Source organism: Pteronotus mesoamericanus, unplaced genomic scaffold (genome assembly GCF_021234165.1).
Source record: "Pteronotus mesoamericanus isolate MK-2021 breed Mesoamerican mustached bat unplaced genomic scaffold, CSHL_Meso_final contig_82, whole genome shotgun sequence".
Classification (NCBI taxonomy): Eukaryota; Metazoa; Chordata; class Mammalia; order Chiroptera; family Mormoopidae; genus Pteronotus; species Pteronotus mesoamericanus.
Genome location: NW_026555265.1, coordinates 1,723,508 through 1,842,940, shown reverse-complemented (window position 1 = coordinate 1,842,940; position 119,433 = coordinate 1,723,508). Strand labels below are relative to the sequence as shown.

At 39.7% G+C, this 119,433-nt stretch overlaps 4 protein-coding genes and 1 long non-coding RNA gene across 7 annotated transcripts; 1 reads left to right on the top strand and 4 right to left on the bottom strand.

Moving 5' to 3' along the window:
• Nucleotides 1-12,735: 12,735 nt before the first annotated feature.
• LOC129079863 (kininogen-1-like) lies at nucleotides 12,736-39,177 on the bottom strand. Of its 2 annotated transcripts, XM_054585088.1 has the most exons (11): nucleotides 38,790-39,177; nucleotides 34,057-34,170; nucleotides 32,985-33,069; nucleotides 29,732-29,904; nucleotides 28,003-28,110; nucleotides 22,912-22,996; nucleotides 21,849-22,021; nucleotides 16,883-16,990; nucleotides 16,679-16,765; nucleotides 14,966-15,043; nucleotides 12,736-12,977 (listed from the first exon to the last, which is right to left on the bottom strand). In XM_054585088.1, the coding sequence occupies exons 1-11, from the start codon at nucleotides 38,982-38,984 to the stop codon at nucleotides 12,897-12,899; spliced, it is 1,287 nt and encodes a 428-aa protein (XP_054441063.1). In that variant the 5' UTR covers nucleotides 38,985-39,177; the 3' UTR covers nucleotides 12,736-12,896. The 2 variants fall into 2 exon arrangements, with proteins under 2 accessions (XP_054441063.1, XP_054441064.1); XM_054585089.1 differs by lacking the exon at nucleotides 14,966-15,043 and having other exon boundaries at nucleotides 38,790-39,176.
• Nucleotides 39,178-50,600: 11,423 nt separating this feature from the next.
• Nucleotides 50,601-81,600, bottom strand: LOC129079861 (kininogen-2-like). Of its 2 annotated transcripts, XM_054585087.1 has the most exons (11): nucleotides 81,238-81,593; nucleotides 76,518-76,631; nucleotides 75,447-75,528; nucleotides 72,602-72,774; nucleotides 71,105-71,212; nucleotides 60,260-60,344; nucleotides 59,209-59,369; nucleotides 54,625-54,732; nucleotides 54,422-54,508; nucleotides 52,657-52,734; nucleotides 50,601-50,842 (listed from the first exon to the last, which is right to left on the bottom strand). In XM_054585087.1, the coding sequence occupies exons 1-11, from the start codon at nucleotides 81,430-81,432 to the stop codon at nucleotides 50,762-50,764; spliced, it is 1,272 nt and encodes a 423-aa protein (XP_054441062.1). In that variant the 5' UTR covers nucleotides 81,433-81,593; the 3' UTR covers nucleotides 50,601-50,761. The 2 variants fall into 2 exon arrangements, with proteins under 2 accessions (XP_054441062.1, XP_054441061.1); XM_054585086.1 differs by lacking the exon at nucleotides 50,601-50,842 and having other exon boundaries at nucleotides 50,895-52,734; nucleotides 81,238-81,600.
• Nucleotides 81,601-85,578: 3,978 nt separating this feature from the next.
• Nucleotides 85,579-95,409, bottom strand: HRG (histidine rich glycoprotein). The gene is made up of 7 exons (XM_054585259.1): nucleotides 95,118-95,409; nucleotides 93,385-93,501; nucleotides 92,441-92,531; nucleotides 91,121-91,287; nucleotides 89,722-89,802; nucleotides 87,621-87,722; nucleotides 85,579-86,525 (listed from the first exon to the last, which is right to left on the bottom strand). Exons 1-7 carry the CDS (start codon nucleotides 95,364-95,366, stop codon nucleotides 85,641-85,643), a joined length of 1,692 nt encoding a protein of 563 aa, XP_054441234.1. The 5' UTR covers nucleotides 95,367-95,409; the 3' UTR covers nucleotides 85,579-85,640.
• A 233-nt stretch (nucleotides 95,410-95,642) lies between these two features.
• Nucleotides 95,643-104,614, top strand: LOC129079860 (uncharacterized). The gene is made up of 3 exons (XR_008530110.1): nucleotides 95,643-96,122; nucleotides 102,920-103,024; nucleotides 103,412-104,614. It is a non-coding gene; the product is annotated as an uncharacterized LOC129079860 (long non-coding RNA).
• A 73-nt stretch (nucleotides 104,615-104,687) lies between these two features.
• On the bottom strand, nucleotides 104,688-117,392 carry FETUB (fetuin B). The gene is made up of 7 exons (XM_054585085.1): nucleotides 117,053-117,392; nucleotides 116,596-116,706; nucleotides 115,276-115,363; nucleotides 113,201-113,364; nucleotides 112,381-112,482; nucleotides 106,119-106,202; nucleotides 104,688-105,193 (listed from the first exon to the last, which is right to left on the bottom strand). The coding sequence occupies exons 1-7, from the start codon at nucleotides 117,275-117,277 to the stop codon at nucleotides 104,816-104,818; spliced, it is 1,152 nt and encodes a 383-aa protein (XP_054441060.1). The 5' UTR covers nucleotides 117,278-117,392; the 3' UTR covers nucleotides 104,688-104,815.
• Nucleotides 117,393-119,433: the final 2,041 nt, after the last annotated feature.

Below are 119,433 nucleotides of genomic sequence, written 5' to 3'. Positions count from 1 at the left end.
GGCCCCAGCTCCCAGGAGAGTATAATTTGAGCACTTATTTTTTGCTTACAAGATTTTATCCTTTAGGATTTAATGTGAAGGTTATTGCAGGCATCACTTCCCCTGGGACCTCTTCACCTTTTGTGTCACAACCACTTTCCTCATTTATGCTGGGAAGTTCACCTTCACAAAATTCCTCTGGCTGCACACCTAGAGTCTCCAGAACTGCAGCTTTATCAACATTCCATCACATCCAATTTCACTTCTAGCAATATCACTTTACCTTTCTTTGCTGCACTTTCACCTTTATTGGACAATTCCCTCTTTCAGTCATCCATTTTTGTAAAATGTCATGTGAGCTTAGCACTGGGAGACAAAGAAGCCACTACATACTTTGCTAGACTGCAGAAACTGAATAACAGATGCACAAAATCTGAAAGAATTCATGTGATTGGCCACTCATCATGATGCACATCTGTTATTTTTCTAGTGCTTTGAAGACAGTGGAGATTGTACAATGTAATTACTCATAGGAAATATACTGTGGTAACTAAAATTTGCATCATGTTGTTGAGGGACTGATCTTAATTTAACTAGACTGAAATTTAGACATATCAGAACTGTGCAAAGCCAGACAGGATTGCTTATACTTATTTCCTGATTGGTTTCTAGCACAGAGGTTATCAATACAGAAATTCTACATTAATTATTTTGTATCCTTTGGATCCAATTCACTCAGGTCAAAGGTGGCCAAGGCCAAATTTTGATATATGCAAAAGTAAGGCTGTATTTAGGAGAAACAAAGTACAATGTAATTTCTAAGAAACAAGTAGTCTGAAACAAGATCTTTCTCTTAACAAACAGGCAATTTGAATGTCCCATTTCTTGTTTTCTATTAGCCCCTCACTCCTCAGCCCCTCTCACTTATTTCACCAAAACAATTATTTTAATCAGAGATCCTTACAGTTTAGCCTACAGAGTTAACCAGGGCTTTAAAACACTGCTGGAACTTTGCATTTCTAACAATTGCCCAGATAAAGTTGATGCTGCTTTACTGAGGACTAGCTTTTGAAAGCCACTGTTTGGATGGTAAACTCAGGAAAGGAATTGAAATCCTTTCAATTAAGAGGGTGATTAGGAAATTTTTTGATTATCAAAACTTTGTGAGGAAGTGATGAAACAGATAATACCACCCTCAGGTCCTTAAGTAGTCCCTTAAGCCAATTCCACAATTCTACAACATGCCATTTTTTGTAATATAAAATTGATCTGTTTTACTGTACACAAATATGAAAAATTTTTAGATACTCAGAAGACTATCACTATTTTGAAAATTTACAAAATATTTGTGACAGAAAGCTGAAATCCAAGGGAAAAAATAAAAAAGTTTTCCTGTACAGCAGAAAGAAAGAATGTGTTTATGTTCCTATTGATGACTTGCTTTTTGAAACAGGTAGGTTAAAAAAAAGATTTTATTTATTTTTAGAGAGAGGGGAATGAGAGAGAAAGAGCGGGGAAGAAACATCAACGTGTGAGATGGGGCGGAGGCCGGTCCCTAGCCCTAACCCAGGTTTGTGCCCTGACCTGGAATTAACCGGCACCTTTCAATCCACAGGAAGACAGCCAAAGCACTGAGCCACACTCATCAAGGCTGAAACAAGCAGGTTTGAAACATAATTTAAAAGCCCCGGAAGTCAGAATAAAGTATGTGCGTAGTTAATAGTATTGTGTCAATGTTAATTTCCCAGTTTTGATAATTGTACTGTGATTGTATGTGATGTTAACAGTGGGGGAAGCTGGGTGAAAGGTGGTATACAAGAACAATCTGCATCATTTTTGCAACTCTTCTGTAAGTCTAAAATTATGTTACAACTTAAAAAGTTAAAAAACACATAGGAAGAAGAGTGCTCTGATATATGTATACTTGTGCATTAAAAAAAGTTTTCATCTATGAAAAACTACCTGGGTTTCCTTGTTTCTCTCTAGAGAATCGTTCACAGTCTCAGGATATTTTCAGAGATAGCTTAAATGGATTTTATTGGGATATCAACTGAACTTTGGCTGAAGTGCACAAAATGCATATAGATGAAGTTTTTTGAAACTGGTAACATTTCACTATTATCTTCCTCTTCTGAAAAATTTTATGTTTTGAATAGGTAATATATCTATAAGATTTAAAGTTTAGAGGATATAAAAGTATTTACAGTGAAGAGTCATCCTCTTACTCTTGTTCAACTGCCACTTAATTAATTATTTGCTCCAGATTCAACCAATGATGTTAATTTTATTTGTATTCTTTAGATGTATTTGTTAAGGCATAAGCAAGGAAATGATGTCTATTTTACAGAAAACAATAATATACTTTTCTACATTACTCTCTCTTTTTTTACTTAATATATTTAGGAAGTATCAGTTCCATATCAGCTCAGGAAATACTTCCTGATCCTCTCTTAGGTCTGCATTGCATTCCATTGATGGATGTACATGGTTCATTTCACTAGTCCCCTTCAATGGATATTTAGATACTTCCCATCTTTTGCTATTACACAGAATGCTATCACGAACAGCTTTTCAATTTGGAAGAGGGTTATTTTATTATATTCACTTAAAAATTATGTGTTTAGTTTTAGAGAGAGGGGAAGGAGGGGAGAAAGAGAGGGAGAGAAACATCGATGTGCAAGAGAAACATCTATCCATTGCCTCTGGCACATCCCCAGCCGGGAACCTGGCCTGCAACTCAGGCATGTGCTCTGACCAGGAATCGAACTGGGAGCTTTCAGTTTGTAGAACAACACCCAACCCACTGAGCCACGCCACTCAGGGCAATATATTCGCTTTATACACATTGTACAAAATGCAACAGAACAAAAGGGTCGATGGTGAGAAAGAAGTCTTCCTCATACCCCCCTCCCACCAGCTCCTCTCCCCAGAGGGAACCACTGCTTCTTTGCTATGAGCACTACTTCTGGCCAGTTTAATCCAATTTTTTAAAAAATCTTGGTAGTGTGTTGGTCCTTTCTTCCTCTTTACCTCCCTCGTCCTCTGCCTTCTTCTTCATCTTCTTTCCTCTTTCTCCTCCTCCTTTTTCTTTTTCTTCTTTAAGATTTCTACTTCGGATAAAAATTATATTAACCTTAATGTAGCTTTGATATGTACATACTTCATTATTCCTGGCTGATTTAAGATGAAAGACTCAGGGAAGGCATTGATATATATGTAGGACCTTTAAATTCTTTTTACAAACTATCTGGTAAAGCAAATGCCAACTGTTGTTAACAGACAAGGGTATACCAAACCTGAGAATAAATTGTCATTTACAAGTATCCTATGGATAGTCATTGTGTCCACCTGTCTATATAGGCCTGTTCCTACCCATTCTAAACAGGTGCTCACAGTCATGAGAGTGTGCTCATATGAACTCGGTTCCCAAGGAGGGAAGGGGTGCTGCCTCTTAGTCTTAACATGGTTTTCCCCATTGAGGGGCTCACAAGAAAGGGCAGTTTTTACAATGGAGAAATCCTGGAAAAAACAACATCATACCAATCATGTCTGTTCGTGGCTGGACTCCCCTCCTTGTAGGCAAGTGCTGACTTAGACAAGGTGAGGGAGCCGGTCTTTGCCAGTCTGAGGGGCAGCGAAGGCAGTGGGAGTGAAAATAACATCCCGTAAATGCCCGAAGCTTCTGAATTCATGGGCAAATTGTAGAAATGAATAACATATGAACAAGTAGACCTAAGAGACTGGGCAGTTGATAAAAATAGTATCAAAGGTGGCAGAAAATGAAAAACAGATATTTCATAACAGCCACACAGAGATAGCAGTGGAAATTGTCATTCTTTCAGCAGTTGGAAACTGCGTTGTTTTCCTACTTGGGTTCAGTCATGAAGAACTCAAAAGCATCACAAGGATCAGTGTAAATATGGCACACCTGTGAAAAGTGAGAGTACACACCTGGAAATGTGACAACAATATTTGCTACCATGTCAGAATATAATTTAGGTAAAGAACTTCTACCTGCTTCATGTTGGCAACAGATGACATACCCAGAGACCAATTTTCTGTTCTCAAACTATACATCATCTCTCCTTTTATAATATATAATTATAAAAATTACATTAACCTTAATATAGCTTTGATATGTACATACTTACTCGTATAGTAATAAAAGTTTGAATAACAGCCCTGGCTGGTGTGGCTCCATGAAGTGAGTGCTGGCCAGTGAACAAAAGGATAGCTGGTTCAATTCCCAGTCAGGGTACATGCCTGGGTTGCAGGTCCGGTCTCCACTAGAGGGCGTGTGAGAGGCAAGCACACATTGATGTTTCCCTCTCTTCCTCCCTCCTCCTCTCTCTAAAAATAAATAAATAAAACCATTTAAAAAATAAAATAAGAAAAAAATAGTTTTTTAAAAAGTTTGAATAACAATACTTAAAGCTTTAAAATACTAAGTTTAAAACAACTTTATCAAGTACAGGGTGGGATAAAAGTTGGTTTACAGTTGAAAGTATGTGAAACAGAGTTTATTCTTGTATTATTGTTTATTAATTATTGTGTTATTTTCCATACAACTGTAAACCTACTTTTTGCTCTACTCTGTACATCATAATTTGATGTTTATATTTATTTTATCTTAATTTTTTAATTTATTGGTTTATTTTTTAAGAGAGAGAGGTAGGGAAGAAAGGGGGAGGGAGAAAGAGAGAGAGGGACATCAATTTGTTGTTCTACTTGTTTATGCATTCCTTGGTTGATTCTTGCATGTGCCTTCGCTGGGGATCCAACCACAACCTTGGCATTTCAGGATGACACTCTAACCAACAGAGCTACCCATCCAGGGCCTATTTTATCTTAATTTGAGTATTCTGAAGGAAAAAATGTTCATGCATAAATAAGGATACATACATAAAAACATGCATAGATGTTGTGTAGGTGTTATGTATTTTATTTTTTATTTCTCTCTGTATTTGGAGGCGATTCTTCATGAGTTTCTGCATGATTCTGCACATCTTAAGAGTAGAGGCAATGACTAACTTTGTTCTGGACTATCTTTCAATGTTGTTTGTACAAACAACAGCCCTGTGAGAGAGAGATTGTGGCTCCTTCCAGAGCAAAGGGTGGTTTTGCTTACTGTCCATTATAATAATGTCTCTTCCCAGCGCAAGAGTCAGGTGGTCTTACTGTTTATTGTAAAATATTTATGTTCTTTAAACTCAGGGTTCCTCTCCTGTAATGTAATCCACTGGGTGTGCAATGCAGAAATCACCTGACTTTCTTTGTGTCACCTTGTGGGCATTGGGACTTGGCGACTGCAAAATGCTGGGATCACTGTAAGTGACATTGTCTCTGACCCAGGAGTCTTGTGTCTTCTGCCAGTGTCCATGAAACTGTGGAAGACTAACTTGTTGCTTGAAATCAGAGTAAAATATTAGACTCTTCACGATTCTTGGAACAATTTTAAGATTTTTTAAAGTTCCCAGGTAAATATTGATTATTAACTAAGTATCCCAATAATCAATTAGTCCAAAATTCCAAAGACAATTTAGGATTTTAGAAAAGTATAGTAAATTGGCATTAAAGGTCAATATAATATTGTTGTAAAACTTTTATCGACCACCTCTTATCAGTTTGCATATTAAGAGTAAGTGGGGACACTCCGCAGTTTCTCGTAAGTTATAATACTGTCTGAGGTTTTTAAGAACAGTTTCAAATGAAGCAGTCATTCAAATAAAAACTCAACCCAGTTGTATGCCCATGTGCATGCTAATAAACTTTAAAATTTTAGTGCAAGCAATATTAATTTGTAAGGCAAGAGATTCAAATTTTGGAACTTTAATTTAGCATGGAGTAAAATGTTATGGTTGCATTTTTATTTCTCATGTGGCAAAACCAGAAGATAGTAGCTATATTTCACATTCAGAATATATAAAATAATTTGTCAAGTATTTGAATAGTACTGAAAAACTTTGCTCATATTTTACTATTTATTCATGTTTTTTAAAAGTAATATGAAAACCCTATAAGTGTTGATTAAAAAGATTTTTAAAAGCCTTTTCAATGGAAGTTGTGTCTTTATAATGAATCATTTTACAAATAAAAGGGGTCTTCTTCATTTGTTTGTCTTTTCTTTCCCTTTTCATAACTAATTGTTGACTTGATGCCAATTTGCCTATCTCTATTTTTAATTTTATAATTAATAAGAGGGATACCAGGTCATTCAATAGAAGTTAAATTTTCCTTTTTCTTATATAAAAATGATTTTGAGAGTGTTTATTTTAAAAAGCAAACATATTGTTTAAATTTTTGTTAATAATTTCACTATCTTTATATCATAAAATATATGTTTTAAATTTTATTTTGGTCAGACATTGTTTTAACTCATTTAAACTTGAACTTTTCCACTTGGAAGTCACCTTTTCCTAGGTAAAAATCCTCTTAAGTTTCTGTCTTTTGAAGATGAACGTTAACCTACTTGATGCATTTCTACAAAGTAAGACAACACAGTGTAATTTTGCCACTGGGCACTTACAGAGTGAAAGCAGAGTATTCCCCTTTCCTCACAGCCTGGAGAATTTTTCTTCAGGCTTAATGTCACATTTTTCTTGAGAATCTTCATGATTCTTTCTCTTAGATTAATATCGTCTTAGTAGTCTTTTGAAACCAATTATAGGAGCCCTAACTGAATTTGAGATACTTTATTTGACTTTATTTTGTAATTTCCTCCAAGGGTGAGCTAATCTATATAATTCAAAGGTCTCTCCAAGGGAGAATTCTATACTCTGTCATTTGTGGCATATATATGAACCAGTTCCCTAGGAACAAAGTTTTCACTGCCAAAGGCTTCAAAAAGGCTAGAGTCCCTTTTGGGTCCTACATCCTCTTGAATATATAGTCTTTCACATAGGAAAAAAAATCACAGCTAGTTAACAGAGGGAATTAGTAAACTCTTAGGCAAACTGAAGTTATATGTTAGCTGACACAGGGAAAAGAAGACGGAAATGTATACATTTAGACGGGAAATCACTCTACTGTGGCCTTGTTACCTATGACAATCTTCACCTCTGGGGGGCAGCAACTCCCTGTAAAGGAGGAGAAACCGTTCAGGAAGAAGGAACTGTTGGCTGTCCTCTGAGTCAGCTGCTCAAAGATGGGTCCCCGCCGATTTTATAGATCCACCTTTTGTAACGTCAGCCACAGTAACAGCAACAAAAATACTGTACTCACCGAATTTTGTTACCCACTGTGGTTTGTCAGCAACATATCATTATTAAAAGGTATCCATGTACTTATACTTAGGAAAGGATTTATGGGAGTCTAATCTAAGGACATTAAAAATGGTCACGATATATGTTGCATAAAAAATAGAGATTATTTACTATATTCACAGAATGATTCCTTTTTTGGAATTCACATGCCTACAGACATCTGAAGAAAACATTCTTTGAGAGTTATACCAACATTTCAATAGTAGTTTCCTTTGGCTGGTGAGATTTCAATAGTTTTTATTTTCTGCTTTACTTTATTCTGTATTTTCTAAATTTTGTGCACTACACATTTAAGTATGTACTATAAAATCATATATAAAAAGAAGGAATAAAGAACAATGAATAGTAAATTTCAACATTTAAGTAAATATTTCAATGTGAATAGCTTCAATCTTTGGTTCTGCATTTGTCAGTCCTACATTCTGGCTTTTTAAAAAAAGTATTAATATTTATCTAGCACATATAACTAGCACAAAGTTGTTTTGGAGTGGATAAGATTTCAGAACCAAGTATTAGTAAATGTTCAAATCACAGAGACTAAATGCAGGAGAGAGGTATCTGCTCATTAATCATCAGGACAACTCTGAACAAGTCACTGCCTGTATCTTTCTCCTTCTCTGGGTCCATCTCCTTCTCCTCCTGGTCTGGATCACCTCCTTATAGGATTCTAGACCCTTAGAGAAAGGTGGGCGACAGCTGCCACCTTGTCCTGCTCTCCCACCCAGCTCAGTAATCCGTCCCAGAATACCTCTGACTTCTAGCCTCTACTTAGGCACCTCCAGAGACGTGGAGCTCAGTTTTGGCAAACCTCCGAGATATTGCAGGTTCGGTTCCAGGCTACAGCCATAAAGCAATACAGCGAGTGTCACAGTAAAGCGAGGGTCGCAATCTTTTTGCTGGTGAAGGGTCTTGCCTTCAATTTGTATAAAACACAATGTCTGTGAAGTGCAATAGAGCCCAGCACAATGAAACAAAGTATCCCTGTACTTGTGCCTGAAGACCTTTTCCTCCTTTGTCTGCCTAGGGAACTTCTACTCATTTTTCAACATTTAAATCAGGTGTGCTGTTTCTGTGAGGCCCATGAGGCACAGGCATCTGTGGTTGTAAGTGTGGACTCTGGTCTGAGAGACCTGGGTCCCATCCTTCCTCCTCTACTCACCACACTTGCTATGTGATCTTGGCCAGCTGATCTCACTTCCCTGAGCCTCAGTTTTCTTACCTGTGAAATGGGGGTCACCGATGTGGTCATGTGTATGGGACCTTCAGATGGAGTCTGGCACACAGCAAGTAAGCAAAAAAGGGTACCTGCTACTATTTGTCACTTCAGTGGCTTAGACCCTGACCTGCGCATTAAACTTGCCCACAGCACTCTTGAGACACGACTTAATAGGTCTGGGGTGTTGCTCTGAGCAAGAGATTTTTTAAAAGTTGCCCAAGTGGTTCTAAGGCATAGCCAGGTTGAGAACTCTTCACCAGCAGTTCTAAAACATGGCCCTTGGACCAACAAGGAGCGCTTACATCTCCTGGGAACTTGTTAGAAACTCATATTCCAGGGCCCTTCTATAGACTCACTGAATGAAAACGGTGGTATTTCTACATAGAATGGTACCATCTCCAAATACCACATAGAGAAGATAGGAGACAGAAAGGCTGTCCTAACAAAGATCTTTTGCTAGATTCTAGCTCATCAGTAGCAATATAAGTTAAGAATACTTTCAGGAAATAATTTTTTTCCTTTCTGTTCTTCTTGATACTAGATGGAGTCCTGTAGTTATAGTTTTCCACAAGCTTAGTCCATAAGTATCTAATGATACTGCCTGCTAATATGGCAGGTGCCACAGATATCGAAGTAAATGAAATGAATGAGATCGGTCATAGTAGCATTTTGCACTCATCTGCATAATAATTTCATATGTTCGTTTATTCAGCTGTTGAAATATCTTAAAGTTTGTGCATTTTAGGTCAGTCTTTTTTTTTTTTTTTTTTTTAATGAATTAGAAGAAAGCTCAGACCAGCTCCCAGTTTTCTTGTTTGTGTTAATGGCATTAACATTCCTTTAGGCACCTAGACTAAAATATTTTTTTGTCATCTTTGACTTATTCTTGTCCTTCATTTCTCATATGCAGAAAGCAATTTGTTTGTCTTTTAAAAATTTATTTATTTATTTATTTTTAGAGAGAAAGGAAGGGAAGAAGGAAGAAAGGGAGAGAAGTATCGATGTGGGAGAGAAACATCCATCAGTTGGTTACTTCCTGTATGCCTCCAGCTAAGGACCTAGCCTGCAACCCAGGCTTGTGCCCTGACTGGGAATCAAACTGGCAATCTTTTAGTTTACATTACAATGCCCAACCCACTGAGCCACACCAATCAGGGCTATTTATAAATCTTTGAAAGGCCATTTATACCCATCTTGTACTTCTCATTCTTATAGTAACAATCCCAGTGCGTATATGACAGAGGACCGCCCACCAAAACTGAATTATCTTCTGGAGGGCAGGGTCCTTGTAGTGCAGGGTTCTCCTGCTAAGTGAGTGTTCTATATGCTGTGTTTGGCATCAGTGAATTTTTTTTGAAGACTCAACGCATTTGCCCATTTCATGATGGGTGATTTACGGGTGCACCTGCCCACACTGTGCTGAGCGTTCAGCAGTTTTTGACCAAAAATGGCAATACACCCATGCCCCACCCTTCCTAATCACCCTATTATGCACTGAATGATTTTGTTTTTGTTTCCCTGTGTGAAAAAATCCTCAAAGGAAAATGTTTTGCTAATATGGAAGAGGTGAAACCAAAAACAGCAGAAGCCCTAAGAGGCATCAAAATCGACAAGTTCAAAAACTGTTTGAGCAGCGGGAAAAAAGTCTCAATATGTGTACTGCAACAGTAGAAAGTAATTTGAAGGTGAATGAAGTTTAAATGTATAAGAAGAAATACACAATTTTTAATAAATGAAATCTGTTTATTTGGGTTTCTCCTCATAATACATAGTTATCTGTCTGCTGTCCATCTGTCCATACATCTATTTATCCACTCATCCCTTATGAGTTTCACAGCCCTCTTATTTTCAAAAAGATTTAAAAAGGATAAGTGGAACACAGCAAAACTGAATAAATAAGATTAAAAAGAAAAAGAATAGACCTAAATTCATTGTTCTTACCTTCAGATGCATTAGAATCCGTGGAAACTTTTGAAAAATATGATACTCAGAACAACTCTCAGAGATTTGGACTAACATGGGCTGGAGCTTCCTAGGTGATTTTAATGTGGAGCCAAGATTGAGAACCATAGAATTGAAAATGAAATAGATTTTACCAGCCACTTGATATGAACTGATTGCAACCTTTGAAACCTATGTATGGCAGCAAAGGCATAAAGAGATGTATGGTGGTGTTAAACACATCTCGTTGTCTGACAAAAATTTTTCTCCCCACAGTTAAATTCTAAAAGCAATATTTTTATGTCCTAGTAATGCAACAATAGCTACCTTTTGCTGAATGCTTGCCATGTGCTAAGCATTATGCCAGTTAAATGAATTACCTAAGTCTCACAACATACCTATGATGTGAGCATATTATTAATCTAATATTTCAGGAAACTGGGATCTTGATAAACAAAATAAATTTCTAGCTTTTCAATTTGGGCTATCTAACTGCAGAACCCTGGTTTTTAACAACATTAGTGCACTGCCTCCAATGTGAATACTGGTCAACACCTCCAGTTAAATTGTTGCTAAACCCACAACATGGTAGACAACTGGAGATGCTGGTAAAATAAAGGCTGAAGGTAAATAATTTAACAAGAGCATTTTTCTAATGAGTTTAGACAATATTTTGCTTTCTAATCATCTAACTTATTATATATGGAAACACTGAACTTTGGGTAGAGTGAGTTGTTATCATATCTACTGGGTTTCCTCAAGTCTTCCCCTAGGAGACTCGGGGAGGCCTGGCCTCTCCCCCAGAGCACCAGCAGGGGCTTGGGGGAAAGTGGGATGAAGCATGATGGTAGACTGGGATGAGGCCTAGAAGCAAAAATTGGAAGGAGGGCTAAAAAGCCAGGAAGGGTTCCCTGTCTGAGGTGCTAGGCCTAGACAATGTGAGGAATGTGGGTTGCACTAACAAGAGGACCTTCTGCACTGAAGAGAAGCACAAACAGATGAAGCTGTGTGGTTTCAGAGCCAAGGTCAGAAACATGGGTGTGCCTTTGGTTTGGGAGTGGAAGGAAGGTGTAGATATTTAAAGAGTGAAAGGTAGGTGCTAGGTCACAGGGAACACATGATTATTTTATGTAGCAAAGGCCTAAAGTGGAAATACTTCATGTTGTTGAGTAAAGTGAGAACTGTAGGCTTTCTATACCATCTCCAAGCGGTCATTCTTCTGTTAAAGGACCTGGACTGCCGCCTTGAGACCAGTCTCATCTCACTCTAATCAGTGTTCCCCAAAAGCTTCAGAATGATGGGTTTTATATACTCTGTTAGCGCGTCTTAGCTCAACAGTTGTAACAGGCACTCTACCGCCTACTTCAAATCCATACTCCCAATTGGACTTCATTTTTTCTTCCCAAGATTGTCCCTCCACGTCTTCTACATATTCCTATCACATTGCTCAGGTTTGCTTACTGCTCCACAGATGATGATGGTGTGGGTTAAATCTGTTGCACATGCACTAGTCCTGACTTCTCAATGCGATTGTGAGTCCTTTGAGGGAAAGGGCTTATGTCTTTAACACTTATTTCTTTTCAGTACCTAGTGCTAAGCATATAGTAAATGGTCAATGCTGCACTTAGCTCAGTTATAGTTTACCCTTATCAGTGCTTGCAACAGCACCAGCCACAATGAGATATTTATTAAGGGTTGTTGTATTGAGATATTGATCATCTCAGATTCAGAAGTGTGTTCTTTGTAAACACAGCATTGAAAATAATCTCTCATGATACCAAGGCGTAATGAAGTTTCAAAGGTCTGAGTTGGAATGCCAGCCCTCTCACGTACTAACTGCGTGATGCTGAGCAGGGCACTGTGAGCTGCGGTTTCCTCACTGTAGAGGAAAGGTGATCGCGGGGACCTAAAGTGGTTGGGAGGACTACGTCACACACCGAACGGAAATTGTCTGTCATGGGAAAGAGCTATCGCAGGCACTCAGTAAGTGAATTCTATTACAGAAAATTGAAAACCCCTATCACTTTTTATTGTATTTTATTTCTATTTCTCCTTTATTCAGACCAGAAAGATAATTTTAAATTTTCTTTACACTTTCTTGAGGTTAGCTATATATGCTAATGAAAAGTTAGTAGACATCATATTAACAAATAATTTCTGATTTATTTGGTAATTATCTAGATCATAAAAAATAGTAAAACAAGACAAATTACTTTCAACTTTGGGCTGGCAATCAGGAGAAGGAGGAAGGGCAGGCGAGAGATTCCTTAGATTGCTGGTGGACTTTGCTTCAGGACAGGTGTGGCTGAAAGCAGACTACTGTGAATTAACCAGGAGTCAGAACATCAAGATCAAACTTTATTTCACCCAGAAACAGAGTGATAAAATGGCATTCTTCTCAGTTGCATTCTCTCCCACATTCTTGTCCTTCCACACAGGGCTGCTGACAGGTTGGCTGTTGGGGCTATTGTGCCAGGCATGGAGATTCTGCCCACTGGTTAAGAGACTTCACTCTGAGACGTTGGCTCTGCCCCTGCCTCCAGAGGTCGGCCCTTGTATTCGCAATAACTTAGTTCCTTCTGTAAGTATAGTAAAGTCCCATTAATCTGATGTTATCATTCATTACGAGAAGAGTGAAACACCAGTTGACAAAATGAGACTTTTTCCTAACATCGATGGTTCTTTATTGGAAAGTTCAGCTAATATTTGAAATGAAACAAACACTCAGAGACTCACATCATCCCATAAATGGAAGAAACAGTGAAACATGCATCCAGAGGCAACTGTGTTGACTAAAGCCCTACGTTGTTTCCCCAGGCAAAACGCAGCAAGGATTATAAAGTATGTGCCTCCCTCACATTAAAGCAATGAAAGACAATCATGTGCTTTTTTGCAAAAACCAGCACTTTCCAATGTTGTAGAAAAAGATGATGTGGTGGAAAAGTGTGGGTAGAGAGGCAATTCCTCCTGAAATTTCTGAACAAATGTTGTACCACATCTCATGGTATTCCCTTGTCAATTATATAAAAAAAAAGATTTCCTTCGCGAGCCTGCCTCTACACTACTTCCTCTGCTTTCCATTCTTACGGTTCATCTCACAGCTGCTGAAAACTAAGGATTACTCCTTCTGGCCTCAGCAACAAGTAAACAAACAGAAAATTCCTCTTTGAAAGCCTTGTCGCAAAGAGTAGTTAATGAGGACACAGAAATTATTGATTTAGGAGAAACACTCTCACTCAGAAAGAGAATTATGAGAATAACTGTCAAGTGGGAGTGACTATTTGCTATAACTAGCCCCTTTGGGAAACAGGAAGTCAATTAGTTTACTTCCCCGTGTCCTCCCTGTGACCAATGTTTTCTTGTTTGTTCCTCCTTGACTTCTAGTGGTTTTTATTACTATTTTCCCCTACTCAGAAGTTCAGCATTCTGCCTCTTGACTTTCCTTTACTTCACTGGTGTTCGGGGATCAGCTGCCACAGTGTTTTCAAAATGGCAAGATTCTTTGTATGAAGATCGGTATCATTCTATGGTACACGTTATTAGAAAGGCAAATTGCGGTAGGACACAAGGCACATTCGTTTGCCCATTGTCTGTGCTAGTTAAGAAAACTTGTGAGGAGGACTCAGAAAGGGTCTAGAATCCCGCACGCGGTTTTATGCTGTCCATCGGAACTGATGGTGTCCCCACTGGGAGTCTCACCACTTCTCTCTAGGCTGTTCTGAAGCTCCATGGTTTTTGGTGCGTTATAATGGGATATTTGGACAACGGGGAGAGGGGGCGATACAGTGTTAAAGAAACCCCCATGGCTGCGTACATTAATAAAAAGCATCAGAGAGATCGAAATCATGAAAGTCTTTCCTTTCCACAGTTGGATTCATTCCATTAAGTGGCTTCCAGGGGCGTCCAGGACATTTGGGGGAGTTTGTTTCTGGAAAATCAGGTATCAGTTTAAACGAAAGGATATTTGGCTCTATCTGGACTTCAGGGATCCAGGCATCATCATTCTGTGTGGGAGTTGGTGGTATACTAGTCATCAGAGCTGCAATGAGATCTAAGTCCTGAAAGTCAGAAAAGGTAACTGCTACACCTGGCTGGGCTAGGGAAGGGAGGCGCGTTGGCCTTCCTGTCTTTTCGTGTATCTGTGCAGATGTAGTACTATCTTCAGAAGAACTTGCCCAATGCATTGTTCTCCGATCATTGTGCCTCCCATGCTTTTTTTCTTTATGTTTACGTTTTCCATGGCCGCGACCATGCTCATATTAATGTCCATGGGCTTGGCCATTTTCCCATTGATGTCCATGACCAAGTCCATATCTCTCTTGATGTTCAAGATCATAGTCAAGTTCCCTTAGTAACCATGGCCACGTTGCTGTTGATGTCCATGGCCAAGACCATGTCTCCTTTGGTGACCATGGCCTTGGTCATGCTCATGTTTACGGCCAAGGCCAAGGCCATGTTTTGTTTGCTTTCCATGGCCCCAGCCATGTTCCCGAGTAGGTCCTTGTTCTTTTTCTGAATCCTGCTCTTCATCTTGTATAGGTGCCATGGAAGTGTGGGGTGGACTTACTGTTGCTACAGCCTTTGTTTCCGCCACTTGTACTGCTCGGAAAGGTGAAAAACCTGGAGGTCTTTTCATCATTGTGGTCTAAATAGGAAATATTAAGATGAATGCATTATTTTGAAATCACACTATCAATGAAGTTTGAAGGGACTCAAGCCTGGCATTGCTATCTTGGTTAACAATGGAGCAAGTCCTTGCCAGGTTTTAAACACTACATTAATGTTGCAGAAAGGATGAGAATGTGTATCTTTTCTTTTGATTGTTTTTATAATTTGTGGATATTGATTATTGTTCTTAATAATATTTTGCTAAGCTGGAGTATTTTCTTCATCTGAAATATTTGGAAGGTTGAACTACATAATCTCTAGGGTTCCTTCTAAGCCTATGATTATGTAAAGCCATGGCACATTATTTATTAATTGATATTATATCTATTGGCACAATTACTGTTTTTATTTAAATTTTTCTTAAATTTTATTTATTTTTAGAGAGAGGGATATGGATGGAGAATGAGAGGGACAGAAACACTAAGGTGTGGTTGCCTCTTACACACCCCCTAGTGGGGATGTGGCCTGCAACCCAGACTTGTGCCCTGACTGGGAATTGAACTGGAAACCCTTTGGTTTGCAGGCCAGCGCTAGTCCACTGAGTCACACCTGCCATGGCACTGCTTTTATTTTAAAAGGCTCTAAATGGCTTTAAGAACTGCATATACATGAAGTAGATATCCACAGTCACTTTGTCGGGCTGAAACACATTAGAACATGTTCACAAACTTGAAACGCAGCCTTTGTATAATGTTTGCGTTAGACTACATACATGCCTACACTTAGCAAAAACCTAAATCAGAAAAAAGGGAGAAGAGGCAACTTCCACGGAAGATACGGGTTATTTCTTCCTGCACTTTCACTGGTAGCAAGAACATGGTGGCTGGAGGCAGTGTTCCGTGGTGCAAAGAGCATGGTCTTTAGAGTCAAACAAGCCAGACCCTAGTTATCAGCATCATGTGAACGTGAAGGGCTCTGATTTGATCTAGACTTGCATCTCAGTGCCACTAGCTTCACTTTTCCCATCCCTAAAAAAGGAATACCAACAATCTCATAGAGCTGGGAGGAGAAAAATAAGTGTGAAATCCTCAGCACAGTGCCTGGGACACAGGAAGCACTTGTTGATGATATCAGTCTCTCTAGGATCTCAGCATCTTTGTAATTTTTGGCGTCTCGCTCTTGACAATAGGAAAAGTATTACTTACCTGCAAGGGTCTCTTAAGAGTTAGAAACTAATGCTTCTCAGACTTGAACGTGGGTATGCATCCCCTGGGGATCATGTTAAAATGCAGGTGCGGATCCAGCAATGTGGAGTGGAGTCTGGGATCTGCACTTCTCCCAAGCTCCTTGCATGTAAGCAGATGCCAAAGGAGCATCTCAGGCACACCTTGAAGCTGCATAGCTAGTGTCAGCTGTCCTCAGCAGGGGCTGCGCTTCACTAAGAGAGAGCCTGCTGAAGCATCGAACACTGACAATGTGTGGTAAGTGACTAAGGGGACTGCTCTTTTCCCTTCTAGTCATCAAAAAGAGAGGCCAGCAAGGAAATGTGAGAGTTCTCCCCGTTTTAAAATTGTCCTCCAATATATTTAAATAATGGTTCATTTTTAACCCCAAAATAGAGCTTTTCAGAATGATCAAAATTTAACCAAGGTGACTGCAATTAGAATCATACCTTTCCTAATGTTTGACAGTTGACTGTAGGGTAAATTTTTTTCTCCCAAGGTACCACAATAACATCAGCAGTGCAGTCTAGAATTTCCTATCCATGAAAACAAAAGCCAAAAGAGAAAACAGTGTTATCCATGAAACACTTAAACAAATTTAAAACATCAAGTAGATTTCCAGAGAATAAGTAGAGAGTTGCATTACTACGCACTCCAAGTAAATTGATCTCGCAGTCTTCAGTCAACTCTTTATCACTCTCCTTGGAACATTTAGTTTCCCTGGCCATGAACTCAATAGAATATCTTTTTCCAGCCACCACCTGGAAAATAAATTAGCACAAAATAGCCACTTAATTAATATTGCATAATAAATAGTATGTTTTTACCCTAAGGAAACTGAGGGGAGAATATTAAAATTTTAATTACACGCTGACCAGTTGAGAGTTATACAGAAAAAGCACAGATGTTTGACAACTAAACTTTTAATTTGTATGCCTGTGCGAAATATTTGGCTATTGGTTTGTCTTGTCTCCTTTCCTACATAGGAAAAGAAAGAGCAGGCTATAATTTTTGTTTTTATACTTTTCTGAGTTTTATTGTTCAATAGCTGAAAAATTTATTTGTCATTCAAGTGTTCTAATCAAAATGAAGATGAGTAGGAAGAAAAATTTAAACATTTTCTTTAAGTCTGCCTTAGTGTCCTGCCAAATATTGAAACAGAGAAATATTGAGTTAATGTCACTATAGAAGTTATGTGGGTTAAATTATGTGATTAGGACAATTATTGGGTTGGCCTGGAGTTCATTTTTTTCCTGTAAGTTGGCTCTAATATTGCTAAGTTGTCTTTACCATCATTCATAATTTTGTCAGATTGCATTATGACAGCTGTCACATCAGCATTCCTTAAAAAAACTTATCAAAATTGGTGAATTTTTGTGTAGTCATTTTCATATTAAAGATGGAAGAAAATAAGAAATATTTCTGCATATTATGCTTTATTGGTTCAAGAAAGGTAAAAATGCAACTGAAATGGAAAAATGATTTCTGCAGTGTATGGAGAAGGTGCTGTGACTAATCGAACATGTCAAAAATTGTTTGCAAAGTTTCATGCTGGAGAGTTCTCACAGGACGATGCTCCATGGTTGGTAAAACAGTTGAAGTTGATAGTGATCAAATCAAGACATTTAATTAAGAAAAATCAACTTATACCATGGGGGAGATAGCTGACATACTCAAAATATCTAAATTAATAAAGTTATTGTTAAAAATGAAAAATGTGTATTTTTATTTTACAGGGAAAACCACACGAACTTCTTAGCCAACTCCATATTTTGATTTTCTAGCTGATTCTCCTAAGTTTCTGTATATTTAGAAACCATTTCTAGCTCTAGCAATAGTTTTAGTCATTACAGTGCTGTCTCCATAATTAACATTTTATGGTCCAATTTATTTATTTATTTTTATCTGGAAGAGGCACAATTTATTATTAAAAATATTAAACTCATGCTTTTTAAAGTCCTTTGACTACAACAAAATCCCTAGTTTTTATAAAGTCATTTTAAAATGCCACATTTTATATCTCTTACAATTGAAAAATATACTTAGTAAAAATTATTTTAAATTATATGTTAAAAAGTTAGTTGATATGGCCCAATTTCTAGTCCAAGTTATACAATACTTAATTCTAGGATTTAAAAATGTGTGTGTTTGTGTATGTTTGTGTAGTATTATATACTTGTCAAACCAGAATGTATCAATATATCTATTGACCTGGGGAGATGACCGTTATTTTAGAAAAATAAAATCGCAGGGTCAGGATATAACCTCATTTGAAATGACAACCACAGCAGTCTTCCCTGTCTCTTTGTGTTTTTTAAAAGCATGGAGAAAGTGTGGTGGGAGGAGGAACAGAGGAGCAAGGGAACAGAGTCACAGGAAGACCCACGCTCCTCTCTGGAGTTGTTTTGCTGTGAATCATGGTTAACGTTTTAATAGTTAACTTTTAAAACTCCAAGTGTGTGTGTGTAAATGGGGGGAAAGGCTCTAGGAGAGTTGCAGAGTCTATATTTTTGTGATTGTAAGTTTTCTGGCTCATTTCAGAATACATCTTAATCCAATTTTTACAACAATAATGTTGATCTAGGTAATGTTGCCTAAGAAACTTAACAACATGTGACACAACATGTGACACAAACTGCAACTGATGGCTCAACTCTATTCAAGGTCCAGAAGAGGGAATCAAGTCAATGTAAATCTTCTGTTTTAGGGCCTTAAGATCACATCCATAATGCCATTATTATCAAGTGTAATTTTTTATCAGAAGTCTTCCTGCTTAAATCATCCTGCTCAAGTGTTGTTTTTCAAGTAGAGAATACCATACAGAAAAATAAATTTTAAATGCATTAAAAATTTAAATAAATAAATATTCTCAAACTATATATTCATTGGATTTGAGGATGAGGAAGGCTGTTCTTAGGTGATAAAGAGTAGAAGGAAATCTAGAGGAAAATATGTCTAAATTTGTCCAGACAAAAATGAAAACTGATTCTAAAAATCATAGCAAACAAAGTAAAAAGACAACAGGAAAAATTTGTTAGAGGATTAATATTCTTATGCATATAAAGCTGAACAGTAAAAAATAAACAAAAGGCATGAACAGGTATTTTGAAAACTAAGTAAAAGTGGTCATTAAGCCTGAAAAAAAAGTTTACCTTTGTTGATAACCAAAGATATGTACATTAAAAAAGCAATGAAACAGCATTTTTAATCTGTCATATATTGGCAAAGGTGAAAATCAGCAATGATACTTGGTATTGGGTGCGCATGCGGCGCATTCAGCCTTAATCACTGTTGGTAGGAATAGAACTCCAATCAAGGTGACCAATGTCTTATACCCAGGTGGTATGAATGTAAATTGGCATAATTGCAAATAGTTTGGTGATATGCATCACAAGTCTTGACATAGAGATAAGCCATCATATTTCCAGTACTTCCTTTTTTAAAAAAATATGAATATGTACATACTCTTGAACTATAATCATCTGAGCAAAGACAGGGAGCAATATGAGCAACAGCAAGGACAGGGGCAGTAGAGCTAGGGCAAAATAAATGGTCTGTGACAGACATTGCAATTATTCACATGTGCGAACAGAGGATTTAAGAAATATTTGGTATATGAAATATGAAACCAACTTGAAATAGACATGCATCCAAATAGGACTCAATATGCAAAGCCAACACAAAACTAAATCTGTAACATAAATCCTTAGCAATTTGGAGATTGGCTTTTGGCAAATTCATCATATGGTAAATGGATTTCCAGTTGCTTGGCTACTTCCATCAGGGCTTCCTCGAATGACCATGTCAGACAGCCAAATTGCTCTCTTTAAATGCAAGAATCAGTGCAGATTCATCTCATGAGAAAGTTTGAGATTCTCACGTAGTCCAGATTTGGTAAGTGAAGGAATGTCAGTTCCCTTCAATTCACAGCATTACCTGTCGTGTCGTTGCTCCCCTGGCATCACACACGCACACACGCATACACATCCATGTGCTAGAAGGTGGATTAGTTCATTTACAGAGAGCTCTAAGTACTAAGAGGATAGACAGCCATGTTTGAGAGTGAGTCGTTCTCTCCTGACAGCAAACCTCTGACATGCAATGTACAGCGGAGTACTAGACTATTCCTGCATCATGAAGAATAAGAGAATTTCACAAGAAAGCAGAAGAAAAGCCAACAAACCCAAGAGTAGCCTGCATGGGTGTACCCTGTGAGAAGCCTGACGTGGATCAAGTGCCAGGGAAATGAGGGAGAAAAGGTTGTGGTGTTTGGGACAGGAATCAGAGCCTGAGTAGGAGAGAGGGCAGAGTGTCATTTTTGAGTATTTTAATGCCATTTGCTTTTCTTTTTCCCCAGTAGCACGACTACTACAGGAAATTAGAAGATGAAACTCAACAGCCCATTGTGCCATCACCTAAAGCCACCACTGTGCATAGCTGGAGGCATTTGTGTCTTTTCAGCAGGAGTTTCTGTAGTGTTTTATAACACAATTGACAACAGAATGTACATTCAGTTGATGGCCGTTTTTATTTTGTTCACTGTATGTTTAACACAAGGCGTTTACCACATCAAGAAAGCCTCACAAAGATGCTTTATGATTGCAGCTTGATATTCTAGTCTACATTATTAATCAATTTGATAGTTCATCATTTCTTCTTTTATAGTTAGTGCTGCAATGAATATCATTGTCTATAAAGACTCTGTTTTAGATTTCTAGAAATTCAATTACTGAGCCAAAAATGTGAGCATTTTTGGGAGAAGGTGTCTTTTTCCCCTTTCAGATTACAAAGCATGTTGGTTTGCTCTAAGATTTTCATTCTATTTTGATTACTTTTCTTTAGCTCATAATTAGGGGGGCCAGGTTTGAAGTTTATAATAGGAATGTGTCCTTGAATAGAGGAGTCCTACAACGTTGGAGTTGGAAGCCGTTTGGACTTGTCTCACCCAGCCACTCAGTGTCCACACGGGAGCACAGAGACTGAGAGAGTGCGAATGACTGCGCAGGGCTGCCCCTCAGGACACGAGGGGCAGATACTGCGCTAGAACTGGGCCTCCGGACCCCCAGGCAGGGCTCTTCTTGTCCTCTGCTAGCAGGGCATGCAAGGGAAGACGAATCCTCAGAGGGAACATGTGTGGGCTGGAAGGACACCCAGGCAGGGGGGAAATGACATGGAGGGGAGAGAGTGAAGAGTCTGGGTGATGACAGACTGACCGATGTGGCTGAGCCCAAGGCCCTAAGTGATGCTATGTAAGAAACGAGACAGGAAAGGCAGCGCGTAAGTCCTGCTCTTCGTAGAAAAAGCCCTACCTTTTATTAATTATGTAATAGTTGCTAGAGTTTATATAACACTTTCGAGTTTGAAAAGATAGTGTACTGACATATATTATCTTATTTGATCCTCACACCTGTCCTTTACAGACAGAAAATGAATAGAATGTCCTCAATGATTTGTCCAAGATCACACAGCAAGCATGCACTGAGGCTGGGACTTGAAATTCAACTTCCTTTCATGAGGTATAATACTGTTTCCCAACCCAGAGCCAAGATTCCTGGCATATTAGTAAACAATTTGCACACAGACTACAATATCACTGTTTTTATAGCATAATTTACACACCTGTACTGTTGCTTTCTTCACAGTATCAATCTTGAAATAGAAAGTTCCGTTATTCTCTGCATTAAGCTTTGCGATGGAATGATTCAGGTGCTCCGCCAGCTCTGGGCTGTCCACAGGTATCTTTTTGGGGCAGCCACGGCAAATTATGGTAGGTAGTGGTATAAAATCCTCCCCTGAAAGAATCAGGTTTTCAGTCAGCATGCGGCAGAAGGAGCAGTCTAGCTCAGGACCTCTTCTGCACATGGTCCAGCATCCAGCACGCATTTACAGAGGGCCATGTGGCAGCCCCAAAGCCCAGTAGCGAGTGGGTGGAGGTTGTCTTTCTCACCCTCCTCTTACTGCCTGGCCTCCTCTCCTCTCCTCAGAGTCAAGTGTATTTAGGGAAACCTTCAATTGGTAGGTGTTAGTTTGTGACTCAATCAATATGCTGCATTTTTTCTAAGTTTTTGCATTTTTGATAGAAAATGTAAAAAAACAATTTTTAATGTAAAAGGAATGACTGTCTAGTGGGAAAATTGTAAGTCCTATGATTCTGGTGATCGGGCAGCTTCAGTGATGTTTCTCATTGTGGAAGTTAAGCAAATATCTTCCAAGTATGAGAAAAACCAATACTTGGTATAAGTAATACTGGCTTCACCGTAAACTAACATTATCTCTCTTATCCCCTGTTATAACATGCAGGAAAAATAGTCTTAAATTGAAAGGATTTTATCCTACATGATTAAAAATGATATACTGTTTCCCCAATTCACAGCACATGAGAGGAACATCTTATTCATAAGGAAGACCAGATGACATTGTATCTGGAGGCCAGCTTTGCCCAAGGAGCATAAATCTTTCCCTCTGTCACCTATTTCCTTCTGGCACTTGTAAAGCAGTCTCAATTGCATGTGCTACAGCACAGCTGTGCAGAAGTGGGGAACAATGTTCTCAGAAAGGTCTGATGATCATATAGACTTGGTGACATATCATGTGACCCAAAGCACAGTTCTTAGGAAAAGACCTAGCCAGTTGTCTGGGATCCACATATGCTATTAGAGCACAAACACATGTTATCCCATACCTGGAAAAACATCACATTTCTGTGAGAAGGAAGTAATTCTTCGCTGAGCATCCATGTATACACGATCTGTACATTCACCAATATCCTAGTTTTTAAAAAGAATTTAAATGCATAACTTAAAAACATTTTTAAGAAACTTTAATGTAGACAACTAGTAAAATTAAATATATGATGTCAATTAAGCATAGAAAACCAAACAAAATGTAGTCCTATTACAAAGGAGAGAATAAGAAACACTTAGGTATTAGCATCAATAACAATAAGTGCATATACACAAGCACATGGAAACATGAAATAAGATGACATGAATACCTAATATAGAAATAATCATATAATTGAGTGGATAAAAAATTTTTTTTAAAGGTATAGACTTCAGGTTATATTAAAGACAAAATTGATGTACTACATATTCAAGAATAATATCTTGTAATATAAAAGATAAAGGAAGATTAAACATAACAGGTGAGCAAAGCTTTACAAGGCAAATACAAAGAAAAAATCTAGAGTATTATTAATATTGGACAAAGTAAAATTCAAGGTAACAAAATAATTATGATGGTAGTAAAAAAGACAGTTCTATTTTTATAAAAGTTGTAGTCTAAAACCATGAAGTCAAAGTACAGAAAGAAGATATATGAATATGATGCATGATATAGATATATGAATAGAAATAGATTAAAGTAATGGTGGTGGGAAAATTTAATATGTAACTATAAACCTAAGGCAGACTAAGTAATAAAAAATAAATAAAATCATAGAAGACTGGAGCAACATAATAATTTATTTAAATGGTATTTTCATATGCTACATATGATTTAAATGATATTTTTATAAGTATGATACAGATATTTTCAATTGCTCTCCCATCAGGTCACAATAAAGGCTCAATCGATTTTTAAATCAAAGACAATACAGGACAAGTACTTAGACCTCAGAGCCAAAAGAAAGAAAATATCCTTTGGAAATATAAATACACTTGCCTAATAGTGTCTTCCTTAAATGAGGAAAAATATTTAAAAAAAAACAAAACAAGAAAATACGAATTTTTAAAAACGTCAGAGCAGCATTTAGAGTTTAATCATCACTTTATATGCTTTTGTAATTTAAAAAGGGACAGGCAAAAATAAAATATAAAATATAAAGAGAGAGGCAAGAAACAAATAAAAGAACCTCAAATCTAGGTGTTTATCTCTAGAAGTTAGAAAAGGAAAAGAAGATAAAAAGTCTTAAGCAAAACAAATAGGAGAAAACAATAAAGCAAAACTCAAGAACTTGAAAACAGAAAGCACTAGCATTAATAAATAATCCACATGATTATTCTTGGGGTAAGGAAAAAAATATCAAATGCAGAAAAGGCAACATAGCAAAGCTTTCAGAGAAGTATAACAATATAAGAGAATAATTATGAACAGTCTATGCTAATTTAAATCCCCCCCAAGTGATACTTTTCTGGAAAATTATAAATAACCAACACTGATTTAAAAACAGGAACAAAACTCAACACCAAAAGCACCAACAATCCAATTAAAAATGGGCAAAGGACATAAGTAGACACTTCTCCAAAGAGGACATAGAGATGGCCAATAGACATATGAAAAGATGCTCGGTGTCACTAGTCATCAGACCATCTCACACTGGTCAGAGTGGCTATCATCAATTAATCAACAATAATCAAGGTTTGTGAGAATGTGGAGAAAAGGGAGCCCTTGTGCACTATCAGCAGGAATGCAAATTGGTGCAGCCACTATGAAAAGCAGTATGGAGTTACCTCAAAAAATTAAAAATGAAACTGTTTCATGACCCAGCGATTTCACTTCTGGGAATTCATCTAAAGAAACCCAAAACACTAATTAAAAAAAAATATATGTACTCCTATGTTCATTGCAGTGTTAATTACAATAGCCAAGATTTGGAAGCAGCCCAAGTATCCATAGTAGGTGTGTAGATAAAACAGCTATGGTACATTTATACAATGGAATGCTACTTGGCCTTAAAAAGAAGAGAATTTTACCCTTTGCAACAGCATGAATGGACCCGGTCAGCATTATGCTAAGTGAAATAAGCCGGTCAGACATATACATATGATTCATTGGATTCCATATGATTCACATAATTCATTGGATTCCATATATAATTTCTCTCGTAAGTGGAATCCAATGAACAAACTGAACTAACAAGCTCTGGGAAGGGGGTTGAGGGGATAGAGAGATTGAGCAAAAAAAAAAAAAGAGACAGAGAAAGAACTCATGGACAAAGGCAACAGTGTGGTGACTACAGAGGTCGAGTGGATGGAGGTGGAAGAGGTTATAGGAGAATAAATGGTCATGGAAAAAAATAAAATTATATAAAATAAAAAAGTTAAATGGCCCAATTACTAAAGAACTAGAAAATGCTATCATTATTTTCAACTCCCTTTCCTCTTCTCACCTCCAAACAACATAGATGTTTTATAGATGAATAATCTTTAACATTAAAGAAACATATAGTTCCATGCCTCATAAACTGTCTGAATACAGAAAATAGTGGCAAACTGCTGAACTCAAAAACAGAACGCAGCAGGAAAAGACCAAGACCAACTATGACATTCACTGACTCCATGAACGAAGTCATAGAAATAGCTACAGGCCCTCAGCAGAGCTGCTGAGGTCAGGACAGTGTGGCCACCACTCATTCGTAGGGTCACCAGGGATCAGAGTGGACTCAGCTGTGACTCACACCCAACTCATTCTATAAAACTATAATCTGAATAGCAGAACTTGAAAAAACAGAATGCATGCACACACACCCAGAAAACTGTCAAACCATTTTTACTTATAAACATAGATGTGGAATTCATAAATAGACTAGAAATAAAATCCAAATGCATATTTAAGAAATAATTAACTCTCCTGTACCTCCCAGTCTCCTGACACTGGGAGTTTCTCCCACCACTGTAACCCCCATAGATTTTAATAGCCAGAGGCTTTTCCCACACTGGAACCCTGGGTTTCATGGTCTGCCTCATTCCCCTGTTTTTCCTCCTGAGTTATCCACACACAGATGTGGGACCACTAGCCTCCATCTTGCCTGCCTGGTCCTCCAGCCACCACCTTGCTGCACGACGTCTCCGCCGTGGCTGCCTGTCTTCGCCCCTCCTACCAATCTGAATGAATGTTTCCTCTTTAACTCCTTGGTGTTGGATTTCCATACAGTTTGATTTTTCTGGCAGTTCTGTTTTTTTGTTTATTTGTTTTTTTTTAATTTGTTGTTGTCCTTCTCTTGGTTGTGCGAGGAGGCTAAGTGTATCTACCTATGTCTCCATCTTGGTCAGAAGTATAACAGGAGGTGTTGATAGAAGACTTGATTGACTCAAAATAACAAAGTTAAATAGTAGCTAAAGCATATATATATTTTTTTAGCATTTTTCTCTTTCTCTCCTTTTTTACTACTTTTTTATTATGGAAAATATATGTAACATAAACATTGCACTCCCCTGATAGCATTCTTTCATGTGCTTATTGGCCATTTATCTTCTTTTAAAAATTAAAAAAAAAATTTAATGCTCACCCAGGGATATGTTTATTGATTTAGAGAGAGAAGAAGGCACAGAGAGAGAGAGAGAGAGAAGCTGAGAGAGAGAGAGAGAGAAGCACTGATGTGAGAGAGAAACACTGATTGTTTTCCTCCCATAGATGCCCCAACCAAGGGTCAAACCTGTAACCGAGGTATGTGCCCTAAGTGGGGATCAAATTGGCAGCATTTTGGTTTATGGGACTGTGCTCCAACCAGCTGAGTCACCCAGCCAGGGCTGTATACATCTTTAAGAGAAAAGTTTATTTTTAAGTCCTTTGCCCATGTGAAAATTAGGCTGTCTTTTTGTTATTGCATTGTAGGGGTTCTTTTTATACTTAGCATATTAAATCCTTATCAGATATTCCATAACCCGATTTCTCCATTTTGTAGGTTGTCTTTTCATTCTCTTAATAGTCTTTTTTTTAAGTTTTTTTTCCAGTTATGAAGTAAATGCATGCATGATTAGAAACACTGGCAAGTATTAAAGAGTTCCAAAAAATACAAAGAATAAAAAAAAAGGCACCCATGGTTCCAACTGAAAACTAACTATGCTTCATATTTTGGCATATTTTTTCCATCACTTAAAAATTTTTTGTAAGAGTTTATTTGAGCCAAAATAACAACAATTGATGGAGAGCAAGATGTCAGATGCTCCCCTGCATCTCTTTTCATTTTACATTTACTTTATATATTTGAATGAATCTGTATGTATAGTTTTGAATTCTATTTTTTGTGTTTTACTTAATATATTATAACCATTTTACTAAGTCACTAAGAATCTGTAAACATAATTTTAATGATTTCACATATTCTACTGTATAGATACACAGTAATTTATTTAAACAGTCCCTAATGTTGAAAAAAGTTATTTCCAAAGTTGTTCTATTAGTAATGCTGAAATTAACATCTTACTGTCCAGATATCTCATTTTCTTCCCATATAATCGAGTTTTAGAAGTAGAATAATGGACTACAGTGCTCGCAGCAATCTCTTGCTTAAAGCACAGCCTTCTATAAAGTGCAAATATTCCTGGAAAGGTCATCATGCTTTAGTCATCGGAACAGGCACTAACTACTCTTTTAACGTAATTTTGGAACTGATAACAAGATATAATCCTAAAAAGTGATAGAGGCTCAGGATGTCTTTATTAAAGGTAAAGGAAGGCGGGGGGAAAGTAAACAAACAGAGATAAGGCCAACGTTAGGGATTGTCCTGCGTAGAGCTCAGGAGCACAGGGAGGACGCTGAGCACAGGGGGATGAAAGGGAGACAGGAGAGTGTGAACACAGGAACAGACAAACTTGGCATGGCATCATTTCATCTCAGGCCCTGGGTGCATCTGTAAATGCTTATTGCAGGATATACAAGACTTTTTGACCAGGTGGGTAAGGCAACTGGACCAGTAACACAGTGAATGTGACTGAATTCATGAATGTCATCTAAAATTTTAGTGACCAAGTCCTCCTATATGGCTGAGTATTCCCACTCCATTTGAACACCAAAGGCTAATAGCTTTATGATTAGATTTTGGCCTACTTACACCATTGAGAAGGAACTTGCAGTCTGGAGTTAAGAACAGAAAATTCTCTCTGGAACAATTAGTTTGTTCAATTGTGTAAGTAACTTTATAGTTCCATCCAATTACCATCTGAAACAATTTTGAATTGAATAGTTAGAACACAGTTTAAACATTATTCAGTGTTATGAGGAGCTTAGAATACTGCCAGGCATATCACATGTACATAAAAATATAAATTATTATTTTATATTAAAATTATTTATTTATAGAGAGGGGGAGGAAGGGAAAAAGTAAGGGAGAGAAACACTGATGCTTGAGAGAAACATCAATTGGTTGCCTCTCACATGCCCCCCAACTGGGGACCTGGTCGGCAACCAAGGCATGTGCCCTGACCAGGAATCAAACTGTTGACCTTTCCATTTCTGGGATGACACTCAACCCACTGAGTCACACCAGTTAGGGCTATAAACTATTATTACTAGGCAAAAGTCTGACTGAATAAATATTAAGCACTTTATGACTCTCATACCTTTCAACACACACACACACACACACACACACACATACACACACACACACACTCCTACACACCTGAAAATGAAAAGAAATATATAGGTGAAATTACTGTATTTCCTTAATTAATTCCCAACAATATTTCCTCTGCCAGACAGCAGAAAAATAATGTCCTATGGAATTTTGTGAAATATTAATAATGCTCTTCTAGATGGTTAAAGAAAACTTCAGAGCTTTAATGGTCCTTACTGGTAGATTCTCAGGTTCCCAGATTGTCAGGCAATAAGTTTTCTGCTTTTTCGTGGTCTAGCCCTACATGGATAGCTGAATATAAACATAATGGAGCAGAACATGTGTCTTGCATGAAGGCAAGTTGGAAGGTCTATTAAAAGCAGAGAATGTTACTGACCAAAGTGATTCCCTCATAATTAGACGCTGAAATACAAGAGATACAGAAACACTTAATGAACAGAGTCAATGAAAAAACCAGATTTACAAGTATTGACATTTTTTTTCTGAAGATATGAAAACTATACTTCAGAGGGTACTCATAAATCTGTGCCAACCTTTTGGGGTACTGTTTAATATTTTGGAGCCATGTTTGACTCATATAGCTAGGTGATGATGTAGTTTTCTTAAAACCTTAAGGCCAGGCTTGGCTGGTGTGCTTCAGTTGTTTGGAGCGTCATCCATATACAGAAAAATTGGGTGTTCCACTCCCAATCAGGGCACATACCTAGGCTGTAGGTTCAGTCCCCAGTCGGGGTTCATGGAAGAAGCAACCAAGTGACGTTTTTCACTCACATCATTGTTTCTGTCCCTATCCGTTTCCTTCTCTCCCCACCCCCCTCTAAAATCCATAAGAATATCCTTGGAGGATGAAATAAACCAACCAACCAACAAACAAATAAATACTTTTAAAAATCCCTTAGGGCCTGAAAGATCTTTTCATTTCACCATCTCCAAGAAGTATATGTAATGCTAACTACCCATATATTAAAAGCAATCCCAGAGCAAGGGGTCTCATCAGCCCTGCATTCCTCCTTTACCTATTGCAGTATCTGAATCACTTTGATTATAGAGAAAGCTCTTTCTTTGCCCCCTCTGTTCTCTCACCACCAGCCATGGAATCATAAGTTTTCTTTTGACCAATGGTGTATTTCAAGTAATTAAACCTTAAACATAAAGATCTAACAAATTTTAACAATTCTGTGCAAAATAAAAACAAAGAACAAACCTGTTTCTCGGCCCTTTTTACTTCTTTAAGAGCAAAGAGGTGAGAACGATCAGTGTGGTTGTTGAAATGTTGAATGGCATGTCTCAGGACGGGTTCCAAGTCAGGGCTGGTAGTTGCTATGGGGTGCACACAGCCAAAGCATTCATACTGAGATGTCACCATGGGGCCAGCGCCTTGACAAGGGAAGAGTAGGCAAAAGGGCAACATTAACGAACAAAACCCCCGTTCAGATACATTGCTCTAAATAAGTAACATAACTTCAATGGCCCTAGTAAACAAAATTTCTAATAAATTCTAGTATGCATTAGAAAAAGAGAACATAAGCCTACTTTTTAATCCGTCAGAGGAGAAACCCTATCATTGACTTAGAGACATCCTGCATGCATAATATGGTGCATAATTATTTTATGCACAAAAATAATTATTGTGAATAAACATAATTATATAATTATGATATTATTAATTATAATTATTATAGTTATATAATTATATATTTAATCATATTATATAGTATATTTAAAATATACTATATAATATACTTAAATGCATATATTTATCTATTATATAATATAACATGTTTATATTATATATAGATACTTATTATATATAAATATATTATACAGTTATTATATAATAGCATAATTATTAATTATTATAAAAATTACCTTATATTATAATTATATAATTATTATATTATATTATTATTTATTATAATTATGATATTATACTATTATTGTGCATAAAATAATAAAATTATTTTAAATGTATTTAAAGGTCATAGTAAATTATAGAAATAATACATGAATTTTATAAAATTATAAAAAAGTATATTGAATAGTTGTGTTCAACTATTTGTAAACTTATAAAAAAGTAAAACTTTACACATATATGATTATATTTCAGTGTTAATTTAATCTCCTTGATGCCTTGTTCAGGGTTTAATATGTTTTGTGTCAACTCAGTTGAACAAACGTGTCCATATCTTGCACACGCTGTAATATGCCAGGTGCTGAGCCAGGCTACACGGACACGTTACTTCGTTAGTAATGGTCACTGTGGTGATGGGGTTGGGCAAAGCCCAGTGGGAGAGGTAGAACTGTAGATGGGCATTTCCAATATAATTCGGCAAGAGCTTGGAAAGACCGGGGCCCAGAGTGAATTCGGGACAGACTTTCCTGAGGAGGAAAGGCCTGCGCCAAGAAGGGTGAAAAGCCGACAAGGCCAGCTGGGCAGCAGGAGGCGCGGCGCCTGAGACGAAGGTACACAGGGCTCCCAGGTCAGCAGGGGCGGCAGTGTGGGACGTGCTGTGCACGCGCTTTACCAGAGCTTAAGGCGGGAAGCAGGGAGTGGTGACTGAGGTGGGGACAGTTAGCAGAGAGAGTCCTGTGCTGCTGAGCCTGGGCCTCACTCTGGAGGCAGGGGTGACACCCTGTTCCAAGGGTCACGGGCTCCTTGGGGAACCTGATGTAAGCTATGGCGCCCCCTCCAGGGAAATGCGGGCACGCGCAACGCTCTCCGCATGGTTTCAGGGGATGCATAGCCCCGCTGACCTGAATTAAGAATGGTCAGCGGTACCCGCGGGGTGCCTCTGAAGGGTTTTTTAATGAAATGGTAAATATTAAGACAGGAGTGAGTTTGCATTACGTTTCCAAGTCCTGTTTACAACTCCCCCTGCAACTGTCCCTTGGCCTTCACTGCCATAAGTCTGTGTGCCAGCTCTCCTCGCCGCTCCCCTGGCAGAAGCTATGCTGCATCGAGTTGGTGGGCAAAGTTAAAACACCGGAGGGCAATTGCATGGGAAGGGTGAAAGAATTTGTGACGGCAGAACAAAGGATCGATGATCACGGCAGGTGAAAAGCAAGACAGAGAAGAGAAGAGAAGAGAAGAGAGGCCGGTTTGCTGACCTCAAGGGCAGCTCTGACTGGGGTCAGAGAAGTGATGGAGCAGCCTTTTGAGAGTGAGAGGAGAAGGGACTGATGCAAATTCAGTTTTTCTGGGGGCTGATGATTTTCTACCCTGCCCAAACATTTCTACGGAAATTTTAAAAAATAAAAGGAAGATTAAGTTTTTAAATCAGAGATACGTTCAGCCAAAAAGGCTTCAGATAAGGGATTGTGGATCTAATAGTACTGTGGACTTAGAAGTTTCACGAAGCGCTTTTCCCTCATAGTATACAAGTGCTCTGCTCTGGATCATATGAAAACTTGCTTATGAGCTAGAGTTCTTAAACTGCATAATGAAAAGCTGCTGCAAAAATTAGTTTCTTTGTTTGTCATTTCTGGTTTTTTTTTCTTTCAATGCCACTTCTTGCAAGAACTGAAGCTCAGGGGATGATTGGTTTTTTGTAGGTTGCAAGCGGATGACTAAGAGAGGCTAGAGAAATTGCTCCTCCACTGATGTTCAAGAGTGACATTGGAGACACTGTCCTGGAGCCCCATACGCTGAAACCCTATCTTGCGGGAGGCTAGTTCTGAGCTTGCTTTTATGATCGACATTACCTAGATGTGCCCATTGTTCTGCACCCAGGCGCTCTGCCACCATACTTACAGGGTCTATATACCAACTCTGCTAAGGGCTAGCTGTGGGATCTTGGGCAAGGTACTTTACTGTCATGGGCCTCAGTTTCCACATCTGTAAAATGAGAATATTCACACTCGCCTCATAGTTCTGTGGTGAGGATTGAAGACGTCAGCATACGTGAGGTGATTAGAACTGTGGCTGGCAGTAAGTGCTCAATAAATGCCAGCTATATACTCTTATTCTGATTATCCTTAATGCATTATTGTGACTGTACCTGCAGGCCTATCCTCTGGCTCAGTCTACAACAGTCCTCTGTGGGGATCCCCCTTTATAGGTAAGGAAAAGGGAAACTGGAAGGGTTAAGAGCTTTTGAAAGATTTCAGGCCAGATCGGACTTCCAAGCCCGGCTCTTCCCTCTGGAGCATGCTGCCCACAATCGGTGGCAAGTGATATGTTTTCTAGTCCTTTCCCAGGGCTCTAGCATATGCTAATACAACGCCGCTCTCCAGGAAGTGGGTCAGGTTAGTGCTGAGGAGATAGATGACAGGCAGGAGCCTGGCCCCAGCCTCTGGCCTCTGCCACCCCCAGCCTCTAAACACCCACCAAGGCTGCAAATGGCATTGCTACAGCCACCCTGCTCCCTTGGGAAGGAGCTTTGTCTAGGTTATGCTCCTGGCCTCACAGGGAAATGGTTCATTTCCTTCAGGGCGGCTCCGCTGGATATGTCAGCTACCTGGAGTAATCTGGCAGGTCTGGCTGGCCACGGAGAATTTTGTATTTCCTCTTTTCCCCACGATCGTACTGCATTCTCCTGTGGCCTAAAAGCAAGGAAAATCAAAGAAGGAAGACCATTTATCTTAATCTTTCAATGGAGAAGTGCACCTAGTGCTGTTGCTCAGTGTGGCTTTCCTTTTACCTAGCACTTGTCAAGATTTTTTCCTAACAGAGTTTTGAGACATAAGGATGAATGTTTTGGTAGCCTAATCATTATTATTTACTAGACATTAATATTCATGGGGCATTGGGAGGAAAGGCAGTATACATGTCGGGGCTCTAATGTAATTTTATGTGTGGAGCTGTGGAGACACCTCTTTTTCACCAGGATGAACACAGTGTCCTAGAACCAGCCGGCTCCACTCTCCTCTTGACGTACATTTCAACCTCGGCATTCACGTGCACGCAGAGGGCAGGTGTTCTGACATTAACGGGGTGAGTCCGTGCACTGTGGAGAGCGCGGCTTGCTTCCTGGCAAAAACCATCTGCAGCCTCACTCACTTGCAGCGACACACATTTGTTAGGCTCTTGGTTAAGATAGCCATTGTTATCAGAATCAGGCCCTGTCATAATGGATCCCCTTTTGTCTTCCAACAACCGGATGAGGTCAGTTTTGCCTCCTTTTTACAAGGGAGCCCGTGGGTTCAGAGTGGTCAGCCAGTTGGAGGCCGAGCAGGACGGAAACTCAGGTCTGTGCAAATTAAGCACCCATGGTATCCCTCGCCAGCCTTCGATCTTAGCCCAGGATCCATCTGCCCACTGTCTGGGACCTGGCCCGTGTGCCCCAGTTGGTCAGTAGAGCCCCCTCCTCATGGGAAGTCTTTCTCTACACTTAATGTCTGGCCTCTCCATGCCCTTTCTGTCTGTGCAAGAACACAGACATCAAACATTTTGACTTTTCTTAGCACTTGAGGGTTTATGTGCACCCCGGCCCCCCTAAACACGCTCAGCACTACGCATCATCCCCAGCACTAGTGGAACAATCTGGCAGGCCCGCGGAGAGAACGGGAGGTTCCGGAGCCTGCACTTACAGCCTGCTCAGCTTCTTTGTAGTCACAGTCCTGCCAGGTTTTGCCGCTTTGAACAGGGCAGTTGCCCTCCTTGACTTGGTACTTGATGGAATAGAATAGCTTCTCTTCCATCTCCTGAAAAAAAGCCACCAAAGATACATAGGGTTTATCCAAATGACCAACAGCAAACCTTTTGAGTGGGATTGGTGCAATTATAATAGTTGGTATTGATTTAATTCAATCAGAACTAAACATTTATTAAAAATACTGAAAGTTCAAAATACTTGGAAGAATGTTCATAATATATTTATAAATATATATTTTTAACTCATGAAGTAGTTCTTAGTAATAGCCCATTTTTGTAGACACCAATTTATATATACATATGTGATTTTATTTAATAAATTTGAAAAGATTTTATTTATTTATTTTTAGAGAGTTGGGAGGGCTGGAAGAAAGAGAGAAGTGCAACATCGATTGGTTGCCTCTATAATCACCCCAACCAGGAACTAGCCCAGCACCCAGCCATGTGCCCTGACCTGAATTTGAATTGGTGACCTTCCCCATTGCAGGATGATGCCCAACAATTCCAGTCAGGACATTGTATATATATGATTTCAAAAGTCTGGAAAGTTATGAAGCAAAGCTGTTAAATGTTTGTCTCTCACTCTCTTCTTTAAACTAACATTTTTGTATTTGAATTATTTTTGAAAACGTATTTCCTTTACAATTAGAAAACAACCACACAAAAATGAGTACTTTTTCATTTTTGAAAAAAATGTCAAATTATCACTGATGGTGCAATTAGTTATGAGTGATTTTAATATTTTTATTTGCTTTGTTTTGTTTTCTACTTTTTTCTTGCATATCACAAAAGAATAAATTGAACTATTAAAGTTCAAAGGTTCTGAGTTGGATGAACATTCACATGCATGGTCCAGGCATGTTGCAGCAGCAAAGGACCTGAAAGGTGATGTTGTCCAGTCCCTCATGTCGCAGGCGAGAGAAAAGAGGCCCAGTTGATAGGATATAATAGCCTAGGCAGCCTCCCACCTAGGAAAGGCCAAGCCAGCCCAGATCCCGGGGCTCCTGAGTCCCAGGTAGTGTTCTCCCTGAGCCTGCGCTCCTCAGAGTATTTGCATCTGGCAGATGAGGGAGTCAAGCAGGATCATCTCTGAGGATCCTTCCCGGTCTCAGATTTCGATGAAGCACTAGGTGGCAGTGGTATGCATAGCAAAGTAAAGGCGACTTTGTGGACCCTTTAGAACAAAAGAACACATTTGCCATGGATGTCAGCCAATGAGGATGACACCATTAAATGTGGCTGAGGGCACCAGGGCTCACATGATGACACCAGTTTGTAAAACAGACTGGCTCAATTTCACTTTCAGGAAAAAGAAATGCCCACTGGGCTTTTTTCTTTCATCTCATCATGTCCAATGGCTGAATTTTTTCTTCCACCGAAATGATCTATCATAGAGACACAGTGGAATTCATTTAAACAAACTGCTAAAAGTTTGTATTTCGTTTTGTTAAACTTTGGTTTTGTTTTTTGCTTTTTCTTCAAAAGTAATTTGCTTTCTTTTGCAGCCACAAGGCAGATTTCTGGTTTCAAAATAGGATACATCAAGAACAAACATATCCCCCTCCCATACCATCCATCTTCATAGTCACCAATACAAGAAATCCTTCTGGAACAAAGCAAGTGACTAAACAGGTATCGAACCACTGAATCTACAAGTTAATACATAACCTGCGATGGCAGAAGACACAAGAATTTCCCCCAAAGAAAGATTTTAATTTTCCAAATATAACAGCGTCTAAGAGGATTCTATATGAATAAAGAAAAGTCGTTTATTCCTGGGTTGATGGCAAAGAGGGATAATTCACTGGCCTCTGAGGGAAGCTGAAACTCTTAACTAGTAAACAGATCCAAATTGAGAATTTCTACATTTCTTTAGAAAACAGAATCAGAATTCCTTTTTAGAAAACGAGGATCCTTGTGGAATGTCTTTACTTCCTATTTACCTAATGTTGTAACAGTGAAACAGACACTGGATGTGGGTGACAGCCCCACCACGCTGGACGCGGGACGTTCACACATAGGCTTTTGTTTAAAAGCTCAGTAGGTTGATTGACAAAGCCAGAGCAGCTTGTCATATGATCCTATTTGGTGCTTTTCCTCCCACGGTCCGAGATCATTATATGGATACAGCCGAGGACCGGGCCCCGACTTTCCGGAAAAGGAGCACAAAGAAAACTCAGGGCGGTGGTGGGGTCACCACGTCATCCGTGCTCTGGAACTGGAAACAGAAGGTGGCCCATGCAGACAGCCACGAGAGAAGGAGCTGGAGAAAGCTGATGGAGAGTGGCCCAATGTGTGAGCGAGAACACTGGGCTTGGGATGGCAAGGGCGCTGCACAGAGAGCATCCACGGGACCAAGTACTCATGTCCTTGCGGTGTCACTCCCTCAACGAGCTATTCTAAGGTGTCTAAGACACCCTAGTCCGTATGTGATAATAAATAGATGAGGTATGTAATAACTCAGTGTGCTGAGTATGCATCCGTTGTGTGGAATGAACCACCACAGAGAAAGATACGCACTACCAGGCACATTCTTTAAGTCTTCTTGTTTTGGATTTGATTTCTTTGTTTTCAAGGCTATCCAGCCTAACTCTTCTGAGGGATTTCCTTGAAGAGAAGAGTGGTCCACTGAGACTGTTTTGCTTAATCTTTCCTTTATCAAGGGATGATGATTGACTTTAAAGAAAAATAAAGTTAAAGGTTGCTTAATTTTCATTTTCCATATTAGTTGCACCATTGTGAATGTTTTCATATAAACAAACCCCCCCGAAACAACAACAAAAAATCCCTTCAATAGTTTTTGATGCATCCACTTGTTGTATCCTCGAGATGTTCCAGATGTTTCCAGGCAACTCAGTAGTTTATGGGCTGTTGATTTGCCCAAGGAGCAAAGGTCAAAATCAAGTTTTTTGTTTGGGATATGAAAGTGTCCAGTTTTCCCTATGGGATTCACGATCTGCACAATGTTTCTTTCTCTCCACATCATTAACCTTCTGTGAAGCTCTACCAGGCCACCTAGGTATGCCTGGTCACGTTCACCATTCTTTACTTGCTTATCTGATTTGCTTTGCCTACTGGACATTGCACTTCAAGAATCTGGTTGTTGTTGGTTTTCAATGAGGGTGGCAGGGGTTCATGACGGAGAGGGAAGAAGCAGAACTGCTTTCACTGTTGCTGCCATCGCTTCAGCTAACGCCTGGGCTTAGGCAGTCTCTTCTATTTGCAGGTCTCTCCATTCTGGAGTCATTGGCGTTATCCTCCCCCTCCCCGATTCCTCCCCATTTTCAGCATAACGCAGATCTTCCATGATAGACCTTAGAGGACCTTGCTGTCTCATCTGGGACTGTGTGGAGCTGCTGCTGGAGCTGGAGCTGGAGCTAGAACTGAAGCTGGAGTGGAACTAGCAGGACTGGGCTGTCCAGAGCTGGGCTCCAGCAGAGGGAAGGTGGCCCAGGCCAGACCAGAGCCACACAGGGATAGTCCGGGCCCGCGTCCCAGGGAGCGGGCTGTAGGGACAGCTGCCAAGCTCCTCCAGACCCCCATACCCAGCTGAGTCTTTCCACACACTGCCCATAGATCCTACCCCTCTGGGTCTGGAAGTGTGTATTCCTTGGAATCACACATCCTGCCAGGATTTATCTTCAACCTGAGTGTATGAACCAGTGATTGAAACAGTATTCAAACCCAACAGGCCATTGCTATTACCCTTGATATGTTCTGCAATTAGGACTTTTGCGCAGATATGTTGTCAAATTCAGGAAAACTATGTTAATCTCATGTGACTCCTCTGAGATGTACTTTGCTGCCCCTCATTTACCCCAGCTTTACTGTGGTATAATGGACAAATAAAAATTGTACGTGTTTAAGATGTATAAAAAGGTGATTCGATAGATGAACACATTGTGAAATGATTACCACAAATCAGCTAATGAACACATCATCACCTCACAAAATTGCCTGTTTTGTGCGTGTGGTGAGAACGCTCAAGGTCTAGCCTTTTGGCAAATTTCAGGTAAACAATACAGTATTAACAGCTCTAATAACCACGCCGTCCGTTAGATCCCCAGGACGGATTCACCTTGTACATGCAAGTCTGTTCCCTTGACCAACGTCTCCCCACTTCACCCACCCCAGAGCCCCTGGCAACCACCATTCTCTGTTTTGCTTCTGTAATTTTGACTTTTTTAAATTTTACATATAAGGAAATTACATAGTATTTGTTAGATGTACCCCCTTATTCACCCCCGCCTCGTTAGAGGTCTGAAGGTCTTTATGTTTTAGTCGGAGGCTGGTCACCCAGCAAATCCTGCTGCTAGGCCTGAGTCCGTGGATTCTCCAACTCTGCATAGCCCCTTGCAGATGACTCCGCTACCTTTCTGTCGGTTCACCCCAGGACACTTCTCATCTCATCACCCAGGAAGCCAGTCTCGGTAGCCTGAAGACTAGTCATGCCCTGCGTCCACCCCGAGCCCAGAGAGTGGGATTGGTGTTTTGTAAATGCTGTAAGCTTCTACTTTTGCTTACCAGTTCTTGGGTGATGTGTGTGTGTGTGTTTGTGTGCGCGTGCGCACACACACGCGCGCACGCATATACATCTGTGTGTGTTTCTCAGTTTTCAAATGACAGCACAAATCCCAAATGACCTCAAGGCTGAACACAGCTCACTCACCGTCTTGTTGACTTCAGTTATGCGATACAACACAAACTGGTTGCCACTTTCGCTTCTTCTGTTATATATCTTCAGAGCAGAGTCCACAGCCTTAAATACATCCTCATCATTGCAGTCCATTTCCTCCGAGTGGTACTCCTGGGTTAAACTTAGTAGCAGCTTGGAGCAAAGGAGAAGGATAGCAATTAACTTCATGATTGAACAGTCTCCTTCTAGTAGTTTCACCAATAATTGGGAGCTACTCTAGATGCTGATGTTAACTCTCTTCAGTCTCTTATTTACTCTGTCTGCCCTTTCTCTGCCTTAGCACCTCACAGGCCTCTTGGATTCCTGCTGCCACCCACTATTTGACTTAGTAGCAGAGGACAAATGGCTCTGCTGGCTTATCCAAGCAGATCTCTGGCTGGCACATTACAACACTGGGGTCAGTGACAACAGATGCTTGTTTGCATTTGGGAATCACGTGGGAGCACAGAACAAATTTCTGGGCAATTGCACAACTTTGTATAGCAAATCAGAACAGAAACTAATAAAGGAGGGGAAAACAACACCAACCCCATATTATTTTCTTTTCCAAATGAGTTTCCCAAAGCCATTTATGAGAGTCACTACATGTGACAACAATGCCACCATGTGCAGACACCTTTCCAAAAAAATGCCTTTGCACACCCAGGGAGCCCACGCACAGGGACATAGTGAGTGCAGGGAGTCCCACCCCAGGACATTGGCACAGCTAAGCGTAAAAAATGGGTATCCTGTCTGGTCTCTAGCCAAGCCAGCCTCTCCCCACTCAATTGGATTAGTTGTAGAAGGGAAAGTGCTCCCCAGAGTAGAGGAGATGGGGGAGGAGCATAAGGAGAGATGGGTTGAGGGAAGCCCGCTCACCCTGCCCTTCCTTCTCGTTCCTGGTTTGGTGGACATTAGGGGGGTCTTTTATTCACCAGCCTAAGTGACCTTTCTGATAAAGTTAGACTATTCAGGAAGAGGAGTCCAAGGTTAAAGATGAGGGCTAGCCCTTAGTAGATGTTTGTCCTCAAGTCTTACCCTCTTCCCCGTGCACAACGTGTTTGATTTCTTTGTTGTTGCTGATGGGGTCTCTAGCTTTGCTTCCTGAGAGCCCCTGGAAAAGTGGGGCTCAGTGGGGGCTGAATGATGGCCTTGTAGCAGAGTGGCAGATACATGAACTTGGCAGTAGGTCCAACCTGGACTCTAGTACAGCTCTGCTACTTAATTGCTATGTGATCCTGAGTCCGTCAGGGTCACATAGCTTTTCTGAGCCTCAGTTTCCGCATTTTGGAAATATGAAAAATTGTAATATCTTAAGGAAGGGTTTTCTTGAGGAGTAAAGGAGATAATGTATGTGCAGGGCCTGGCCATTACTTCTTAAAAATTTTGTCTAATATTAGTGTGGGATGGTTAAAGATTTCTGAGTTACTGAAGCAGACTCAGGTATGTGGCGATGGCAGAAGGGAGATTTTAGTGTGTGTTCAGGGGCAACGGGGGATGTAGGAAATAAAAGTAAGGGTGAAAGAGACTTGGGTATGCTCTTAGCCCGGGAAGAAAGAGACCCGCAGGGATGAAGACGCTGAGAGTGAGAGAGTGAGGAGATGACTGATGTGCTCGGTCCAGGAGGAGCCGGGAAGGAGCACAAGGCTGGTCACGCTGGGTGTTTCAAGTGGCAGTATATGCAGGCAGCAAAAAAAAAAAAAAAAAGAAAGAAAGAAAGAAAAAGGACAGCATGTGACTTTGGAGGCTGATCCGGTTCTAATTCCAGTCCCACAATTTACCGACCATAACAAACATTAAACATTCATACCCGTTTTAGCTATCGTGTTGGAAAAATTCTACACAAAGCAGCAATCAGTGGTAACTTGTCTAATCCTCTAGCACAGTGCCAGCTCCCTAGGGTCGTGCTTGTGTCTTACCCCGTTATTCACCCACAGCAACGGTGTCTGCATATTACAAATGCATTTAATTGAAGCGAATTGAGAATGTTCAATCTCATGTTTTCCAGGTAATATTTTCAGAAACTCAAGCGATATTTGTGAAAGTACTTTGTAAGTTATAAAACACTACTCACATGCTTCTGTGAGTTATTAAGCTATGTGTTTTTTTCCACGGGGGTTCCTGGATTTCACGTGTCCTTACCCTCTACCCAAGCAGCCCGCCCTGTGTTCACGCCTGGGGAAGGAATGTCGATTCTGCAGAGCCCACGTGCAGCTGCTGCACCCAGGTTGTTTACGGCTGGCGACTCTTCTGGCTGGTTGTTGTAGCTGCTCTGTGGGTCGGTGCTGGTGTCATATTGGTTAGTAAATGTTTTGGTGTCATCATGTGGCTCCAGGAAGGGAAGTCTAGGGAGGAAAGGGAAAAAGGCTGCCACCATCGCCGTGCTTTGGAGAAGGAAGGGGAGGCCCAAATAGGTTTAATAAATCTCTTAGGATCATGCAGTCAATGAATTGTAACAGTGGGCTTTAAACCCAGGTGGGCCTTCTCTGCAGTCACATTCTTTCCTACTTATTACACTACCTGAATACACAGCCAAGTTCTGTTTTCTTTCCAGTTTTACGAAGACATGATGGACATACATCACTGTATATGTATAAGTAAACAGCATGATGCTTTGATTTATATATATTACCTTTTATATTATTAGACATGGTAACAGCAACAAAAAAAACACCATATTTACTGAATTTTCTTACCTATTTTTGTTTACAGCATCATTTTATTAAAAGATATTCCTATATTATAATTATGGGAGTCAAATCAAAGGACATTAATATGGTTATGATATATGTTGCTTTAAAAATAAATTTTATATATTATATTTATAGCATGATTCCTTTTTTGGAATGCACATATAGACATTGTAAGAAAACATTTCTGGAAAGTTGTAACCAAAATTTCAACAGTATTTTCCTCTGGCTGGTAAGATTTCAAGTTTTTATTTTCTGCTTTATGTAATTCTGTATTTCTAAATTTTCTGCACTATACATTTAAATATGTACTATAAAATCATATATAAAAAGAAAGGATAAAGAACAATGAACAGTAAATTTCAACATTTAAATAAATATTTCAATGTGAATAGCCTCAATATTAGCCCTGTATTTGCCAGTCCTGTGTTCTGACTTTCATTTATTAATACTCAACTAGAATATGTAACTACCATAGAGTTGCCTTGGAGTGGATAAGATTTCAGAACCAAGTATTAGTAGATGTTCAAAACAGACTAAATGCAGGAGAGAGGTATCTGCTCATTAATCATCAGGACAACTCTGAACAAGTCACTGCCTGTATCTTTCTCCTTCTCTGGGTCCATCTCCTCCTCCTGGTCTGGATCACCTCCTTGTAGGATTCTAGACCCTTAGAGAAAGGTGGGCGACAGCTGCCACCTTGTCCTGCCCTCCCACCCAGCTCAGTAATCCGTCCCAGTATACCTCTGATTTCTAGCCTCTACTTAGGCACCTCCAGAGACGTGGAGCTCAGTTTTGGCAAACCTCCGAAATATTGCAGGTTCGGTTCCAGGCTACAGCCATAAAGCGATACAGCGAGTGTCACAGTAAAGTGAGGGTCGCAATCTTTTTGCTGGTGAAGGGTCTTGCCTTCAATTTGTATAAAACACAATGTCTGTGAAGTGCAATAGAGCCCAGCACAATGAAACAAAGTATCCCTGTACTTGTGCCTGAAGACCTTTTCCTCCTTTGTCTGCATAGGGAACTTCTACTCATTTTTCAACATTTAAATCAGGTGTGCTGTTTCTGTGAGGCCCATGAGGCACAGGCATCTGTGGTTGTAAGTGTGGACTCTGGTCTGAGAGACCTGGGTCCCATCCTTCCTCCTCTACTCACCACACTTGCTATGTGATCTTGGCCAGCTGATCTCACTTCCCTGAGCCTCAGTTTTCTTACCTGTGAAATGGGGGTCACCGATGTGGTCATGTGTATGGGACCTTCAGATGGAGTCTGGCACACAGCAAGTAAGCAAAAAAGGGTACCTGCTACTATTTGTCACTTCAGTGGCTTAGACCCTGACCTGCACATTAAACTTGCCCACAGCACTCTTGAGACACGACTTAATAGGTCTGGGGTGTTGCTCTGAGCAAGAGATTTTTTAAAAGTTGCCCAAGTGGTACTAAGGCATAGCCAGGTTGAGAACTCTCCACCAGCAGTTCTAAAACATGGCCCTTGGACGAACAAGCAGTGCTTACATCTCCTGGGAACTTGTTAGAAACTCACATTCCAGGGCCCTTCTACAGACTCACTGAATGAGAAATTCTGGAGATGGCCCCTAAATCTAGGTTTTAACAAGCCTTCCAGGAGATTTTGATGAATGCGAAAGTTTGTGCGCCACCACACTAGGTTATTAGCTAAGTGGGGGCATGAACTGTGTTTGTCATGTTCAGTGTCCTATTCCTAAGGCTTAACATTGTGCCATATGCTCAAATCGATTCAGTTTTCTGTTAAGTCATTGTGCCTCAGTCCTGGGAAAACAATGATGTAGGAGACAGGTCCTTGCCCTCTCAGCTTCTTACTGCATTCAGACTTGACGCTCTCATCTTGCTCTCACTGCCCTGTAAGCACACCTCTACATCCTTTTGTAACATTTATATATGTTTCTATATATCAGTATCCCCCACTAAACTAACGTCCTTAGGGCAGGAATAGCCTTTACTCATTTTCGTAGCAGATATTCTGAAGCATCTGCATTGCTGGGCTTGGTTCTGTATTCCAAAACAATGGAATGTGGTTCCCTGATGTAAATTGATAGGGGGGAAAATGTCGGCGTGGCAGTCAAAGTTTGATCAGGGGAGCACCAGCACGCACACTAGGAGTCTTAGAGTATAAGGGATTTATCTTAGGAATTAGACCTTATACGGGGGGTAGGAACTAGGGAAGGAAGAACCAGGGTAAAGAAGTTAGAGGATCAAAGAAAAGTTACTAATTGGCCTTCCTCAGGCATTGGTGCCTGTCAAGTTGAAGATTTTAGGGCAATCTGGACAAAGACATCCGGCTGCCAGAAGAACTGGGAAGGGGAGTTGGTGAGGGAACCTGCAGGAGGCTGTTGCCCTGGTACACCTTGTGTGGAGGTAGGTGCAGGTGGCCAGGAGTGGGAGAGAGCTACAGGAAAAAGAAGGAAGGATGAGGAAGGAAGGACAGGCTGGAGCCCTTAAGCACCTCTGCATCCTCACTCATGCATCCTAACCTGTGACTTCAGAAAGTAGTGGCTCTGCTTCATTCCATTTTCCTGATCACATACAAATGTCCCCTGTGAACAACTCTAATCTAGAACCACATAGGGAAAGGACTTCTTGGAAACGACTCCCATCTACCCAAGTTGACGCAGTAGTAAATTACCTATATGGTAAATATTGCTTACATGAAAAGCTGGTACTTATATTTTTTCCAAGAGATACTCTTTCATCCATTTTGAATAGCCATGAGAGAATCGTGGTATTTCCATACACCCAGAATGGTATCATCTCCAAATGCCACATAGAGAAGATAGGAGACAGAAAGGCTGTCCTAACAAAGGTCTTTTTTTTTTTTTTAATTTTTTTTTTAAAATTAATTTATTTACTTTTTAAATACATTTGTCTCTGCCTTCCCCCCCCTCTTTCCCTTGCCCCCTCCCCCCTTCCCTCCCTCAGCTCTTCCCCTTTGGTTTTGTCCATGAGTCCTTGCTATATGTTCCTTGACTTTCCCCTTCCCTTCCCTTTCCCTGCCCCCCCCCCCTTCCCTCTTGTCTCTGTTGATTTCTTTTCCTTTCAGATTGCCTTGCTTCTTTGCATTGTTGGTTAGGTTCCGCTTATAGGTGAGATCATATGGTATTTGTCTTTCGCCCCCTGGCTTATTTCGCTTAGCATGATGCTCTCCAGTTCCATCCATGCTGTTGCGAAGTTTAGTACTTCTTTTTTTCTTTCTGCTGCATAGTATTCCATTGTGTATATGTACCATCCTTTTTTGATCCAATCATCTACTGATGGGCATTTAGGTTGCTTCCAACACTTGGCTATTGTAAATTGTGCTGCTATGAACATGGGGGTGCATAGGTTCTTTTGTATTGGCGTTTTGGTGTTCTCAGGGTATAGTCCCAGCAGGGGAATCGCTGGATCAAAAGGCAGTTCCATTTTCAGCTTTCTGAGGAAATTCCACACTGCTTTCCATAGTGGCTGCACCAGTCTGCATTCCCACCAACAGTGGACTAGAGTTCCCTTTTCTCCACAGCCTCGCCAGCACCTGTTGTTTGTGGATCTGTTTATGATGGCCATTCTGACCGGTGTGAGGTGGTACCTCATGGTGGTTTTGATCTGCATTTCTCTAATGGCTAGTGATGCAGAGCATCCTTTCAAATGCCTCTGGGCCCTCTGTATCTCCTCCTTAGAAAAGCATCTGCCCAGGTCCTTTGCCCATTTTTTGATTGGATCGTTTGTCTTCTTGGAGTCAAGTCGAGTGAGTTCTTTGTATATCTTGGAGATCAAACCTCTATCTGATGTATCATTAGCAAATATATTTTCCCAAATGGTTGGCTCCCTTTTCATTTTGCTGATGTTTTCTTTAGCCGTGCAGAAGCTTCTTATTTTGATGAGGTCCCACTTGTTTATTCTTTCCTTTATGTCCCTTGCTTTAGGAGACATATCAGTGAAAAAATTGCTGCGTGGGATATCTGAGAGTTTCCTGCCAATGTTCTCCTCTAGGACTTTGATGGTGTTGCGACTTATATTTAAGTCTTTTATCCATCTTGAGTTTATTTTTGTGTATGGTGTCAGCTGATGATCCAATTTCAATTTTTTGCATGTAGCCATCCAGCTCTCCCAACACCATTTGTTGAAGAGGCTGTTATTGCTCCATTGTATGCTTCTGCCCCCTTTGTCAAATATTAGATGTCCATAGAGACCTGGGCTTATTTCTGGGCTTTCTATTCTGTTCCACTGGTCTATGGGTCTGTTCTTGTGCCAGTACCAGATTGTTTTGAGTATAGTGGCTTCTAACAAAGGTCTTTTGCTAGATTCTAGTTCATCAATAAAAATAGAATTTAAGATTATTTTCAGAAAATAATTTCTTTCTTTTCTGTTCTTTTTGACATGAGAAGGAATCTGTAATTGAAGTTTTCCCACAAAGCTTAGTTTGTGAGTATCTAATGATACTTCCTGCTAATATGGCAGGTGCCACAGATATTGCAGTAAATGAAATAATTTGAGGTGGGTCACAGTAGTTTTTTTACTCTTATTTGCATAATAACTTCATGTGTTTATTTAGCTGTTGAAACATTTAAAAATATGTGTATTTTGGGATCTTGGGTCAGTCTGATTTTTATGAGTTCCTAAAAAGCTCAGACTAGCTCCCAGATTCCCTGTTTATGTTAATGGTGTTATCGTCCCTATAGTCACCTACTGAAAACATTTTGTGATCTTTGACTTATTCCTGTTCTTCATTCATTATACTCAGTAAGCAAGTTGTTTATAATCTTTGAAAGGCCATTTACCTCCATCTTGTACTCTCCATTGCTTTTTTTCATTTTTTAAAATTATATTTTATTGATCAATCTATTAGAGTTGATCCAATTTTTCCCCTTTTCTCCTCTCCACCCAGCACTCCCCACTTCCTCAGGCAATCCCCACACTATTGTTCATGTCCATGGGTCATACATGTAAATTCTTTGGCTATTCCATCTCTTGTACTGTACTTTATATCCTCATGGCTATTCTGTAACTACTTATTTGTACTTCTTAATGCCCTCATGCTTCACCCATCACCCCACACCCCACACCCATTATTTTGATCTTCTTTTTCTTAAATAAGTCTCTTTAACATTTCATGTATTAATGGTTTGGTGATGATGAACTCCTTTAGTTTTTTTCTCATCTGGGAAGCTCTTTATCTGCCCTTCAATTCTAAATGATAGCTTTGTTGGGTAGAGCAATCATGGCTGTAGGTCCCTGCTTTTCATGACTGAAGATTTCTTGTCAATTGTTTCTAGCCTGCAAAATTCCTTTTGAGAAAGCAGCTGACAGTCTTATGGGAACTCCCTTGTAAGTAACTAACTGTTTTTCTCTTGCTGCTTTTAAGATTCTCTCTTTATCTTTAACCTCTATTTATGATGTGTCTTGGAGTGGGCCTCCTTGCATCTATCTTGTTTGGGACTCTCTATACTTCCTGCACTTGCATGTCTATTTCCTTCAACAAATTAAGGAAGTTTTCTTTAATTATTTTTTCAAATAGGTTTCCAATTTCTTGTCCATTCTCTTCCTCTTCTGACATCCCTATGATGTGAATGTTGGAATACCTGAAGTTGTCCCAGAGGATGGTTACACTATCTTCATTTTCTGGATTCTTTTTCTTTCTTGTTGTTCTGATTTGTTATCTTCCGCTTCCTTATGTTCCATAGCATTGATTTGATTCTCAGCTTCATCCACTCTACTGTTCTTTCCCTGTAAACTATTCTTTATTTCAATTAATGTATCCTTTGTTTCAGACTGGGTCTTTTTTATGCTGTTGAGGTCCTCACTAAATTCCCTGAGAATCCTCATAAACAGTGTTTTGACCTCTGCGTCTGACAGATCGCTTATCTCCATTTTGTCTAGTTCTTTTTCTGGAATTTTGATCTGTTCTTTCATTTAGGCCGTATTTTTTTTTGTCTCCTCATTTTGGCTGCTTTCCTGTGTTTGTTTCTATGTATCATGTAGACCTGCTATGGTTCTCTGTCTTGGGAGTGTGGCCTAATGTAGTAGGTATCCTGCAGGGTTCAGAGGCACAGGCTCCCCTATCTCCCAAGCTGGATACTCAAGGTGCGCACTTTGTGTGGGCTGAGTACACCCTCCTCTTTCAGTTGAGCTTTGATGGCTATTGGCAGGCCAATAGGAGGGATTTGCCCAAGCCATTCAGCTACAAGGATTGGATGTAACCACTGACCACCAGTCTCTACCCTCCATGGAGGATCTGCCATGTGGGGGCAGGGTGGTGGTGTTCCGACGTGGTCTGTGGATGTGTACTGGGTGTGCTGGCCCTGGGGTTTCCTGGGTGGTACAGGCCAAGGTCAGCCCCCATCTGTGTTGTGCATAGGGCCATCCTGCATGAGCTATAAAACAGTCTGAGATGGCTGCTACCTGTGCTGGACATGAAGATTCCCAGGGGAAGACAAGCTATGAATCTAGGCCAACTGCTTCTAGTACTGCGCCTAGGGCCACTTAACGAGGGGTATGGAGGCTGGGGCTTACAGAGCCTGTTGTTGCTTATTTGACAGGATTGCAAAGTGAGTCAAGACCTGCCATTCATATGAAAAAGTCAGGATTAACAGATTGAGTGGATGCAAAATTTAGGTGGGACAGAGTCTCAGGGAATCTCCAAGGCAGGACAAACAGTGTTAGCCAGGTTGATGAAGTTTCAGATATGACACCTGCCTGCTAGCTCTGTCGCACTGTGTGTGGAGGGCTCAGAAAAGGGACAATGGCCTCTGCCTGCTTTTCTGACTGGGAGAAAGCTGTGCCCCAGCTCCTGCCTTGATACCAGACAATTCAGTTCCTCCCTGTATGCCACTGGTGCCTTTCAAACTGCTACCCTGGTGCTGTAGTGCAGAGGGAGTGAGTCCGAGTAAGTTTGTGTGTGGGTTCTTTAAGAGGAACTGCTTGGGACTCCAGAAGTTTCTTCCACCAATTCAATCCCCACTGGTTTTTGCAGCCATGTTATGGGACTTACCTTACTGGCACTGGAACCCTGGGCTGAGGTGCCCAATGTGAGGCTGGGACTCCTCACTCCTGAGATATTCCTTCTGAATTTTTATCCCCTCCATGTCAATGTGGGACCAGCTGGTCCACATCTGCACCCCTCCTACCAGTATGGATTGATGTGGTCTCTTTAATTCCACGGTTGTCAGATTTCCATACAAGTAGATTTCTGATCTTTCTGGATGATGGTTGTTCTATGTTTTAGCTGTAATTTTGATGTGGTTGGGTGAAGAGGCGAGCCATGTTTACCCATGTCACCATCTTGACTGGAAGTCCATACTCTCCATTCGTATTGCAACAATCTTAGTGCTTATAAAACTTAGTTATCTGTCTGTCTGTGCATACATCTGTCAATCAATCCATCTATCCCTTGTGACTTTCATAACCCTCCTATTTTAAAAAATATTTGAAAGAGAATAACATGGAACACTGCAAAAGTGGATAACTAAGATTAAAATGAAACAGAGTAGGCATAAATCAATTGTCCTCACCTGGAGACGCATTAGAATCAATGGAGAACTTTTGAAAAATACTGATATTCAAAACAACTCACAGATATTTGGATTCACATGGTCTGGAGCGTCCTAGGTGATTCTAATGTGCAACCAAAGTTGAGAACCATGGAACTGAAAATGAGATATTAGAGGTCACTTGATATGATCTGATTATAACCTTTGAAACCCGTGTGTGGCTGTAAAGGCAAAAAGGGATACAGGTATGCTGTGTTAAGCGCATCTCATTGTCTGATAAAATTTTTTTCCCCACAGTTAAATTTTAAATGCAATATATTCAGGTTCTAGTGATGCAGCAATAGATGCCCTTTACTGAATGCTTGCCATATGCTAAGCATTATGCCAGTTAAATGAATTATCTCTTTTAAGTCTCACAACACACCTATGATGTGAGCACATAATTAATCTAATATCACAGGAATCATGGATCTTGATAAACTAAACAAGTTTCTAGCTTTTGAACTCAGGCTATCTAGCTGTAGAACCCTGGTTCTTAACAACTTTAGTGCACTGCCTCATGAATACTGGGCAACACCTCTAGTTAAAGTGTTGCTAAACCCAGAACATGGTGGTCAACATGTAAAATAAAGGCTGAAGATAAATAATTTAACAAGAGCATTTTTCCAAGGTGTTTAGACAATATTTTGCTTTCTAATCATCTAACTTATACGTTAAAACACTGAAACTTTGGGTAGAGTGGGTTGTTATCGTATCTACTAGATTCCCTCAAGTCTTCCCCTGGGAGACTTAGGGAGGCCTGGCCTCTTCCCCAGAGCACCGGCAGGGGCTTGGGGGAAAGTGGGGTGAAGCATAAGGTAAAAAGCTAGGAAGGGCTCCCTGTCTGAGGTGCTAGGCCTAGACAATGTGAGGAATGTGGCTTGCACTAACAAGAGGACCTTCTGCACTTAAGGGAAGCTCAAATGGATGAAGCTGTGTGGTTTCAGAGGCAAGGTCAGAAACAGATTCAGAAATGTGTGTTTTTGTAATGACAGCATTGATAATAACCTCTCATGATACCATGACATAATGAAGTTTCAGAGGTCTGAGTTGGATGCCAGCCCTCTCACGTACTAACTGCGTGATGCTGAGCAGGGCACTGTGAGCTGCGGTTTCCTCACTGTAGAGGAAAGGTGATCGCGGGGACCTAAAGTGGTTGGGAGGACTACATCACACACCGAACGGAAATTGTCTGTCATGGGAAAGAGCTATAGCAGGCACTCAGTAAGTGAATTCTATTACTGAAAATTGAAAACCCCTATCACTTTTTATTGTATTTTATTTCTATTTCTCCTTTATTCAGACCAGAAAGATAATTTTAAATTTTCTTTACACTTTCTTGAGGTTAGCTATATTTGCTAATGAAAAGTTAGTAGATATCATATTAACAAATAATTTCTGATTTATTTGGTAATTATCTAGATCATAAAAAATAGTAAAACAAGACAAATTACTTTCAACTTTGGGCTGGGAATCAGGAGAAGGAGGAAGGGCAGGCGAGAGATTCCTTAGATTGCTGGTGGACTTTGCTTCAGGACAGGTGTGGCTGAAAGCAGACTACTGTGAATTAACCAGGAGTCAGAACATCAAGATCAAACTTTATTTCACCCAGAAACAGAGTGATAAAATGGCATTCTTCTCAGTTGCATTCTCTCCCACATTCTTGTCCTTCCACACAGGGCTGCTGACAGGTTGGCTGTTGGGGCTATTGTGCCAGGCATGGAGATTCTGCCCACTGGTTAAGAGACTTCACTCTGAGACGTTGGCTCTGCCCCTGCCTCCAGAGGTCGGCGCTTGTATTCACAATAACTTAGATCCTTCTGTAAGTATAGTAAAGTCCCATTAATCTGATGTTATCATTCATTAAGAGAAGAGTGAAGCACCAGTTGGCAAAATGAAACTTTTTCCTAGCATCGTTGGTTCTTTATTGGAAAGTTCAGCTAATATTTGAAATGAAATAAACACTCAGAGACTCACATCATCCCATAAATGGAAGAAACAGTGAAACATGCATCCAGAGGCAACTGTGTTGACTAAAGCCCTACGTTGTTTCCCCAGGCAAAACGCAGCAAGGATTATAAAGTATGTGCCTCCCTCACATTAAAGCAATGAAAGACAATCATGTGCTTTTTTGCAAAAACCAGCACTTTCCAATGTTGTAGAAAAGATGATGTGATGGAAAAGTGTGGGTAGAGAGGCAATTCCTCCTGAAATTTCTGAACAAATGTTGTACCACATCTCATGGTATTCCCTTGTCAATTATATAAAAAAAAAGATTTCCTTCGCGAGCCTGCCTCTACACTACTTCCTCTGCTTTCCATTCTTACGGTTCATCTCACAGCTGCTGAAAACTAAGGATTACTCCTTCTGGCCTCAGCAACAAGTAAACAAACAGAAAATTCCTCTTTGAAAGCCTTGTCGCAAAGAGTAGTTAATGAGGACACAGAAATTATTGATTTAGGAGAAACACTCTCACTCAGAAAGAGAATTATGAGAATAACTGTCAAGTGGGAGTGACTATTTGCTATAACTAGCCCCTTTGGGAAACAGGAAGTCAATTAGTTTACTTCCCCGTGTCCTCCCTGTGACCAATGTTTTCTTGTTTGTTCCTCCTTGACTTCTAGTGGTTTTTATTACTATTTTCCCCTACTCAGAAGTTCAGCATTCTGCCTCTTGACTTTCCTTTACTTCACTGGTGTTCGGGGATCAGCTGCCACAGTGTTTTCAAAATGGCAAGATTCTTTGTATGAAGATCGATATCATTCTATGGTACACGTTATTAGAAAGGCAAATTGCGGTAGGACACAAGGTACATTCGTTTGCCCATTGTCTGTGCTAGTTAAGAAAACTTGTGAGGAGGACTCAGAAAGGGTCTAGAATCCCGCACGCGGTTTTATGCTGTCCATCGGAACTGATGGTGTCCCCACTGGGAGTCTCACCACTTCTCTCTAGGCTGTTCTGAAGCTCCATGGTTTTTGGTGCGTTATAATGGGATATTTGGACAATGGGGAGAGGGGGCGATACAGTGTTAAAGAAACCCCCATGGCTGCGTACATTAATAAAAAGCATCAGAGAGATCGAAATCATGAAAGTCTTTCCTTTCCACAGTTGGATTCATTCCATTAAGTGGCTTCCAGGGGCGTCCAGGACATTTGGGGGAGTTTGTTTCTGGAAAATCAGGTATCAGTTTAAACGAAAGGATATTTGGCTCTATCTGGACTTCAGGGATCCAGGCATCATCATTCTGTGTGGGAGTTGGTGGTATACTAGTCATCAGAGCTGCAATGAGATCTAAGTCCTGAAAGTCAGAAAAGGTAACTGCTACACCTGGCTGGGCTAGGGAAGGGAGGCGCGTTGGCCTTCCTGTCTTTTCGTGTATCTGTGCAGATGTAGTACTATCTTCAGAAGAACTTGCCCAATGCATTGTTCTCCGATCATTGTGCCTCCCATGCTTTTTTTCTTTATGTTTACGTTTTCCATGGCCGCGACCATGCTCATATTTATGTCCATGGGCTAGGCCATGTTTTGTTTGCTTTCCATGGCCCCAGCCATGTTCCCGAGTAGGTCCTTGTTTTTTTTCTGAATCCTGCTCTTCATCTTGTATAGGTGCCATGGAAGTGTGGGGTGGACTTACAGTTGCTACAGCCTTTGTTTTCTCCACTTGTACTGCTCGGAAAGGTGAGAAACCTGGAGGTCTTCTCAGCATTAAGACCTGAACAGGAAATATTAAGACAAATGCATTATTGTCAAAATCACACTATCCATGAAGTAAGGAGGAACTCAAACCTGGCATTGCTATCTTGGTTAACAATGGAGCAAGTCTTTGCCAGGTTTTAAATACTATATTAATATTGTAGAAAGGATCAGAATGTATTTTAATTCATTTTATAATTTATGGATATTGATTATTGTTCTGAATAACATTCCACTGAGCTGGAGAGTTGTTTTCTTCACCTGGAATAAATGGAAGCTAGAACTACAGAATCTCTAGGATTCCTTCCTGGAGATAATCATAGGCCTAGAGATAAGCCTATGATTATGTAAAGCCATGGCACATTATTTGTTAATTACTACTATTTCTATTAGCACAATTGCTGTTTTTATTTTACAAGACTCTAGATGGCTTTAAGATGTGAAAACATATGAAGCAGATAATCCACAATAACTTGGTAGGCGAATCACATTAGGTCATGTTCACAAACTTAAAACACAACCTTTATGTAAAGTTTGTGTTAGACTACCTACATACCTACACTTGGCAAAACCTAAATCAGGACCGGCAACCCTTTGGTTTGCAGGCCAGCGCTAGTCCACTGAGTCACACCTGCCATGGCACTGCTTTTATTTTAAAAGGCTCTAAATGGCTTTAAGAACTGCATATACATGAAGTAGATATCCACAGTCACTTTGTCGGGCTGAAACACATTAGAACATGTTCACAAACTTGAAACGCAGCCTTTGTATAATGTTTGCGTTAGACTACATACATGCCTACACTTAGCAAAAACCTAAATCAGAAAAAAGGGAGAAGAGGCAACTTCCACGGAAGATATGGGTTATTTCTTCCTGCACTTTCACTGGTAGCAAGAACATGGTGGCTGGAGGCAGTGTTCCGTGGTGCAAAGAGCATGGTCTTTAGAGTCAAACAAGCCAGACCCTAGTTATCAGCATCATGTGAACGTGAAGGGCTCTGATTTGATCTAGACTTGCATCTCAGTGCCACTAGCTTCACTTTTCCCATCCCTAAAAAAGGAATACCAACAATCTCATAGAGCTGGGAGGAGAAAAATAAGTGTGAAATCCTCAGCACAGTGCCTGGGACACAGGAAGCACTTGTTGATGATATCAGTCTCTCTGGGATCTCAGCATCTTTGTAATTTTTGGCGTCTCGCTCTTGACAATAGGAAAAGTATTACTTACCTGCAAGGGTCTCTTAAGAGTTAGGAAAGATGATACAAACTAATGCTTCTCAGACTTGAACGTGGGTATGCATCCCCTGGGGATCATGTTAAAATGCAGGTGCGGATCCAGCAATGTGGAGTGGAGTCTGGGATCTGCACTTCTCCCAAGCTCCTTGCATGTAAGCAGATGCCAAAGGAGCATCTCAGGCACACCTTGAAGCTGCATAGCTAGTGTCAGCTGTCCTCAGCAGGGGCTGCGCTTCACTAAGAGAGAGCCTGCTGAAGCATCGAACACTGACAATGTGTGGTAAGTGACTAAGGGGACTGCTCTTTTCCCTTCTAGTCATCAAAAAGAGAGGCCAGCAAGGAAATGTGAGAGTTCTCCCCGTTTTAAAATTGTCCTCCAATATATTTAAATAATGGTTCATTTTTAACCCCAAAATAGAGCTTTTCAGAATGATCAAAATTTAACCAAGGTGACTGTAATTAGAACCATACCGTTTTTTGTGGTTGACACTTGATAGTAGATTCAGTTTTGTTCAACCATGGTACCACAATAACATCAGCAGTGCATCTTAGAATTTCCTGTCCATAAAAACAAAAGTGAATGAGAGAACAGTGGTATTCATGAATCTCTTAAACAAATTTAAAACATCAAGTAGATTTCCAGGGAATAAATAGAGAGTTGCATTACTACGCACTCCAAGTAAATTGATCTCGCAGTCTTCAGTCAACTCCTTATCACTCTCCTTGGAACATTTAGTTTCCCTGGCCATGAACTCAATGGAATAAAGTGTTCCAGCCACCACCTGGAAAATAAATTAGCACAAAGTAGCTGCTTTATTAATATTATATAATAAATCATATGTTTTATACCATAAGGGGTCTTGAGGGAGAATATTAAAATTTTAATTACACACTGACCAGTTGAGAGTTATACAGAAAAAGCACAAATGTTTGACAAGTAAATTTTAGTTTGTATGCCTATGTGAAATATTTGGCTGCTGGTTGATCTTGTTTCCTTTTCTACATGGGGAAAGAAAGAGCAGGCTATAATTTTTGTTTTTATACTTTTCTGAGTTTTATTGTTCAATAGCTAAAAAATTCATTAGTCGTTCAAGAGCTCAAGTTGAAATAGAATCTATGAAGTGTAGGATGAAAAACATTTTCTTTAACTTTCCCTTATTGCCCTGCCAAATCTTGAAACAGAGAAATACTGAGTTAGTGTCACTATAGAAATTATGTGGGTTAACTGAACCCACATAATTTAGAAAATGATTTTTGTGATTACATGTGATTAGAAAAATTATTTTTATTTTTCAGTTTGATTCTCTTAATTTTCTTTATATTAAGAAACTATTTCAATCTTTAGCAACATTTTTCATCATTATACAATGTTGTCACCACAAATAACATTTGGTGGCCCAATTTATTTTTTTCTAGAATAGTCACATTTTATTTATTTAAAAAATTAAACTCAAGATTGAAAAAAAATTTTTCCTTCTATTTTATTTTTTAAAACTCATGTTTTAAAAATACTTTGAGGTCAACAATATCACAAATGTAGTTTTTAAAAAGTCATTTTAAAATGCCACATCTTATGTCTCTTACAATTGAAAAATATACTTGGTAAAAAGGACTTAAAATTACACGTTAAAAAGTTATTTGATATGGCCCAATTTCTAGACCAAGTTATTCAGTACCTAATTCTAAATTAAATGTGTATGTGTGTATGTGTTTATAGGATTATATCCATAGCTACAGAATACATCGATATATCTGTTGAATTGGAGAGATGACCACTATTAAAAAAAATAAAATCACAGGGTCAGGATATAACCTCATTTGAAATGACAACCACAGCAGTCTTCCCTGTCTCTTTGTGTTTTTTAAAAGCATGGAGAAAGTGTGGTGGGAGGAGGAACAGAGGAGCAAGGGAACAGAGTCACAGGAAGACCCAAGCTCCCCTCTGGAGTTGTTTTGCTGAGTAATCATGGTTAAATTTTTAATAAAAATTCCATAGTTAACTTTTAAAACTCCAAGTGTATGTGTGGAAATGGGGGAAAAGGCTCTAAGAAAGTTTTAGAGTCTGTATTTTTGTGATCATAAGTTTTCTTGCTCATTTCAGAATACATCTTAATCCAATTTTTTAAATAATAATGTTGATTAAGGTAATGTTGCCTATGAAACCTATTAACATGTGACACAAGCCACAACTGATGGTTCAACTCTATTCAAGAGCCAGAAGAAGAAATTAAGTTGATGTAAATCTTCTGTGCTAGGTCCTCAAGATCATATCCATAATGCCATTATCAGGTGTCATTTCGTTTTTTATTGTGTTTTTCATTTACTATTTGTCCCCCTGATAACCCTCTGTCCCCTGCAATCACCACACTGTTGTCCATGTCCGTAAAACCTTTTTCCCTTTTGCTCAATCCCCCTACCCGCAAAGCTGTCAGCCTGTTCTCTACTTATGAGCCTGTCTCTATTTTTCTTGTTAGTTCAGTTTCTTCATTACATTCCACATATGAGTGAAACCATATGGTATTTGTCTTTCTCTGACTGGCTTATTTCCCTTAGCATAATGTTCTCCAGGTCCATCCATGCTGTTTCAAAGGGTAAAATTTTCTTCTTTCTCATACCTGAGTAGTATGCCATTGTGTAAATGTCCCACAGTTGTTTCATCTACTCATCTACTGATGGACACTTGGCCTGCCTCCATATCTTGGTGATTGTAAATAAGGCTGCAATGAACATAGGGGCGCTTATGTTCATTTGAATTAGTGTTCTGGATTACGTCTAATAAATTCCCAGAATTGGTATCACTGGATCTATAGGCAGGTCCATTTTTAATTTTTTGAGGTATCTCAATACTGCTTTCCACAGTGTGTGCACCAATTTGCATTCCCACTAACAGTGTGCGAGGGTTCCCTTTTCTCATTCAGCCTTAATCACTGTTGGTAGGAATAGAACTCCAATCAAGGTGACCAATGTCTTATACCCAGGTGGTATGAATGTAAATTGGCATAATTGCAAATAGCTTGGTGATATGCATCACAAGTCTTGACATAGAGATAAGCCATCATATTTCCAGTACTTCCTTTTTTAAAAAAATATGAATATGTACATACTCTTGAACTATAATCATCTGAGCAAAGACAGGGAGCAATATGAGCAACAGCAAGGACAGGGGCAGTAGAGCTAGGGCAAAATAAATGGTCTGTGACAGACATTGCAATTATTCACATGTGCGAACAGAGGATTTAAGAAATATTTGGTATATGAAATATGAAACCAACTTGAAATAGACATGCATCCAAATAGGACTCAATATGCAAAGCCAACACAAAACTAAATCTGTAACATAAATCCTTAGCAATTTGGAGATTGGCTTTTGGCAAATTCATCATATGGTAAATGGATTTCCAGTTGCTTGGCTACTTCCATCAGGGCTTCCTCGAATGACCATGTCAGACAGTCAAATTGCTCTCTTTAAATGCAAGAATCAGTGCAGATTCATCTCATGAGAAAGTTTGAGATTCTCACGTAGTCCAGATTTGGTAAGTGAAGGAATGTCAGTTCCCTTCAATTCACAGCATTACCTGTCGTGTCGTTGCTCCCCTGGCATCACACACGCACACACGCATACACATCCATGTGCTAGAAGGTGGATTAGTTCATTTACAGAGAGCTCTAAGTACTAAGAGGATAGACAGCCATGTTTGAGAGTGAGTCGTTCTCTCCTGACAGCAAACCTCTGACATGCAATGTACAGCGGAGTACTAGACTATTCCTGCATCATGAAGAATAAGAGAATTTCACAAGAAAGCAGAAGAAAAGCCAACAAACCCAAGAGTAGCCTGCATGGGTGTACCCTGTGAGAAGCCTGACGTGGATCAAGTGCCAGGGAAATGAGGGAGAAAAGGTTGTGGTGTTTGGGACAGGAATCAGAGCCTGAGTAGGAGAGAGGGCAGAGTGTCATTTTTGAGTATTTTAATGCCATTTGCTTTTCTTTTTCCCCAGTAGCACGACTACTACAGGAAATTAGAAGATGAAACTCAACAGCCCATTGTGCCATCACCTAAAGCCACCACTGTGCATAGCTGGAGGCATTTGTGTCTTTTCAGCAGGAGTTTCTGTAGTGTTTTATAACACAATTGACAACAGAATGTACATTCAGTTGATGGCCGTTTTTATTTTGTTCACTGTATGTTTAACACAAGGCATTTACCACATCAAGAAAGCCTCACAAAGATGCTTTATGATTGCAGCTTGATATTCTAGTCTACATTATTAATCAATTTGATAGTTCATCATTTCTTCTTTTATAGTTAGTGCTGCAATGAATATCATTGTCTATAAAGACTCTGTTTTAGATTTCTAGAAATTCAATTACTGAGCCAAAAATGTGAGCATTTTTGGGAGAAGGTGTCTTTTTCCCCTTTCAGATTACAAAGCATGTTGGTTTGCTCTAAGATTTTCATTCTATTTTGATTACTTTTCTTTAGCTCATAATTAGGGGGGCCAGGTTTGAAGTTTATAATAGGAATGTGTCCTTGAATAGAAGAGTCCTACAGCATTGGAGTTGGAAGCCGTTTGGACTTGTCTCACCCAGCCACTCAGTGTCCACACGGGAGCACAGAGACTGAGAGAGTGCGAATGACTGCGCAGGGTTGCCCCTCAGGACACGAGGGGCAGATACTGCACTAGAACTGGGCCTCCGGACCCCCAGGCAGGGCTCTTCTTGTCCTCTGCTAGCAGGGCATGCAAGGGAAGACGAATCCTCAGAGGGAACATGTGTGGGCTGGAAGGACACCCAGGCAGGGGGGAAATGACATGGAGGGGAGAGAGTGAAGACTCTGGGTGATGACAGACTGACCGATGTGGCTGAGCCCAAGGCCCTAAGTGATGCTACGTAAGAAACGAGACTGGAAAGGCAGCACGTAAGTCCTGCTCTTCGTAGAAAAAGCCCTACCTTTTATTAATTATGTAATAGTTGCTAGAGTTTATATAACACTTTCGAGTTTGAAAAGATAGTGTACTGACATATATTATCTTATTTGATCCTCACACCTGTCCTTTACAGACAGAAAACGAAAAGAATGTCCTCAATGATTTGTCCAAGATCACACAGCAAGCATGCACTGAGGCTGGGACTTGAAATTCAACTTCCTTTCATGAGGTATAATACTGTTTCCCAACCCAGAGCCAAGATTCCTGGCATATTAGTAAACAATTTGCACACAGACTACAATATCACTGTTTTTATAGCATAATTTACACACCTGTACTGTTGCTTTCTTCACAGTATAAATCTTGAAATAGAAAGTTCCGTTATTCTCTGCATTAAGCTTTGCGATGGAATGATTCAGGTGCTCCGCCAGCTCTGGGCTGTCCACAGGTATCTCTTTGGGGGCGCCAATCAAACGATATCTAATACCCTTCCCTGGAAGAATCAGGTTTTCAGTCAGCATGCGGCAGAAGGAGCAGTCTAGCTCAGGACCTCTTCTGCACATGGTCCAGCATCCAGCACGCATTTACAGAGGGCCATGTGGCAGCCCCAAAGCCCAGTAGCGAGTGGGTGGAGGTTGTCTTTCTCACCCTCCTCTCACTGCCTGGCCTCCTCTCCTCTCCTCAGAGTCAAGTGTATTTAGGAAAACCTTCAATTGGAAGGTGTTAGTTTGTGTCTCATTCAATATGCTGCATTTCTGTTTTTGCATTTTTGATAGAAAATGTAAAAAAGCAATTTTTATTGTAAAAGGAATGACTGTCTAGTGGGAAAATTGTAAGTCCTATGATTCTGGTGATCAGGGAGTTTCAACAATGTAGCTTATAGTGGAAGTTAAGCAAATATCTTCCAAGTATGAGAAAAACCAATACATGATATAAGAAATACTGGCTTCACCATAAACTCACACTATTTCTCTTATCCCCTGTTATAACATGCAGGAGAAAATAGTCTTTAATTGAACGGATTTCATTCTGAGTGATGAAAAATGAGATACTGTTTCCCCAATTTACAACATCTGATAGGGACATCTTTTATGCAAGGAAGACTAGCTGACAATGTATCAGAAGTCTGCCTTTGCTCAAAGAACAGAAATCTTTTCTTCTGTCACCATATTCCCTTCTGGCACTTGCAGAGCAGTTTCAACTGTATCTGTTATAGCACAGCCGTGCAGAGGTGGGGTGCAATGTCCTCAGAAAGGTCTATTGATCATATATAGATTTTGTGGCATATCATGGGACCCAAAGCACAATGTCTATGAAAAGACCTAGCCAGTTCTTGGGATCAACATGTACTGTACTAGAGGACAAACATATTTTATCCCATACCTGGATGAAAATTACAGTCCTGTGACAAGGAAGAAATTCTTAACTGAAGATCCAAGTGTAGATGATCTGTGCATTCACCGGCATCCTAGTTTTTAATAAGTATATAAGTGTATAAGTTAAAAACATTTTAAAGAAACTTTTAAGAGTACAACTAGTTAAAATAAATATAGGATGTCAACTTTACATTCAAAACAAAACATAATCCTATTGCTAAAGAGATAATAAGAAACACTTAGCTATGAGCATCAACAATAAATGCACATACACAAACACATAGAAACATGAAATAAGAGGATAAGAACACCTAATATAGGAATAATAATCAAATAATTGAGAGGGTAAAATTTTTTTAAAAAGGTATATACTTCAGATTATGTTAAAAACAAAATTAATGTACTACATATTCAAGAAGAGTATCTTGTAATATGAAAGATAAATGAAGATTAAACATAATGGATGAGCAAAGCTATATGAGGCAAATATAAACAAAAAAGAAGCTAGAGTATTATTCATATTGGACAAAGTAAAATCCAAGGTAACAAAAAATTCATAATGGTAGTAAAAAATATTTTTATTTTAACAAAATATAGAAAGATATAGCCTAGAAACATGAAGCCAAAATACATAAAGCAAAAATTAGATATGTATGAATGGAAATAGATTAAAATAATGGTAGTGGAGAAATTTAACATACAACTATAAATCTAAGATAGTCCAAGTAGATAAAAAAATAAATAAGGTCACAGAAGACTGGAGTAACATAATAGTTTATTTAAGTGATATTTTCATATGATATATATGATTTAAATATTTTGATAAGTATGATACAGATTTTTTTAAATAGCTTTTTATATTATTTTACAAAAAAGGGTCAATAAATTTTCAAATACAAACAATACACGCCGTTTTTTGACCTGAGAAACAAAAAGAAAAAATCTCTAAAATTTAATAAGTTTAAACAAATAAACAAAAACTACTTTGAAATCTAAACACATCTGGCAAAATAGTTAGGGTCTTCCTTAAAAGAGGAAAAATATAAAAAAAAAAAACAAGAAGAACAAAAATTGTACAAAATGTTGCCAGAACAGCATTTAGAGTTTAAATCATTATTTTATATGCTTTTGAAATTTAAAAAGAGAGAAGCTAAAATAAAATTTAATTTAATTTAATTTATTAAAAAAGGTAGAAAAGAAGCCAATAAAATTACCTCACATCTGGGTGTTTATCTAAAGAAGTTAGAAAAAGGAAAAAAATAATAAATAGCCTTAAGCAAACAAAAAGGTAGGAAAAATAAGGCAAAACTGATGAACTAGAAAACAGAAAGCACTAGCATTAATAAATGAGTACAAATGATTATACTTCAGGTAAGGAAAAAATCAAATGCAAGAAAGCTACATAGCAAAGTTTACAGAGAAATATAGCAATACAAAAGAATGATTATGAACAAGTATATGCTAATTTAAATCCCTCCAAAATGGGTATTTTTCTGGAAATATAAGTAACCACTATATTAAGTATTACTATAAGTAACCAACACTATTTTAAAAACAAGAATGAAATTCAAAACCAAAAATACAAACAGTCCAATTAAAAAATGGGCAAAGGATGTGAATAGACCCTTCTCCAAAGAGGACACACAGATGGCCAATAGACATATGAAAAGATGCTTAATGTCACTAATCATCAGAGAAATGCAAATTAAAACCACAATGAGATATTACCTCACACCTGTCAGAATGGCTATCTTCAATAAATCAGCAAATATCAAGTGCTGGCGAGGATGTGGAGAAAAGGGAACCCTCGTGCACTGTTAGTGGGAATGCAGACTGGTGCAGCCACTGTGGAAAGCAGTATGGAGATACCTAAAAAATTAAAAATGGAACTTCCTTATGACCCAGTGATTCCACTTCTGGGAATTTATTTGAAGAAACCTGAAACACTAATTAAAAAGAATATATGTACTCCTCTGTTCTTTGCAGTGTTATTTACAGTAGTCAAGATTTGGAAGCAGCCCAAGTGTCCATCAGTAGAGAGTGGACAAAACAGCCATAGTACATGTCACAATGGGATAGTACTTGGCTGTAAAATAGAAGAAAATCTTACCCTTAGCAAGAACATGGATGGACTTGGAGAACATTGTGCTAAGTGAAATAAGCCCGTCAGAGAAATATAAATGCCATATGATTTCACTCATATGTGGAATGTAATGAACGAACTGAACTAACAAGCAAAACAGAGACCGGCTCATAGATAGAAGGCAGGGTGACAGCTCTGGGGAGGGGGTAAAGGTGAGGGGAGTGGAGGAACTAAGCAAAAAAGAAAAAAAGAGAGAGAAGGAACCAGCAGAAGACCTCTGGTCAAGATGGTGGCATAGAGAGACAAGGCTCACCTCTTCGCACAACCACATCAAAATTGTAACTAAAATATAAAACAACTCAAACTCAGAACCATCAGAAATTGAATTGAATGAAAGTCTGACAACTATGGAATTAAAGAAACCACATCCATTCAGACTCGTAGGAGAGGCACACATGTGAAATAGGCTGGTCCTCACCCACATATGGCAGATAAAAATTCGGGAGGGATATCTTAGGAATGAGGAGTCCCAGCCCCAAATAGTACCCCCAGCCCAGGGTTCCAGTGCCAGGAAGATAAGTTTCCAAAGGTTCTGGCTGCAAAAACCAGTGGGAGTTGAGTCGATGGAAGAAAATGCTGGAACTCCATGCAGTACCCCTGAAACAGCCCATACACAGACTCACATACTCTGATTCACGCTCTGAGCACTAGCCCTCCGGTACTTTGAAAAGCACCAGTGGTATACAGGGAGAAGCTGCAGTATCTGATATCAAGGGGAGCAGAGGCCATTGTCCCTTTTCTAAACCCTCCCCCAAAGAGCTGGCAAGCGGGTGCCATATTTGAGACTCCATCAACTTGGCTAACACTGTTTGAGCTGCTCTGGAGATCCCCAGAGACTCTGCCCCAACCAATTTATGATCCCATCAAAGCTGCTTTTCCATATAAAAGACTGGTCTTGGATCATGCCTCAAAACTTCCCAAATCCTATCAAACAAGCAATAGCTGGCCTCAGTGAGCCCCAGGCCAGGCACTAGCAGCAGCCAGCCTAGATTTACAGCTTGGCTTCCCCTGGGAATCTCCAAGCCCAGCACAAGTAGCAGCCATCTCAGATTGCTTTATAGCTCAGATAGGGTGGCCCAGAGCAAAACACAGGTGAGGGCTGACCTTGGTCTGCACCACCAAGGGCACCGCAGGGCCAGTGCACCCAGTAGACATCTACAGACCACGTCGGAGCACCACCACCCTGCCCCTGCACAGCTGATCCTCCATGGAGGGTGGAGGTTGGTGATCAGTAGTCACAGCCAATCCTTGTAGCTGAATAGCCTGGGTAAATCCCTCCCATTGATCTGCCAACAGCAACCAAAGCTCAACCACAAGAATAGGGTGTACCCAAAGCACATGAAGGGCTCACCTTGAGTATCCAGCTTGGGTGACAGGGGAGGCTGTGCCTCTGGACCCTACAGGCATCTACTACATTAGTCCATACTACCAAGATACAGAGTTAAAACAGCTCTACCTAATACATAGAAACAAACACTGGAAGGCTGCCAAAATGAGGAGACAAAGAAACATGGCCCAAATGAAAGAACAGATCAAAATTCCAGGAAAATGAACTAGACAAAACGGAGATAAACAATCTGTCAGATGCAGAGGTCAAAACACTGTTTATAAGGATGCTCAAGGAACTTAGTGAGGACCTCAACAGCATTAAAAAGGCCCAGTCAGAAACAAAGGATACATTAATTGAAATAAAGAATAGTTTATAGGGAAAGAACAGTAGAGTGGGTGAAGCCAAGAATCAAATCAATGATTTGGAACATAGAGAAGTGAAAAACAACCAATCAGAACAACAAGAAAGAAAAAGAATCCAGAAAATGAAGATAGTGTAAGCATCCTCTGGAACAACTACAGGTGTTCCAACATTCAAATAATAAGGGTGCCAGAAGGGGGAGAGAAAGAGCAAGAAGTTGGAAATCTATTTTAAAAAATAGTGAAAGAAAACTTAACTTGGTAAAGAAAAAAGTCCAGGAAGCACAGAGACTCACACATAAGATGGATGCAAAGAGGCCCATTCCAAGATGCATAATAATTAAAATGTCAAAGGTTAAAGATAAAGAGAGAATCTTGAAAGCAGCAAGGAGAAAAGAAGTTAGCTATCTACAGGGCAGTTCCCATAAGACTGTCAGCTGATTTCTCAAAAGAAACTTTGCAAGCTAGAAGGGATTGACAAGAAATATTCAACGTCACGAAAAGCAGGGACCTACAGCCTACATTGCTCTACCCAGCACAGTTGTCATTTAGAAGTGAAGGGCAGATAAAGAGGTTCCCAGTCAAAAAAATATTAAAGGAGTTCATCATCACCAAACCATTGATATATGAAATGTTAAAGGAACTTACTTAAGAAAAAGAAAAATTCAAAAATATGGGAGGGGATATGGAGGAAAGGATGAAGAGGCGAGGGGATAAGAAGTATCCATAGGTAGTTAGAGAATAGCTATGGGGATGTGAAGTACAGTATAGGAAATGGAGTAGCGAAAGAGCTTGTACATATGACCCATAGGCATGAACAATGGTGGGGGGATTGCCTGAGGGAGTGGGGGGTGCTGGGTGGAGTGGTGGTAAAAGGGGAAAAATCAGGACAACTGTAATTAGTTGAAATTATCAGTAAATTATCATAATCAGTAAAATATAATTTAAAAAAAAGAACTCATGGACAAAGACAACAGTGTTGCGATTCCAGAGGTTGGGTGGATGGAGATGGAAGAGTGCATGGGCGGTGGGTATAAAAGGTGATGGAAAAAATAAAATAAAGTAAAATTCTTAAATGGACCAGTTACTAAAGAACTGGAGAATGCTATCATTATTCTCAGCTTCCATTCCACTTCTCACCTCCAAACAACATAGATGCTTTATAGATGAATAATCTTTAAAATTAAAGTAACGTATAGTTCCATGCTACATAAACTGTGTCTGAATATAGAGAATAGTTGCAAACTACACAACTTAAAAAATAGTGGCAAACTGCTGAACTCAAAAACAGAACGCAGCAGGAAAAGACCAAGACCAACTATGACATTCACTGACTCCATGAACGAAGTCATAGAAATAGCTACAGGCCCTCAGCAGAGCTGCTGAGGTCAGGACAGTGTGGCCACCACTCATTCGTAGGGTCACCAGGGATCAGAGTGGACTCAGCTGTGACTCACACCCAACTCATTCTATAAAACTATAATCTGAATAGCAGAACTTGAAAAAACAGAATGCATGCACACACACCCAGAAAACTGTCAAACCACTTACAAGCAGATGTAGAATTTGTAAATAGACTAGAAATAAAATCCATATGCATATTTAAGAAATAATTAGCACTAGACAAAAAGTTTAAGATTATAGAAATTACCATTAGGAGAGTTGTCAAAATAACATAACAGATTAAATTAGAAATAAATAACATGGTATTTCAATACACATCTGAAGAATTTACTACATTCTAATGCCAATTATTTTCTCTTTAAATTTCTTTTAATTCATTGGGGTGATGTTGGTTAACACAATTATATAGGTTTCAAGTATACAATTCTATAATATATCATCCGTATGTTGTATTGTGTCTTTACCACCCCAAGTCAAGTCTCCTTTTGTCACCATTTATCCTCGCTTTACCCTCTCCTGCTTGCCCCCACCCCTTTTTCCCTCTGGGAATCACCATAGTGTTGTCTGTATCTATGAGTATTTGTTTGTTTGTTTGTTTGTTTGTTTTTCTGCTTAATCCTTTCATCTCTTTCACCCAACCTACCTCCCCTCTGAGAGCAGTCAGTCTGTTTCCTGTATCTTAGTCTGCTAACACACAGTTCTTATTTAAAAACAAAACAAACCTCTTTAAAAGCAGGAATGTAATGATGCTTCTTAACATGACACACAAATGCCTACCTGGAACCCACAGCAAATATTAATAATAATGAAACTCTAGAGGCTTTCCCAATAAAATCAGGACTAAAACACAAATTTGTGTGAAATATCTCTGGACATTTGGGCCAATTCACTGAGGCACAGAACAAAAAATAAGCACTGGAAAAGAGATGAGATAATATCTTTTTAGTTTATACTTAGAACAATCAAAAGAGTTCATGCAAAGCTGTGAGAGAGTTAAAGTATTCACTTGCTAAATAGAGGTTGAATGTATCAAAATTGATACATTTATGTAGAAATTAACATTTAAAAGAGACTAAAATTTAAAAAATCATAAGATTTAATTCCTAAGTGCAATAACCAGAAATAAGTACACATGCCCCCCAAAACTAGAAATAACTGGTGAGCAATGTTCTGAATATATATAAATAAAGACACCACCTTTAGAAAGTAATATAAAACTTGACTAAGTAGAGGTGTATACCAAGTTCTTGACTGAAAAGACTAAATATAGTTTATATGCCAATTCTCCTCAAATTAATTTAGAAATGTAGTGCAATTCCAATCTATGTGACAATGTTTTTCTTATAAACTTCTTCTAAGGTTGGTTTTTGAGGATATAAACACTAGAATAGTAAATCACAAATTTAAACCTACTATGAAGCTATGGCTGTTAAAACATGGTGATACAAATATAGAGAACAGGCTTTTCATGAGAAACTATTATGGGATAAATGTGACAAATTTATATATAAGGGAAGAATGTTGAAATATCTTGTTATCCTCTTGAAATAAAACTCAATTTAGAAACTTCACAAGATATATTAAAATTAATCCCACATAGTTTCAAAAGCTATGTTTAAAAATACTGACCATAGACAAATTAGGGGGAAGAAAGATGACAGCAAAGTGTGGAAGAATTCAAAAGGAAAATACTGTTAGATTTGGCTGCCTAAAAGCAAAATCTATTTGTAAGTCAGAAATACCACAATGAAAACTAAAATTAAACTGAGACAATATGATAAAGCACTGATACCTTTAATAATCAATACCATTTTCCAAATCATTAAGATTTATCCCAAAAAGAAATGGGCACAGGACATAGAAAACAATTCATAAATTAAATTCATAAATTTCTAACAAATGTATGAAAATGGGGAAATATACCAAATACAGAAATAGCTTTATTCTCAAGAATATTAGGTGAGTTGTTAATTATAATAAAAAATGGAAACAACCCAAATGTCTAACTATAGTTATTCAAAAAACAATATCCTTTAATATGATATTACACAGTTACTTAAGAGAAAGTTTATCAAGAGTTTTAATGACATAGGAAAATGCTTAGGTAAAAAGGCAGCATGTGAAATAATTACAACTATTAACAGGAAAAAGATCACCACAAATTATCTATATAAACTCTCGCCCTCCCCCCCAAACAAAAAGATAAGAGGGAAATACACTAACATATCTTTGGGTATTTGAGTATGTGATTCAATATTATTTTTTTTGTTTCTGCATTGCCTTTAAGTTTTCTATCAATCTTTATTTCTGATAAGGAAATATATATATGTATATATATGTATGTATATATATGTATATATGTATGTGTATATATATGGATGTGTATATATGCATATATACATATATGTATATGTATATAAAAAATAAATGTCATAAGATGTTAAAGATACAAGAAATACCACACTTATCATATCTTAATTTTGGATGGGGAGAAGGATGCTGGAAGTATCCTTGAGGTTCTCAATTCTATCAGCATATTTGATTCACTGACAAGTTTTTATTCTGACTCCAAAAGCCTGCCCCTGACCAAGTAAGTCATAATATCTGGGGAATGGCCTGGGAATAATTATTTCAAAGCTGGTGAAGTGATTCTAATAAACAGCATGGCCTGAGAACTTAAATCAGTGCTTTTCCAAACTTAAAGTGCAAATGAATCACCTGAGAATCTTGTTAAATACGGAGTCCCAGTAGGCCTGGGGTGGAATTCAAGATTTTGCTTTTCCAACAAGCTCCCTGGTGATGCTGATGCTCCTGGTTCAGGGACCAAGTACCGAATAGCAAGGCCTTCAAAATTACCAATTGCAGACAGGGTAATTTACATTTTATGTCCTTTAATTATTTAACAGCTGTGAGATAGGTGCTATGATTCCTCCCTATTTTACAAATAAGGAAGTGGGAGCTCAGAGAAGTGATTCCAAAAATCTGTTGGCTTTGTGACTCCAACCAGCCCTTGCATCTCTCTGTGTTGCAAAGAGAAAACCAGGAAGTTGAGGCCTTACAAATAAATGCAGAGAGATTCAAGTTAGGTAATATTTAAGCCTACATAATCTGAAATAACTAAAAAACAAAAACCAGAAGGTGTTGATAGATGCTTAAAAGGCCAGAGTTGACTCAAATTAACAAAGTTATATAGCAGCGAGAGCATACATTTTTTAGAGGGTTTCTCTCTCTCCTGTTTATTATTTTTTTATTATGGTGAAACATATGTAACATAAAATTTGTCATTTTAAACATTTTTAAGTGTATAATTCAGTTACATTAAATACGTTGCAGCCATCACCACTATCTATATCCAATAGTTTTAATCACCCCAAACATAAATTCTGTACCCAGTAAGCAATATACTCCCATTTTCCCTCCTCTCAGTCTTTGGTAAACTCTGATCTACTTTTATTTCTATACATTCATATATGTTAGATATTTCATATAAGTGGAATCATACAGTATTTGTCTTTTTGTGTCTGGCTAATTTCATTTAGCATAATGTTTTCAAGGCTCATCTATGTTGTAGCACATGTCAGAATTTCATGGCTAAAGAATATTTCATTATTTTATCTATAAATATAAATGTAAATATATATATATATCACTTTTTGTTTTTTCATTCATCTGTTGATGGACATTTGGGTTGTTTCCACTTTTTGGCTATGGTGAATAATGCAGCAATGAATAATGGCATGGAATATCTGTTTAAGTCCCTGTTTTGAATTCTTTTGGGTATATACCTAAAAGTGCAATTGCTGGGTCATAGGGCAATTCTATGTTTAACTTTTTGAAAAACTACCAAACTATTTTCCACAGTGGCTGTACCATTTCACATTCTCATCAGCAATGAACAAAAGTTTCAATTTTTCCACATCCTCACCAACACTAGTTATTTTCCAATTAAAAAAAATCACAGCCATCTTTTAGGTGTGAGGTGGCGTTTCATCATGGCTTGTATTTGTACTCCCCTGACCAGTAAAACATCTTTTCATATGTTTATTGACCATTTGTTTATATTTTATTAAAATTTCTTTTTTAAATCCTCACCCAAGGATACGTTCATTGATTTTAGAGAGAGATGAAGGAGGGAAGAGAGAGGGTGAGAGAGAGAGAAACATCAATGTGAGAGAGAGACATTGGTAGGTTGTCTCCTGTCAATGGCCCAACCAGGGATCAAACGTGCAACCTCGGTATGTGCCCTGACCAGGGAGCGAACCCTCAGCCGTTTAGTGTATGAGATAATGCTCCAACCAGTATCTCTCCTTTAGAGAAATGTTTATTTTTAAGTCATTCACCCATCTGAAAATTTGGTTGATTATCTTTTTGTTGTTGCATTGTAGGGGTTCTTTATATATTCTTCATATTAAACCCTTATTAGATATATGATGTAAATAATTTCTTCCACTTTGTAAGTTGTCTTCTCATTCTCTTAATAGTATCCTTTTAAGTTTTCTTCCCAGTTATGAAATAAACACATGGTTTGATTAGAAACATTGGGAAGTATTAAAGAGTTCCAAAAGTACAAAGAATCAAAAAAGGCACCCATTGTTCTAACTGAAAATTAACTATGCTTCATATTTTGGCATATTTTTTCCATCACTTAAACAAATTTTTTGTAAGAATTTATTTGAGCCAAACTAACAACAATTGATGGGGAGCAAGATGTCAGATGCTCCCCTGCATCACTTTTCATTTTACATTTACTTTATATATTTGAATGAATCTGTACATATAGTTTTGAATTCTATTTTTTGTGTTTTAGTTAATATATTATAACTATTTTACTAAGTCACTAAATATCTGTAAACATAGTATTATTGGTTGCACATATTCTACTGTATGGATACACAGTAATTTATTTAAACAGTCCCTAATGTTGAAAAAAGTTATTTCCAAAGTTGTTCTATTAATAATAATGCTGAAATTAATATCTTACTGTCCAGATAGCTCATTTTCTTCCCATATAATCGAGTTTTAGAATTAGAATAATGGACTACAGTGCTCGCAGCAATCTCTTGCTTAAAGCACAGCCTTCTATAAAGTGCAAATATTCCTGGAAAGGTCATCATGCTTTAGTCATCGGAACAGGCACTAACTACTCTTTTAACGTAATTTTGGAACTGATAACAAGATATAATCCTAAAAAGTGATAGAGGCCCAGGATGTCTTTATTAAAGGTAAAGGAAGGCGGGGGGAAAGTAAACAAACAGAGACAAGTCCAACGTTAAGGATTGTCCTGCGTAGAGCTCAGGAGCACAGGGAGGACGTTGAGCACAGGGGGATGAAAGGGAGACAGGAGAGTGTGAACACAGGAACAGACAAACTTGGCATGGCATCATTTCATCTCAGGCCCTGGGTGCATCTGTAAATGCTTATTGCAGGATATACAAGACTTTTTGACCAGGTGGGTAAGGCAGCTTGACCAGTGACAGGGTGAATGTGACTGTGAACTCATGAATGTCATCTAAAATTTTAATGACTACGTTTTCCTATATAGCTGAGTATTCCCTCTCCTGTAAATACTGAACACCAGATGCCAATAGCTTTATGATTAGATTTTGGCCTACTTACACCATTGAGAAGGAACTTGCAGTCTGGAGTTAAGAACAGAAAATTCTCCCTGGAACAATTAGTTTGCTCAATTGTGTAAGTAACTTTATAGTTCCATCCAGCTACCACCTGAAAAAAATTTGAATTGAATACTTAAAGGACAGTTTAAACATTATTCACAGTGTTATAAGGAACTTAGTATACTACCAAGCGTATCACAAATACACGAAAGTATAAACTACTAGGCAAAAGTCACAAGTGAATGGATATTGAGCACTTTAAGACTTTTCACCCTTCAAAACACATACGCATGTGCACACACACACCTATGCATCCGAAAATGAAAAGCAATATATACGTGGAGTACTTTATTTCTTTACATAAGTCCTAGCAATATTTTCTCTGCTAAGTAGCAGCAAAATAATGTCTTACTGAATTTTGTGAAATATTAATAATGCTCTTCTAAATGGTTAAAGAAAACTTTGGAGCTTGAGTGGCATTTACTGGTAGGTTTTCAGGTTCCTTGATGGTCAGGCAGTAAGTTCTCTTCTGCTTTATTCTGGACTAGTCATATACCCTGATAGATGGATATAAATAAATTTGAGTAGAACATGTGTTTTGCATGAAGGCAAGTGGGAAGGTCTATTAAAAGCAGGGAATGTTACTGACCAAAGTGAGTCCCTTCATAACTAGATACTGATACAAGGGACCCAGTAACCTGTCATTAAAGAGTTAGTGAATCAAGTCGATGAAAAGACCAGATTTATAAGTATTTGCTTTTTTCCCCCAATGATATGAAAACTATATTTTTGAGGGTACTCAGAAATCAGTGCCCAATTTTTGGGGTACAATTTAATATTTTGGAGCCATGTTTGACTCATATTGCTCGGTGATGATGCAGTTTTCTTAAAACCTTAAGGCCATCTTGGTGGGTATTGTTCGGTGTGTGGGGCATTGTCCTGTACACTGAAAAGTCACGGGTTTGATTCCCAGTCAGAGCACATACGTAGGTTGTGGGTTCATTCCCCTGTCAGGGTGCATGGGAGAGGCAATCAATTGATGTTTCTCTCTCACATCGATGTTACTGTTCCTCTCTGTCTCCCTCCCTCCTCTCCTCTCACTACAATCGCTAAGAATGTCCTTGGGTGAGGAAATACATTCATCCATCCATCCATACATACATACTTAAAAGAAAAATTTTTTTTTCTTAAGGCCAGAAAGATCTTTTCATTTCACCATCTCTAAGAAGAACATGTAATGCTAACTACCCATTTATTAAAAGCAGTCTCAGAGCAAGGGGTCTCATCAGCCCTGCATTCCCCTTTTACCCACTGCAGTATCCGAATCACTTTGACTATAGAGAAAGCTCTTTCTTTGTCTCCACTGTTCCCTCACCACCAGCCATGGAATGATATGTTTTCTTTTGACCAATGGTATATTTCAGGTAATGAAACCTAAAACATAAATTTCCAACCAATTTTAACAATACTACGCAAAATAAAAACTGAAAGAACAAACCTGTTTCTCAGCCATTTTTACTTCTTTAAGAGCAAAGAGGTGAGAATGATCAGTGTGGTTGTTGAAATGTTGAATGGCATGTCTCAGGACAGGTTCCAAGTCAGGGCTGGTAGTTGATATGGGGTGCATACAGCCAAGGCATTCATACTGAGATGTCACCATGGGGCCAGCGCCTTGACAAGGGAAGGGTAGGCAAAAGGGCAACATTAATGAGAAAAACCCCCGTTCAGATACATTGCACTAAATAAGTAAGATAATTAAAACAGCCTTAGTAAACAAATTTTCTAATAAATTCTAATATGTATTAGAAAAATAGAACATAAGCCTGCTTTTTAGTCAGTCAGAGGGAAAAACCTAGCATTGACTAAGGGACATCTTACATACATACTATAGTGCATAATTATTTCAAATGTATTTAAAAGTCATTGTAAATTATAGAAGTAATACATGAATTTATCTACTTATTAATATGTAAATTTTACACATATATGATTATTTTTCGGTGTTAAATCTCCTTGATGCCTTGTTCAGGGTTTAATATGTTTTGTGTCAACTCAGTTGAACAAACGTGTCCATATCTCGCACACGCTGTAATATGCCAGGTGCTGAGCCAGGCTACACGGACACGTTACTTCGTTAGTAATGGTCACTGTGGTGATGGGGTTGGGCAAAGCCCAGTGGGAGAGGTAGAACTGTAGATGGGCATTTCCAATATAATTCGGCAAGAGCTTGGAAAGACCGGGGCCCAGAGTGAATTCGGGACAGACTTTCCTGAGGAGGAAAGGCCTGCGCCAAGAAGGGTGAAAAGCCGACAAGGCCAGCTGGGCAGCAGGAGGCGCGGCGCCTGAGACGAAGGTACACAGGGCTCCCAGGTCAGCAGGGGCGGCAGTGTGGGACGTGCTGTGCACGCGCTTTACCAGAGCTTAAGGCGGGAAGCAGGGAGTGGTGACTGAGGTGGGGACAGTTAGCAGAGAGAGTCCTGTGCTGCTGAGCCTGGGCCTCACTCTGGAGGCAGGGGTGACACCCTGTTCCAAGGGTCACGGGCTCCTTGGTGAACCTGATGTAAGCTATGGCGCCCCCTCCAGGGAAATGCGGGCACGCGCAACGCTCTCCGCATGGTTTCAGGGGGATGCATAGCCCCGCTGACCTGAATTAAGAATGGTCAGCGGTACCCGCGGGGTGCCTCTGAAGGGTTTTTTAATGAAATGGTAAATATTAAGACAGGAGTGAGTTTGCATTACGTTTCCAAGTCCTGTTTACAACTCCCCCTGCAACTGTCCCTTGGCCTTCACTGCCATAAGTCTGTGTGCCAGCTCTCCTCGCTGCTCCCCTGGCAGAAGCTATGCTGCATCGAGTTGGTGGGCAAAGTTAAAACACCGGAGGGCAATTGCATGGGAAGGGTGAAAGAATTTGTGACGGCAGAACAAAGGATCGATGATCACGGCAGGTGAAAAGCAAGACAGAGAAGAGAAGAGAAGAGAGGCCGGTTTGCTGACCTCAAGGGCAGCTCTGACTGGGGTCAGAGAAGTGATGGAGCAGCCTTTTGAGAGTGAGAGGAGAAGGGACTGATGCAAATTCAGTTTTTCTGGGGGCTGATGATTTTCTACCCTGCCCAAACATTTCTACGGAAATTTTAAAAAATAAAAGGAAGATTAAGTTTTTAAATCAGAGATACGTTCAGCCAAAAAGGCTTCAGATAAGGGATTGTGGATCTAATAGTACTGTGGACTTAGAAGTTTCACGAAGCGCTTTTCCCTCATAGTATACAAGTGCTCTGCTCTGGATCATATGAAAACTTGCTTATGAGCTAGAGTTCTTAAACTGCATAATGAAAAGCTGCTGCAAAAATTAGTTTCTTTGTTTGTCATTTCTGGTTTTTTTTTCTTTCAATGCCACTTCTTGCAAGAACTGAAGCTCAGGGGATGATTGGTTTTTTGTAGGTTGCAAGCGGATGACTAAGAGAGGCTAGAGAAATTGCTCCTCCACTGATGTTCAAGAGTGACATTGGAGACACTGTCCTGGAGCCCCATACGCTGAAACCCTATCTTGCGGGAGGCTAGTTCTGAGCTTGCTTTTATGATCGACATTACCTAGATGTGCCCATTGTTCTGCACCCAGGCGCTCTGCCACCATACTTACAGGGTCTATATACCAACTCTGCTAAGGGCTAGCTGTGGGATCTTGGGCAAGGTACTTTACTGTCATGGGCCTCAGTTTCCACATCTGTAAAATGAGAATATTCACACTCGCCTCATAGTTCTGTGGTGAGGATTGAAGACGTCAGCATACGTGAGGTGATTAGAACTGTGGCTGGCAGTAAGTGCTCAATAAATGCCAGCTATATACTCTTATTCTGATTATCCTTAATGCATTATTGTGACTGTACCTGCAGGCCTATCCTCTGGCTCAGTCTACAACAGTCCTCTGTGGGGATCCCCCTTTATAGGTAAGGAAAAGGGAAACTGGAAGGGTTAAGAGCTTTTGAAAGATTTCAGGCCAGATCGGACTTCCAAGCCCGGCTCTTCCCTCTGGAGCATGCTGCCCACAATCGATGGCAAGTGATATGTTTTCTAGTCCTTTCCCAGGGCTCTAGCATATGCTAATACAACGCCGCTCTCCAGGAAGTGGGTCAGGTTAGTGCTGAGGAGATAGATGACAGGCAGGAGCCTGGCCCCAGCCTCTGGCCTCTGCCACCCCCAGCCTCTAAACACCCACCAAGGCTGCAAATGGCATTGCTACAGCCACCCTGCTCCCTTGGGAAGGAGCTTTGTCTAGGTTATGCTCCTGGCCTCACAGGGAAATGGTTCATTTCCTTCAGGGCGGCTCCGCTGGATATGTCAGCTACCTGGAGTAATCTGGCAGGTCTGGCTGGCCATGGTGAGCTTATTTTCTTTTTCCCTCACAATTGCAGTACATTCTCCTGTGGCCTAAAAAAAAAAGGAAAATCAAAGAAGGAAGACCATTTATCTTAATCTTTCAATGGAGAAGTGCACTTAGTGCTGTTGCTCAGTGTGGCTTTCCTTTTACCTAGCACTTGTCAAGATTTTTTCCTAACAGAGTTTTGAGACATAAGGATGAATGTTTTGGTAGCCTAATCATTATTATTTACTAGACACTAATATTCATGGGGCATCGGGAGGAAAGGCAGGATACATGTCGGGGCTCTAATGTAATTTTATGTATGGAGCTGTGGAGACACCTCTTTTTCACCAGGATGAACACAGTGTCCTAGAACCAGCCGGCTCCACTCTCCTCTTGACGTACATTTCAACCTCAGCATTCACGTGCACGCAGAGTGCAGGTGTTCTGACATTAACGGGGTGAGTCCGTGCACTGTGGAGAGCGCGGCTTGCTTCCTGGCAAAAACCATCTGCAGCCTCACTCACTTGCAGCGACACACATTTGTTAGGCTCTTGGTTAAGATAGCCATTGTTATCAGAATCAGGCCCTGTCATAATGGATCCCCTTTCGTCTTCCAACAACCGGATGAGGTCAGTTTTGCCTCCCTTTTACAAGGGAGCCCATGGGTTCAGAGTGGTCAGCCAGTTGGAGGCCGAGCAGGACGGAAACTCAGGTCTGTGCAAATTAAGCACCCATGGTATCCCTCGCCAGCCTTCGATCTTAGCCCAGTATCCATCTGCCCACTGTCTGGGACCTGGCCCGTGTGCCCCAGTTGGTCAGTAGAGCCCCCTCCTCATGGGAAGTCTTTCTCTACACTAAATGTCTGGCCTCTCCATGCCCTTTCTGTCTATGCAAGAACACAGACATCAAACATTTTGACTTTTCTTAGCACTTGAGGGTTTATGTGCACCCCGGCCCCCCTAAACACGCTCAGCACTACGCATCATCCCCAGCACTAGTGGAACAATCTGGCAGGCCCGCGGAGAGAACGGGAGGTTCCGGAGCCTGCACTTACAGCCTGCTCAGCTTCTTTGTAGTCACAGTCCTGCCAGGTTTTGCCGCTTTGAACAGGGCAGTTGCCCTCCTTGACTTGGTACTTGATGGAATAGAATAGCTTCTCTTCCTTCTCCTGAAAAAAAGCCACCAAAGATACATAGGGTTTATCCAAATGACCAACAGCAAACCTTTTGAGTGGGATTGGTGCAATTATAATAGTTGGTATTGATTTAATTCAATCAGAACTAAACATTTATTAAAAATACTGAAAGTTCAAAATACTTGGAAGAATGTTCATAATATGTTCATGAAAATATATATATTTTAAGTCACAAAGTAGTATCCTTAGTATTAGCCTGTTTTTGTTGGAACCAATATATGTGTACATATATGATTTTAAAAGCCTGGAAAGTCATGCAGGAAAGGTTTTAAAATGTTTGTCTCTCACTCTCTTCTTTAAACTAATATTCCTGAATTGTCTGAGTATTTTTTTTTTAACAAAATATACTACTTCTAAATCTAGAAAACAAATGAGGACTTTTTTTATTTTTGAAAAAAATGTTAACAGTTATCCCAGAACACTGGTAATTTTAGTATTTTTATTTGCTTCGTTTTATTTTCTATTTTTTCTATCACACACAAAAGAATAAATTGAACTATTAAAGTTCAAAGGTTCTGAGTTGGATGAACATTCACATGCATGGTCCAGGCATGTTGCAGCAGCAAAGGACCTGAGAGGTGATGTTGTCCAGTCCCTCACTTTGCAGGCGAGAGAAAAGAGGCCCAGTTGATAGGACATAATAGCCTAGGCAGCCTCCCACCTAGGAAAGGCCAAGCCAGCCCAGATCCCGGGGCTCCTGAGTCCCAGGTAGTGTTCTCCCTGAGCCTGCGCTCCTCAGAGTATTTGCATCTGGCAGATGAGGGAGTCAAGCAGGATCATCTCTGAGGATCCTTCCCGGTCTCAGATTTCGATGAAGCACTAGGTGGCAGTGGTATGCATAGCAAAGTAAAGGCGACTTTGTGGACCCTTTAGAACAAAAGAACACATTTGCCATGGATGTCAGCCAATGAGGATGACACCATTAAATGTGGCTGAGGGCACCAGGGCTCACATGATGACACCAGTTTGTAAAACAGACTGGCTCAATTTCACTTTCAGGAAAAAGAAATGCCCACTGGGCTTTTTTCTTTCATCTCATCATGTCCAATGGCTGAATTTTTTCTTCCACCGAAATGATCTATCATAGAGACACAGTGGAATTCATTTAAACAAACTGCTAAAAGTTTGTATTTCGTTTTGTTAAACTTTGGTTTTGTTTTTTGCTTTTTCTTCAAAAGTAATTTGCTTTCTTTTGCAGCCACAAGGCAGATTTCTGGTTTCAAAATAGGATACATCAAGAACAAACATATCCCCCCTCCCATACCATCCATCTTCATAGTCACCAATACAAGAAATCCTTCTGGAACAAAGCAAGTGACTAAACAGGTATCGAACCACTGAATCTACAAGTTAATACATAACCTGCGATGGCAGAAGACACAAGAATTTCCCCCAAAGAAAGATTTTAATTTTCCAAATATAACAGCGTCTAAGAGGATTCTATATGAATAAAGAAAAGTCGTTTATTCCTGGGTTGATGGCAAAGAGGGATAATTCACTGGCCTCTGAGGGAAGCTGAAACTCTTAACTAGTAAACAGATCCAAATTGAGAATTTCTACATTTCTTTAGAAAACAGAATCAGAATTCCTTTTTAGAAAACGAGGATCCTTGTGGAATGTCTTTACTTCCTATTTACCTAATGTTGTAACAGTGAAACAGACACTGGATGTGGGTGACAGCCCCACCACGCTGGACGCGGGACGTTCACACATAGGCTTTTGTTTAAAAGCTCAGTAGGTTGATTGACAAAGCCAGAGCAGCTTGTCATATGATCCTATTTGGTGCTTTTCCTCCCACGGTCCGAGATCATTATATGGATACAGCCGAGGACCGGGCCCCGACTTTCCGGAAAAGGAGCACAAAGAAAACTCAGGGCGGTGGTGGGGTCACCACGTCATCCGTGCTCTGGAACTGGAAACAGAAGGTGGCCCATGCAGACAGCCACGAGAGAAGGAGCTGGAGAAAGCTGATGGAGAGTGGCCCAATGTGTGAGCGAGAACACTGGGCTTGGGATGGCAAGGGCGCTGCACAGAGAGCATCCACGGGACCAAGTACTCATGTCCTTGCGGTGTCACTCCCTCAACGAGCTATTCTAAGGTGTCTAAGATACCCTAGTCCGTATGTGATAATAAATAGATGAGGTATGTAATAACTCAGTGTGCTGAGTATGCATCCGTTGTGTGGAATGAACCACCACAGAGAAAGATACACACTACCAGGCACATTCTTTAAGTCTTCTTGTTTTGGATTCGATTTCTTTGTTTTCAAGGCTATCCAGCCTAACTCTTCTGAGGGATTTCCTTGAAGAGAAGAGTGGTCCACTGAGACTGTTTTGCTTAATCTTTCCTTTTTTTTAAGAAGAGATTTTACTTATTTTAGAGTCGGGGAAGGGAAGGAGAAAGAGAGGGAGAGAAACATCTGTGTGTGCATGAAACATTGATTATTTGTCTCTCATAAACTCCCAGTAAGCCTGAAATCAAGGCATGTCCTTTGACCAGAAATCCAACTGGTGACCCTTTGCTCTGCCGGACAATGTTCAACCAAACTGAGCCAACCTGTCAGGGCTTAACCTTTCCTTTATCAAGAGATTAAGATTGGCATTAAAGAAATATAAAATTTAAGGTTGCTTAATTTTTATATTTTCCCTTTTAGTTACACCATTCTATTTTCATACAAACAAAAACAATTACAAACAACAGCATAAAGCCCCGTTAGTTTTTGAAACATCCACCTGTTGTATCCTGGGGATGTTCCAGATGTTTCCAGGTAACTCAGTAGTTTATAGGCTGTTAATTTGTCCAGGAACAAAGGTCAAAATCAAATGCATTTGTGATATGAAAGTATCCACTTTTCTCTAGAGATTCACAATCTGCTGCACAATGTTTCTTTCTCTCCACATCATTAACCTTCTGTGAAGCTCTACCAGGCCACCTAGGTATGCCTGGTCACGTTCACCATTCTTATTTGTTGCTTATCTGATTTGCTTTGCCTACTGGACTTTGCACTTCAAGAATCTGGTTGTTGTTGGTTTTCAATGAGGGTGGCAGGGGTTCATGACGGAGAGGGAAGAAGCAGAACTGCTTTCACTGTTGCTGCCATCGCTTCAGCTAACGCCTGGGCTTAGGCAGTCTCTTCTATTTGCAGGTCTCTCCATTCTGGAGTCATTGGCTTTATCCTCCCCCTCCCCCGATTCCTCCCCATTTTCAGCATAACGCAGATCTTCCATGATAGACCTTAGAGGACCTTGCTGTCTCATCTGGGACTGTGTGGAGCTGCTGCTGGAGCTGGAGCTGGAGCTAGAACTGAAGCTGGAGTGGAACTAGCAGGACTGGGCTGTCCAGAGCTGGGCTCCAGCAGAGGGAAGGTGGCCCAGGCCAGACCAGAGCCACACAGGGATAGTCCGGGCCCGCGTCCCAGGGAGCGGGCTGAAGGGACAGCTGCCAGGCTCCTCCAGACCCCCATACCCAGCTGAGTCTTTCCACACACTGCCCATAGATCCTACCCCTCTGGGTCTGGAAGTGTGTATTCCTTGGAATCACACATCCTGCCAGGATTTATCTTCAACCTGAGTGTATGAACCAGTGATTGAAACAGTATTCAAACCCAACAGGCCATTGCTATTACCCTTGATATGTTCTGCAATTAGGACTTTTGCGCAGATATGTTGTCAAATTCAGGAAAACTATGTTAATCTCATGTGACTCCTCTGAGATGTACTTTGCTGCCCCTCATTTACCCCAGCTTTACTGTGGTATAATGGACAAATAAAAATTGTACGTGTTTAAGATGTATAAAAAGGTGATTTGATAGATGAACACATTGTGAAATGATTACCACAAATCAGCTAATGAACACATCATCACCTCACAAAATTGCCTGTTTTGTGCGTGTGGTGAGAACACTCAAGGTCTAGCCTTTTGGCAAATTTCAGGTAAACAATACAGTATTATCAGCTCTAATAACCACGCCGTCCGTTAGATCCCCAGGACGGATTCACCTTGTACATGCAAGTCTGTTCCATTGACCAACGTCTCCCCACTTCACCCACTCCAGAGCCCCTGGCAACCACCATTCTCTGTTTTGCTTCTGTAATTTTGACTTTTTAAAATTTTACATATAAGGAAATTACATAGTATTTGTTAGATGTACCCCCTTATTCACCCCCCGCCTCGTTAGAGGTCTGAAGGTCTTTATGTTTTAGTCGGAGGCTGGTCACCCAGCAAATCCTGCTGCTAGGCCTGAGTCCGTGGATTCTCCAACTCTGCATAGCCCCTTGCAGATGACTCCGCTACCTTTCTGTCGGTTCACCCCAGGACACTTCTCATCTCATCACCCAGGAAGCCAGTCTCGGTAGCCTGAAGACTAGTCATGCCCTGCTTCCACCCCGACCCAGAGAGTGGGATTGGTGTTGTGTAAAAGCTGTAAGCTTCTACTTTTGCTTACCAGTTCTTTGGTGATATGTGTGTGTGTGTGTGTGTGTGTGTGTGTGTGTGTGTGTGTGTGTGTGTGTGTGTTTCTCAGTTTTCAAATGACAGCACAAATCCCAAATGACCTCAAGGCTGAACACAGCTCACTCACCGTCTTGTTGACTTCAGTTATGCGATACAACACAAACTGGTTGCCACTTTCACTTCTATTGTTATAATCCAACAGGGCTGTGTCCACAGCCTTAAATGCATCCTCAGTATTGCAGTCGATTTCTTCCCAGTGGTACTCCTGGGTTAAAATTGGTAGTAGCCTAGAGCAAAGGAGAAGGATGGCAATTAACTTCATGATTGAACAGTCTCCCTCTGGTAGTTTCACCAATAATTGGGAGCTACTCTAGATGCTGATGTTAACTTTCTTCAGTCTTATTTACTCTGTCTGTCCTTTCTCTGCCTTAGCACCTCACGGGCCTCTTGGATTCCTGCTGCCACCCACTATTTGCCCTATCAGAAAAAGATAAATGGCTCTGCTGGCTTATCCAAGCAGATCTCTGGCTGGCACATTACAACACTGGGGTCAGTGACAACAGATGCTTGTTTGCATTTGGGAATTACGTGGGAGCACAGAACAAATTTCTGGGCAATTGCACAACTTTGTATAGCAAATCAGAACAGAAACTAATAAAGGAGGGGAAAACAACACCAACCCCATATTATTTTCTTTTCCAAATGAGTTTCCCAAAGCCATTTATGAGAGTCACTACATGTGACAACAATGCCACCATGTGCAGACACCTTTCCAAAAAAATGCCTTTGCACACCCAGGGAGCCCACGCACAGGGACATAGTGAGTGCAGGGAGTCCCACCCCAGGACATTGGCACAGCTAAGCGTAAAAAATGGGTATCCTGTCTGGTCTCTAGCCAAGCCAGCCTCTCCCCACTCAATTGGATTAGTTGTAGAAGGGAAAGTGCTCCCCAGAGTAGAGGAGATGGGGGAGGAGCATAAGGAGAGATGGGTTGAGGGAAGCCCGCTCACCCTGCCCTTCCTTCTCGTTCCTGGTTTGGTGGACATTAGGGGGGTCTTTTATTCACCAGCCTAAGTGACCTTTCTGATAAAGTTAGACTATTCAGGAAGAGGAGTCCAAGGTTAAAGATGAGGGCTAGCCCTTAGTAGATGTTTGTCCTCAAGTCTTACCCTCTTCCCCGTGCACAACATGTTTGATTTCTTTGTTGTTGCTGATGGGGTCTCTAGCTTTGCTTCCTGAGAGCCCCTGGAAAAGTGGGGCTCAGTGGGGGCTGAATGATGGCCTTGTAGCAGAGTGGCAGATACATGAACTTGGCAGTAGGTCCAACCTGGACTCTAGTACAGCTCTGCTACTTAATTGCTATGTGATCCTGAGTCCGTCAGGGTCACATAGCTTTTCTGAGCCTCAGTTTCCGCATTTTGGAAATATGAAAAATTGTAATATCTTAAGGAAGGGTTTTCTTGAGGAGTAAAGGAGATAATGTATGTGCAGGGCCTGGCCATTAGTTCTTATAAATTTTGTCTAATATTAGTGTGGGATGGTTAAAGATTTCTGAGTTACTGAAGCAGACTCAGGTATGTGGCGATGGCAGAAGGGAGATTTTAGTGTGTGTTCAGGGGCAACGGGGGATGTAGGAAATAAAAGTAAGGGTGAAAGAGACTTGGGTATGCTCTTAGCCCGGGAAGAAAGAGACCCGCAGGGATGAAGACGCTGAGAGTGAGAGAGTGAGGAGATGACTGATGTGCTCGGTCCAGGAGGAGCCGGGAAGGAGCACAAGGCTGGTCACGCTGGGTGTTTCAAGTGGCAGTATATGCAGGCAGCAAAAAAAAAAAAGAAAGAAAGAAAGAAAAAGGACAGCATGTGACTTTGGAGGCTGATCCGGTTCTAATTCCAGTCCCACAATTTACCGACCATAACAAACATTAAACATTCATACCCGTTTTAGCTATCGTGTCGGAAAAATTCTACACAAAGCAGCAATCAGTGGTAACTTGTCTAATCCTCTAGCACAGTGCCAGCTCCCTAGGGTCGGGCTTGTGTCTTACCCCGTTATTCACCCACAGCAACGGTGTCTGCATATTACAAATGCATTTAATTGAAGCGAATTGAGAATGTTCAATCTCATGTTTTCCGGGTAATATTTTCAGTAGCTCAAGCGATATTTGTGAAAGTACTTTGTAAGTTATAAAACACTACTCACGTGCTTCTGTGAGTTATTAAGCTATGTGTTTTTTTCCATGGGGGTTCCTGGATTTCACGTGTCCTTACCCTCTACCCAAGCAGCCCTCCCTGTGTTCACGCCTGGGGAAGGAATGTCGATTCTGCAGAGCCCACGTGCAGCTGCTGCACCCAGCTTGTTTACGGCTGGCGACTCTTCTGGCTGGTTGTTGTAGCTGCTCTGTGGGTCGGTGCTGGTGTCATATTGGTTAGTAAATGTTTTGGTGTCATCATGTGGCTCCAGGAAGGGAAGTCTAGGGAGGAAAGGGAAAAAGGCTGCCACCATCGCCGTGCTTTGGAGAAGGAAGGGGAGGCCCAAATAGGTTTAATAAATCTCTTAGGATCATGCAGTCAATGAATTGTAACAGTGGGCTTTAAACCCAGGTGGGCCTTCTCTGCAGTCACATTCTTTCCTACTTATTACACTACCTGAATACACAGCCAATTTCTGTTTTCTTTCCAGTTTTACTAAGAAGTAATAGACATACATCACTGTATAAGCTTAAGATGTCAGCATGATGCTTTCATTTACCATAACAGGTTTAGTTAACACCAATTGTCTTGTATACATACAATAAAAAGGATTAAATTTCTTTTGATGAGAAATCTTAGGATTTTCTCTCTTAACATCTTGTCTGTATTTCATAGAGCAGTGTAAACTATAGTCATCATGCATAAATTATATTCCTAGTCTTTATTTTAAAACTGGAAATTTGCACCTTTTGACCACATTCCTCTAAGACGTGTTTCTGAGTCCTGTTAATTGATTAGCCTTCTGCTGCTTTTCAGCTCTTCCTGGAATGAGCACATCCGTCATCTCCTCATTCTCCCACGTCAGGTTCTTTATCTTTGTGATCCTCTCCTTCTTCCCAGCCTAAGAACCTCGTTTTTGTTCTTTCTCTCCCTCCCCCCATTAGAATCTACATTCTACGATCAACACACACCCTGAAACTGCTTCAGTAAGTCAGGTAGAAGCAGGGGTGTCTAGCCCACGGCCCGCGGCCACATGTACACCAGGGTGGTTATGAATGCGGCTCAAGACAGAATTGTAAATGTACTTAGACCATATGAGATTTTGTTTTTATTTTTGTTAATGTTTGTGTATTTAATGTGTGGTCCAAGACAACTCTTCTTCTTCCAGTGTGGCCCAGAGATGCCAAAATGTTAGATACCCCTAATTTTAAAGTCTTATTAGCATGTGTCTAAATGCTTGAGCCTAATTTGGGAAAAAGGGAAAAAAAAGAGAATTCAAGTGTGGAAAAAGAGTCCCCTGGGATCAAAAATGAATAAAGAAAACTTTCTGAGACTAGAAAGCCCCTAGCCTGGGGAGAAGGTATGAGAAGAACAGAGGAGTCTGGGGGTCTGAGAGCAGAGGACACCTCTGCCCTGCTTCCTGGACATGTAGCCTGAAAGACAACAAGATCCCAGGGAGAAAACAGTCATACAGTATCTCTTGGCAGTCGTGTTCATCAGCAGTCTTACAGAAACTCTTCTATCCCCAGTTTGATACTGAAGTAGCAGATAAACTACGCCCAAAGAGTGATGTGAACAGGGTAGTAAGTGTCCCTCAGCAGAGGGACCGGGTGACCCAGTGATGAAGAATCAGACCTCTTTCTCATGTCCACCACCCAAACACCTTGGACTATGTAAGAGTCTCAAACTGTGACATAGCTTTGTGTGGGGAGCAGCAGAGTGAGGGAACTCCAAGAAGGTTAAGTTTCCTATTAGCCCAGTAGGATGGCAACTTGAAATAGAAATTAATGTGTTCTAAAAATGAACTGATATTTCTGGTGCATCTAAATGTATGATCAAGATTCATGTCTATAAACTCCTTTGCAAATTATAGCCTGAGCTTTGTTTGCTTTATAATTAAAATTAGAACTTATTTTTCCAAACCAAAATTTGGAGGACTGGAAATAAAAACATAGGAGAGAATTTGGATCACTTTTATAAGAATAATCCTTTATATGACAATATATACTTTCTTGGTATGCCCAGCTACAGCATAAGTACTAATAGAGGAATGATGCTAGAATTGAGGAATTAAGTCCAGGAAATAGAGAAATCCTGAAGGGAATAGAGAAATTGTCTCGAGTGCTGTAGTAGCCAGTGAGAGAATTAACCTCTGACTTGTCACACCAAGCTTTTTCCTCTCCTCCCCATTTGTCTTGAACTTCTCATGCTATTGTCCCCTCCCCACCCACATTTTGCCCTATCCTGAATATGGAAGTAAGGTTAAAACAACTTGTCATTTTGCATTTATTACTTGTTATATTTTATTTATTTTTCTAATTCAGAACATTACTCATTTATCTAGGAACTCATATTTCGTTTTGGAAATGTATATGCAAAAAACTTTGACACATGTGAAAACTCCGTCTTAAACATCCCTGGACATGATTCAGAGGCTGACGGAGGGAAGGGCTGAAATTCTGGCTTCAGAGGATGGTTGTGGTTTGGCAATGAGAGGCTGGGAAAATTGGCTTCAGGAAGAGGAAGAACTTCACCGCTCTTTAACGGAGGGAGTCGGTTAACATATCCAATTTGTCTCCCTTTGAAGGGAAGGTGTCTTTTTCCTGGACCTCTTTCTTCTGAGTGCCTAGGTGGTGGACCATGGCCCCAGTGATGGTGATCTTGGGGACCTTGGCTATGGGATGGTGGGTCACAGGGTCCATGGTCATAAAAATCATGACCATGGGGATGGTGTCCATGCGGATGGTGTCCATGCGGATGGTGTCCATGGGGATGGTGTCCATGCGGATGATGTCCATGGGGATGGTGTCCATGCGGATGATGTCCATGGGGATGGTGTCCATGCGGATGATGTCCATGCGGATGATGTCCATGAGGACAGTGTCCATGAGGAGGATGCTCATGAGAACTGTGCTCATGGGAATGGTGCTCACTGGAACTATGATTATGAGGGGGCAGGCGGGTTCCATTGGTGCCAGAATGGAGATGATGACATCTCAAAGGGGGCAAGAGTGGAGGAGCCCCTGCCTGAAGTGGTGTTCTGTCTGAGGAATTTTTGTCTTCTGGAGGAGGTGGGCATCCAAGTTTATGTGTCTTGTGCGGATGGCTGTGATCTCTGGATCCACTGTGCTTACACGGAGGCTTCCCAGCAGGAAAGTGCTTCTGCACACCAGAGTGGAGGGGATGCCCCAGGTGGGGCTGTACATCACTGATGTTTCTAGGTTCCTGGTAAAGGACACAGAAAAGTGAGTATCACTATATAAAGGAGAAAATTAGATGTTTAACTCGATGGATGCCAGTGGCTACCATCATTTTGGATTCTACAAAGGAATTTTAAAAGTAGGAAGAGAAAGAAAGGCTCTCAAATTTTTATTTAGCCAAATTGGCATTTAAAATACAAACAAAAATTGTCATCTACCACCATCATTTCACAATAGGACTAATATCTGACAACAACAATCAGAAAGATAATCTCATAGTAAAGGGCGGTTCTTTAAATGAGATATGTCAAAACACATAAAAACTTTTCTTACTATCTTTATTTTTCTCATTTCAACATGAAGTAGTAAGTTTATATTATAGAAGGATACTCATCTGTAGACCAATATTTGGAAAACAATGCCTTATAACTTAGCCTCTCAACAGAGTTCTGACACCCTATGATATAAGCTTCTCTTACTCCCAAAAGGATGAATATTTCACCTCTTCACTCCTCTTATTTAGGTTTTAATTTTTTTAAATCTATGCAGCCATGTTCATGGTGACTAACCTGCTCTCTCCACCACCTCTATGGTTTGGCACATGAATGTTTGAATTATTTTCGGGGTTTTTTGCTAATATAAAAAATTGTGTGAAGAATATTTGAGTGCAGAACAAAGGTTTCTACACACAGATATTATCATAAAATATTGCTTTGCATCTTATTTTTATATATCCTTATAGATAAATTTGAAACCAATTCATTCCCCTTAGATTCTATGCCTAAGAATTAAACTAGGATTACTAAGTCTCAGTGCTGGGATCCTACCTGCAAGGACCATTTTCAAATTTATTAAATGTTGATTAAATTGGTCATGATCTTACCCTTCCCAATTCTTGGAAAAATTTTTACACTTGTGTCATATCAACAATTGCACTCCTTTCCCCAGTGGCTGCTCTCTCTGTATTTCTCTTAAACCTTTCCTCCCATCACATCTCCTCTCTCTCATACACACCCCCACACCCAGACACACACACAGACATAAGAACAAAATACACCATGTGTACGAAAATACCACTTAGTCTGGCACTGATCATGACAAGGTTTGCTTGGGTCCCCACCTTAAGGTTGAAGACTTCACAGTTTATGGCTACATCCTCTGGATTTTCCATGTCAGAGTTTCCTACATCATAGGACAAATCTAATCTGCAGAAGCCAAACACCTACAAATAAGAAAGAAGCCTGTTAGTACATGTGTGTATTTGTATGTATTCATGCAGGTGGTGTGAAGGTGTACTAGAGTGGTGAACTTCCAGGCATTCTGGAAAGGAAGAAGAGCTCTAGAAAAATCAGGGTAATATTATCAAATATCTCCACCAGTTATTTAACAATATTTCCTAGTCAACACTGTGGGAAAAGTGCAGGATCCAAAGGCTTTCATAACAAGTTGCTGTGGTTCCTTTAAGAAAAAAATTTTTTATTGATTCTAGAGAGAGGGAAAGGGAAGGAGAGAAATATTGATATGAGAGGGAAATGTCAATCGGTTGTCTCCAACTGGGGGCCAAACCCACAACCCAGGCATGTGGCCTGACTGGGAATTGAACCCATGACCTTCAGTTTGCAGGATAATACCCAACCGACTGGGGCACATCAGCCAGGATACAAGCTCCTATGGTTCTTTTCTACAACTGGTTACTAGCATTGGGCTTCCCCATGGGTGGTAGCAGGGAATATTATGTTCTTGATGCCTTGACTTTAGGCCAACCCTCCTGTGCTGAAGGTGAGAATTGCCTGTGCAAAGAGAGAATGAAGAGTGGTGTAAATGAGAAACTTGTACAACTTTAACCAGTTCCTCAGAGAAAAGTGTTGGAAAGGAGGGAACCGGTATGAAAATGGGTTTACACAGACCTTGTCAAAGTGACTGTCTGCTGGCCCTACCCTAACTTCAGAGGCTACAATTTGCTGGCATTCCTCAGCTCCAGAGAACCCTAAACCCAGCTGTCAAAGTTAGAAGAAGAAAACTCTTTTTTAGAAGAGACTCTTAAGCATTGAGGTTATGAGTACAGTTTTGGAGTCTGACAGACCTATGTTAATCCTGTTTCTTCATTTCCTAGTTGTGTAAGATTTAGGTAAGTTCCATAAAATTTCTGAAACTGTCTTTGTTTGTAAAATGTGTATAATACTATCTACCCACAGGTTGTGGGAGAGCTTAATTAAATAAGATAATGCTATAAAGCACTTCACTGAGCTCCTCTTCACTAGCCTCCAAGTTTCTGCACTGGGTTTACATTACCCACACCAACATAGTTAAGGGTAGGTTGGGATGGGAATGGGGGAGGTAGTGTCTTTTCTTGTGGCCACTAAGCAGGATTCTAGAACTACTTCAGGTTGAAAAGTTGAACAGCCAGAAAAAGAATTAATAAATGCTTTCTCTCTTCTGGCCCTGGAAAACACATTAATATGCTCCAGAAAAATCCTGGACTTGAAATCAGAAGGCTACCATTAAAATCCTGTATTATAACACTTTCTAGCCAAGTACCCTTAGGAAAGTGTTTAAACTTCTAGGCGCTTCTGTCCCAGGGAAATGGAAGCAGACAGTTGTTTCTCCTCAATGGGGTTGTCACACGGTTCCAACAAGGCAATAATACATGTGGAAGTGTTTTGTAAACTATAAGCCACTATATGAATGCTGTGTATCATTTGTAACGTCTTCCTGCAGGCACATGAGTATCAATTTATAAATTATTAAGGGGAAAATCCCATTGGACTGAGCATAGAAATGGATCCGAATATCAGCTTGGTTGTGAACACTGGGCAAGACCCTTACTTTATTGATACTATTACCTTCCCATTTATCAAATGGGGTCACTGTGAGGAGTAAATGAGATGAAGGAAATGAAAGTACCCATGAGTGTATGTTCTTAATGCATTCTAGTTATTACTTTTAGCTGAGTCTTTAATCCCAATGAGTTAAAAAAAAACACTTAGTGTTAATTTTAGATATATATCATGTATATTTATGAAATGATATTCTCATGGTTCCCTTAATTCTCCATGTTTCACTTTCCCCATATGTAAATCCGGGATAAAAATAATACCTAGTTCATAGAGTGGTGGTGGAGGTACTGCATTAACATACGTGTAAAGCCCTTACAAGAGTATCTGGCACATAACTGGTCTCTAAATATTACCTAATATTTCACAGACATCTGTTATACTCACAATATGGTGCCTGGGAAAATGGTGATGAGAGCAGTTCCTTACAGAGAAATCCACATAGTAATTGGTTCTTTTCCCTCCTCTCTAGAACAGATGGGATCAAAACAGTTTGAGGAACATTAAAAAAAAAAGGCAGTAGATACCTACTATTCAATATACTTTAAAGGCACTATGAGGATTCAAAATCACTAATATGTGTCATTTTTCTTATTGTCTCTTCCGCTTAAAAATTTATCATGTAAGTGATAAGGTGAATAATATTTCATTGAAAAAGTTCAGATAACATATACATAATCAAGCATATTGTGAAAAGTCCTTCCTCCTGCACCTCAACCTGTTCTTCTCAGAGGTACCACTATCATTCATTTGATGTGTTTTTCCTTCTAGCCTTTTTCTAAATATGTTGTGTATATACAGCTATATCTAATCATTTAATGTAAAGCATCTCAGAGTCTAAGTATTGTTCTGTAACCTGCTTTTCCCCTTAGCAATATATCTTGAAACTCTTTCCAATGCATATAGGTCCAAAACATTCTTTTTAGTAATTGCACTGTATTCATTCCATTGCTTGTATGCACCATAGTTCATTTAATTTTATATTTTCAAAATGCAAGACCATACCAATTAGCTGCTTTACAAGGCCACTCTGCATGGGAGGCACTTGTGTCTCTGGACTGGTAGGAAGAACTGTCTAGCTCCAGCCATACCACTGAGCCTCAGTTTTCCACCATAATACAAACAGGTTAGGACCAGATGATTTTAATGATTCACATTACCATAATATGCTCGTCTGTCTTTGACTCTTTTTGTTTGGGTTTCTTCCCCTCCCATTTAGATATCACATTCCCCACAACTCCCCAAAATAAAAAACTGTAGGAGGGCAGTTCTGTGGTGTCTGCTGCCTATCTCTTGAGACTGCAACAGGGGTCTCAAATATAAAAACAGCTGGTATTTGTCTTTATTTTTCTGGCTTCTTTCACATAGCATAGTATCATCTAGGTCCATCCTTGTTGTCAGAATAGTAAGATTTCATTCTTTTTTATAGCAGAGTAATAATATTTCATTATATATATATATATATATATACACACACACACACACATATACATATCTCACATTTTTCTCTAATCATCTATCAGTACACACTTGGGTTGCTTCCATATCTTGGCTATTGTAAATAATTCTGCAATTAATATAAGGATCCATATATGTTTTTGAATTTGCATATACCTGAAACTAATACTATTGAATGTTAACTATAACTGAAAAAATTTTTTAATTAGAATTATAAAAAGCAGCTGGCTGAGTGAGGTCACTGGAGAGGGTTAGTGCTAGTGAATTTATGCCTTCAAGGTTGGAACCTGGGCGCTCACACTCTAGCTGGACACTACTGCTGACTCACCGCTCTTGCGACTTTCTCCACTTGGTCCACTCTGAAAGAGGCGAAGCCACTATTCTCCCTTCTGTAGTTCTCAAGGGCTTTCTCTGCTTCTTTTCTGTAGAGATCAGTATCCTCAAAAAAATCAATGAGTACTGGGCTGTCTTTAGTGTTGGCCAGTGCAGAAAAGGCTGGAGAAAGATGACAGCTTTGTGGTTACTGGGTTAGAGACAGCAATGTCAATACTTTGACTTAATACATATAAGGATGGCGGCAAGAATAACAAAAGCTTCCATTTTACAGATGGGCAATTGAGGGTTGGAGAGGCTAAGAAACTTGTTCCAGCAAGTCAGCCAGTCAGCAGCAGCGCTAAATTTAAACCCAGATCCTTTTGACACTCAAGTTTCTGTTGTTACCCTATTCATGATGCCCCACTCTCATCATTTGTACAGTGTTAATATTTTAATGAACTCTTCCTATCTCTGCCAAAGAGATAGAACATTATTAACATGAGGTTTTTCCCAGAGAAGATACAGCTCAGTCTTCTTTAAGGCAATCATCTGAAGGATTTGCTTGGTTGTTGAATTTTTGTATACTGAATCATGTTGTGATTTGTTATTTTTAAAAGAATTCTGTGCTAATTCTTTTTGAAAAAGTAAATAGTAAGAGCATGGAATTTAGATTCAACACTGGTGGGGTGGTGTTATGTTCACCACATTTTGATTGTGTTCCTGAGGCCAAGTCATTGAGCCTCTTTGAACCTCAAATATTTTAACTCTAAAAAAGAAAGTATCATAATCTTCATAGTCTTGTTGTGAGATTAAATGAGATGACATGTGTACAACTGCTTTGTAAACCGTAGTGTCAATACATAACTTTTAGATGCTGAGTGCTGAGTGCTTTGGAAGTATACTACACAGAGCATCTTATTTAATTCTAACAAAAATCAAAAAGGATGACCATATTATTAGCTTTATTTTACAAATTAGGAATGCTTAAAGAGGGTAAGTAACTTGCCCTCAAGACCATGCAACTTGTAAATGAAGAGGTAGGGATTTAAATTCAAGCAAATCTGACCCCAGAGCCTATGTTCTCTACAATGATGCAATACTGCCTTGTGTATATTTCTATTTTTTGTATATGGAATTTCTTTTTAAAAAAGTGCACCAATAACAGGGGAAACCCCCTCTTGCTTCTCTTCTCAGGAGAGTGAGTAATAATCAATTCCATGAATGTAGGGACCATTTTTGATATGTACATCATAGTTTTATATGTTAAATACCACTGTCTGATTGAATTCTATATTAATCTAGAATTAAGTAGCATTTAATTAGATTACCATACCAGAGCTTGTGGTACAATTGAAGTCATTCACTCTAAGATCCTGAAATTCACTCAAACATGTTGTAGCTATTACCTTACATTGTCCAATCACCTGTAAGAAAGAGGAGTTTGCCATTGTTTACTGCTTTTTTCAGGTTGGGTATCAAGAAACGAGAAAGTGATGCAACATACCCTATTATCCATTTAACATTTATTTGCAGTTTCTCTCAAAAAATCCCCTCTCAAAACCCTGTATTTTCTTAATCTGTTCCTGTGAGTTAGATACTACAGGAATCCAAAACTCCTATGAGAACCAGGGAGAAACTGTTTAAACAGATCATGGCTATATGTTAAACATTTTTAAGGGGAAGAAATGCTAATATTTCTAGGTATGTAAATGTCTTACATTCTGGAACTGAAATCTTAGATCTGTGCTTTTGTCACCTTTGCGTTCTCCTCTTGTGGCAGAGAGCCTGGGACCTGAGTACTCATGTTCAATGAGAACAAGACCCTGTTCCTCATGGTAATGGCAACTAATCCTTTTGGCCATTCCTGCTAATGGGACCAGTCTTCATAGGACACAATTGTTAAGTTCATTCTTCCCTAGACCCACAGACTGTCAGGTCCATAAAGGATCTTAGAGTTTATCTACTCTAAACTCTTCCTCTACTTTACAGTTGATAAGCTGGAAGTCTAGCAAGATTAGATGACTTGCACAAGGTCTCATGGCTGGTCATGCTATACCAAGTGACCACAAACCCCAGTGACTTATTTTGAGCTGGGTTTGGAGGTATGGGTCTCAAGAGAATACTAATCAAGGTTGGCATAATATTCATGAGTCAAAAGATAGAAACTAGTCTTACTCTTTTGCTGTGTTATCCTAGGCATATAGCTACCCCTGAGTAAACAGAGAAGATAGAAGTCAAGAATGGTAAGGAGAAGAGAATGGTACCATGGTTACTTACTATATCAGATGGACGTCTAGCAATAGTTGGCTCACAGTCATCCCAGTGTTTCCTGGATTGGACTGAACAGTCAGATTCTTTCACATCTAAGACTAAATAATAGACAGCTGTGGATTCCTGAGAAATTCCAAGAAAGCAACATGTGAGTAGCATGTTGGAGCCTACTATGTTTTCAGTAGAAGCAATCTCTTGATTTCATTTTTTTCATCATCACCAAAGGATGCTTTGTATTGCTTTGAAAGAGAGAGAAACATTGATATTAGAGAGAAACACTGATCCTCCCACCCGCCCCCTCCATGTGGAATGGTCTTTCTTTGAAATATCTCATGTCTTTTCTTCATTTTCTTTGACCTAAACTTCATTGCCTGGGTCTGGTCTTCATTTCCTCAATCCTGAGCATGTAAAATAGCTTTATAGTTCATGTTGCTTACATCCATCTCCCCAGGCACACTGTGCTCTTCCCCCCTTTACTACATTTAGAGGTAGCACTGGGCCAATTCATCCTGTGTCCTATAAGGTGGCAGAGAGCCTGGAATGGGACTAGTAGACACTGAATTGCTGGTTGAATCTTAAATCCCTGCACTCATTCTCTGTAACCTGTAGTGCTTCCACATCTAATACTTTCAAGTATAAAGTTATTGTTTGTCCCCTGTGGTGCTCTATTATCTGATGTCCCTGATTTTATTGGTTCTCCCAAAGGGTAGGTTATTTTGAGGGATTGGAGAGGGAGGCCACCCTCCATAATCTCTATCAAGCCTTAAAATCTACTCCAAATAAGCATATGATCTGAGACAGTGATTTGTAACCTTTTACATCTCATGGCACACATAAACTAATTACTAAAATTCTGCAGCATGCCAAAAAATATATTTTTTGCTGATCTGAGAAGAAAATTGGTGTAATTTTGATTCATCCATGCCAGGTGACTATCGTGTTGTCTGTTATTTTTTTTTTTAATTTGATAATCTAAGATAGAAGAGGTCAGTGCCTCTGACTAAATAGTTTGTTGTCATTGCAAGTTTTAAACATTCTTGTGACACATCAGTGTGACTCTCATGGCACACTGGTTGAAAATTGTTGATCTAAGTGAAGCCAGTAGGCTTGCTTTGCATCAAGATAAGCCTACATTCTTTTTTCCACCCTGCTATCTGTGCCAAATCTCACATAGAGCTTCTGGAATACCCCTGCTTATGTTTAATTACTCCCTAATACCCTCCTTCCTGATTTCTTACTCACATAGAGGTGGTATTCCTGTAATTCCTCAAGCCATCTTTGTATTCAAATCCTGCTTATTTGGGGGGACCCAAATGAAGCCTTCTCTTATCCAATTGTATAGACCCTATTTCATTATTGTCCTGCATCTATACCACTCACTTGGCCACTTAAATATATCCTACCTTACACAGGCTGTCTATATGTGTGTGTGAGCTCATGATTATTCCTGTGAGGACAAGTGCTGCAGTTCATTCTAATTTTCCCTTATATTACTTAGCATTTGATTGAACTCAGCCTCAGTGCTGTAAGTATTCACAGATTAGTTTATAGTTAAGGACATACTAATAACAAATGTTAATTAAAAAAAATAAAACAGTCTAGAGCCAGCAGCAGAAACTAAACAGAAAACCCTAGCCAAAGCCATTACATTGTGCAAAGCAGTAGGCTTACAGGCTCAAGTCATATTAGCCCCTGGTGCATGGTTTACCAACTCAGCCCTGCCATTGGCAATTCCTTACCACTTTATCCAAGTGGGCATCAGCGACCCTCAGCAACTGGAAAAGGTAGCCATTCCGACGTTCTTTATTGATCAGGTCTAGAGCTTTCCCAGCCAGGGGTTCAGTAGCATTGCAGTCTATGGGACTCACAGCACAGGAATGCTGTAGAGTGACCAAAAGGATGGAAAGCAGAGCTGCTGTGAAGGCCTTCATTGCATTAGAATGTGAGGACCATCCCTTGCTATGGTATACCACAGCAGAGAATTTCATACAAACTTTTAAACACACACACACACACACACACACACACACACACACACACTATTGATGAAGCGGTTGTTGTCCATTTTTGTTGTGTAACCAAGGATGTTCACCTTGACCCCTGGTTAAAATGTCTGTCAACATGCTGTAAATGATTAATGGGTTCTGGGGACAGAATGTTGAAACATGCCTCTGGTGAGTGGGTGGAACTGTGATCTGCACAAATCTGGATATTTCTAATAAGTACCAGATCCGAAGCATGTTTTGACCATAAGCACTGCCTCGTTGGTGTAGGGGGTAGGGTTAGGAGTAAAGTAATTTTCCTCCATCTGCCTGCCTGTCTCAGCCAGAAGTTGCCACCATCAGTCCCCTCTTTGGATTATAGTTCTAGAAGTCTTTAGTAGAAAGCAGCTGTATTATTTAAGGGGTGGGGGGTCCAGGGGTGTCCAAGCTTTTGGTATCTCTGGGCCATACTAGAAGGAGAAGAGTTATCTTGGGCCACACATTAAATACACAAACAGTAATAAAAATAAAAGAATCTCATAATATTTTAAGTAGCTTTACAATTTTGTGTTGGGCTGCATTCATAGCCATCCTGGGCTACATATATGCAGCCTGTGGGCCGTGGATTGGATACCCCTGGTCAGGTGGTTAACGCCAAAAAGGAACTGAGTTCAGATAGAATAGAATGACTAAGAGGCTGTTTTATTGAAGTCAGACCTTAATTTCAACTCTACATTGTTATTCTCTGCTGTGTGGTACTAGGTAAGCTATGAAATTTCTTTTTTTTTCCCCATATTAACTGATGTCATTTTTTAAATTTATTTTTTAATTTATAAATCATATTTATTCTATTACAGTTGTCTCAATTTTTCCCCCTTTACCCCCCTCCACCCATCCCACTCCCACCCTTCAATCCCACAGTCAATTCCCACTCTGCTGTCCATGTCCATGGGTCATTCATACATGTTCTTTGTCTAGTCCCTTCCCCTTCTTTCCACCATTGTCCTCTTTCCCCATCTCCTCTGGTCACTTTCAGTCTGCTTCATGTTTCTGTGCCTGTGGTTTATTTTGTTCATTAGTTTATTTTGTTGAATAGAGTCCACTTATAGGTGAGATCATATGGTATTTGTCTTTCATCAACTGGCTTATTTCACTTAGCTTAATATTCTCCAGTTCCATCCATGTTGTCGCAAAAGGTAGGAGTTCCATCTCTCTCTCTTTCTTTCTTAAATGCAGATTGATTTTATTTATTTTTTAGATGTCAAAGTTAATTATAAAATATTTTTAAAATTTCAGACCATTATAAAGTCTCAGCAATTAAACTAACATGACATCAGCACAGAAAGAATAATAAGGTAGATCAATGAAATATAATGAGCATTCTAGAGACAAAAGTCTATATCTAACAATATAATATATGATTAAGTTGATATATCAAATCAATGGGTAAAATAAGACTTATTCAACAAATAAGGTGCATGGACCACTATTACTTGGAATAAAACAAATATACAGCCCTATTTCACACATTATACAAGAAATATTCAGGTGAATTAAAAATCAATATGTAGAATCTAAAGAGTTTTAGAAGAAAATAGAACTAATATTTTTTATGACCTGAAGTAAAATATTCAAACCTGGAAGTTATAAAGTAAATATTGACAATATTACTATATTAAACATTTAACTATATAATAATATACATATAAAAAAGTTAAAGGACAAGGAATAGAATAGGAAAGTAGTTGCAACACATCTAAATCATGTTTAATAGGTTTGTTTTTTTTAGGGAAAAAAGTTCTACAAACCTTTAATCAATAAATGGATCAAAAGAATACCAAAAAGTCATTTAAAGCTTTTTTTTTTAAAATAATAGAAATAGGCAAGAAGTATACTAAAACAGGTTTAGTTTCAACAAATAGTAAAAGAATAATTAAAATAACATCATTGTCACAATCAGATTAATGAGTGTTAAAAATACTGGTACTATCAAATATTGGCAACTCCGAAAGGAACTGGGTAGTCATAGAAACTTTTCTTCATCTTAAAGCAGTCCCTTTAGCATATTTTGCAGTGCTGGTTTGGTGGAGGTGTAGTCTTTTAGCCTTCTTTTGTCTGGGAAACTCCTTATTTCACCTTTCATTTTAATTGAGAGCCTTGCTGGGTAGAGCAGTCTTGATTGCAGGCCTTTGCTTTTCATTCCTTGGAACATTTCTTGCCAGTCCCTTCTGGCTTGCAGGGTTTCTGTTGAGAAGTCAGCTGCTAGCCGTATTGGGGCTCCCTTATATGTTACTACCTCTTTCTCCCTTGTTTGTTTTAGGATTCTCTGTCTTTGATATTTGCCATTTTAATGATAATGTGTCTTGGAGTGGGCCTCATTGGGCTCCTCTTGGATGGGACCCTCTGTGCTTCCTGGATTTGTGTGACTTTTTCTCTCCTCCAATTAGGGAAGTTTTCCATCATGACTTTTTCAAACAGGTTCTCTATCCCTTCCTCATCCTTTCTCCTTCTCGTATCCCTATTATACGGATATTATTACATTTCAGGCTGTCTTGCATTTCCCTCAATGCCTCTTCATTCTTTTTGAGTCTTTTTTCATTTTCTTGCTCTTTCTAGAAGCTTTTTTCTACCTTGTCCTCCAGCTTGCTGATTCAGTCCTCAGCTTCATCTAGCCTGCTTCTGATTCCTTCTACTGTGTTCTTCAATTCAGAAATTGTATTTTTCATTTCCTCTTGTCTCTTCTTGATAGTTTCTATGTCCTTTTTCATGCTGACGTTAAGTTCCTCCTAGTTTCCCTGTAGTTTTTGGTAATTCTCTCTGAGCTCACTGAGCTCATTGAACTTCCTTAGAACTGTTGTTTGGAACTCAATATCTAATAGTTTATTTGCCTCTATTTCACCGCCTTCTCTTTCTGGGGATTGCTCCTTTCCCTTCAAGTGGGGTGTATTTCTTTGCCTTCCCATTATTTGTGAGACTCTTCTCTTTTGTTTCTGATTCTTCAGTTGCTCTGTCTTGATTTCCTGACTTTGTGGTGTGAACTTCTATGGTTGGATACCACTGTTTTTACTTTCTGGATCTGCCTCTGATGATGTCAGATGTCGTCCCTGTCTGACCTTAGCCAGTCTGTTCGAGACTTCCAGTAATCTACTGTTTGTGGCTGTCTCAATCTATTCACTCTGCCCTCAGCAGGCTGCCTTAGACAGCTCAAGGCAGGGCAGAGTCCCTTCTGGGGGCGGGGTTGTTGGGTCCTCTCCCGCTGCTGCCATGTGGGGGAGGAGTCTGCACTGGGATCTTGCTGGCTACTCTCAGTTCTCTCCCCAAAGCCTCCTTCCCCAGTTTTTCCTCAGGCATCTCTAGCCCATTCTCCCCAACCTTTGACAGAGACCAGGGCAAGTGTCTGCAAATAAAATGTGTGCGTTGGCCCTTTAAACAGTTCTTTGCATCTCCAGCCACCTGTCTCTGGCAGAGAGCAACCCTGCCACTTTTTGCAGCTGGCTGTTTTCTGTGTACTTTTTGGGCTCTGGTGCTGTGGGCTAGAGATCCCCGCTTTTGGTTTAAACCCCGCTCTTCTCAGGGGGATCCAACTGGCTGTTTCAATATCCTTTTGGTGCTGCCGCCCTGTGGGCACTCCACCCGCCTTATCATGTCTGTACCTCTCTCCTTACCAGTAAGTTAGATTGCACTAAAGCCGATTCTTCTGTCTCCGAGGTTACAAAGCTCCTCTCTCACTCTTGTTCAGTAGTTTGTTCTAGGTGATTTCTCCCCAATTTAGTTGTAATTCCAGGTTGGTCCTGGGAGAAAGTCAGTGTGGCTTCCACTCACTCCTCCGCCATCTTGATCCTCCTGAAATTTGAGTCTTAATTTCCTCATATATAAAATGGGGATTAATACCTCTTGGCAGGATTGTATGATAATTAAATAAGAAAACACAATGTAACCAATACAATTCTTGGCACAAATTCAGGTGCTGAGTAAATGATGCTATTTATTATTATTGTTGTTTTTGTTGTTGTTATTATGCCTGAGAAGAGGTAGGGGACACCCCATATCTTTCCAGTTTTACATGGCCTTTAAAGTGTGCCAAAAAATGTTGATTCATATGGAAGAGAACCATGATGAGGGTAGAAGTCAAGCCCTTTGATACCTATGCATCCCAGAGAAGGGATTAGAGAGACTACACCACTGGGGAGGAGCTCAGCATCAGGGGACAGAGCTGGGATTAAGCTGATCCCTCAGCCCTATTCCTCCAAAGAAACCAATATACCTGAATGGACCTTTCATAGCAGGAGAACCCAGCAGCATCAGAAAGGACCAGAGGGAATCAGCCCAGGTTCTCTTCCCACTACCAGTCACTCAAACATCATCTCCCTCCTGCTTTCTTCTCTGTGGTGAGTGTCAGTAAATGTTGACAGCAATAGTTCTCAGCCTTGGCTTCATACTAGAACTACCTGAGAAGCTTTGAAAAATCATGTTCAGGCCTCTCCACCAAGGCAATTAAACCAGGACCTCTGAGGGTGGACCCATATATTGGTAGTTTTTAAATTGCCAGATGATTCCAATGTGCAGTAAAGCTTGAGAACTGGGGCCCTGGGTAGGAGCTAGAGGGAAAGAGCAGGATACATGAAAGTCAGATTTCACTTCCCAGAGCCATAGATTAGTTTAGCGAGTGCTAATAGTGGAAGAAACACTTTTTGAATTGTGTTTGAGATTGAATTCCTTGCTTTATTGAATACCACATAGAGAAACAAGGCTAGCAATGCCATTCCAGTAACTGGGGTAGCTTCAGATGAGACATCTCAGGGAGCCGATTGAGGAGACAGAATGATGGTGAGTAGGAGAGAGGGTCTGTCCTGGGGAGCTGTCTGATCTAGGAATTGACACTTAGCTTTGGTGCAGCTTCTCACTGGCTTTGGGAAAGCTTTCTGACAGCCCTGAGCCAGGGAATGGCCTCAGATGTGGAATGGAGATGGGAATGGTGACTTTTCACAAGACTGTTATGAGGAAAGATGGGGGTAGATAGATCTTCACCTTCACGTCTTCATTCTGGCATTCAGATTCTTTCTGGATATCCTGACTATAGGATCAGAAAAAGCCAATTAACACAATTTTTATTCTTTAAAGCTTTTTTTCCCCTCTACTGTGGTTGCATGTTTACTTATAATCTTGATTTTTGAGGGGAACTAGAAGCCATATAAGCTTCATGAATGTGGAAAATACAAAAAGTATAAAGAAAAACTTACCTTTAATTCTATGACTATGAGAAAAATCCTTAACAATTATATATTTTGTCATAGACATTTCTATTTGAATACCTATAGCATGTGTTTTACATTATTGGGATTATTCTGTATATACAGGTATTTTTTCCTTCACTGTGACTGAATGTTTACTTACAACCTTTATTTGACGGATATTGCTAGAAGCCACATAAGCTTTATAAATGTTGTTTTGGGATTTTTTTAAATAAGATTTTAGTTTTTAAATTTGAGTTATTTTAATTATATAATTTCAGTTATAAATATAACTTTGCACAAAGTTAAAAAACACAGAATATTACAGAATGTGTAAAGTAAAAATTAAATCTTCCTCTCCTATCCCTCATTCTTCCATCCCTTTCCCAAAGAAAATGCTTTTAACAAATTCTTGTTATATATAGTTTAAACATTGTATTTTCCCTTAAGGCTATACCATGAGGACCTTCCCAAATCATTAAATATTATTCAGAAAGATTATTTTCAAAGATCATGTTGTATGTCATATATGCTTATAATATGTTAATATTGGGCCATGTATGTTGTTTCCAATTATTTGTTCTTATTCTTATAAATAATGCTAATATGTACATCCTTACAAATTTCTGGTTTCTTTGGGGATCACTGAATAGACTTACAGAATTTTATAATATCCAGCTTTTTGTAAAGGCACTTAATAAAAAAGATTTCAATATACTCCCTGCTCAGTCTCCCCATACAGGCTTCTCCACTATCAATATTCTTACTAGAGTGGTATATTTTCTTATTATTAATGAGCCTACATTGACATCATTATCACCCAATGCCCATAGTTAATATAAAGACTCATTCTTGATGTCGTATATTCTGTGGGTTCAGACAAATGTGTAATGTCCTGTATCCACCACTATAGTGTCACACAACTGTCCCGCTTCCCTAAAATACTCTGTGCTCTGCCTATTTATACTCCTCTACCACCAACCCACTGGTCTTTTTTATGTTTCTGTAGTTTTGCCTTTTCCAAAATATCATGTTGTTGAAATTGTAGGATAAGTCACCTTTTCAAATTTGATTCTTTCACTAATAATATGCCTTTAAGTTTCTTTCATAACTTTTCATGACTTCATAGCTCATTTCTTTTAAGCACTGAATAATATTCCATTGCCTGTATGTACCACAGTTTATCCATTCAACTTCTGAAAGGCATTTAGGTTGCTTCCAAGTTTTGGAATTATTAGCAGAGCTGCCATAAACATCCATGTTCAAGTTATTATGTGGACATAACTTTTAAACTCATCTGGATAAATATTAAGAAGCACAATTGCTGGATTGTATGGAAAGAGTATGTTTAGTTTTGTAAGAACTGCCAAGTTGTCTTTCATAGTGGCTGTACCATTCTGCATTCCCAACAACAATGAATGAGTTTCTGTTGCTCTACATTCTGGCCATCATTTGGTGTTGTTAGTGTTCCAGATTTTGCCCATTCTAATAGATTAATAATGGTATCTCATCATTGTTTTAATTTTCAACTCCCTAATAACATATGATATTGAGCATCTTTTTCTATGTTTATTTGCCTTCATACATCTTTTTTTATGAGGCATCTTTTTAAATTTTTTGCTCATTTTTAATTGAGTCACTCATTTTCTTATTGCTAAAGAAGTTACTTTTAAAGATTCATCAGAAAGAACTCTTAATACCACATAACAAGAAATGCCCAAATCTTGAAGTTCTAGCATAGAAGATTAAATCAGCAATTTGCAAAGCACTGATTATTTAAATACAAGGGCCTTGAATAATTGATTGCAGCATTTTGGGACTATTGACGAGACTATTGGAATGGCCTGCCTGCATGAAGTTTGCAGAATAAAAAAAAAAAGATCAAGAATCAAAAACTAGAGAGACAGCATCTAAGAGATGAGCCAAAGAGGAATCTAAATGCCTTAGGAGAAGTTGTCAGAAGGGAAGGAGGAGGACCTGGAGGACATAGGACAAAGGCTACTTGAGAAAATTTAAAGAAAGAGCAAAGTCAGCATTGTCAGATGATTGAAAGAGGGTGTCAGCAATAATGCTCCCCGTGAATTTAAGAAAGTCATCTCAGCAACTCCTCAGTCAAACCTACTTTTCCTGCATCCTCTCTGTTGATGGTGCCCTCATCCATCCAACGAGGGGCACAAAGGGAGGGACACAAAGTCCAGGGTCCTTGCACATCCATTTTTACTGAAAAAAAGCACGCAAGAGGATTATAGTACGCCTTTGGGAAATTCTGTGTAGGGCCGGCAGCAGTTTTCCTCTGCTTGCCCCCAGGTCCATTCTTTGTCTTTGCAGGAGGCTGACTCCTGTGGATTGAGTGGCCCAGGCTCCCCTGCAGACTCGTTGACTATTGCGGTCAAAAATCCAATGGAAGGAGGATATCAGAGGGAAGAGGCAGAGGTCAGGGTGTTTGTTCCCTGCTCTTGCCCACTTCAGCAGTAGGTTTTGACGGTGGTTCCCTCCCTTTCCAGGGCTGTTCCTGCCAGGGGCCCCTCCTCCAACAGCTGCAGCTCCCCCTGGGCTTGGGGAGGGCCACACTGCCTCCAGCTTTCTCAGGCCTAGAGTGACCAAGGCCTCCCACTGTTGCTCTTTTGCAGGTGTCTCAGCATCCCTTGTTGTTCCCTTAACTTGTCCCATAAGGTTTCATTCCCTTTGTGGAGGTTTCTTCAGTTCAATTATCTGAGAAAAATTTTATTTCTTTTCAGACACTGATTGAAACAGTGTCTGAAAAGAAATAAACAGGGTTTAAAACTCCACCTGACACCCTCTTATTTTTCCTTCTTATAGGAAGCAGAGAAGAGTAATTGAGTGTGAATATCGCCTACTGCTCTTAAGCAAATTATGCCAAAGCTTCTGTGCCTCTTCTAAGAAACATCTGCCAGAACAGAGGACAATAGTCATATCTGCAAATTCCCTGTTGTATTATTTTGCTAGGGCTGCCATAAAAAAGTACTACAAATGGGGTGGCCCAAACAACAGAAATTAATTTTCTCACAATGCCAGAGGTTACAAGTTTGAAACCAAGGTGTCACAGGGTTGGTTTCTTCTGAGGCTTCTCTCCTCAGCTTGTAGATGGCCACCTTCTCTCTGTGTCCCCACATGGTCTTCCCTCTGTGCTCCTCTATGTCCTAATCACCTCTCCTTATAAATACGCCAGTTATATTGGATTAGGTTCCTCTCTAATGACTTCATTTTACTTAATTACCTCTTTAAAGATTTCATATCCAATTACAGTCACATTCTGAGGTATCGAGGGTTAGGATTTCAGTATATGAATTTTAGAGGTCACAGTTCAGCCCATAACACCTCTCATAGTTCAAAAGATATATGTGTGTGCATATCTCTACATATTACATATATTTGTGTGTCTGTATGTAGGTAAACAAAATATACATGTATATAATATTACATGTTATAGGTACATGTATATAATATTACATGTTATAGACATATATATTTGTTTTCTTTTTTAAGTGAAAAAATTGGGAGTGAATGTTTTCTGGTCTCTTAATTTCTTCTCTGAGCAAAACTATTAAATAAGTCAGAGAGCTCCCAAACTTGGAGCGATATCTGGTTCTCCCCAGGCCCAACCACAAGCCACAGGCTACTGTCTCTCCCATATACGCCATTGCTAAGTGACTTCACTGAGTTTTGGGCTTGGAGACTATTCAGACAGGTAAGGAAAAAAAATTCCACCTTCAGGCTGAAGGCTGTGCAGACAATATCTGACCAATAGTTGATGTTAAACTAATTATGAAATAAAGAGAGCGTGAAATTCTGTGATGAAACTCAGTCTCTGGGAATCCTTCAATTGTCACCTCATTTTGATCCAAAGAATCGCAGTATGCTCTTTCCCCAAAAGGAGGGAATTCCTAAGTATGGCAGGTCCTACATCAGAGACACTTAGGTAAAAGTCCATAATCATTACAAAGGGAAAGGTGGAATACATAAAAAGCATCTATCCACAGAATGATATCTTGGATGGTTTAGGAGGAATGCAGCTCAGTGTACAAGTGGAGGCTTTAGTCTCATTTCCACTTCCAGCCAAAAGGATGAGACCGAGAAGAGTCAAAAAGACACACTTTATTAGCCACTGTCTATGTTCAAACCCTTTGTCTCTCTGTCTCCCCTCTGTACTACCTTTCATCTCCTGCACGGTGCCGCATCTGCACGGAACTCTCTATGTGGTTCTCATGGTGGGAGAACAAGCGGGTTGGCCTGTTGGGCCGGTCCTGGACACGCAGCAGAGTGATGTTCTTTTTTGGGGAAAGGCAGGACAACCGGATTCTCACTCATAGGGTCCAGGAAGAGGAAGGAGACATTGAGAGTTTCTCCCTGGGGATTCGTGGTTAGATCCAGCTGCACAGGGAAGGCCTCAGCAGTCCCATTGGCCTGGGGATCTTCAGGCTCCTCATCATCCAGTTCAGGAAGGTACTGGACAGACCCTCGTGGCACAGCTCTGGAGGGTGAGAGAGTGGGTTCTGCATTTTTCTCCTGGGCCTTTTCCACCTTGGGGAAGTTCTCAGGTCCCTGGCTAGCAGTAGAAGTCTCGCCCCGAGTGGTGGGAGCCTGAAATAAGAACACTTTCAATAAGGGGGATGTCCGCCAAGGAAATCTCTGCTGTGCCTGGTACCAGGCTAAGGCTTCCTGTGCCTTTCCAATGGGGTGTTTCAAAGGGAGACCAGCTAGAGGGGTGGGCCTCTGGTTAAAGGGTTATGAAGCAAAACAGGTAAGGGCCAGGGGGGACCAAGGCGTGTAGAAGCTTGATTGCAAGTCTCACAAATCTGAAACGGAGCCATGATCCAAAGAAAGTAAATGGCTTATTCAAAGTCCCCAGTGAGCCAGCTCCATGCTCCTAGCAGTGGCAGCAACAGCCACCTTTTACTAATTGTTTATTCTGTGCCAGGTCCAATACAGTATCCTTATCCAGGTCTTCTCACTTGCTTCTCACAGAGAACTAAATGAGGTAGGCACTATGATCCCATTCATCTATGAGGCAACCATGATTCAGAAAGGTATTTGCTCAAATCACATAGCTCACAGGTAGCAGAGCAGGACTGGAACCCAGGTGGTCTGTCTCAACCACCCTTTCAAATATACCAAGCTGCCTCATAGTAAGTGCTCAATAAATACTTCTAGAAAGGGACTGGATATTTCCATGGAAATAACTTCTTACAGTTCAATATTAGGGTCTTTAGGACACTGAATTTAATGTCTCATAGGACTAAGCCATCAAAGCTACTAGTCCCTACTTCTGAGGGAGTTTTATTTATTCTGCAGGAGCATATTACAACTAAAATAAAGAGTGACAAGTTTTTAACCAACTATCCTATGCGTATGAACTCAGGGCAACCTGAATAAAGTGGTGATCATTGATCTCAGGGAAATAAAAGGAGAGGTTGGGGTAGGGACAGCTAAATTATAGATAATCTGCTAAAATATAGATAACCTTCCCTGCAACCCCAGGAAGGCAAATAATGAAAATAAAAAGTACCTGTGATTCAAAGAAGACACAAGTCACGGAGACATACTTCTTTAAGGCACTTTCAGTCAGTGAACCTTGGCAAAGACCAACAGGCTAAAAAAAAAAAAAAAAAAAAAAAAAGGAGAGAAGATACAATGTTGTTTGAGTTTTACAATTATCAATGATCATAAACAGAAATCAGCTTGTTTTTTTGCTTCTGTGGACACACAGCCAGGCAACATTTTTATGCTACTACCATGCAAGAGGCAGGCTCTGAGCCAATTCTCTCTAGGTTACTCCTATAAGTAACCACCCGAACAAGACTAATTTGCCTCCATTAATGGGAAACTCAGGACTTTTTGAGCAACAGACTCTATTAGAAAATTCTTTGTACGGAATGAAATTTTGTTGCTATAGAATGTATCTACCTTTTGCCTTACTTCTTTTCTTGGGTCAATTAAAAAACTTGTTCTCAACTCTCATGTATAGCAGCCCTTTACGTACAGTCCACCTGAGTTTACTTTTATCAGACAATACTACTCTCAGCTCCTTCAACTTCTCTTTCTTTAAAAATAAAATAATTTTGTTTTATTGTTATGAATGTAATAGTTATTTAGAATATGTATAAACAGAAAAAAAATAAAAAAGACCTGTAGTTACATGGAAGGTACAACTTTTCTGCAATTATTTGTTTTCTTCTAATCTTTTTTTCCTATGCATATATATTTCTTCTTTTAAGAAATAGAATTACACTATATATATTATTTTATAACTCTCTTTTTTCATCTAACAGTATATTGTAAAAATCCTTTTATGTCACTGAATAGTCTTCTATGATCTGTACAATGGCTACCTAATATCATTCTGTGTTATTTAACAAGTTCTCTTATTTTAGATGCTAGATTGCATCTCATTTGTTTTGTTTAAACATTAAGTTATATCTTTTCATATATCCCCAGTTAACTCCTTAGGGTAAATTATTTGAAGAGAAATTTTAAAGTCTTAGAGTACATACATTTTTTAGTGTAAATAGAGTATTATGATAAAATATTGCCTCAATTTTGAAAAATTTTAAGAATACAGTATTCACATAGAATTTATTAAAATGTGTCTAAACATATTGCCTGAATATTATTCTATCACGTATCTCCAGACTTTTATATGAAGAGAAAATGAGACACTTTTGAAAGTGGGAAAAATTCACTAATGTAGGAAATTCTTGGGGTTGGTGCTTCAGTCTTTCCCTTCTCTTCATCACCAAATCACCCAGGGAAAGGACTCTCGGAGAACCTTCGGGAGAAGCTGCAGGTCCTGGTACCAAGCAGAGCCTGGCCCCTCCTACTCAGGCTAGGATTTGCTGAGCTACCATAATTCATAGGCCTACCTGGTGCTGAAACTAGAGTGGACCACAAAAAGGGAGTAGAGGGCATGCTTGACATGTGAATCCTAGGTTTTATGGGCATATGGGCTGTGGAGGTTGGATGTGCTTTTTCTCTCAGAGCATTCTAAGAGCAGGATCTTGGATGAAATGGCCTATTATAGGAAGGAGAAAAGGCAGCAAAGGAAGCCTGTCTCTACCGTCTTGCATAGTACAAATGTGTAAGGGTTCCATGGGACAAGCGAATGTCATAGGTAGTATTCTTTTGAATGTGCCCACACAAAGGGACTTTCAGATACAAAGCATTTAATAGTAAAAATATGTGGAGACTGAATCTGAGAAAGGGTGGTTCCAGGGAATCAGCTGGGGACCACATCATCCTACCAGGAAAAGACCTCTGGAGGGACTCATGCCTGTACCACCTGAGAGAACCAGCACTAAAGCTTGTTTCAGAGAGGACTGCTGTAGACCAAGAGAAAACTACAACTGCAGGTTTAGTTATGGGAAAAGACTGTATTCTTTTCTCTAATCCCCTCTCATTCTTCTTACCACTTGGAAGATTCAGAATTAAGCCAAAGTTTGCAGGAGAGGTAGAGAGGATGAAAGAACAGACCTTGATCCCTTCCTCACATCAGGTCTTAAGCTCTGGGTCAGGCTTGAGCTACAGAAATGGAAAGCTTTGCATTGAATATAAGGTAAGAATTTTGTTTCAGAATTGACTGAACAGAATTTTTTCATACCTGAGAGTGTACCTTAATTATCTAAGTGGAATTGTTTCTCTTGCTGAAAATAACCAGAAAGCTAAGGGATGTGCCCAAGATGTCATTGACAAATGAGAAAGAAAGACCCTGCAGAATAGGATGAAGATGTTTTCCCAATTATTCCCTGAAAAAATTGAGACTATTCAATTGACTGGTTACAAAACTCTTTGATGGACACACTTTATGTCCAAAGACATACATAGGTTGAAAGCAAAGAGATGGAAAAAATTACAATGTAAACATTAATAAAAAGAGGGCTGGAATGGCTATACAAATATTAGACAAAATTGATTTTAAGACAAACATTGTTACTAGGGAGAAGAAAAAACATTTTTTAATTCCTCATCTGAGGATATGTTTATTGATTATAGGAGAGTGGGAGGCAGGGGGAGAGAGAGAGGGAAACATCAATGAGAGAGAAGAATATCAATCATCTGCCCCCTGTACGCACCCTGACCAGGGTCAAACCCACAAACTAGGTAGGTGTCCTCACTGAGGATTAAATCTGCAACTTTTTGATGTATGGAACAATGGCCCAACCAATTAAGCCACCCAACCACAGCAAGGAAAAACATTTTATAAGGATAAAAGGGTCAATTACAACACCTATACATATATATGAACTAACAACAGAACACAAATTATGTTAGTAAACTAAGCTGACAGAATTCAAGGAAGGTATAGAAAATTCAACAATAATAGGTGGAAACCTCATTTTCAATAATGGATATAACAACTATGCAGAACACTATAACAAAGAAACAGAAGTCTTGCACCACACTCTAAATCAAATGAACCTGACAACCACTTAGTGCTTCACCTAACAGCAGCAGCATACACATTCTTCTCATGCACACAAAACATTCACCAAGGTATCTATCTTATGTTAGACTATAAAATAAACTTTAATAAATGTAAGCATTGAGATCATTCAAAGTACATTCTCTAACCACAATGAAATGATTTTAGAAATAGAAGAGTGGGAGAAAATTGGGGAATTTCACAAATATGTGGAAATTAAGTAATATACTCATAGAAAGCCAGTAGGTCAAAGAAGATATCACAAGGAAAATTGGAAAATACTTTGAGATGTATGGGAACAAAGACACAATATGTACCACTTACTGAGGTGCAGCTAAAGAATTGCTCAGAAGAAAATTTATAGATGTAAATGCTTATGTTAAAAAGAGAAGAGATTACAAATCAGCACTCTCCCTCTCAAGAGCATACCCCTGCCTTTCTTCCCCCACAGGTGTACATGTATCTCCTAAATTCTAAGGGTCCCATGAGATTTGCAATCAAGGGAGCAATGGGCAGATGCAGCTCGTGCCAGGCCAACCCCCTGAACCTGTCTCCTAGGACCTTTTTCTCTGACATCCCAGTGGGCCAAAGCAGATCCTCCTTGGCTCACTTCTTTCTTAAAACATTACTAGAGAGCCAAAGCAGTCCTGCTTAGGCTCTCTCCTGTTGCTTCTTTTTTTTCTCTCCCTCTCTCTTCAAGGAGTGCACGTACGTAATGAAGTTTTTCTTTTATTTGAAATTTTTAAAAATTGTCTTTTTATTGTCTACGCTATTAGATTTGTCTCTGTCTTCCCTCCCCGAGCCCACCTCCACCCAGCCCCCACCCTCTTCCCTCAGGAAATCCCTGTATCACTGTGTGTGTGTGTGTATATATGGATCCTGCACTTAGGTTCTTCGCTAATCCTTTCACCTTCTTTAATCCAGTCCCCGACCCCCGGCCTCATCTCCCCTGCAACAACTGTCAGTCTGTTCCATGTATCTGGGCTTCTCCTTCTGTTTTGTTCATTAGTTTAGTAAGTTGCTTCTTCCATCCTAAGCCCTTCCTTGTTTCACTGTCCCCAGCTAATAAATGTACCCTTAAAATCACCTGGACTGGTGTACTCTCAAAATCATTTGAACTCATGTTGTGAAGTCTTTCCTGCACAAAGCCAGGAACTCACATCCTACAGGACTGCCCAAGGCAGAACAACCCTACGCCCAGTTCCTGTCCCGCAACAGTTATGGTCTACAAATTGTTGACAAGAAAAAAGATTGCAAATCAATAACCTAACCTCTACCTTACAGAATAAGAAAAAGAAGAGCAAACTAAGCCCAAAGCAAGCCTAAGAAAGGCAGAAATGAAGAGCAGAGAGAAAAAAAAGAACAAAGAAAATAAACAAAACCAAAAGGTAGTTCTTTGAAAAGAGCAATAAAATTAACCAAGCTCTAATTAGATTGTCCTAGAAAAAAATGACTCAAAATACTAAAATTAGAATTAAAGAAGGGACATTACTTCTAATCTCTCAGCAATATTCAATAAAAAGGGAACACTATGAATAACTGTGTGCTGGCAAATTAGATAACTTAGATGAAATGGACAAATTTCTGGAAAGACACAAGCTGCCAAAAATCACTGAAGAAGAAATAAAAACTGAATACACATAATGAGAGATTAAAATATTAATCAAGAAAACTTCCTACAAAGAAGAGCCCAGACCCAGGTGACTCCATTGGTGAATTCTACCAAACATTTAAAGAAGAAGGAACATCGAGTCCCTCACAAACTCCTCTAAAATAATATAGAAGAGGAACAGAAATTTCCCAATTCATCCTATGAGGCCAATATTAAATGCATATGAAAATCAGCCAGGGACAACACAAGAAAACTATAGGTCAATATCTCTTCTGAATATAGTGGAAAACTCTTTTAAAAAAATACTCTTTTAAAAGTATTTTTAAAAAGAGTTTTTTTTAAAAAAACTCTTTAAAAAAAAACTCTTTTAAAAGAAATTCAGCAACATGTAAAAAAGACTAGACACTACAATCAGTTGGGATTTCTCCCCAAAGTGCAAGATTGTTTTAACATACAAAAGTCAATAATTGTACTTAACAAACTCTAACACTCTTTCTTGATTTTAAAAAAAATCAACAAACTAACAATAGAAGGGAACTTTCTCAACTTTATAAAGGGCATCTGTGAAAAACCTACAGTTAACACCAGGTTAAATGATAAAAATACTGAGTGCTTTCTCCTTAAAATCAGGAATAAGATAAGGATGTCTGTTCTCCTCACCTCTCTTTAACATTGCACTGAAAGGCCTATCCAGGAATATTAGGTAGGTAGGTAAATAAATGGAGACAGATTGGAAAGGAAGAGGTAAACTATTTGCAGATGACATGACCTTGTATACAGAAAATCCTAAGGAATGTACTGGAGAACTGTTAGAACTAATAACTAAGTTCAGACAGTTTACACAATACAGGCCAATATATAAAAATTAACTGTATTTCTATAAACTTACCATGAACAATCCAAAAATAAAATTAAAAAGACAAATGGATTATAATAGCATCAAAGAAATATTTAGGAGGTACAAGTAAATGAAAGTCTTGTACACTAAAACTAGAAAACATTATTGAAAGAAATTAAGTTATAAACAAATGAAAAGACATAGAGAACTAGTGCCCAGGGGCTTGTGTAAGAGGCCAGTAGAATGACTGCTAATGAGTATGGGGTTCTTTTTAGGGGCTGATGAAGTATTGTAAAATTAGATACCGATAGTCGTGGCACAACTCTGATAATATACTAAAAAGCCACTTAATTTTATACCTTAAAAAGGTGAATTTTATGGTGTGTGAATTATGTCTTACTGAAGTGGTCATTATAAATAAGTAAATGAGGGGAGGAAAGAATTGTGATGCATTTTTCCCAGTTGTGTTACAACACATTGTGCCAACTGGCATTCGCACCGGGTGTGTGAGGTGGTTTCAAGGCACCCTCCGCACTTTGGATGCATTCTTTCAAAGATGCCCTGTTTGTCTTAGTTCTTCTTAAAGGGTTGTCCAAGGAATGAAACACCATGCTGTATTCCAAATGTAACTGGATTTGTTTAGATAAAAGCAGGACCATCACCAACCACTGAGGAAATTTGTTTATATATTTTATAGCCTCTATGGATCATTTTCTGCAAAGGCATTACTGATGAAAACTGCACTTACAAACAAATACTAGTACATCTGGGCCAGCACAATCCTTGAGGGGAAGAAAATTTCTCATGCATTACAACAGCTCACATGTAATTTCTGTTCAATAAGTACATATAGATGATTTGAACACAAATCTTGAATTATGAAGACATTCAGGAATTCTCACCTCAGAGTCAAGGGGCTGAAGTGCACAGCTGCTGGCCTGGGATTTGGTACATGGTGATTCTTTGATTAAATATTCCACAAAGTTCGCGGGGCCAACTACCCACTGATATGAGACAAAAGTTGAGAAACAAAAATAAGACCTCTCCATGTAGAGAAATAACCAAGGTTTGGCAGCATTTACCTTTACAGAAACCATAGTCATTGTCATTGCAGGTCTCCCGTTGTCCCTGTAATTCCTACCATGATCAAACCATGTATTATGATTTTGTCATTTAGAAAATATAATCAGCATACCTTTCTTTCCTTCTTAATTGTTTGAATGGGCTCCCTTGGGTGAGCTTATTTTTCTTCAACCAAATTTGTTTTTAGGTTAGTTTTTCTTTATATGATAGATAGCAACGTAATTCAAAAATAAATGAGCCTTCATTTCCCCTAACCCGTAAAACTCAACATCCACTTCAGTCCTTAATACGGAGCAGAAGTTGACTTCCTAAATGAGATGCATGGTCAATCAGATATGAAAATATAGCAGTAAATAGTGAACTGAGGTGAATAACCCAAGGAGATTATGAGTCCCTTTCCATTTTTGCTGTAAAGACAATGAGGTAAAATCAAATCCCACAACTATTGTGGGAATTCCAAAGAATAACTCAGAAACTGAGACACAATTCAATGTGCATCAGCTCTACCAAATTAAGGAGTGAAGAAAGGCTCTTTGGTTCCAATCAAAAGACATACCTAAACATCCTCCTCTCAGTTTAGAAATCAATAGTAACAGTCATGAAACACATTGCTGTTGTAACTGGACATTTCAGCCTCACCTGGCTAGAAGCCCTGGTGACTTTGACGAAAGAATACTGCTTCGAGGTGCTCTCGTTGTTGAATTTTGCAAGAGACTCATGGACAGCTTTCAGAACTCTGGGATTTGACAAGTCAGTGGGGCTCGGGCAGTCAGGACACATAAAGCCAATCTTTCTGCGAGCAACTATTGATGCCAAAAAGAGCAGTTTAAAAATAAAGCGCCATAATAATTTTTAAGCCTACAAAGCACATGACCACAATAGAAGCAGACATTTAAAAAAAACTCAGTTTTGTCAAGGGTGGAGTGAAAAGACATTATCTGGAATGAAACTTAGTTGTCAGCAGTGTTTTCTGCAATTAGCATGTATTTTTTTCCTAATTTATTTAAAAAATCAACAGAAATTTTTTTTCACCTTACAAAAATTATGCTAAGAATTTTGGTCAAAAACATATATGTGTTTATATTGATATAAAAAAATTTTGTCCTATTAATAACTCAATATCTTCTATCATTATTGCCTCTGTAAAGCAGCTGAGTGTCTTAAATGATTGGGATTTTATTATTGATATGTCTTATTCATGTTTTAGTCCCCAACACGTAAGACAATGTGTTTAGTAAATGCTTGTTGAATGAATGAATGAGTGAATGACATATGAAAGGTAGAAGCACACTCTCTCTGGTTAGAAAATGTAAGTGAGCCAGAAAACAAAAATTAGCCAAATCACTGTATGACTGGATAGAATAATCATTCTAATGGTAGTGTCTACCAAACTCAGGGTCTCCTAACTAGGAGGAACTGGGGTGGCAAAACTAATGTGAAAGTCAAGCTAGGAACTTGTCTGCAAGTTGTTATTGCAGAGCAAGACAACTGATCAGTTGTCTGTTTATTTGAGTGTATTTGGGCGTGCTATGTGAAATGACATCCACAGCTTATCACTCCTAGCACAATCCCCACATGTTACTTTCTGACCTCCCATACATCTGGTATGTGTGACTTCTGAGTCCTAATCTGTTTTATGAGTTGTTGTTCTCTAACTTAAGTAAGTCTTTTCATAACCAGGAAGCTTAACCTGTGGCTAATAAAATATTTGCTCTGTTGCCTTATCCCTCAAAGGAACCAGCTTGTTAGAAAGGAGCTTGTTAGAAAGGCAGACTCTCAGGCCCTGCCACAGACCTGTGGAATTAGAGTCTGTAATTGTACAAGATCCATCAGGGGAGTCACATGCACGCAAGAGTTACACAACTAGCCACATCCAATTTTCCTGTGCATTGGATACTTGCTTTCCAAAGAAAGACCCAGAATGAATGCACGTGCATATTTGAAATGTCCTTATTTCAGCCTCATTCTTAGTCCAGTTACTCACTTATTCAACAATTTTATGGACTCCTTTTACTTGAAAGAAACTGGGGGAGGGTTGGAGCTGGAAAAAAGAAGGCATAAAATATTCTACATGAAACAAGATAGAAGACTTAAAATCAAGGCAGTACATAGTCTGTGCTCCATGAGTGGTTAGCTTCAAGTTTTATAGAAATGAGAACAGGAGAGCTTGTTCATTTCCTGAATAGAGAACATTGTGGAAGAAGCATCATTGACAATGATCCTTAAAGAATAGATATGAGTTCCAAGACTAGGAGGTATCAGGGGAGGGCATCGTCAGCAGAGGGAAAGGCACAAGCAAGATGCAGAGATTGTAAAGTGCAATATGTATTCAGAAAATAGAGAGGTATGCAGGTGAATGAAGTGCAGAGCTGATGTAGTCAGGGAAATAATATCAGAGATACCTAGAAAGGCCACCTGGGGACCAGGGTAGAGATGATGCCATTTATGTCAGACTGAAAATTTAGGATTTAATGCAGTACTCATGAATAAATTATTGCAGATGATTTAGGAAGACTAATTACAGGAAAAGAGCAGTTTAAGGTGAACTTCACAAGAGAGGCAAGTATTGGATAGATTAAGAACCTGGCCTTGGTATGAATAGGAAATAAGGATAGAAGAACCCTATACATTATGGGCATAGTCTTGTTTAATTCTATTTTTCCATCTACCATTAAAATAAAAAAATTTTTTTTAAACCCAGAATGTTCACTTACCTGGGCGAAGAGTACAGTTATAAGCAGGTAAATAGAGAACTCTTTTTGGATAGTTAATGTAAAATATTACTTTGCATTCACCATAAACCTGGAACCAACAAACATATTTTATGACTTCATAGAATAAGCTGTAACTTTTTAAATACCCCCCAAGTGAAATTGGACATTTTATTTTCTGAGTAATGAAAAACTTAATGTAATTTTGGTGGCTTTGGGTGTGAGAAACTGCCAGCTGATCATTGAACAATTTAACCTTCTCCTGGGACACAGCTAAATTACATTTCCCAGCCTCCCTCCCGAGAGGTGAGTATGACTGAGTTCTAACCACAAGAAAGTGAGCAGAATTGGCTGTAATCACTTCCAGGACTGGCCCATGAAGATCTCCCCTGTGTGATCTGTCCCCCATGCCCTTTCTCTTTCCATAGCTTGACGCAGATGACCATATTGATTACAGAAGCCAGGAATTCAGTGGCAGTCTAGAGCCACAACGTGGAAGCCGCCTGGGTCTCCAAGTCACCCTAGAAGGAAAGCCTCCTCTCGATTAGGAATTTCTATTTTGAAGTTTACATGAGTAAGAAATAAACTTCTATCATATTGGAATCAGTATATAATTTAAGGGGATGTGGCACTTTAACAAATATAATTCACAGCAGGGTAAGTGGGACTCTCAGAAACTCCTCTTGAAAATCAGATAGGTGCAGTTTCACAAGTCTGATTAAATGATTGGAAAAGTTATCTTGATTGAATAGTTTACTTCTAAACACAACCTTGCATTCAAAGTTGTTACATAAATTAATGAAAATAACTCAATGGTCATCTTTAAAAGGACCAATTTTGAGCCCCTTTAGGTTTTATGATTCCAGGAAATACTTCCACAGGATCTCTGAAATCTCCCATACTGTAAGCCCTTCCTTTCTCTAGCCTCAAACTTCATATCAGTGTTCATTAAAACAGAATAAAGCAAAATAAAACAAAAAAGCTCTCCTTTTACTGCTACCACAGTCTTCCTTAAACACATATCCAGAGCCCTAGAGCTCAGCTCTTTTTCTCACAATTTAAACACCAGGCTTGGAGCCTGCAGAAGGGTCTGCAGAGCAGGAAACAATTTGGGGACAACTTTTCAATTCTAGGGTCATAACCCCAATGGGACTCAGAAAGTCCACTGTTTTGTCTAATAGAATCAGAATAACCACATGAGCACCATGCCCAAGAGATTATAAAGAAAAACATTTAAAAGATGGCATGCATGGAACAATCTTCACTCTGCTGATAGAGAGCACTTAGTTCCTCCCCTAGAGCTCATGGGAAATAAGCACTTACCGATTCATGAAGGAGCCTCACTTTACAGTCCCTCCACGCCTTCCTGCTGAGCACATGGCAGTCAGTCTCTAACACATCCAATGTGAGATAGAACACAGATCCCGGACCACCCTGTGAGAAGAAGTGAAAAAATGCACCACATCCCACATGAAACAGAAACCCCTAAAGACTGGTCAAAAAATTCTCTGGTTTATGGCAGAGCCAAAGGCTATCATGGTTGTAATGATTTCTTGTAAACTGTGGGGCAGTGGACAAATGTCAGAGTAGCACACCATTAGCACTTGTTCCTTATAAGAGTAGGAGCATATATGTAGCACAGCCTAGCAGAGGAGAACAGAGTTCTCAGCAGGTTTCCAATTTGGAAAGCACCTGCTGCCATATGTCTCTGGGTGTGCACCCCCAGCGAAGCTACACAGCTTATACAAACACCTGACCCAGATAGAGGACTGTTACTTGCCTGTCTGTGTTCTCGAACATCACGTACTCGGTTGAGGCTTAGCACATAGCCATCCTTTCGGTCTTTGTTGATGTCCTGCAGGGCAGAGTCCGCTGTAGCCAGCACATCTGAGTCATTGCAGGCACGGGGGAGGAAATACAAGGGCCTGTTGGTCAGCAAGGGGAAAGATCTAGCTGTGCAGCATGCAGCCAAGGTGCAGAGCACCAGGGGTAGGAGCAGACCCATTCTGTGGGAACAAGACCCAGTATGGTTCAGCACATGGAGCTACAGGATGGGCTACTCACAGGGCTCTATTAGGCCAACCTGAGCAGTTTTATAATCACAATCTGAACATGTGACCAGAATTTAAAACACAGCGTCTCATTGTATCTCCTAGACCTCTAAATGTGGATTTCTCCAAGTCAGCACTTTGGATGGGATTTGCCAATGTTTCTAACCTTAGACCCATGAGCAATCTCAAATTCTTGCGTACATATAAGCAAAATTACATTTCCTAACCATTTCCTGAGAAATCATAGTAAACATTTGTGTCAAGGTCCCTAGGAGGTTACGATTGTATCCTGGTTGCTCACCAAGCTCCACCTGAATCAGGATAGGCAGACTGTTCCATTCTCCATTTCCCCTAGCACCATCATCTAGCTGATGTCCTTGGCCATAGTAATAGTTAACCCAGGTTTGGAATGTGGGCTCCCAGGTCATAGTGCCAAAGGTACTCAGTGAATTCACACTTCCTGCCTGAATGCCATGTTCACCATTCTTCCTAGAACAGGAAAAATGCTCTAACCTCAAATCACCTGCATGAAAGACCAGTATGATTTCTAAAGCACTTTGGAATCTGGCTAGCAAATGGTCTATGTAGTCTCATTTAGGTTTTTTAAAACAAGGATTTCATTTAAGTAAAAAATATATATGGTATATCAATAGTTCCTGCATCACACTCCAAATCTACACTTCCTTCTATGGAGCTGCATGGAAGCAAACTCATAAGGAAGCCAAAACTTTTAGTATTGGGTTTAGTATTGGGTTGTTTTGTTGTTGTTGTTGTTTGGGTTTTTTTTTTAGATTTTGTTTATTTATTTATTTTTAGAGAGAGGGGAAGGTTGGGGGAGAGAGAGAGAGAAACATTAATGCAAGAGAAAAACATCAATCAGTTGCCTCTCTTATGCGTAATGACCTTGGACAAAACCCACAACCAAGGTATGTGCCCTGAACCAGGAATCGAACCAAAAACCTTTCACTTTTTGGGATGATGCTCAACCAACTGAGCCACACCTAATACTAGGTGTGTGGTCAGGGCAAACCTAATACTAGGTTAGCCAAAATGTCTGTATAGTTTTTTTCCATAAAATAAAGACACCTTTTTCATCTTCACCAATAATTTGATTGATTTGACTATTTTGAGTATGTTAGCTAACTCCCACATGGTATAACATTGATTATTCTCCATGTCTTGATTTGATTGCTATCACCTTCAACTCGTCTACCTGACCATGGACCATCGTCGAAGGAGAAATCTCCAGCATGAAACTTCTCAAACCACTTTTGACACATTTGATCAGTCATAGTACCTTCCCCATATACCGCACAAATCTTTTCTTGTGTTTCAGTTGCGTTTTTACCTTTCTTGAAATAATAAAGCACAAAAGGTCAAAAATGTTGTGTATTTTCTTCTATCTTCAATATTAAAATGGCTACACAAAAATTTACCAATTTTGATAAGTTTTTTTTAAAATGCACCCGGATACAGGAGGTTTTCAAGATGGCAGAAGAGTGAATGGAAGTCACACTGACCTCCTCCCAGGACAATCTGGAATTACAACTAAATTGTGGAAAAATCACCTGGAACAAACAACTGAACAGTGGCAAGAAGGAAGCCTTATAACCTCAGACAGACAGAAGAATCAGCTTTAGCACAACCTGACTGGTAAGGAGTGTAGTGGAGACTCAAGAAGGCTGGCTGGGCACCCACAGGTGGCAACACCAGAGGGATATTTAAATAGCCAGTTGGATCCGCCTGAAAAGAGTGGGGTCTAAACCATAAGGGGGGACCCCCATCCTACAGCACCAGAGCCCAAAAAGTACACAGATAACAGCCAGCTGTGAAAAGTGGCAGGGTTGCTCTCTGCCAGAGACAGGCAGCTGGAGATGCAAAGAACTATTTAAAGGGCTGACACATAGATTTTTGTTTGCAGCCACTTACCCAGGGCTCCAGCAAAGGCAGGGGCAGAGTGGGCTAGAGACACCTGAGAAGAGACTGGTGAAGGGGGCTTTAGGGAGAGGACTGAGAGAGTAGCCAGCAGGATCCCAGTACGGATTCATCTCCCATATGACAGCAGCCATCTTGCTCAGGCAGACCACTCCCCACTGAGCAGCAACAGCCT

Bases quoted from the DNA above. Each gene is read 5' to 3' on its own strand.
- LOC129079861 (XM_054585086.1), bottom strand. From the start codon at position 81,432: ATGAAGTTAATTGCCATCCTTCTCCTTTGCTCTAGGCTACTACCAATT. The intron at 71,213-72,601 runs GTTTGTTCTTTC...AATTTTTTTCAG, and splicing joins TAAAAATGGCTGAGAAACAG to GTGGTAGCTGGATGGAACTA. The intron at 59,370-60,259 runs GTATGGGATAAA...TGATTCTTCCAG, and splicing joins GGACTGTAATTTTCATCCAG to GGAAGGGTATTAGATATCGT.
- FETUB (XM_054585085.1), bottom strand. From the start codon at position 117,277: ATGGGTCTGCTCCTACCCCTGGTGCTCTGCACCTTGGCTGCATGCTGC. The intron at 115,364-116,595 runs GTAAGTGCTTAT...TGTTGGTTCCAG, and splicing joins TGAGGCTCCTTCATGAATCG to GTTTATGGTGAATGCAAAGT. The intron at 113,365-115,275 runs GTAAGTGAACAT...TGGCATCAATAG, and splicing joins TAACTGTACTCTTCGCCCAG to TTGCTCGCAGAAAGATTGGC.
- HRG (XM_054585259.1), bottom strand. From the start codon at position 95,366: ATGAAATTCTCTGCTGTGGTATACCATAGCAAGGGATGGTCCTCACAT. The intron at 93,502-95,117 runs GTAAGGAATTGC...GGAATTTCTCAG, and splicing joins ATGCCCACTTGGATAAAGTG to GAATCCACAGCTGTCTATTA. The intron at 87,723-89,721 runs GTGAGTATAACA...TCTTATTTGTAG, and splicing joins ATTTTCCCAGGCACCATATT to GTGTTTGGCTTCTGCAGATT.
- LOC129079863 (XM_054585088.1), bottom strand. From the start codon at position 38,984: ATGAAGTTAATTGCTATCCTTCTCCTTTGCTCCAAGCTGCTACTAAGT. The intron at 28,111-29,731 runs GTTTGTTCTTTG...AAATTGTTTCAG, and splicing joins TAAAAAGGGCCGAGAAACAG to ATGGTAATTGGATGGAACTA. The intron at 22,997-28,002 runs GTAAGTAGGCCA...TTTAAAAACTAG, and splicing joins GCAAGTTCCTTCTCAATGGT to GATATTGGTGAATGTACAGA.